The 144,179-nt window shown below is 46.0% G+C and overlaps 2 protein-coding genes across 2 annotated transcripts; one reads left to right on the forward strand and one right to left on the reverse strand.

Moving 5' to 3' along the window:
• The first annotated feature begins 1,443 nt into the window (after positions 1-1,443).
• On the forward strand, positions 1,444-94,524 carry LOC132835154 (very long-chain specific acyl-CoA dehydrogenase, mitochondrial-like). Its single transcript, XM_060854488.1, has 20 exons — positions 1,444-1,519; positions 15,402-15,471; positions 25,673-25,744; positions 26,503-26,575; positions 27,900-27,964; positions 30,515-30,649; positions 33,774-33,918; positions 34,820-34,949; positions 37,718-37,843; positions 40,380-40,578; positions 49,507-49,611; positions 54,262-54,348; positions 56,713-56,775; positions 58,663-58,764; positions 76,733-76,830; positions 78,362-78,434; positions 82,203-82,275; positions 82,647-82,719; positions 90,014-90,089; positions 91,009-94,524. Exons 1-20 carry the CDS (start codon positions 1,473-1,475, stop codon positions 91,144-91,146), a joined length of 1,950 nt encoding a protein of 649 aa, XP_060710471.1. The 5' UTR covers positions 1,444-1,472; the 3' UTR covers positions 91,147-94,524.
• A 37,735-nt stretch (positions 94,525-132,259) lies between these two features.
• zgc:194312 (uncharacterized protein LOC794943 homolog) lies at positions 132,260-134,833 on the reverse strand. The gene has a single exon (XM_060854822.1). The coding sequence runs from the start codon at positions 134,691-134,693 to the stop codon at positions 133,668-133,670; it is 1,026 nt and encodes a 341-aa protein (XP_060710805.1). The 5' UTR covers positions 134,694-134,833; the 3' UTR covers positions 132,260-133,667.
• Positions 134,834-144,179: the final 9,346 nt, after the last annotated feature.

Below are 144,179 nucleotides of genomic sequence, written 5' to 3' on the forward strand. Positions count from 1 at the left end.
GGGGAGATTGTGGGGGTGTGGGGGGAGTGAGGGAGATTGTGGGGGTGTGGGGGGAGGGGGAGATTGTGGGGGTGGGGGGAGTGAGGGAGATTGTGGGGGTGTGGGGGGGAGGGGGAGATTGTGGGGGTGTGGGGGGGAGTGAGGGAGATTGTGGGGGTGTGGGGGGGAGTGAGGGAGATTGTGGGGGTGTGGGGGGGAGTGAGGGAGATTGTGGGGGTGTGGGGGGAGATTGTGGGGGTGTGGGGGTTGAGGGGGAGATTGTGGGGGTGTGGGGGGGGAGGGGGAGATTGTGGGGGTGTGGGGGGGAGTGAGGGAGATTGTGGGGGTGTGGGGGGGAGTGAGGGAGGTTGTGGGGGTGTGGGGGGGAGTGAGGGAGATTGTGGGGGTGTGGGGGGGAGTGAGGGAGATTGTGGGGGTGTGGGGGGGGAGGGGGAGATTGTGGGGGTGTGGGGGGGGTGAGGGAGATTGTGGGGGTGTGTGGGGGGAGGGGGAGATTGTGGGGGTGTGGGGGGGAGGGGGAGATTGTGGGGGTGTGTGGGGGAGTGAGGGAGGTTGTGGGGGTGTGGGGGGGAGTGAGGGAGATTGTGGGGGTGTGGGGGGGGAGTGAGGGAGGTTGTGGGGGTGTGGGGGGGAGTGAGGGAGATTGTGGGGGTGTGGGGGGGAGTGAGGGAGATTGTGGGGGTGTGGGGGGGGAGGGGGAGATTGTGGGGGTGTGGGGGGAGTGAGGGAGATTGTGGGGGTGTGGGGGGAGTGAGGGAGATTGTGGGGGTGTGTGGGGGGAGGGGGAGATTGTGGGGGTGTGGGGGGGAGGGGGGAGATTGTGGGGGTGGGGGGAGTGAGGGAGATTGTGGGGGTGTGGGGGGGAGGGGGAGATTGTGGGGGTGTGGGGGGGAGTGAGGGAGATTGTGGGGGTGTGGGGGGGAGGGGGAGATTGTGGGGGTGTGGGGGGGAGTGAGGGAGATTGTGGGGGTGTGGGGGGAGGGGGAGATTGTGGGGGTGTGGGGGGGAGGGGGAGATTGTGGGGGTGGGGGGAGTGAGGGAGATTGTGGGGGTGTGGGGGGGAGTGAGGGAGATTGTGGGGGTGGGGGGAGTGAGGGAGATTGTGGGGGTGTGGGGGGGAGGGGGAGATTGTGGGGGTGTGGGGGGGAGGGGGAGATTGTGTGTGTGTGGGGGGTAGGGGGAGATTGTGTGTGTGTGGGGGGGAGTGAGGGAGATTGTGGGGGTGTGGGGGGGAGGGGGGAGATTGTGGGGGTGTGGGGGGGAGTGAGGGAGATTGTGGGGGGGGTGAGGGAGATTGTGTGGGGGGGTGGGGGAGATTGTGGGGGGGGTGAGGGAGATTGTGGGGGGATGGGGAGGAGTTGACTACAACTCCCATGATGCCCTAGCCTGTGCGTGGTGACGTAGTTACCGCGCGGTGATGTCATATCCGGCCCCGCCCCCTCCCTGTCAGTTCCCTGGAGCGGCCGGTTGTGATGGCGCTGAGGCTGTTGCTGCGGATCGGGAGGGGCCTCCCGCTGGGGTAAGGGGACAGAGACACACACCCACACACACCCCGGTCAGCACCGCCCCCTGGGTGGTGTCACTCACTGACACGTCGGAGCCGCAGCGGGGACCGAGCTACCGTTATACCGGGGGGTGAGGGGTCAGAGGTCACAGGGCACAGAGTGTGGGGGGAGGTCAGAGGGTGTGGGGTGAGGGGGGAGGTCAGAGGGCGAGGGGGGAGGTCAGAGGGTGTGGGGTGAGGGGGGAGGTCAGAGGGTGAGGGGGGTCAGAGGGTGTGGGGTGAGGGGGGAGGTCAGAGGGTGAGGGGGGTCAGAGGGTGTGGGGTGAGGGGGGAGGTCAGAGGGTGAGGGGGGAGGTCAGAGGGTGAGGGGGTCAGAGGGTGAGGGGGTCAGAGGGTGAGGGGGGTCAGAGGGTGTGGGGTGAGGGGGGGTCAGAGGGGGTGGGGTGAGGGGGGAGGTCAGAGGGTGTGGGGTGAGGGGGGAGGTCAGAGGGTGAGGGGGGTCAGAGGGTGAGGGGGGAGGTCAGAGGGGGGTCAGAGGGTGAGGGGGGAGGTCAGAGGGTGTGGGGTGAGGGGGGAGGTCAGAGGGTGTGGGGTGAGGGGGGAGGTCAGAGGGTGAGGGGGGTCAGAGGGTGAGGGGGGTCAGAGGGTGAGGGGGGTCAGAGGGTGAGGGGGGAGGTCAGAGGGTGTGGGGTGAGGGGGGAGGTCAGAGGGTGAGGGGGGAGGTCAGAGGGTGTGGGGTGAGGGGGGAGGTCAGAGGGTGAGGGGGGAGGTCAGAGGGTGTGGGGTGAGGGGGGAGGTCAGAGGGTGTGGGGTGAGGGGGGAGGTCAGAGAGTGTGGGGTGAGGGGGGAGGTCAGAGGGTGAGGGGGGAGGTCAGAGGGTGTGAGGTGAGGGGGGAGGTCAGAGGGTGAGGGGGGAGGTCAGAGGGTGAGGGGGGAGGTCAGAGGGTGAGGGGGGAGGTCAGAGGGTGTGGGGTGAGGGGGGAGGTCAGAGGGTGAGGGGGGAGGTCAGAGGGTGAGGGGGGTCAGAGGGTGAGGGGGGAGGTCAGAGGGTGTGGGGTGAGGGGGGAGGTCAGAGGGTGAGGGGGGTCAGAGGGTGAGGGGGGTCAGAGGGTGAGGGGGGAGGTCAGAGGGTGTGGGGTGAGGGGGGAGGTCAGAGGGTGTGGGGTGAGGGGGGAGGTCAGAGGGTGAGGGGGGAGGTCAGAGGGTGAGGGGGGAGGTCAGAGGGTGTGGGGTGAGGGGGGAGGTCAGAGGGTGTGGGGGGAGGTCAGAGGGTGAGGGGGGTCAGGGGGTGAGGGGGGAGGTCAGAGGGTGAGGGGGGTCAGAGGGTGAGGGGGGAGGTCAGAGGGTGTGGGGTGAGGGGGGAGGTCAGAGGGTGTGGGGTGAGGGGGGAGGTCAGAGGGTGTGGGGTGAGGGGGGAGGTCAGAGGGTGAGGGGGGAGGTCAGAGGGTGTGGGGTGAGGGGGGAGGTCAGAGGGTGAGGGGGGTCAGGGGGTGAGGGGGGAGGTCAGAGGGTGAGGGGGGTCAGAGGGTGAGGGGGGTCAGAGGGTGAGGGGGGAGGTCAGAGGGTGTGGGGTGAGGGGGGAGGTCAGAGGGTGAGGGGGGGTCAGAGGGTGTGGGGTGAGGGGGGAGGTCAGAGGGTGAGGGGGGTCAGAGGGTGTGGGGTGAGGGGGGAGGTCAGAGGGTGAGGGGGGTCAGGGGGTGAGGGGGGAGGTCAGAGGGTGAGGGGGGTCAGAGGGTGTGGGGTGAGGGGGGAGGTCAGAGGGTGAGGGGGGTCAGAGGGTGTGGGGTGAGGGGGGAGGTCAGAGGGTGTGGGGTGAGGGGGGAGGTCAGAGGGTGTGGGGTGAGGGGGGAGGTCAGAGGGTGAGGGGGGTCAGAAGGTGTGGGGTGAGGGGGGAGGTCAGAGGGTGTGGGGTGAGGGGGAGGTCAGAGGGTGAGGGGGAGGTCAGAGGGTGAGGGGGGAGGTCAGAGGGTGTGGGGTGAGGGGGGAGGTCAGAGGGTGAGGGGGGTCAGAGGGTGTGGGGTGAGGGGGGAGGTCAGAGGGTGAGGGGGGAGGTCAGAGGGCGAGGGGGGAGGTCAGAGGGTGTGGGGCGAGGGGGGAGGTCAGAGGGTGTGGGGCGAGGGGGGAGGTCAGAGGGTGAGGGGGGTCAGAAGGTGTGGGGTGAGGGGGGAGGTCAGAGGGTGAGGGGGAGGTCAGAGGGTGTGGGGTGTGGGGGGAGGTCAGAGGGTGTGGGGGGAGGTCAGAGGGTGTGGGGGGAGGTCAGAGGGTGAGGGGGGAGGTCAGAGGGTGTGGGGCGAGGGGGGAGGTCAGAGGGTGTGGGGCGAGGGGGGAGGTCAGAGGGTGTGGGGCGAGGGGGGAGGTCAGAGGGTGTGGGGCGAGGGGGGAGGTCAGAGGGTGTGGGGTGAGGGGGGAGGTCAGAGGGTGAGGGGGGAGGTCAGAGGGTGTGGGGCGAGGGGGGAGGTCAGAGGGTGTGGGGCGAGGGGGGAGGTCAGAGGGTGTGGGGCGAGGGGGGAGGTCAGAGGGTGTGGGGCGAGGGGGGAGGTCAGAGGGTGTGGGGCGAGGGGGGAGGTCAGAGGGTGAGGGGGGTCAGAAGGTGTGGGGTGAGGGGGGAGGTCAGAGGGTGAGGGGGAGGTCAGAGGGTGTGGGGTGAGGGGGAGGTCAGAGGGTGTGGGGTGAGGGGGGAGGTCAGAGGGTGTGGGGTGAGGGGGGAGGTCAGAGGGTGAGGGGGGAGGTCAGAGGGTGTGGGGCGAGGGGGGAGGTCAGAGGGTGTGGGGCGAGGGGGGAGGTCAGAGGGTGTGGGGCGAGGGGGGAGGTCAGAGGGTGTGGGGCGAGGGGGGAGGTCAGAGGGTGTGGGGCGAGGGGGGAGGTCAGAGGGTGTGGGGCGAGGGGGGAGGTCAGAGGGTGAGGGGGAGGTCAGAGGGTGAGGGGGAGGTCAGAGGGTGTGGGGTGAGGGGGGAGGTCAGAGGGTGAGGGGGAGGTCAGAGGGTGTGGGGCGAGGGGGGAGGTCAGAGGGTGTGGGGCGAGGGGTGGGTCAGAGGGTGTGGGGTGAGGGGGGAGGTCAGAGGGTGAGGGGGGAGGTCAGAGGGTGTGGGGCGAGGGGGGAGGTCAGAGGGTGTGGGGCGAGGGGGGAGGGGGAGGTCAGAGGGTGTGGGGGGAGGGGGAGGTCAGAGGGTGTGGGGCGAGGGGTGAGGGGGAGGTCAGAGGGTGTGGGGCGAGGTGGAGGTCAGAGGGTGTGGGGCGAGGGGTGAGGGGGAGGTCAGAGGGTGTGGGGCGAGGGGGGAGGTCAGAGGGTGTGGGGCGAGGGGGGAGGTCAGAGGGTGTGGGGCGAGGGGGGAGGTCAGAGGGTGTGGGGTGAGGGGGGAGGTCAGAGGGTGTGGGGCGAGGGGGGAGGTCAGAGGGTGTGGGGCGAGGGGGGAGGTCAGAGGGTGAGGGGGGTCAGAAGGTGTGGGGTGAGGGGGGAGGTCAGAGGGTGAGGGGGGTCAGAAGGTGTGGGGTGAGGGGGGAGGTCAGAGGGTGAGGGGGGTCAGAAGGTGTGGGGTGAGGGGGGAGGTCAGAGGGTGAGGGGGAGGTCAGAGGGTGTGGGGTGAGGGGGAGGTCAGAGGGTGTGGGGTGAGGGGGAGGTCAGAGGGTGTGGGGGGAGGTCAGAGGGTGAGGGGGGAGGTCAGAGGGTGTGGGGCGAGGTCAGAGGGTGTGGGGCGAGGGGGGAGGTCAGAGGGTGTGGGGCGAGGGGGGAGGTCAGAGGGTGTGGGGCGAGGGGGGAGGTCAGAGGGTGAGGGGGGTCAGAAGGTGTGGGGCGAGGGGGGAGGTCAGAGGGTGAGGGGGAGGTCAGAGGGTGTGGGGTGAGGGGGAGGTCAGAGGGTGTGGGGTGAGGGGGGAGGTCAGAGGGTGAGGGGGGAGGTCAGAGGGTGAGGGGGGAGGTCAGAGGGTGAGGGGGGAGGTCAGAGGGTGAGGGGGGAGGTCAGAGGGTGTGGGGCGAGGTCAGAGGGTGTGGGGCGAGGGGGGAGGTCAGAGGGTGTGGGGCGAGGGGGGAGGTCAGAGGGTGTGGGGTGAGGGGGGAGGTCAGAGGGTCAGGGGGGAGGTCAGAGGGTGAGGGGGGAGGTCAGAGGGTGTGGGGCGAGGGGGGAGGTCAGAGGGTGTGGGGCGAGGGGGGAGGTCAGAGGGTGTGGGGTGAGGGGGGAGGTCAGAGGGTGAGGGGGGTCAGAAGGTGTGGGGTGAGGGGGGAGGTCAGAGGGTGAGGGGGGTCAGAAGGTGTGGGGTGAGGGGGGAGGTCAGAGGGTGTGGGGGAGGTCAGAGGGTGTGGGGTGAGGGGGGAGGTCAGAGGGTGAGGGGGGAGGTCAGAGGGTGTGGGGCGAGGTCAGAGGGTGTGGGGCGAGGGGGGAGGTCAGAGGGTGTGGGGCGAGGGGGGAGGTCAGAGGGTGAGGGGGGAGGTCAGAGGGTGTGGGGCGAGGGGGGAGGTCAGAGGGTGTGGGGCGAGGGGGGAGGTCAGAGGGTGTGGGGCGAGGGGGGAGGTCAGAGGGTGTGGGGCGAGGGGGGAGGTCAGAGGGTGAGGGGGGTCAGAAGGTGTGGGGTGAGGGGGGAGGTCAGAGGGTGAGGGGGGTCAGAAGGTGTGGGGTGAGGGGGGAGGTCAGAGGGTGAGGGGGAGGTCAGAGGGTGTGGGGTGAGGGGGGAGGTCAGAGGGTGAGGGGGGAGGTCAGAGGGTGTGGGGTGAGGGGGGAGGTCAGAGGGTGAGGGGGGAGGTCAGAGGGTGAGGGGGGAGGTCAGAGGGTGTGGGGCGAGGTCAGAGGGTGTGGGGCGAGGGGGGAGGTCAGAGGGTGTGGGGCGAGGGGGGAGGTCAGAGGGTGTGGGGCGAGGGGGGAGGTCAGAGGGTGTGGGGCGAGGGGGGAGGTCAGAGGGTGTGGGGCGAGGGGGGAGGTCAGAGGGTGTGGGGGAGGTCAGAGGGTGAGGGGGAGGTCAGAGGGTGTGGGGCGAGGGGGAGGTCAGAGGGTGTGGGGCGAGGGGGGAGGTCAGAGGGTGTGGGGCGAGGGGGGAGGTCAGAGGGTGTGGGGCGAGGGGGGAGGTCAGAGGGTGTGGGGCGAGGGGTGGGTCAGAGGGTGTGGGGCGAGGGGTGGGTCAGAGGGTGTGGGGCGAGGTGGGAGGTCAGAGGGTGTGGGGCGAGGGGGGAGGTCAGAGGGTGTGGGGCGAGGGGGGAGGTCAGAGGGTGTGGGGCGAGGGGGGAGGGGGAGGTCAGAGGGTGTGGGGGGATGGGGAGGTCAGAGGGTGTGGGGCGAGGGGTGAGGGGGAGGTCAGAGGGTGTGGGGCGAGGTGGAGGTCAGAGGGTGTGGGGCGAGGGGTGAGGGGGAGGTCAGAGGGTGTGGGGCGAGGTGGAGGTCAGAGGGTGTGGGGCGAGGGGGGAGGTCAGAGGGTGTGGGGCGAGGGGGGAGGTCAGAGGGTGTGGGGCGAGGGGGGAGGTCAGAGGGTGTGGGGCGAGGGGGGAGGTCAGAGGGTGTGGGGCGAGGGGGGAGGTCAGAGGGTGTGGGGCGAGGGGGGAGGTCAGAGGGTGTGGGGCGAGGGGGGAGGTCAGAGGGTGTGGGGCGAGGGGTGGGTCAGAGGGTGTGGGGCGAGGGGTGGGTCAGAGGGTGTGGGGCGAGGGGGGAGGTCAGAGGGTGTGGGGCGAGGGGGGAGGTCAGAGGGTGTGGGGCGAGGGGGGAGGTCAGAGGGTGTGGGGCGAGGGGGGAGGGGGAGGTCAGAGGGTGTGGGGGGATGGGGAGGTCAGAGGGTGTGGGGCGAGGGGTGAGGGGGAGGTCAGAGGGTGTGGGGCGAGGTGGAGGTCAGAGGGTGTGGGGCGAGGGGTGAGGGGGAGGTCAGAGGGTGTGGGGCGAGGGGGGAGGTCAGAGGGTGTGGGGCGAGGGGGGAGGTCAGAGGGTGTGGGGCGAGGGGGGAGGTCAGAGGGTGTGGGGCGAGGGGGGAGGTCAGAGGGTGTGGGGCGAGGGGGTAAGGGGGAAGGGTCGGGAGTGGGGGACTAGTTGAGATCACGGTGTGTGTGTGTGTTCGGGGTATTTAAAGAAGGATAGATGAGAACTAACTTTTGGGTGTTGTTCCTTCTCCTTGGGGTAGGATTGTGGAATGAGGCCATTCAGTCAGTACAGTCAGGGGTGTGGTGCTGGAAAAGTGCAGCAGGTTAGGCAGCATCCAAGGAGCTGGGGGATTGATGTTTTGGGCAAAAGCCCTTCATCAGGAATGAGGCTCCACCAAGCTTCCAAAGAACACCCCACACAGAGGCACTCCCTACCCTATAATTCTGCATTTCCTGTGGCTAGCCCTTTTAACCTGCACATCCCTGGGCACTATGGGACAATTTCCCATGGCCAACCCACCCTAACCTGGACATCCCTGGGCACTATGGGACAATTTCCCATGGCCAATCCACCCTAACCTGCACATCCCTGGGCACTATGGGACAATTTCCCATGGCCAATCCACCCTGACCTGCACATCCCTGGGACACTATGGGACAATTTCCCATGGCCAATCCACCCTGACCTGCACATCCCTGGGCACTATGGGACAATTTCCCATGGCCAATCCACCCTGACCTGCACATCCCTGGGACACTATGGGACAATTTCCCATGGCCAACCCACCCTAACCTGCACGTCCCTGGGCACTATGGGACAATTTCCCATGGCCAACCCACCCTAACCTGTGTATGAGCTGCAGCGAGATTATGCTGCAGCTCTACACAGGTTAGGGTGGATTGAACCTGGCTAACCCCTGAGCCACTGTGAGACACACACACACACACACACACACACACACACACACACACACACACACACACACACACACAAATAGTGCACCTTGAAATCAAGCAGTGCTATTCATGCAGCCTTCACAGCAATTAAAGATTTTGAGAACATTTACCTCTCATTTAGACCCAGGTTGACACCAGGATTTTGTATTTAAACATTGCTTTTTCATTACAAATTATTAAATGATAGGTATATTGTTATGAACTGTTGGCAGTTATCTTTATTAATTAAACTTCTAATATCTTTAAATTTCCCCTTACACATGCATGCACATATGTATACAGAAAAAGATTTGGTGTGACGAATGAAGCAAAAGTCAGGAGAGCAATTTAGTGATCTTTGTTGACAGAATCCGCTGAGATTCTCCTTGTGATCAGAATGCTGTTTCATTCTCCCTTCTCCAGTTACGTACACTGGTTTGTGAGTGAGTGGTTCGTTTATTATAGTTTGCTGATGATATAAAGTTTGGTGGAGTTGTGGATAGTGTGGAGGGTGGTTGTGGGTTGCAGTGAGGCATTGACAGGATGCAGAAATTCCTGAAGAATGGCTTTTGCGCGAAACATCAGTTCTCCTGCTCCTTAGATGTTGCCTGACCGGCTGTGCTTTTCCAGCACCACACTATCACCTCTGATCTCCAGCATCTGCAGTGCTCACTCTCAGGATGCAGAACAAGGCTGTTAAGTGGCAGATGGAGTTCAATCTGGAAAAGTGTTAAGTCATTCACTTTGGAAGTTAGAATACAGGGTTAAAGGCAGAATTCTTGGCGGTGTTGAGGAACAGAGGGATCTTGAGTCCATGTCCATAGATCCCTCAAAGTTGCCACCCAAGTTGCTAGGGTTGTTAAGAAGGCATATGATGTGTTGGTTTTCACAGACAGAGGGATTGAGTTTAAGAGCTGCGAGATTATGCTGCAGCTCTCCAGAGCCTTGCTTAGACCACACGTGGAATACTGTGTTCACCTCTGGTTGTCTCTTTATAGGAAAGATGTAGATGCTTTAGAGAGGGTGCAGAGGAAGTTTACCAGGATACTGCCTGGTTTGGAGGGCTTGTTTTCTGAAGAGAGGTTGAGTGAGCTAGGGCTTTTCACACTGGTGAGAAGGAAGAGAGGTGACTCGATAGAGGTGTCCAAGGAGAAAGTGAGGTCTGCAGCTGCTGGAGGTCAGAGCTGAAAATGTGTTGCTGGAAAAGCGCAGCAGGTCAGGCAGCATCCAAGGAGCAGGAAATTTGAAATTTTGGGCATAAGCCCTTCTTCAGGAATGAGGAAGGTGTGTCCAGCAGGCTAAGATTAAAGGTAGGGAGGAGGGACTTGGGGGAGGGGCGATGGAGATGTGATAGGTGGAAGGTCAAGGTGAGGGTGATAGGCCGGAGTGGGGTGGGCGCAGAGAGGTCAGGAAGAAGATTGCAGGTTAGGAAGGCGGTGCTGAGTTCGAGGTATACAAGGTAATGAGAGGCATCGATAGAGTAGATAGCCAGAGACTTTTTCCCAGGGTGGAAATGGCTGTCACGAGGGGTCATAATTTTAAGGTGATTGGAGGAAGATATTGGGGAGATGTCAGGGGGAGGTTCTTTACACAGAGGGTGGTGGGTGTGTGGAATGCACTGCCCGCAACGATAGTAGAGTCCGATACATTAGGGACATTTAAGCAACTCTTGGATAGGCACATAGAAGTTAGAGCAATGAAGGGTACGTAGATTAGTCTGATCTTGGACTTGGATAGACATCGAGAGCCCGAAGGGCTTGTGCTGCGCTATGACGTTCTATGTTCTTTTATGAAAGGTCTTTGCTTATCAATTAAAAGTCACAGCTCACAGTAAATACTGGAGGGAAAATAAACTTGTTTTCTTCATGTTTAAAATAACTTTTACTGCAGCTAACAGGGAGCTCCTGAGCTTGAGGGGGTCTGAAGGAATCCCCCTATCCTCTCTTAATCAATAATTAGTTGCTAATCTACAGACCAATGAGCTTTGGCAACTAAATCTGCGTCTGCACACAACCCATACCACAACCCATGTCCGCAAACCATACTTCAGCTACTGTTGGAATCAGTATCTCTACAAACACTGTTCACAATGAGTTTGAACGATTACTTGCCTTTAAAACATGCAGCAATCTTCCCGGAGTAATTCTTGGTTTTAAAACAAATTTTTACTCGTTTCAGTCCTCAATTTAAAATACAGAAAAGTAAAAAGACAATGTTTACAATGTTTGTTCGTTGTTAGGGATTCGGAGGAAGCTTATTCGACTAATAGCTGGAATGAGTGGATTATCTATGAGAAAACGTTAGGCAGGCCGGGCTTCTATCCACTAGGGTTTAGAAGAATAAGAGACAACTTGATTGAAAAGTAAGATGCTGGACATCCTCTCCACAGACAATGTTTCCATTTGTGGGAGAATCTCGTACAAGGTCATACCTTAAAAATGAGGTGTGGCTCATTTTTGACAGAAGAGAGTTTGTTTTTCGAAAGGGAACCCTTTTCCTAAAAAGGTGGAGGAAATAGCATCCTTGAATATTTTTAAGGCAGACATAGATTCTTGATAAGCATAAGGGGTGAAAGATTATCAGGGGTAGGCAGGAATGTGGAGTAACAGATCAGACGTGATCTTACTGAACAGTGGAGCAGATTCACGGGCCGTTTCAGTTTGGAGATTTCTCTATTCTTCACATCTGTGTTAAAACTGCAATATCAATTGTCAGTCTTTTTACATTACACACATTGTTGAGTGTATGCCATCCCATTGCAGCTTATTGTTTATCTAAGACTCAATGGGGATTGATGATGGATCCCTTTTTACAATTGCTTCCAATATTGTCACCCAGAAAAAAGGACATCGAACCTACCTCCTCACCAAAAGTGAGGGTTTTTTTGCTGCTAAGATACTTCTTATTATTCTGATCTTTATAGCTCCCCTCCCTTTCCGACAAGAAAAAACTATAAACCTGCCTGCACTCGATAACCCATCACAGAGATTTACAAGCAATAAATGTCATGGTCCTGTTATTGTCCCAATGATGGAAATTTAAAAATGTTCTGTTTGAATCAGTCTTGTTTTGTGTTTTTTTTAAGAACTTAATGTAATGAATAGAGCAGCTTCCTAATTTATCGCATCAAACATTCTCATTCGGGAACAAAATTGTCAGGAAATATATCAACTCCCCGGTGAAAACGTTGCCAGTGATTCCCTCCCTGTTGATGGTGAAATAGGGCAGAATTATTTGCTGTTAATTTCTGTTACTATAATCTGCAGTTCCTACTGACCCACCCTGATCTAACATAAGTTATCTGACTCGCCCTTCAGTGTCACCAGTTACAATACTTTCCGAAGCTTCTTGGGGCTGGCGAGGGAGTCAGTTGTACTGAACTAATTTGACTTTTTTCAAATATTATAGAAGTTGGATATTTTAATCAGACACATCGTGTCTTTCTCAAGTCATACAGTCGAGTGTAAATATTAATTCTAAAGAGGGTGGTAGTGTGCTTCCTGACATCACCCCTGAGAGGTTAGGAACTCTGGAGCAAGTAACTCGCCTCCTGACTCCTCAAAATCCACCCACGATGTACAAGGCACCAGTCAGAAGTGTGATGGAATACACCACCGTTGTCTTTTTGAGCGCAGTTCCAACAACACCAGACATCAAGAAGCTCAGCACCATCCAGAATAAAGCAGTCTACTTGACTGGCACCACATCCTCTCCCCCCACCACCGACAGTCAGCAGCAGCAGTGTGTACCATCTACAACAGGCTCCTTCAACAGCACCTTCTAAACCCACAACTAAAGGACAAGGGCAGCAATTTCAAGGGAATACCACCACTTGGCAAGTTCCCCTCTGAGCTACGTATACATGTTCCTTCAGTGCCATACTGACATACAGCATTGAAACAGACCCTTTGGTCTAACTGGTCCATGCAGACCAGGTATCCTTCATTAATCCCATTTGCCAGCATTTGGCCCATATCCCTCTAAACCTCTCCTATTCATGTACCCATCCAAATACCTTTTAAGGTTATAATTGCACCCACCTCCACCATGGCACCTCATTCCATACACGCATTACCTTCAATATGAAGAAGTTATTCCTCGGGTCCCTTTTAAATCTTTCCCCTCTCACCTTGAACCTATGCCTTCTCATTTTGGACTCTCCCACACTGGTGAAAAGACCTTGTCTATTTATCCTATGCATGTCCCTCATGACTTTCTAAGCCTATATAAAGTCACCTTTCTAGCCTCTGCTCCAGGGAAAATAGCCCCAGCCTATTCACAGCCTCTCCCTATAGCTCAAATCCTCCAGTCCCAGCAACATTCCTGCAAATCGTTTCTGCACTTTCTCTAGTTTAACAGCATCCTTCCTATAGAAGGACAACCTGAAAATTAGTAGGACAAACCTGGTGAGAAAATTAGTAAAGCCAAAGTACAAAGGGATCTGGGAGTGCTAGTCGAGGATTCTCTAAAGGTAAACATGCAGGTTGAGTCCGTGATTAAGAAAGCGAATGCAATGTTGTCTCTTATCTCAAGAGGGTTGGAATATAAAAGCAGAGATGTGCTACTGAGACTTTATAAAGCTCTAGTTAGGCTCCATTTGGAGTACTGTGTCCAGTTTTGGTCCCCACACCTCAGGAAGGACATACTGGCGCTGGAACGTGTCCAGTGGAGATTCACACGGATGATCCCTGGAATGGTTGGTCTAACATATGAGGAACGGCTGAGGATCCTGGGATTGTATTCGTTGGAGTTTAGAAGATTGAGGGGAGACTTAATAGAGACGTACAAGATAATACATGGCTTGGAAAGGGTGGACGCTAGGAAATTGTTTCCGTTAGGCGAGGAGACTAGGACCCGTGGACACAGCCTTAGAATTAGAGGGGGTCAATTCAGAACAGAAATGCGGAGACATTTCTTCAGCCAGAGGGTGGTGGGCCTGTGGAATTCATTGCCGCAGAGTGCAGTGGAGGCCAGGACGCTAAATGTCTTCAAGGCCGAGATTGATAGATTCTTGTTGTCTCGAGGAATTAAGGGCTACGGGGAGAATGCTGGTAAGTGGAGTTGAAATGCCCATCAGCCATGATTGAATGGCGGAGCGGACTCGATGGGCCGAGTGGCCTTACTTCCACTCCTATGTCTTATGGTCTTATGAATTGTATGGAATATTCCAAAAGAGGCCTCACCAATGTCCTGGAACCTCCCGCCCAGCAGCAGCAGCACACCACCACTTTCTCAAGGGCATTTAAATACTGGCTTAGCTGGTGTAATCCAGACCCTATTGTCACGACACAGGGTAACATTGCCCCCCCCCACCACATACACACACACGCACACAAAATTTTAAATCAGCAGCACAGAAAAACAGTTATCCCATGAGAGGCCAAGACCTATCCCAAAGGTAAACATTTAACAACTTTATTTCTTAAAGTATAATATAGAATAATTAACTAACAGCTATTTGCAACTCCTTCCTCTAAACTATCTTTTACTTTACCTTCTATAATACTAGTCCAATAAAACCCTCAACTAAGATTTAATAAAAAAAATTCAAATTTCAAAACCAGCCAGCGGTCATATCTTCCACTTTAGGTTTGCTCTCAGGTCAGTGTTGATGTTTTTCTCTGTGCAGACTCCTTCACCAGGCAGGTACCTCAGAGTTCTTACCAGCAGCTTACATAGAGTCATAGAGATGGGTAGCACGGAAACAGACCCTTCGGTCCAACCCATCCATGCCGACCAGATATCCCAACCCAATCTAGTCCCACCTGCCAGCACCCAGCCCATATCCCTCCAAACCCTTCCTGTTCATATACCCATCCAAATGCCTCCTAAATGTTGTAATTGTACCAGCCTCCACCACTTCCTCTGGCAGCTCATTCCATACACGTACCACCCTCTGCGTGAAAAAGTTGCCCCTTTTATATCTTTCCCCTCTCACCCTAAACCTATGCCCTCTTGTTCTGGACTCCCCGACCTCAGAGAAAAGACTTTGTCTATTTATCCTATCCATGCCCCTCATAATTTTGTAAACCTCTATAAGATCACCTCTCAGTCTCCGATACTCCAGGGAAAACAGCCCCAGCCTGTTCAGCCTCTCCCTGGAGCTCAAATCCTCCAACCCTGACAACATCCTTGTAAATCTTTTCTGAACCCTTTCAACTTTTACAACATCTTTCTGATAGGAAGGAGACCAGAATTGCACGCAATATTCCAACAGTGGCCTTACCAATGTCCTGTACAGCCACAACATGACCTCCCAACTCCTGTACTCAATACTCTGACCGATAAAGGAGAGCATACAAAACGCTGCCTTCACTATCCTATCTACCTGTGACTCCACTTTCAAGGAGTTCTGATCCTGCACTCCAAGGTCTCTTTGTTCAAGATTAGTTGTGAAATTCACTGTTTGTTTGTTAATTTTCCCAGACGCACTCCAATGTCCAGCGATACATGAATCTGTTGGTCTTTTGGCAGTTCTCTTCCAACTGTAAAACTTTTCCTGATTTTTCTACCCTCAGAACATCGGGTTGTGTCATTGGCTTTTGATATCGCGAATGTACTAAATTCAAACTTGATTGGAGTTTGTTTTTTGGGGTATAATTTAAACTGGTCTAACTCAAATTTGTTTCTGTCTCGCAGCAACCAGCCACACTAGCTGCTGGACCACATATTACACCGTATCTTATTCAGAGCACTTGGTGATGTCAGGTGGTTCTGCTAGCTTCTAACTCTCTTAAAGATATAGTACACCCACATCTTCAAAGCACTGGAAAAAAAAATTAAGATTATGTCTTTTTATTTTAGATTTTTCTACTTCGGGAAACAGACTTTCTGTCATCATCGTGACTGATACTGGGTTCACTGGTTTTTTGTTTGTGAGTACATTAGAGGTATCATTCAGTTAATTAAAATGGTTAAAACCCAGTGAACAGGGGAGTATCACACTCCCGTTTCAAGCATTTACCTGGTAATATTCCTAACACTGGAACTGTGCAGTTGTCTGTTCAGTAAAGTACAGGGCCAGCCTTTTGACCTATATTCAGACACCAGTGGTGTGATGATACATTTATTGAGTAGTATTGGGGTCTCCAGATGGCATAACTTGACCTGTTCTGTTTGTTCATGTTTCAGAAACTGGCATTCTGCAGCTTGCTCTCTTGTACTGCGCGATGTACGTCCATACGCAACTGAGGCCACACAGGTAAGGGGCTTCCTGTCCATCTTTTAAAATAGAGACATCTTTTTAGTCCCACTGAAGGTAGAGAAGGCTTGTGGGTGCTTTAGATACAAGAACGCCAATCTGAGGCATTTTAAAAATCCGTGTTTCTGTACTGATATTTTTAAAAGTAAACTTTGGTGTAATCACACACCAAGGAAAGGATGGGGAGAGATTGTCAGGCAACAACACATGCATTTATATGTCTCCTTTAACACTGTGAAATGTCCCCAGGTGCTTCAGAGGAGTGTACCAGACCTTTGACAGTGAGCTCATTAGGAGATATTAGGGACAGACGACCAAAAAGCTCAATCAAAGAGGTTGGTGACTTGACGTGCAGCTATCACAGTGTGACACTTACTGTTGTTACAGGAGCTAATGTATGACACGTGGATCACATCATATAGGAGGACTCAATTAACTTTATTATAGCTTTTTGTAATTACATATGTACATTTCAGTCATAGGCATTTGTGTGTCTGGGCTCGGGCCAGGCAGTTCAGGTATACTTTAGCACACTACCTTGTTGCAAGGGGACAGAGCTCAGTAAGGTGGAGGCTGAGAGCTTAATACCATTATACAGTGATAACATCATGAGCATGTCCCTTTTAAAGTGTTTTGTATATCTGATGTGAAACACAATACAACCAGTTTCAGGCAGCACCTTTTATAGGAGGAGAAAACGCAGTAGAGTTGAGAGAGGGAGTTCTCCACCTGAGGGCTCAGGGAGCTGAACGGTCAGCAATCGGTGCTGGGGCAATTAAAACGAGGGAATATACAAAGGACCACAGATGGAGGGATGCAACTAATCTCGTGATGTTGTAGGGAAGGAGAGATGGGGAATGGGAGAAAGGAATGCAGCAAAGCTGCTGCATTTTCCTGGAAGCAGGAAAGATCTTGGAGTGTTGCGGTAACAGAGTCATAGCAATTCATCTCGATAATATCTTAAGCCAATTTTGCTGGGGAATTTTACTTTGTTAAAGGTACTACGTAATGTATGCTTCTATTATCTCCGTAGGCCTTTGGTCTTTGAAAATGGTCACTTTAAATACACGCTAAGATTCTGAGTGCTCCTACAAATGCTGTTTGTTTTCTCTGGCTGTGTATCTTGTTTCAGTTCCAGTTCATTAAGGTTTTTGGGTGAGAGGTCATTATCGTTCCCTTTTGGCATGACACGGCACAGCATCATGCCGTTGGAATTCAGGGGAAAGGTTACAACAAGTGCAATCTCAGGGAAGCAGGGAGGAACTGCACAGAGGGAGAGGGGGAGGGAATGAATGGGAGAGGAGAAAGAGAAAGGAGAGATGGGAGCAGGAAAGAAAGAGGGAAGGATGTAACAAAGGTGCTGTGTTTTCTTGGAAGCAAGAGAGAAAAAGGCTGCAGGATGAGTTGGGTGTATTGTCCACCTAAACACACAGATTTGAAGCAACTGACAGGTTACAGTGTGAGGGCAGGTTCTGAAATAAGCATTATTGCCACCTCCACTTAAAATGATCCCACGTTCTACTGTCATTCATGCAGATGTTGTTTAAATCATGCCAGTTTCCTCCTCCACTACCTGACCCTGCAAATCATTGTAAATGTTCCTCAGTCCCTGTATGAAGCAGAGTAACTTACACCTGAATTTGCTGATTGATGGCTCCAGCCAGCGAGCCCTTGCTGTGGATGTGCTATTTCTGTACCTGATGTTAGCTGGGGATCAGCTGAGTCAAGAGGACCCTGCATCCCACATCGGAGGCTTGAGCCCTGTATGCAAAAAGCATTTGCATCTCACCCCTGGGGTTTCAATGAGTGTCCAAACCTAAACTACCACAGCTACCCTGTTGGGTGGACACAAACCATCCTATAGCCACTTCATTGAAAAGAGCAGAGATACTTCTCTCAACAGGTGGAGGGGCGTAGATGTTCTATCTGAGTTTTGAGAAGATATGTAGCTCATGTTGAGGTTTGTTCGCTGAGCTGGAAGATTCATTTTCAGATGTTTTGTCACCATACTATCAGTGAGCAATGCCACCATGGCTCGCTCGCCCTCTATTTGTGTTTAGGTTTCCTTGGGATGGTGACATCATTTCCAGCGGTGATGTCATTTCCTGTTCTTTTTCTCAGGTGTTTGTAGATCGAGTTCCAGTTAGAATCCTGTGCTTCTGCGAATTCTTGTGTGTCTGTTTTATACAACATCCAAAACGGATAAACATTTCGTTGCTGTTTGTGGCATCTTGCTATGCACAAATCGGGTCATGTGTTTCCAGCAGCACAGCAGAAACTGTGCTACAAAAACACCTTGATTGTTTGGAAAGCGAATTGCAATATCCTATTGTGTGAAAGACACTACAGAAGTGAAAATCATTTCAAATCTTCCTTTTGTTAACTTTCCTTAGTACCTTATGATTTTAACTTGGTGTCTTTTTGGCAAAGTTTGGATGACATACTTTATGAAAAGTGTTTGCACGTCTACCCATCACATTACAAGTTCTTGAAAGACCCGATACGGACAACAAGCGAAAGTAATGTAATTCACAAAATACCTTGCAAGAACTACCAGGATACATGAATACCAACCAGCCACAAAAAGGCATGACTCACTCTCACTAGTATCCTCACATACAGATGAGGAAGGACACCACTTCGACTGGGACAACACATCCATCCCAGGACAAGTTAAACAGACACATGCACGAGAATTCCTAAAAGCGTGGCATTCCAACTGGAAGTCTATGAACAAACACATTGACTTGGATCCCATTTACCACCCGATGAGAAAAAGAACAGGAAATGATGCCACCACTGGAAATGACATCACCAACTCAAGGAAACCCAAATGCACAAATAGAAAGTGGACCATACCACCAGTACTTCATCTGGAGGCTCATTGATGATGTTACCTAGTATGGTGATGAAACATCTGAAAATGAACCTTCTGGCTCAGCGAGCAGAACTTCAACCTGACCTATAAATCTTCTCAAAATTCGCTAAACATAAACTGAGTTAATGGATGGAAGGCTGGTTTGCGTGATGGACAGGGATGTGTTCACAACACGGTTTAGTTTCTTGTGATCTTGGGCAGAACAGTTGCCGTACCACACTGTGACACATCCAGATAGAATACTTTCTGTGGTGCATCCATGAAAATTGATGAGAGTTCTTGTGGAGATACTAAATTTCCGTAGGCTCCTGTGGAAGTAGAGATGTATCAACCTGTATGGACCAGGACAGATTGTTGTTGATCGTCACTCCTAGGAACTTGATGCTCTGGACCATCTTCACCTCCGCAGCATTGACGTAGACAGGAGTGTACCCTCCATTTTTTGCTTCCTGAAGACCATTACCAATTTGTACATTTTGCTGATGTTGAGGGAGAGATTGCTGCTTTTACACCATGCCACTAAGAACTCGGTCTCCTTCCTGTACTTTATCTTGTCGTTGTTTGAGATCCAGCCCTGTTGACAGATTTCCTGTATAGGCCAAGGTTGTCCTGACTTGAACGCCTCAGACTTGGACTTCAGTTGGAGAACGTTCTGAACAACTACTTTGGTACGAACTCCAGAACGCACACAACTGGTCATGCTTGATAAACGTCTGTCAATGGCAAAACTGTCCTGAATGCATACCAATACAGTGGATGTGCCTAACATTCTTCCCCTACGACTTGAAGAAGCCAACACTATAGATACATCTCACAATAAGTTCCTGTACCTTGTTTTTAAAACCTGCAATGTCATCTTCCACAGTACCTTGGGTTAAAGCACTGTCCTTTCCCAGTAGTTAGTTCACAGTCCAAAAAAAGGGGTCTTTGCAGTACCATTCGGGCACCTTTAGCTGTGCGCTCAATAACCTCCTTGCTTAATTAGTATTTAATGTTTTTTAAAAAAAAAGCTATTTGAACATTAATAAGTCAGGGGTCTCCTTCAGGGCTGAAAACCGAGGTAGAGGTTCTTTTTGACTTGTACTGTTAACTGTTTTCCTCTACTTGTTAGACTCATCAGGTCTCTGCATCATCCTCTGCCTGAACCCACTCCTGCTGTGTTTCTGTGCGTGGCCTTAGCAAGATCTCACAGCTGTAATTAGTGATGTCAGTACAAAGCCACTGAAGTGGAATTGTAGGCGTGTGAGCGTCTCTCACTGTGGCCACTTCAGCTGGGCTGCCTTTAACAGAAACCGATCTACGGACCAGCGGTACAATTAAAGATGTTCTCTTCCCATATTTGGGTTGTAACTGTTTCTGTCCCAGTGCAGTGCTGGTCACCCACTCATATATTGCTCCCCGCAAACTTCAGCTCATCCGAAAGTGTAACTGTCAATATTTTAACCTGCTTCAAGTTCCATTTGCCAACCGCACTATGAGAACACTTTTAATTTTTAGGTTTCCATCCTTGTGTTAAATTATTCTTAACTTCACCTTTCCTTATCTGTAACCTCCTCCAGCCCTTACACCCCTCCCTATCCCGGTAACCATACCACCCCCTACACCCCCTCCCTATCTCTGTAACCCCCTCCAGCCCCTACACCCTTCCCTATCTCTGTAACCCCCTCCAATTCCTACATCCCTCCCTATCCCTGTAACCATACCACCCCCTACAGCCCTCCCTATCTCTTGTCACCTCCTCTGGTCCCTACACTCCTCCCTATCTCTGTAACCTCCTCCAGCCCTTACACCCCCTCGCTATTTCTGTAACCCCCTCCCTATCTCTGCAACCATTCCAACCCCTACACCCCTCCCTATCACTGGCACCTACACCCCTCGTTATCTCTGTCACCTCCTCCAGTCCCTACACTCCCTCCCTATTCCTGTAACCTCCTCCCCTCCCGACACCCCCTCCCTCTCTGTCACTTCCTGCAGCCCCTATCTCTGTAAACTCCTCCACCCCTACATCCCCCCCCCCCCAATCTGTCACATCCTCTAGCTGCTATGCCCTCCCTATCTCTGTAACCACCCCAACCCCTGCACCCCTCCCTACCTCTGTAACCCCCTACACCCCCTCCCTATTTCTCTAACCTACTCCGGTCCCTGTGCCCCTCCCTATCTCTGTAACCCCTTCCAGCCCCTACACCCCCTCCCTATCTCTGTAACTAATGTCTGTCTCTAAAGGTCCATCTTCCTCTGTTCCCTTATCCCAGTTACATACACACTTTTCCATCAATATGTGGCTGTCTTCTATATGCTGCCAACATGTTCTCCAGGAGCCTGACTCTTATCTAGATTGAGGTTCATATTCCAATAACGTATCTGTTTGCAAGCTCCAGAGTCCACTGTTTTTTGTTATCTCAATATTTACCATTGAAGCTGCTGATGTAAACTGCCAGCGTGGATGCCCTGCCTGTAACTGAGTACCTGGACTGTTGTGATCACCTCTGTACCAGTTCCAGTAAATGAAAAGTTTGTATTCCTCAAGTGATCTATGAATAATTTATAGAATCACAGAATCATAGGATCCCTACAGTGTGGAAATGGGCCATTCGACACATCAAATCCACACCCAACCTCCAAAGAGCATTACGCCCAGACCCACCCCCTAGCCTATCCCCAGAATCCTGCATTTCCCATGGCTAACCCACCCAGGCCACACACTATGGGCAATATAACATGACCAGTCTACCTAACCTGCACATCTTTGGACGGTGGGAGGAAACGCATGCAGACACGGGGACATCTAAAATGCAAACTGTCCACTTCCCAGAATGTGACTGGTCATTTGTAAAGGTTGATAGAGCATGTGTTGATGGTTTAATACCAACACAGAAACACCCCAACTGCTCCACTCAGGTATTGCCACTCCATATGCGCCTCCACCCTTTTCATCTTACCCTTCAGCCTCACGGCTATCCAGCTTTTCCTATTCAGTATACACGACTACTCATCTGGACCCCTGCTAGTGGCAGTGAGGTCGACATTCTCCCCACTTTGAGGAAAGCAGTCACCCAGACCAGCACCATGTGATCATTAAAGCTGCTGTGAACCAATGAACAATTGCTCTTCAAAAGCTGAAAAGGTCTGAGCATGTAAAATGATGATTCATTTATGACAATGTATTGTTGACAGCTCCCAGTCAATACCAAGCACAGCTTCTTCTGTGACTGTCATGTTAATTTTGACTGTGAACATGCAAAGCTTAATCTGTATGTGAAGCCAATGTTGCAAGGTTCCGATATGATGTTCAAGGTAACTTGGACATGCTTGTTTGAGGCATGCAGAAATTTCATGTAGGAATGCAGCAAGCAGGTAACTGTGAAAATAGCACGTAGGCCTTTATTGCAGGAGTGAAGAGATCTTGCTGTAGTCGTATGAGGTTTAGTAATGATCACATCAGGAGTACTCTCTAAACTTTCTCTCCTGTTCAAGAAACAGTATGCTTGCGTTGGTGACAGCACACAAAGGTGCAATTAAATTCATAAAATAAAACCAAGAACTCTGGGTGCTCGAAATGTGAAACCCAAACAGCCATTGCTGGAGAAACTCATCTGGTCTGGCAGCGTCAGTGCCGAATAAACAGAGTTAACATTTCAAGTCCAGTGACCCTTCTTCAGGACTGAGGATGCTGCCAGACTTGGCGAGTTTCTTCAGCAATGTCTGTATGCGTTTCACTAAACTGGTCCCTGGAATGTGGTGGAGAAAGTGAGGTCTGCAGACGCTGGAGATCAGAGCTGAAAATGTGTTGCTGGAAAAGCGCAGCAGGTCAGGCAGCATCCAAGGAGCAGGAGATTCGACGTTTCGGGAAGGGCTTATGCCTGAAACGTCGAATTTCCTGTTCCTTGAATGCTGTCTGACCTGCTGCACTTTTCCAGCAACACATTTTCAGCCCTGGAATGTGGTGGGAAAGGGAGGGTAGACCTGTACTGAGAGGCTGTCATTTTGAGGTTAAGAGTGATAGGAACAGGGCAGCTCAGTGGCTCATTAGTTAGCATTGCTGCCTCACAGTGCCAGGGAACTGGGTTTGATTCCCACCTCCGTTCCCATCTGTGTGGAGTTTGCTCATTCTCCCCGTGTCTGCGTGGATTTCCTCTGGGTGCTCCAGTTCCCTCCCATAATCCAAAAGATGTGCAGGTCAGGTGAATAATAAATTGCCCATAGTATTAGGTGCAGGGGTAAATATAGGGTGGGGAATAGGTCTGGGTAGATCGCTCTTCAGAGGGTGGGTGTGGACAGGTTGGGCCAAATGGCCTGTTTCCATACTGTAGGGAATCTAATCTTTTGTTAAAGTGTACAAGATAATGCAGGAATTTGTCAACACTGAGATGGATTCTCTGCTGGGCTCAGGTAGGGCACAGTCTGAGGTTAGGGATCATTTCGGACTGAGACAAAGACGTGTTTCTTCAGAGTGGTGAACCTTCAGAGGTCTGTCCCACAGACGGCTGTTAATGCTGTAGCATTGAATATTTATAGTTCTAGGATCAACTAATGTTTGATCTCTCAGGGAATCAGAAGATATGGGAGTGGGAGGGAAAGTGATGTCGAATCCCAGCATCAGCTGTAATGATATTGAATAGCAGAGCAGGCTCGAGGGGCTGAATGGCCTACTCTGGCCCCTGTATCTTGTTCTGAATGGACTTTGGACTATTGAAGGATTGGAAGGGGAAAGAAGTAAGATCAGTTAGACCACCGGGTGGCACGGTGGCACAGTGGTTAGCACTGCTGCCTCACAGCGCCAGGGACCTGGGTTCAATTCCTGCCTCAGGCGACTGACTGTGTGGAGTTTGCACGTTCTCCCCGTGTCTGCGTGGGTTTCCTCCGGGTGCTCCGGTTTCCTCCCACAGTCCAAAGATGTGCGGGTCAGGTGAATTGGCCATGCTAAATTGCCCGTAGTGTTAGGTAAGGGGTATATGTAGGGGTATGGGTGGGTTGCACTTCGGCGGGTCGGTGTGGACTTGTTGGGCCGAAGGGCCTGTTTCCACACTGGAAGTAATCTAAAAAATAAAAATTTCCCAGAGAAACTCGGCATGTCTAGGAGCATCGTGGAGACAGAAATAAAATTAACATTTTGAGTCGAGTACAACGCAGTTGTAGGAACTGGGAGAGTTGACAGAGAAAGGAAGGGGTGTAGGGGCTGAGGGAGGGGACAGGGAGGGAGGAGTGTAGGGGCTGGGGGAGGGGACAGAGAAAGGAAGGGGTGTAGGGGCTGAGGGAGGGGACAGGGAGGGAGGAGTGTAGGGGCTGGGGGAGGGGACAGAGAAAGGAAGGGGTGTAGGGGCTGAGGGAGGGGACAGAGAAAGGAAGGGGTGTAGGGGCTGAGGGAGGGGACAGGGAGGGAGGGGTGTAGGGGCTGGGGGAGGGGACAGAGAAAGGAAGGGGTGTAGGGGCTGAGGGAGGGGACAGGGAGGGAGGGGTGTAGGGGCTGGGGGAGGGGACAGAGAAAGGGAGGGGTGTAGGGGCTGAGGGAGCGGAGTTGGGGCTGGGGGAGGGGACAGGGAGGGCGGGAGGGGAGTCGGTGCTGGGGGAGGGGTGGGGTGGGCTATCGGGGACTGGGGGGTGATGGTGATGGGTGGGGCGGGCTATGGAGGGCGTCAGGCCATGAAGAGATTTGAAAACAAGGACCAGAACTTTCAACTTGAGGCATTGTCCAATCATGAGCCAGCACCGAGCGGTGTATGGCATTTGGTATCGATTAGAACAGGTTTGTGGACTGTTTTGGATAGTCCTGGTGCAATGTTAGATGAAGATCCCCTTTTGCCAGAGAGTGCGAGAAATCCAGCCCCACGTTGAACAGTTCAGCACGAATATATAAAAGACCAATTTAATTACTAGGATGATTCATGTCTGACTCTGAAATAGAAGCCTAAAAAATAGGAGGCGGTTTGCCCCTTTGAGTCAGTTCTGCCATTGTTGATGATCACGGCTGATCTCCCAACTCCGTCCCCAGCTCCCGTCCTCTCCCAACTCCGTCCCCCCAGTTCCCATTCTCTCCCAACTCCCATTCTCTCCCAACTCCCATTCTCTCCCAACTCCCATTCTCTCCCAACTCCCATTCTCTCCCAACTCCCGTCCTCTCCCAACTCCCATTCTCTCCCAACTCCCGTCCTCTCCCAACTCCCATTCTCTCCCAACTCCCATTCTCTCCCAACTCCCGTCCTCTCCCAACTCCCGTCCTCTCCCAACTCCCGTCCTCTCCCAACTCCGTCCCAGGTTCCCGTCCTCTCCCCGGTCCCCTTTGACCTCTTTCGCCAAGAGCCCAAATCTAACTCCTTGAAAACTGACACTAAAAGATGAAACAAACTCTCATCAGTTTCCATCCATAAACAAAAACCCATTTATTAGAACAAACATCTCTAACGTGGTACCACACAGATTAGTTGTCACTAATATGCAGACTTGAGACTGTACTCCCTTTGAATGAATAGAATGGACATAGTACATGGGACACGCTACATAGAATGGAGACTTTTGGAGTATCGTGGGTTTAAAATATAGACATAAAAGGCAGAATGTCTGTGCATCAAAGGCCAAGTAGAAAGGCGTAGAATGACATGACCTCCGTTTTTGACAATGGTATCTCCTGGTGGTCAAGTGCAGCCATTCTAAGTTTATAGGCAGTCCATTGGACCTGGGTTTTGGTTGAAATTAAAAGGTTTTTTTTCTGAGGTCTTTGGATATTATTTCATTTTCCATTAAAAAGAGATAGAAAGATATAGCTCACTTCTACATTTTTAGGAGGTTTGTGTCCAGTCTGATTGATCTCCTTTTAGTTTTGTGATAAACCTAAACCCTGTTGCTGGCTGTGATTTTCTTTCGAAGACACTTGGTGCCAATGTGTCCCAAAGTTATCAATCCCAGTTCCAGCTAAATTTACACTACACAATCCCACTTTCCTTCGATTTTATTAAAGAAAAGTTGATAATTCAGGCTTCCACTTTCAAGTTTACCTTTCCAAAGGAAGTACTTAGACCTGTTTGCAGTGCAGCGAGTGAAATCTGCGGAGAAAACAGAAGGGACCAATAGCTCGCAGGGAGCAGCTTTAATGGACTGTCTGGGTAAGAGCATCCAGCAGCACCATCCAGATATGATTGGACATCATGTGGAACAAGGTGCATCCTGAGCTGGGAGGACAACAGATGTTTCAGGGCAAGGAAGTGAACTGGCCTTGGCTTCCAGCAGCTCCGAAACCTCCTTGGGTAATGTGACTGGGCCGTGTGCCCTCTTTAGCTGATCATGTTTAACTCTCCCTTATTCTCCCACTGTATCTTCTTGTTGCTTTAGGCCGTGCTGGAGAAAACAGGCAGGGAGGCCCCAGTCGTCACAACCGTAAAGGGGAAGAAGTTAGCTGCAACGGTACCTTTTACAGATTTCTTCACCTATCTGAACATCATGTACAAAATTGGAGCAGGAGGTGACCATTCAGCCCATCGAGCCTGCTCCACCGTTCTATAACATAATGGCTGATCTGATTGTGGCATTAAGACATTAAACGCACATCTATTCTGGATTGCTGTGTAGATGAAATCCCAGTGTGCTACTTCAGGAGGCCTCCTCCTGGTCTCCAAGGCCAATATTTATTCTTTAATTGACATTGCCTTTAAAAACAAAATCCAAAAGATCTAAGCATTACCCTTTTGCTGTTTGTGGGATCCTGCTATCCACAGCTTGAGTGCTGTGTTTCCTGTTTTCCAACAATGGCTGTGCTTCTGTGTAAGTGTTTTCACAGACTGTGAGGCTCCCCCTGAGAAATCCTGAGGTGACGAAAGGCACTGCAGGAATTTTGTTACGTTGTGGGAGTGCCATGATGTCTCAGGCCATGGTCACTGTCCACTCAGCAGCTGCTGGAGGGGGAGGATGAAGGCATTTGGCGAAGGCAAGGGCAGCTGTGGCTTTCAGTTTGTGACTGAAGACATGGCGGCACTTGCACACGCAATTCAACTGATTGATCAAGGAACCTGAGGGTTTGGTTGTCCCCCTCTGAAACCAAATGGGATTGGATGGGGAGTGGAAATCAGTCTGTGGCAAGGCGATGGGGTCTGGGGAGGGGATGCACAGTGATCGTCCCTCTGGAGACCATTACACGATGCTTTTTTTTTCTCTTTCCATTGCAGGAATCAAAGTCGTTTGCTGTGAACATGTTTCGGGGTCAGGTCCAAACAGAGCAGGTGTTCCCCTTCCCCTCTGGTATGACTGAGGAACATGCTTTGGGACAAAGATGTAAAAAATTGACCTTCCAACCACTGGTTCCGTTCTGGGCACCACACTTGAGGCAGGGTATCTTTTCCTTGGAGGGATGCAGATGAGCTTCACCAGAATTACACCAAAGTTAAATTACAATGATCGGTTATGTAGGCCAGACTTATATTCCTCTGACTCCAGGAGATTAAGGAGCAATCTCATCAAGGAGTTTGATGATGATCAAATATTTCAAAACTAAGTTCTGTTACAGTCAAGGGCTGAACTGAGGCAACTTTAAAAAATCCATATGATGTAAAATACCAAATAAAATGATAGAGTTATCTAAAATAACATACTGATGATCAGGTTAGTGTCTTCATGTTATGCAAATTCAAAGCCATTAAAGTTTGTTATTTTGAACTATTCGTAAATCTTCATAGGAACTAATAGGGTCAATGGAGAGAACTATTAGCTCTGGTGAGGGGAGAGTCCGGAACAGGGAACAGAATCTTAAAATCTGTCGATGGTGTTGTTAGGACATATGCACTCATACAGAGGGGGAGTGTTAATGTCGGACTGCTTCTCTCCTCTCTCCAACCTGCTCGGCCAAACAAAAAAGATCTTGAGATTTGGTCGGGGTATAAATTGGAAATTTTGGAAATACTATTAGTAGTTTATTTGTGATTAAGGTTGGAAGGGATCCATAACTAAGTAGTTAGGTCATGGTTGATGTGTCTTCTAGTTTATTTTGTCCTTTGTTAGGATGTGGACATTGTTAGCAAGTTGGAGGCCAGCATTTATTGTCCATCCCTAATTGCCCTTGAACTGAGCAGTTAGGGGTCAACCACCATTCTGGAATTAAGGGCATGCCAGACTGCATAAGGACATACAGTTGAAGATTGTTTGAAGATCACCATGTCCAATGACTAGCTTTTAATTCCAGATATTGTAACTGATTTTCAAATTCCCCCAGCTGTTGTGTTGGTATGTGAACCTGTGTCCTCAGCATTTACCATGACACTACCATCACCCCACGACCCGGGTGGTAGAACAGGCTGGGCAAGTGATGGCCCTGTGTCAGGATTGGGATAGGTTGTAACAACGTCTGACACTCATTGTGTTCCACTCCACCTGATGATAGGCAATGAATGAGGGGCGGGGCGGGGTCACTGAGCATACATTGGAGTCTTCAGGTGAAGAGATTTGAGATGGGGGGGGTGGGGGGGAACAGAAAGAGAGGAAAATTTTTTTTCTCTAAATAAAAGCAAAGAGTTTTTCTCCGTGGCTGGCAGAGTAAACTAACGCTGCCCCTGACTCTCTGTTTGTACAGTTCTGAATGATGAGCAGGAGCAGTTTCTCCGGGAATTAGTGGGACCTGTCAGCAAGTTTTTCCAGGTAAATTATTTCAGCTAGACCAGACTTTCACATTTCTTCTGTTACCACGACCATTAATATCAATCTCTCTCTCACTCTCCATCTCAGGCCCAGTTTGCCCATTCTCTCCCCAGAGGGCAGTCCACACCATCCCAAGTCCAATGAACCTTCATTGCACTCACTCAATGGCAGTAATAGCCTTTGGACCAGGAGCTGTTGTAGGTCATTAAGTCTCTCTGCCATTCAGTAAGATCTTGGCTGATTGGATTGTGGTCTCTCCTGCTCATTCCTGTCCATCTCTTCACGACCTCAACCCTCTTGTCAATGAAAGCCTTCATTATGTTCTCTGAGCCAGCCGCTTCTGTTGACTAAATTAGATTAGATTCCTTACAGTGTGGAAACAGGCCCTTCGGCCCAACAAGTCCACCCCGACCCTCCGAAGAGCAATACACCCGGACCCATTTCCCTACATTTACCCCTGCACCTAACACTACTGGCAATTTAGCATGGCCAATTCACCTAACCTGCACATTTTTGGACTGTGGGAGGAAACCAGAGTACCCGGATGAAACCCACGCAGACACGGGGAGAATGTGCAAACTCCACACAGACAGTCGCCTGAGGCGGGAATTGAACTCTGGTCTCTGGCGCTGTGAGGTAGCAGTGCCAACCACTGTGTCACCGTTCTCTGGGGAAGAGAATTCCCCCAGGCTTCCCACCCTTTGAGAGGAGAAATTCCTCCACATCCCCTTATTGATCCCTCATTCTAAATTTCCCTCAGGAAGAGCAACATCCTCTCAGCAATTATCCTGTTATGTCCCTGAGAATATACTCTGCTTCAACGAGGTCAGCTCTTGCCCTCAGCTCCAATGAGTCCAGACGCACCAAGCTGAACATTACCCCTTCATCCCAGGAATCAGCAGAGTGAGCATTCTCTCATCTGCTTCCTATGCAAGTAATATCCCTCCTCGGATCTGAATTGCACATAGTACTCCAGATGTTGTAGGTCTCAATACTGTGTACAGTCTTAATGAAGTTTCCTTAGTGTTAGCTCCACATCATCCACTTTGCAATAAAGGCCAGCATTATTTTCTCAATCACTTGCTGTATCCTCTATGCTGACATTTTATGATTGATGTACACTGAAATGCAAGTTGCTCAGGACCACAGCATTCTGCAGTCTCTTGTCACAAATGTAGTCTTTGCCTGACACTGCAGATCTCGAGTATCCCAGCAGAGGGCATACAACCTCCTGTCTTTGTGTGTGTCTGTGTGTGTGTGTGTGTGTGTGTGTGTGTGTGACAGAGACAGCGAGAGAGAGAGGCAGACTTAAGTATTTGAATACCAACCATTTGAAATTATTTAAATATGCAGCAGTCCATCTGCAATTTGTGAACTTCCTAAAAACTCGCCAGGGTAGGTTGCAAGAGGGATGTTGAGAATTATCTGGAGGAGACAATCTCTGGAATTCAGTACAGTCTTAGAATAAGGGACACACCATTTGGGCTACATCCCTCCCTGTGGATATAATTTCCATCAACCCCTCCATTGCTCCCCATCTGTCACCTCCTCCAGACCCTACACCCCTCCCTATCTCTGTCACGTTCGACCCCTATATCCCCTCCCTATCGCTGTCTCCTCCTACAACCCCAAACATCCCTCCCTACCTCTGTCACCTCCTCTCGACTCTACAACCCTTCCAATCTCTGTCATCTCCTCCAACCCCTACACCCCTCCCTATCTCTGTAACCTCCTACACCACCTTGCTATCTCTGTCAGCTCCAGCCCCTGCACCTCTCCCTTTCACCTCCTTCAGCAACTGCATCCCTCCCTATCTCTGTCACCTCCTGCAGCCTACACCACCTTCCTATCTCAGTAACCTCCTCTAGTTCCTTTGAATCTCCAGGATCTCTCTACTCTCAGTTCTGGCTTCTTACATATCCGTGACAACTTCTGCTCTGTTATCTCTGTATGTCTAACCTTCAGCTGTCTGGCCCTTGAACCTTTGTAAGTGTTTCCTTCACCTCTCCCCTCTTCTCTCCTCCTTTAAAACCCCCCTCTCTCTCTCTCTTGTACAGCTCAACACTTTGACAGAAAAGTAGAAATCCTCACATTGAGGCACTTTTACCCAAATCATTCTCATTCTGCTGTAATGTTGATGCCATGAAATTCATTGCTTAGTGGAACGTTGCTCGCTCACTCTCTTTTCTCCAAACACTCTGCCTTCTACACGTTTCATGCTCATTGAGACCAGCCCTGTCCAATTCTGTTCCTTAGGAATTCAAAATTGTACCATTCTTCACATGTCTTAAATCTCTTAGAAGCTACAGATTTTTAAATCACTCTGTAGCTCCCCTCACTCCTTGTGCCACCTGCCTGCATTATCCTCTGCTCACCCTCGGCCTCTCTGACTGTGGTCTGAGAGTCACTCGGTCAGTCCTGCTCTGGCGCATTGAGGTGGAATTCCCCTATGTAGCGTTTGTTGTCTCCTAAGACCAGTTAATACTTGGGAGAGATCAGGGAGGATACAACCAATCACTCCAGTGTTGATCTTGACTCTTTGCCCTGTAGGAGGTCAATGACCCAGCTGCCAATGACACACTGGAGAAAGTGGAGGACAGCACAATGGAAGGCCTGAAAGAGATGGGGGCGTTCGGCCTACAAGTGCCTTCTGAGCTTGGGGGACTGGGGCTCACTAACACTCAGGTAATTCAGGGGCAGCCAGGGTGCAACTTTCTTCATAATTGGGGCAGGGACGGGGTGTGGAATGCAGAACACTTCCTGCTCCCTAACCGTTTTCAGATTATCGGCCAAATGGAAATGTCCAAACCTGAACTGAGTGTGGGTGTTCAGGGAGGAGGGCATCAGGACAGGTTAGATGGAATCATTTGACTCTACGCAAAACATGCTAGTAAGACCAGTTGGCCACTGCCTTCCTGATTTGCTGAGACACAATGCTGGGTAATGTCATAAATATATTCTATCACTCGGGGCATTAAGCTGAGATCAATTCTGGTTCCACGTAATAGCCAGCACCCCCGCCCACTTTCCCCCTGGGGTGAGGTGGGTGATGGTCACCAGACAGCAATCAGTTCACTGGATCTTTTTAGTTTTCACTTTGCCCACACACTTCTGAAACACCTTTGGAATGAATGAGCTTCATTATCTCACTGCTTTGACAGAGTACAGACAGTGACCCACCGGGCACGCTGTTCTGTCCCACACCTACTGAGTCACGTTGGCAGCTCTCTCGACTAGCTGTGCTACACGAGGAGGTGACATACTCTCCATTAGAGGGCTTGGCTTGTTTGAACAATTCATTTTTTTTTCTCTGCAGGTTAAATATTTTAACAGGAAATGCAGTTATGAATCTTCAGAGATATAGACAATGTGTGCTCACCTCCCCCAGTACATGGGAGGATTGAGATTTGTAGTTCCTTTGACACTTTGCACCCCCATGTCTGAGTGGAGGATTTATTTTCACAAAGTTCCTTTTCCTTCCTTCCTTCCTGACGTTCAGATTAACTGCTGAAGAAGCAGTGTACAATTGACTTCTAATCTCTTTGTTGCCTCTCTGATCCTTTGCTCCCTGTCCTTTAGTTATCTCACCGGCACCAGCTACTCCTTGAACATCTTGGAAAGATTAGATTAGATTACTTACAGTGTGGAAACAGGCCCTTCGGCCCAACAAGTCCACACCGACCCGCCGAAGCACAACCCACCCAGACCCATTCCCTTACATTTACCCCTTCACCTAACACTACAGGCAATTTAGCATGGCCCATTCCCCTAACCTGCACATGTTTGGACTGTGGGAGGAAACCCACGCAGACACGGGGAGAGAACGATTGCGTGGGTTGTTCAAGTGTGAGCACATGGGCAAAGATGAGATTGACTGGAATTGTGACGGGATTGAAGGATCTCAAGGGTATAAGTGAAACTGGGAGAGCTCACGGAAGTGTACAGAATCTTTCGTTGTTACAACTAGAGGCACAGTTTATAAAAACCAGACTGTGATACCAAACCATTTTAAAATGCAACAAGCTTCAACTGGGCTATTAAGTATAATTCTGGCATCAAATTTTAAGAGATATATCATATCTTCGAGAGGATGTGGTGGAGATTTATTAAAATAATGCCAGAAATAAAGGAAGAGATTTTCACCTTGAACACATCAGGAATGTGAAATTTCAAAGGAAGCAGCCGGTTAGACTGCAGTTGGCCAACTTTGACCCAGCATGGAACCTGGCGTAATAGACGAGATACATTCAATTATTGTAGTTGGTCACTGTGCTGGTAACTCACTGGGATACATTCACTAAATGTTCTGGAGTAAAAGAAGAGTAGTATATTACACAACAAAGAAAACAAACAAACATATATGTTAGAAAGATCTTAACACACAGCAAACATGGTTTCTCCCTGTTTTCTAACAGATACTCAGTCCTAAAGAAACATTACTCCTGATTCAACTCTGTGATTCCTTAGACCACTGAGGCGGTTTACGAATCCTTTCCAAAACTACTGGCGTGAATCTTTTACATATCTAATTGGCTGTCCCTCTCTTGTTGAAATTCTAACAGCTTGAAGGCTTTTGTACAAACTCTCTCACCTTGGCAGTCCCACAAACTGAAACGACTCATGCTAGGGTGACTGGTTCCGTTAAACTTACCATTTGATTGTACTGCTAGGGGAAAGCTGTTCTCCGTTCTGAACTGAGCTCTTGATTCCTCTGAACTGAAGTCAAACCTAACATAATGGCTTTCGATCGGTGATGAGCTCAGCAGTATACACATTCCATCCATGAATACTGGAGAATGGCCGTGCACCGAAGCGAAATAATGTAGTTGGGCTACTGTTCCAAATCTACTTTCTGATCTTCTCAGTATTGCCTTCACAGAACCGGCCAAAATCCATCTGCCTCTATTCTAAAATCCAAATTCCAAATGGTAATATATATTGGATGTTTTTCCTAACAAAAGGGTGCTGATTCGTTGACAAACTGTCGGATTGATTGAGGAATTGTCATGGGGATTGAACCAGAGAACTATTTTTCACACTTTCCAAATTGTTGCTCTTTTTATAAATTGTCGCTCTCTTTACAAATTGTCACTCTCTATAACTTGATATTCTCATGTCTGGCGTGCTGAATGAAACATGTAAAGCTTGGATAGTATGTCACTTCTTTCAGTGAGATTCAAGTTCTGTGTGACCATGTAACAATTAGGAATGGGCGACTTCATTTAAATGGACAAGTGGGAGAGGTTGTGTTGCTCTCTTTGGGATAGAGAAGCTTTGAGGAGGATATTAGTTTATTAGTGAATAAACTATTCCTTCTGGGAGTAGGATGAGCAAATTGAAGGTAATTGATGGGGAAAAAAAAGCCCAGAGGGGGAGATGAGATTTTTTATTTAAAACAATGAGTTATGATCCTGAATGTTGTCTGAAAAGGTGGAATTTTGAAACAAGTGGGTTGGATCAACACCCGAAAAGCAAACACAGGGTGGTGGGGGGGAAGATGGACTTTCAAAGGGGCTACTGCAGACATGACAAGACTGACTGGCCGCTTCCTGTGCTGTACAATTCTGCAGGATAGTGGAAGATACTGTTTTTCCCCTCTGGGTGCCTCAGTTTCCCTCGTCAGTTTCCAAATGACTTTCTGAAATTGCTGAGCAGGAGCAAGAGCCTAAGCCTGAGTGGGGACAGGAGAAATGAGTCACCAGCATAACAGGAAACCAGGAAAATTCGCAGGACCTTTGTGAGGAGGACAGGAATTAGGATAGGGGTCACCTGGCATGTAAAGCATCTGAAAGTTGTTTTTGTTTGATAGTATGCCCGACTGGTCGAAATTGTTGGCATGCATGACCTGGGTGTAGGCATCACTCTGGGTGCACACCAGTCCATTGGATTCAAAGGGATTCTCCTGTTTGGGAATGATGCCCAGAAGAAGAAATACCTTCCGAAGCTGGCTACAGGTATGCAGCACAGAGGGACGGGACAGGGGGGCAGACACTAAGGAGAGATTCTGGTCTGTCACTCCTTGTGTACTGGGTTCAAATCCAGTCCACTGTGGCATCTCCTCTCACTGTCTATAACAGTCTCTTGTGAAACCTGAGTTTGATGGAGACAGTATTGAGGGGGTTTTATGCTGTATCTAACCCCGTGCTGTCCCTGTCCCTGGGAGTGTTTGATGGAGGAACAGCTTGGAGAGCGCTTTACTCTGTATCTAACCCAGTAGTGTTTGATGGGGACAGTGTAGGAAATGTCAGTGTTAGTCACAGCTGCCTGAGCTGCACTGAAACAGTATGCCATGAGTTCAGGCACTAGTCAAGAGATCTAAGCCTGTAATCCAGGCCCATGTGCTGCAGTGTTGGAGAGGCTATCTTTTGAGTTGGTCATCTTAAGTGAGACCTCAGCTGAAAATGTGTTGCTGGGAAAGCGCAGCAGGTCAGGCAGCATCCAAAGAGCAGGAGAATCGACGTTTCGGGCATAAGCCTTTCTTCAGGAATCCTGAAACGTCGAGTTTCCTGCTCCTTGGATGCTGCCTGACCTGCTGCGCTTTTCCAGCAACACGTTTTCAGCTCTGATCTCCAGCATCTGCAGTCCTCACTTTCTCCTTAAGTGAGACCTTGTCTACCCTCCCAAATGAATGTCAAATTCCGTGGCTGCCGTTACCAAATTAGGCAGTTTGCTCCCGTATCCTGAAAACGATATTTATCCCTTAATCAGCATCACTAAATCGGACTATCTGGTCATTCTTTGTGGGAGTTTACTGAATTTCCCTAATGAGAGCAGCAGTGAGTTTGTTGGCTGTGAAACGCTGTAGACAATGCTGTGACACTGTTTGTTGTATCATTGTGACCTTGTTGTGACTAGGAGAAACAATCGCTGCCTTCTGTCTGACTGAACCTGCCAGTGGCTCTGATGCTGCATCAATCAAAACCACAGCCAAAAGGAGCGACTGCGGAAAGTACTACATCCTTAATGGGGGCAAGATCTGGATCAGGTATGGGCTTACTTGGCAGAGAGGCAGTGAAGTCCAAATGGCTGCCTTTTCACAAGAGAGGGATAGAATTGTGGGAGCCTCTCTTACAGAACGCAATGGATGTCAGCCCAATTCATTTCACATCTGAAACTAGTAGATCTTCATGATCAGAGAGCCATGATGTGTGAACAGAGTTAGGATGCATTTCATTGAATGATCATGCAGGGTTGAGGGGCCAAATGGCTTCAATAGACAATAGGTGCAGGAGTAGGCCATTCTGCCCTTCGAGCCTGCACCGCCATTCAATATGATCAAGGCTGATCATCCTTAATCAGTATCCTGTTCCTGCCTTATCTCCATAACCCTTGATCCCACTATCCTTGAGAGCTATATCCAACTCTTTCTTAAATGAATCCAGAGACTAGGCCTCCACTGCCCTCTGGGGCAGAGCATTCCACACAGCCACCACTCTCTGGGTGAAGAAGTTTCTCCCCATCTCTGTCCTAAATGGTCTACCCTGTATTTTTAAGCTGTGTCCTCTGGTTCGGCGCTCACCCATCAGCGGAAACATGTTTCCTACTGCCAGAGTGTCCAATCCTTTCATAATCTTATATGTCTCAATCAGATCCCCTCTCAGTCTTCTAAACTCAAGGGTATACGAGCCCAGTCGCTTCAGTCTGTTCCTGTGGAAATGAATACAGAGAGTACACATGGGAAGTTAAATTTTAAAACCTGTTACCTGCTGATTAGTGATAAGAGAGAATGTCAAACAAATAGGAACCTGATCTTATTGAGTGATAAAAGATCCTAAGGGGATCTGACAGGTTGGGATACTGAGACGATGTTTCAGAGGGGACACAGTTTTTTTTAAATAAAGAAAGGGATTCCTATTTAAACCTGAAATGAGTATTTTCTTCTCTGAAAGGGTCGAATGTGTAGTTCTGTCTTCCTCCGAGAATGGTGGGGACTGGGGCTTTGACTATTTTTACAGCAGAGGTGCAGAGCTTCCTGACTGACCAGGCAGTCAGAGGTTATCGGGGGTGGGAGGAGCCGTTTCTCTGGTTTGTGTTATATAGGCAGGAATGTGACATGGAGGCCACAATCAAATTTAGCCAAAAGCTATGACACCTCTTCTACCCCCACTCCCCCCCCACCCCCCCACCCTGGTTCTGGACTCCCTGGTCACCAGAAATATCCTTTCTGCATTTATCCTGTCTAGTCCTGTTAGGATTTTGAGTTTGAGATTCCCTCTCCCCTTCTAAAGTCCATGAATATAATCCTAACTGATCCAGCCTCAATTCATGCATCTGTCCGACCAGTCCCTGAATCAGCCTGGTAAACCTCTGCTATACTCCTTCTCTAGCCAGAACATCCTTCCTGAGGAAGTGGGAGAACAATATTCCAGAGGTCGGCTCATCAAGACCCCTGTCCAATTGCAGCAAGACATCCTGTACTCAAATTCTTTCACTTCAAAGGCCAACACACTATTTGCCTCCTTCACCACCTGCTGCGATTGGTGTACAAGGACATCCAGGTCTCGTTGCACTTTCCCTTTGCTATCTTTCACTAATTAGATAATAATCTGCCTGCTTTTATTACCAAAGTAGGTAACCCCACATTTCTCCACATTATGGCATCTGCCATGCATTTGTCCAATCACTCGGCTTATCCAAATCACATTGAAACATCTCTGCATCCTCCTCACAGCTTGTCCTTCCTTCCAGCTTTGTGCCATCTGTACACATGGACATATTATAAGAATTAAGAGCAGGTTATGTAACTTGCTCCCTCAAGGCTGCTCTGCTGTTCAGTAAGATCATGGCTAAATATGATTGTGGCCTCAACTCCACATTCCAGCAACATTGACCAGGCAGAGATTACCGGGGGACAATCAGGAAGCTCGCCATCTCTGGTGTTTTTTTAAAAAAAAGCTGATGGAATTTGCTGCTGCAGAAAGCACTTGAGGCCTAAACATTGAGTGTTTTCAAGAAAGGGATCAGGTGTAGTTCATAGGGTCAACTGGTATGGAGGGAAAGTGGGAACAGGGCACCTTGTCCTTCAGGAAAGGACAGGACCAACAGGCCATCCCTTTAACCAATGATATTAAGGATTGAAAGATATCATTGAAGGCTGGACAAGATGCACTGCAGTAACTACCCGGAAGAACACTGAGAATACCATCCTTTGCAAGGCACACACCATGTTGACTTGGAAATATATTGCCATTCTTTCAGTGTTGCTGGGTCAAAATTCTGGTATTCCCTCTCTAATGGGATTGTGGCTCTACCTACACCATAAGGACTGCAGGATTTCAATAAGGTGGGTCACCACCACCACTTACAGGGCAATTCAATACTGGTCCAGCCATGAAGCTCAAAACTCACTGAGAAGGACAGGTTTCAACTCTGGGCTCAATGTAATTGACAATCAACACACTAAGCCCAGTAACTTCACAAAAGTTAAGGAGGTGTTAAGGGTAAATGGTACAAAATTTACAGTGAATTCTGACCATTTGTAAATCATAGTGTATCTTCCCTTCAACTTCCTGGCTAACATGCTTGTGAAGAATGGGGTGTCATGGCTGATTGTTTTGCTAGTGAGATTTGCACCGTTATATCTCATTTTCATAAGTACTGTCATCGAGTTTCATCCCGGTGTCCTCAAAACTTAAAGCCATTGGCTCATTTTGTGCGTGAACCATCATCTGAAGCAGTTTGTTTAAAGAGTCTTGTTGCTTCCCTGGTACGCGTGATGGTAAAGCCTGTACTCATGTCTGTGTGTTTTGGCAGTAATGGTGGTCTGGCAGATATCTTCACTGTCTTCGCTAAAATGTCAGTGAAAGATGAAACAACCGGTGAAGTGAAGGACAAAATCACCGCGTTCATTGTGGAGCGGGGATTCGGAGGAGTGACCAGGTAGGTTGTGTCTAACCTGTGGGGGGATGTAAGATGTTCTGACGGTGCACACACCCATTCTAAACTCCTACACCAACATTTATTGTCCAAATATCTTCGATAAATACAATGCAGAAGGAAATTGTTGCAGTTGCTAGAATCTGTACTGGAAACAACAAATTAGATTAGATTACTTAGTGTGGAAACGCACTTCGGCCCAACAAGTCCACACCGACCCACAACCCACCCATACCCCTACATTTACCCCTTACCTAACACTATGGGCAATTTAGCATGGCCAATTCACCTGACCCGCACGTCTTTGGACTGTGGGAGGAAACCGGAGCAAACCCACGCAGACACGGGGAGTACGTGCAAACTCCACACAGTCAGTCGCCTGAGTTGGGAATTGAACCCGGGCGCTGTGAGGCAGCAGTGCTAGCCACTGTGCCGCCCACAAATGCTGGAAATCACAGCGGGTCAGGCAGCACCCATGAACAGAAAGCAAGCTAACGTTTCGAATACAGTGGGATTGCCTGTTCTTTCCTGTTTGACAGTTAGACCATTGTTCTGCAATTTAGACATTCCAATGACTTGATCTGAATTATCAATGCCCTTTTCTATCCCCAGCTATCCAACCCCCCCCCCCCCAAACAAATCCCAACTATTGTGTAAACGCTGCACCCTTCACACTTCCCATCAGCACTGAAGAGTCATCGGGACTCAAAGCGTTAGCTTGCTCTATCCCCATGAATGCTGCCTGACTCACTGTGATTTCCAGCACTTTTATAATTGCACCTTCCCTCCAGAGAATTACTTTGAAGCACCCCACGGCTGCCACTCAATGGTAGGAAGATGCTATTACAGCATACAAGTTTAACAAAAGGTTGAGGTGGAACTAAAAACAGAAATTGATTGAAGGAGTCTGTACATCCCGTTCTAAACATCCCTGCCCCTCGATCATTCTTACCCCAAACGTCACACTTGCCACTGTGCATTGCTTAATCAGGCCCATGGGACCAAGCTAGCAATATTTTTGGCCGTAAGGCAAAGATCTGGCATTTTAGACTTGCCTTTCACAACCTCAAGATATCCCAAAACAGTGACAGCCGATGAAGTGCTTTGTTGAAGCCTCCTCACCGCCGTAATGTCAGAGAGATGTGGATGTTGAGAAAATGTTTCCACTAGTGGGGGAGTCGCGAATTCGGGGGACGTAGTTTCAGAATTGAGGGGCACTCATTTAAAACTGAGATGTGAAGAAATTTCTTCTGAGGTTTGAGTGAGCCTGGTGAAGTTTTCTAATGCCAGGGATTGCGGAGGCTAGATGACTGAAAGTGTTTGAAGAGGAGGTAGGTATATTTTTGAATTGTAGGTGGGTTGAAGGGCTGAGAAGGTGGCACAAAAGAGGAGTTGTAACCTGGGGCTAATTGTTTGAGATTCCATTGAATTGTGGAACAGGCTACAGCGATTGAATGGCCTGCGCCCACACTTATGTTCCACACAGACAAGCTTTCCAACAGTGCTCCTCAAATGACAGCATCTCAGCAAATCTGAGGGTTGTGACCAGTTTATCTCACTTCCTCCTGCCCCTTCCCTAGGAGCACACAGTCAAATATAAACCACATGGGGCAGCTATGAGAGGGAATGTATTCTTCACAAAATCTATTTGAGGAAAGTTGGGTGACTATAGTTCTGGGAGAGAATGAAATCACATTGGTTGAAGGTCCAGATGGGATGAGGAAGACCCAGTGAACTGTCTCTACCACTATCTTTTCTGGCACGGAAATACAGAGGAGGCCATTTGGCCCATTTGTGTTGTTCCAATTCTTTGAAAGTGCTATCCCATTAGTCCTTTTGACCCAACCACTCTTCCTTCATAGTCTTAAAAGTTTTATTTTTCAGATAATAATCTAAAACCCTTGGTTTCCACTGCCCTTTCAGGCAACATCACAACAACTTGCTGTGAAAAAATTCTGTTCATAGAATCATAGACTCTCTACAGTGTGGATGCAGGCCCAGATCCCATATCCTTTCCCCGTCAGCATTTCCCATGGCCAATCCACTAAGTCTGCACATCCCTAGACATTATGGGACAATATTCCATGGCCAGTCTACCTAACCTGCACATCTTTGGACTGAGGGGGGGAGCCAGAACAGTCAGAGGATCTCTCCTTTGGATTCTTTTGCCAATTATCTTGAATCCATCTCCCTCTGGTATTTCTGCTACTGGAAACTGTTCCTCCTTGTTTACTCAGTCAAATCCCTTATGAATCTGAGCATCTCTATTAACTCTCCATTTAACTTATCTCAGCTCGAAGAACAATCCCAGTGCCTCTCCATCCCTGGCAGTACTCTTGCAAATCTCCTCTGCAAGGCCACAACATTTCTCCTAAAGGATGGTGCTGAGTAGGGAACTGACCTCACAACACCACTTACTGCTTCACCAAAGATCTGTACAGGTTTAACACACCACCTCGTGTTTTTACTTCCTAACTTTGTCAATAGGCAGCTCTAACCTTTGCCAGGTGATCCTTATCTCTGTCCTCTTGTGTTTCAGTGGGCCACCAGAGAAGAAGATGGGCATTAAAGCATCAAATACAGCGGATGTGCACTTTGAGGATGTGAAGGTGCCGGTGGAGAACGTGCTGGGAGAGATTGGTGGAGGCTTCAAGGTGGCCATGAATATTTTGAACAATGGACGCTTTGGTATGGCAGCAGCTCTCTCTGGAACCATGAAGGGAATCATTGCCAGGGCAGTAAGTGTCTGTGAAACCATTTCTACATCAGAAGCTGGCCTACGTCAATGGCTGGCCCATATCCCACAATGGCTCACGCTCTTCGTTATGCTTGTCCATTTTCAGCTTGGACCTAGTTACAAAGTGAAAAAGACTCTCACTTTTATAACCTCAGGATGTCCCCAAATTCTGTACTGTCAACAAAGTGGGAAGCTTGACTCTGAAATGTAATGTAGAAAATGTGGCGCTTAATTTATACACAGCAAGCGCCCACAAACAGCAATGCAAAAATTACTAGATAGTGGAGACAAGACAAGAGAGGAAAGTAGTAATAACGGAAATGGGGTCAGAGAAAGACAGGTAAAGAAAGAGACAAGTTTTAGGAATGCCTCAATAATCCCGACTGTATTTTACAAAGGTAGCATAGACAAAGCTAATGATTCTGTATCTGAGTGCACGAAACATTCATAGCAAAGTGAGCAATTTGTTAGTGCACATTCAGCTGCTGTTCCTGACACGGGGTTCAGGGTGATCATGATTGGATCCTGAGTATTGAATGGTATATGACAGTCCACAAAATTAGGTAAAGTTTAGAGGGCTAGCACTGTTAGTTAAAGATGGCAGTTGTACAGTAGTTAGAGATGACCTTGGTTCAGGAGATCAGGGGAAAACTTAGGAGTGGGATCTTCTGAAACTGTAAATGTTGGGATTGACATCAGCACATTGGTGGGTGTGCGTCACCCCTCAGAGTGGCTGTGTAGCTGAGTGACCCCTAACAGTAACCACAAAATGGGGCAAAATATGTTGTGATTGGAAGCAGGTGGATCTTATTGACTATGAGATCTATGATTGGCCCAGGTTAAGAATCCCAGTTGGGGAGCCCTGGCTGACCAATATAACCAGGGGATTCAGAACCTCCTCACTTCGAGGACTGACTCAAGCTAGCTGGCCATAGTGTACTGTGCACATGTCAATAAAAGGTGACTCGGTAATGGGATACTGGCCTTTGTGCAATAATTTCAGTAAATAAGAAGACTTGTTTTTTGTGATGTGAGTTCAGTCATAATAATGGATGCTTTTAATCCACCCACCAACTGAACAGATCAGGTCGGCAATAATAGCCTGGATAAGGAGTTAATAGAATGCTTTTAAGAGAGTTTCTTAGAACTGCACATTCTGGCACTGATTGGTATTATGTAATGTGATGTTTGGTTCTCGTGCCTTCATTGGTCAATGCGTTGAGTATAGAAGTTGGGAGGTCAGATTGCAGTTGCACAGGACTTTAATTAGGCCAATTTTGGAATACTGTCTGCAATTCTGGTCTCCTTACTGCAGGAAGGATGTTGTGAAACTTGAAAGGGTTCAGAAAAGATTGATAAGGATGTTGCCAGGGTTAGAGGGTCTGAGCTACAGGGAGAGGCTGAACAGGCTGGGGCTGTTTTCCCTGGAGTGTCAAGAGACTGATGGGCAACCTTACAAAAGTATATAAAATCATGAGGGACATGGATATAGTGAACAGCCAAGGTCTTTTCCCCACGGTAAGGGAGTCTAAAACTAAAGGGCAGAGGTTTAAGGTGAGGGGGAAAGAATCGAAAATGGACCTAAGGAACAATTTTTGATGCAGAGGATGGTGCATGTATGAGCTGCCAGGGAAAGTGTGGAGGCTGGCACCATTGCAACATTTAAAACCTATCTGAATGGGTACATGAATAGGAAGGGTTTAGAGGGATATGGGTCAGGTGCTGGAAAATGGGACTTGATTAATTTAGGATATCTGGTCACCATGGATAAGTTGGACACAAAGGGTCTGTTTTCATGCTGTCCATCTCTCTGACTCTAGTTAAGGCACCTCCAGGGAGCAGCGACTGATTGAATTTAACATACAGTTTGGAAGGGAGGAGAATAAGTCAAGGTAAAATTCAAAGTAATCAAGAAGAATCATCATAGTTTTGTCAAAGGGAAATTGTATTTAACCAATTTATTGGAGCTCTTTGAAAGAGTAACGTGCTGTGGACAAAGGGCAGCTTGTAGATGTACTTTGTGGATTTCCAGAAGGCATGTGATGAGGTGCCACACTGAAGGTTATTAATAAAAGCTTATGGTGTAGGGGCTATAATATATTAACAAGGATGGAGGATTGGCTGGCAGAAAAAAATCTGTACAATTGGGTCTTCATCTGATTGGGAGAAACTGAGGACTGCAGCTGCTGGAGAGCCAGAGTGGGAAAGTGTCGCGCTGGAAAAACACAGCAGGTCAGGTAGCAGCCAGGCAGCAGGAGAGTTGATATTTCGGGTATAAGATCTTCATCAGGAATGTTGGGGGTGGGGGCGGGGTTAGGCAGCTGCGCTCGGAAGGGGTTAGAGATATAGATGGGAGGTTGGGAGTGGGGCTAGCGAGGAAGGTAGCTGGGAAGGTATTTGTGATAGGCTGGTGGGGAGGGTGGAGCATATAGGTGGGAGCGAAAACGGACAAGTAGGACAGGTCAAGAGGGCAGTGCTGAGTTGAAGGGTTGTATCTGGGCCAAGGTGGGGAAGGGGAGGTTTGGAAACTAGTGAAGTTGATATTGATGTTCCTTGTTTGGATGTTTGTAGATCATCTGTGTTTTGGTGATACTGATTGAGAGAGAAATATTTGTCAGGACACCGAGGAAGATTCCACTGCCTGTCCACAGAATAGTGCCTTTTACAACCCCCCAGTGGTGCCTCAGCTTAACTTGGAAGGGAGACAGTGCTGAGAGTGTGGTGCTGTGTTAGTCATTCTGGATTCGGGCTTCAGACTCTGGAGTGGGATTTGGAGGCGGTAATGTTACCAACAGAAGCAACCGGCATCTTGGATAAAGGCAGTGTGCCGGTGATTCTTCTTCCCACCCTCACGATGCCAAGTCTGTGATTAAACCTGTCCACATCCAGAATTGTCCACATCCCAAGAGAAGTCCTCAGACAAGAATCATAAGCAGCAAACGTGAGTTTATGGGATGTTAAGCTTTGTGGCACTGCTGCTAACAGCCCAACATAGAGCAGAGATCAATGTGGGCCCAATCCAGGGATCTCTGCCCCAAGCTCCCTAAGCACTGATGTGGTGATAAGTCCTCATCCCTGCAACTAGATACTTTGCTGCCACTTGCTGAAGGAAATGGGAGATTCTTTTGCATTAATTCTCAGGATGTGGCCGCTCCTGGGTAGACTAGCAGTTATTAAACTCCTGAAGCAGGAATGGTGGTGAGCTGCCACCTTGAACTGCTACAGTTGATGTGGGGTATGTCGACCCACCGTGCTGCTCGGGAGGCAGTTTCAGGATTTTGACCCAGTGACTTTGAAGGAACGGCGGTATATTTCTGAGTCAGAAGGGTGTGAGACTTGCAGTGGGTGGTGTTCTCATGTATCTGCTGCCCTTTCCCATCACGGTGGTGGTAGTCGTGGGTTTGTAAAGTACTCTCGCAGGAACTTTTGTGACTTACTTCAGTGCATCTTGTAGCGGAGCATGCTGCTCCTATTGAGCGTCAGTGGTTGGGGGGGAGTGAATGTTGGAGATAGTTGAACGTCCTGGGTGATTATCCCTCTGGTCTGAGTCAGCACATTGAGAAGAGAATGTCAGTGTGGTGGAGATTGGGGGTGGAGAACCTGATATCTTGTTTTTCTCACAGGGCCGCTTGTATGCAGGGAGTTTCCCAATCAAGTGAGGAAGAGGTGGTGAGGACTCTTTCTCTTGTTTTGTTAAATCTGCTGTATTGAGCATTGTGGTTGTGGCAGTTGTGGTGAAGAGCTGGGTCAGGTGACAGGATAAGCAGGTGGGGGGAGCTGCCGTTATTTTTGGAAACTGCTTGTCTGTGTTTTTTCTGCTTCAAACAGTTCTATCTGACTTGCGGGCCACTTACCACACGTGCTACTCACATCTTGCATAACATTTCTACCTGACCTACTTTCTGTTTCTGAATTCCGATTCAAATATGAAAGATTTGTCCATTTTAATACAAATTTATTCATCTATATTGTACATATTTTACCTTTGCAAAGCCTTCCTTTCTTGCTCTATTCCCTGCTACCTCTCCTGTTGCATTTCTGTAGCAACTCCCACAACCTGAGGATTTCCCAAAGCAGTTTGCAGTCAGTGGAGTTCTGTTGTTGCATCAGAGTTGCTGATACAAGGAATGAAAAGCAGAGATAAGTTGATGATCATAGACTAAGCACAAACTCCCAGTGGCTACTGAGAGAGCAACACGCTGTCGGAGGGTCAACGTTAAGGAACGCTGCACTGTCAGAGGGTTACTGCTGAGGGAGTGCAGCACTCTTGGAGAGTCAATACTGAGGGAGCACCACACTGCTGGAGGGTGTTGAGGGTGTCCTGCCCTGTCAGAGGGTCATTGTTGAGCGAGCCTTGCACTTTCGCGCATCTATTTTTATCACAATCCCCCTATCCTTTGTCATTATAGAAATCGAGGGTCGTGAGCACTCTGACTTATTAAACTCCTGCTTTCTTTCATTTTGATTCAGTGTGCAAATGTTCTAGTTGCAATCTTACTACCAAGAGAGATTGGAGACCTGCCATCTGTGCTGTGTCCCATATCCTTTGTACACTAGGAAAATTCCCCCACCGTACATCTGTACTTGCTAGACAGCTATCGGAATTAAATCTAGCATTTGTGCAATTGACAAATCATTGAGTTGTGGTAAAGGTTGAAATGTAACTCCTCATCTAGGCTCTCGTATTGGACTAGGTTTGATTTATCCTCTTTAGTGCAATGGATTTTAATGGGAAAACGATTTTTTTAGAATTCATGTTTAGCTTATGAATTAGGGTTGCTGTCACGAGTGAGTATGGGTCTAGAGATTTTTTGTTTTAAAGTGAACCTCATGTGAAGGTCACTAGGAAGGCCAGTATTCATTTTGCATGCCTAACTGCCAAGTGTACGACTGTGTGGCTTGAGGGGATAGTTATGAGTTATCTACCCTGGTTTGGGACAGGAGTTACAAACAGGCCCAGACTGGTTAAGAACGCAGTTTTCCTTCACTGAAGAGATATGGACATGCCAGTTGGATTTTTACTAACAGTCCAACATAAGGACAACATCAACTTTATTTAAGAAGCATTTTACTGTCTTCATCTTGGCATTCAGTCATGTGAGAGAGAACCACCATGTGGCGTTGCATCATGTATGCCATCTCATTAGCATTTCACAGGTGTCATCTCTTTGAATCTAGTCAGTATATGACCGACACTGACTTATATTTCCAGGTTAGGAATGTGCAACTTAAAGGCTATGTAGATCAGGCTCATTTGAGATTCCCCAAAGGAGATTAGACTATTTGAAAAGGTTAGAGAGAGATGATAGAATGGTTCTTGGTGGGATACATTTGTAGAGTCAACATGGAACACAGTGGGTCAAATGTAACAATTCTGTGATATTTGTGATATAATTCAACTAACTTGGGCTTTGAGCTTGAGTTTTCTACATTGTTAGTCCAATCCCTGCTTTAGCCCTCCAGTTAACACCGTTACTATACTACCACTGCCTTTTGTCCTTTCTGAATGCACACATTAATTCATTCATCCCCAGCTGAATGGTGAATTGATCAGGAGTCTGGGTGAATGAACCTTTACCCATGGATAGTGAGTTTGTGGGTCCTTATTTTCGTTTAGGAATAAACCCTCCAGTCACTGACACTTCCAGTCACATTCTACAACTGGGCTTCATAAGACATTGATTCAAGACAGTTCTCATAAGGAGTCATGTTGAAGAGATGGGGAAATCACTTCTCACACGGCGAATCGGCCTGTAACCCATCATTTGCAGAAGTGATGGAAACAGATTCAGTCATAAATCTCCAATGGAGAATAGGGCAAACAGTTAAAACATAAAAATACACCGGTCATTTATATAAATGATTTGGATGCGAGCATAAGAGGTACAGTTAGTAAGTTTGCAGATGAGACCAAAATTGGAGGTGTAGTGGACAGCAGAGGGTTTCCTCAGATTACAACAGGATCTGGACCAGATGGGCCAATGGGCTGAGAAGTGGAGTTTAATTCAGATAAATGCGAGGTGCTGCATTTTGGGAAAGCAAATCTTAGCAGGACTTATACACTTAATGGTAAGGTCTTAGGGAGTGTTGCTGAACAAAGTGACCTTGGACTGCAGGTTCATAGCTCCTTGAAAGTGGAGTCGCAGGTAGATAGGATAGTGAAGGCAGCGTTTGGTATGCTTTCCTTTATTGGTCAGAGTATTGAGTACAGGAGTGGGAGGTCATGTTGGGGCTGTACAGGACATTGGTTAGGCCACTGTTGGAATATTGTTTGCAATTCTGGTCTCCTTCCTATCGGAAAGATGTGAAACTTTAAAAGATTTACAAGGATGTTGCCAGGGTTGGAGGATTTGAGCTACAGGGAGAGGCTGAACAGGCTGGGGCTGTTTTCCCTGGAGCGTTGGAGGCTGAGGGGTGACCTTATAGAGGTTTACAAAATTATGAGGGGCATGGATAGGGTAAATAGACAAGGTGGTGCTGAGTTCGAAGGTTGGGACTGAGACAAGGTGGGGGAGTCCAGAACTAGAGGGTATAGGTTTAGGGTGAGAGGGGAAAGATATAAAAGGGGCCTAAGGGGCAATGTTTTCACGCAGAGGGTGGTACGTGTATGGAATGAGCTGCCAGAGAATGTGGTGGAGGCTGGTACAATTGCAACATTTTAAGAGGCATCTGGATGGGTATATGAATAGGAAGGGTTTGGAGGGATATGGGCCAGGTGCTGGCAGGTGGGACTAGATTGGGTTGGGATATCTGGTCGGCATGGACGGGTTGGACCGAAGGGTGTGTTTCCATGCAGTACATCTCTATGACTCTGATTATGAAGCGAGAGCAGAGACAGCAGCACGTACTGGTTTGCCCTTTCAAACAGTTGGCATATGAGCTCAGTGGCACCTCAATTTATGATTCTAGTTATTGTATTGCTGGGACTGAAAGGGAGGAACATACTGATGGTCAAGCCAAAATGCTCCATAAGTTGCACCATTAATTGAATTCAAAAATTTATATCACCAGAATTGTTTCGTTTAGGTACTTAAAATCTGATTGAAGATTTGTAGCTCAGGTATCCGTTGTTGTGGTACTTTAGGTACTGCCTTCCAGAATAAAAAGACTTTCACCATCAATCAACAAAATAATCCCTTTATCCTTACGCAAAGTTTATTTTAAAGCAATTGGCAAAACTGGTTATTAGAGCTGAAAATGTGTTGCTAGAAAAGCGCAGCAGGTCAGGCAGCATCCAAGGAGCAGGAGAATCGACGTTTCGGGTATGAGCCCTTCTTCAGGAATGAGGAGAGTGTGTCTAGCAGGCTAAGATAAAAGGTAGGGAGGAGGGACTTGGGGGAGGGGTGATGGAGATGCAATAGGTGGGAGGAGGTTAAGGTGAGGGTGATAGGCCGGAGTGGGGTGGGGACGGAGAGGTCAGGAAGAAGATTGCAGATTAGGAAGGTGATGCTGAGTTCGAGGGTTGGGACTGAGACAAGGTGGGGGGGAGGGGAAATGAGGAAACTGGAGAAATCTGAGTTCATCCCTTGTGGTTGGAGGGTTCCTGGGCGGAAGATGAGGTGCCCTTCCTACAGCCGTCGTGTTGTTATGGTCTGGATGTCCTTGGTGGAGTGGGAGGGGAAGTTGAAGTGTTGAGCCACGAGGTGGTTGGGTTGGTTGGTCCGGGTGTCCCAGAGGTGGTTATTATCCATGTTATACTTCACGATTAGAAGGTGTCTCCTTTTACTCCCAGACAGTTTACACACACATGGAGAACAACTCTGCAGAGATATCATTTAAAAAGTAATTGGAGAAAATATCCTCATTGACCAATGGTCTACAAAATCGAGAATCAAGGTTGATGAATTCTCCCAGTCCACTGACCATCGTGTTGACACAATCGAATTGCTGACACCGCTGTGCTGATAGAAGCTTCAGTTCGAATTGGGAATCAAGTCTTTAGACAGTGTGCTCCTTGTTGCTGAGTTTCCTTTTATTTTCTTCCCACCTACTGAGGAGTTTTTTAGATTTTTCGATTCGATTCCCTACAGTGTGGAAACAGGCTCTTCAGCCCAACAGGTCCACACCGACCCTCCAAAGAGTAACCCACCCAGACCCATTTCCCTCTGAGTAATGCACCTAACACCACGGGCAATTTAGCATGACCAATTCACTTACCTGCACATCTTTGGACTGTGGGAGGAAACCGGAGCACCCAGAAGAAACCCACGCAGACACTTGGAGAATGTGCAAACTCCACACAGACCGTTGCCCGAGGCCGGAATCGAACCTGGCTCCCTGGTGCTGTGAGGCAGCAGTGCTAACCACTGAGCCTCCGTGTCAAATCCAGCCAGGATTGTGAGAGAGCCATCTTCGGAGAGTCCCTATAGTATCTTCCAAAGGCAGGTTTTCCAACAATGAAGGGCAATAAGCTCTCTTCTGGAAGGTGTCCAAACAGTTCAGCATCTTTGCGTTTTCCCCATGTAGTTTATATTTTCATATTCCCAAAAGTATAGAACAGGCTGTTTGGCCCATCTGTTTGTTACAGGGTATTAGTGTTTTTGCTGCACAGAAGCCTCTTTCAAGCCCTCTTCATCTCACCTGACTAGCATATCCTTTGGTTTCTTTCTCCCTTGTGTGGTTTTCCAGGCTGCTCTGTAAATGTACCCACACTATTTATCTCGACCACTCCTGTGGGAGGGTGTTCCATATTCTGTCCACTCCCTTGGGTCGATATTTCTCCTGAATTTCCCATTGATGTTTAGTGACTGACCAACATAATGGCCCCTGATGCTTGTCTCATCCACGAACGGAGGCATCTTCTGAACGTCCATCCCATTAAATCTGTTCACAAATTTCAGCAACGTTTACTTGCTCAAAAATAGAGTAAATCCGAGCCCTTCCTGTCTGGTTTTGTTCTAACACTGTGTGTTTTATTTCCCAATGTTAGGTTGACCATGCTGCAAATCGGATCCAGTTTGGGAACAAGATTCACACCTTTGGTACCATTCAGGAGAAGATTGCTCGTATGGCAATGCTGCAGTATGTGTCCGAGGTAAGCAGAGGTGGTGGGCTGTACTTCACACACAACTGGCTTGATAGTGGGAGACAGAGGATGGTGGTACAGGGTTATTGTCAGACTGCAGGCCTGTGACCTTTAAAGATGTTAAACAACAGAAACAGCCTGAATAGGTGGAGTCCAGCTCTCACAGAACCAAGATTTTTAATTTTAGCTTTCCAGAGTAACTGGGGTCTTCAAATTGGATGTGGAAGTTCTCATTCTACTCTCTGCTACAGCTAAAAGCTGAGGTTCTCTTCCTGCTGCTGAACTTGCACGTGAGACGATCTATTTTACTGAATTTGGAGATATTAACATCAGCTGGAAGTTACAGTCGACAAAATGTGAAGCTGGAAAGGCACAGCATGTCAGGCAGCGTCGGAGAAGCCAGGAGGCTGAAGCTTTGAGTGGGGTTCCTTTAGTAGGACTCCTGATGAAGGGTCCTGACCCTAAACGTTGATTTTCCTGCTCCTCCAATGCTGCTGGATCTATTCTACTGAACTTGCCTTTGCCAAGTGTGTGTTTATAGGATTTTACTGTATTGGAACAGTTAATTAGTAGTAGTTAATATACCTATTATTTTGTTAAGCATTTCAACAGAGATACAGTGAAGCCAATTCTGTTGTTTTTATTCTGTCTGTTTTTAACTGTAGTGTAGAAAGTGTGTTTTACATTGAGTAGTTTAACCAATCAAATTGCATCTGAAAAGCAACACCTTACACTTACCTTTAAAAGAGGAAATATTAAGAGTCTAGGCTACCTTAATATATTTTAGGGGGTTTGGTCTGGATTCAAGATTATTCAACTCAAAGACAGTGAGTGGAGAGTGTTGGTGTTTTTTATTTTGGGTATTGCATTTGGTCAGTTTAAAGAGGGTGTGCTTTGTGTAATAATGGTTCTTTCAGTTACTAAGAGTTTCCTGGAGGTGAAAGAAGTAATTTGAGGAGTTTGACAGAAAGCGAGCAAAGCAAAGCAAAGCAAACAAGTTGAAGCCTGTATCTGTGAGGAAAGGGGAAGTAATTGTAGCATTAGCTGTCCATCTTTCATTGCCAGAAATTCAATCAGAATCATTGGAGATTGCTAAAACTCAATTGCAAATGAAACAGCTTAAATAGGAACAATGGCAAAGGAAATGAAAAAGAATAGCCCTGGCAGAACAAAAAAAAAGGAAATGAAGCAGTTTGAATTACAATCAAAAGCAGGGGAAAAGTAAAGGAAAGGATGGCTGCAGCAGAAGAAAAGGGAGAAAATCTTTGAAATTCAGAGATTGGAACTAAAACTCACAGTCGACTTAAATGGCGGAAGTAGAGGTGAAAGGTAGTAGTGATGAGGACAGTGATGGAGAGTAAAACATGAGGTCTGCAGATGCTGGAGATCACAGCTGCAAATGTGTTGCTGGTCAAAGCACAGCAGGCCAGGCAGCATCTCAGGAATAGAGAATTCGACGTTTCGAGCATAAGCCCTTCATCAGGAATGAGAGAGAGTAGCCAAGCAGGCTAAGATAAAAGGTAGGGAGGAGGGACTTGAGGGAGGGGCGATGGAGGTGGGATAGGTGGAAGGAGGTCAAGGTGAGGGTGATAGGCCGGAGTGGGGTGGGGATGGAGAGGTCAGGAAGAAGATTGCAGGTTAGGAGGGCGGTGCTGAGTTGAGGGAACCGACTGGGACAAGGTGGGGGGGGGGGGGGGGGGAGGGGGAATGAGGAAACTGGAGAAATCTGAATTCATCCCTTGTGGTTGGAGGGTTCCCAGGCGGAAGATGAGGCACTCCTCCTCCAGCCGTCGTGTTGTTATGTTCTGCCGGTGGAGGAGTCCAAGGACCTGCATGTCCTCGGTGGAGTGGGAGGGAGAGTTAAAGTGTTGAGCCACGGGGTGGTTGGGTTGGTTGGTCCGGGCGTCCCTGAGGTGTTCTCTGAAGCGTTCCGCAAGTAAGCGGCCTGTCTCCCCAATGTAGAGGAGGCCACATCGGGTGCAGCGGATGCAATAGATGATGTGTGTGGAGGTACAGGTGATGGAGAACAATCCCATTGTAGCCAAAGGTCTGGTGGGGATCTGTTTAAATATGTCCAAGCTTACCTAAGTTCAATGAGAGGGACGTAGAAGCCTTTTTCATTTCATTTGAGAAAGTGGCTAAGCAAATGAAATAGCCGGTGACCATGCGGCCTTTGACCCAAGTAAGTTGGTGTTTTGAGCTAATGAGGTATTTGCATCACTATCAAAGGAAGGATCTGGGGAGTATAATGGTGAAAAAAATCATCTTAAGTTCATGTGAGCTAGTGCCAGGAGCCTACAACATTTTGGGAATCTAAGGAGGGGACCTGGTCATACATATATTGAGTTTTAAAGTATCAAACTAAGTAATTTTGAGAGGTGGATAAGGGTATTGGAAATTGATCAAACATATGATACTATTAAAGAAATGATTATTTTGGAGGAATTCAAAAATTCACTTCCTGAGGGAGTGAGAACTCCTGTGGAGGAGCAGTGTGTTAAGGCTACAAGATTAGCAGGGGAAATGGCAGATGATTGAGTTGATTCATAAATCAAAGTTTGGCTTCCAACATCAATTTCAATCTGTGACAGATAAAAATTAGGGAAAAGAGAGAGCCTCAGGTGGTAAGGGAAAAGGAGGTATAATTGAAGGGGGTAAAGATAACTTACCACAGGGTAAAAAGGAAACCCAAAAGGGGGAAAGAGAAGTAAAACCACTCGAGTGGTAACACTGTAGTAAAGTAAGCCACATGAAGTTAGTGTTAGTGGTTTAGAAAGGTATTGGGAAGATGGATGTGGGAAAACAGGATACACCAGTGAATTTTTACTGAAGTGGTACAGGGAAGCACAGGGGAAGCTGAAAAGCTGAAAAAGAACGTGCAACCTGGTCAGGGGTTGGTTGAGAAGAAAGTGTCAGATCTCCTTAAAGAATTTACTTGCATGGGTAAGGTTTACGCATCTATGCCAGGAGGAGTAGGTAAATAAATTAAGATTTTAAGAGATACAGAAGCAAGTCAATCTTTGGTAAAAGATGAGATGTGTAATTCAAAAGGAGTATTGTCAGAGAGGGTGATAAAATGTGGAATTTATAGTGAGAAGAGCGGTGTTATATAACATGAGGTTGGAGAGTTTGGTGGGAAATGGTGAAATAGTGGTAGGAGTAATCGAGAGATTCTTAGTTCCAGAAATATAGTTAATCCTTGGTAATGATATAGCTGAAACATAGGTGGGAGTGATGGTTACTGTTGTTGAAAAGCCAGTGAACAATCAGGCAACTGAGGTGTTACAGGAAATATATCCTGGGATTTTCCCTAAGTGTGGTAACAAGGTTACAAAGCCACAGGTTGAAGCAGGAGGAGAAATCGAGGAATAAAGATAAGAAAGTGAAATTATCAGAAACTGTGCTCTCAAATGGACAAAATAATGTTACAATGGGATCGTGATCCAACTGGGCCTGTGAGCCAAGGAATGGCAGATGGAGTTGAATTCAGATAAATGTGAGGTGTTGCATTTTGGTAAGACAGCCCAGGGCAGGACTTACACAGTTGACGGTAATGCCCTGGGGGTGTTGTCAGACAGACACCTACGGGTGGAGGTACATAGTTCCTTGAAAGTAGCATCACGTGTATACAGGATGGTGTAGGCGGCTTCTGGCATGCTTATGTTCATCAGTGACTGTATCAAGCACAGTAGTTGGGACAACATGTTACAGCTGTTCAAGACATTGGTAAAGCTACATTTGGAGTACTGTCTACAATTCTGGTGGCTCTGTTATAGGGAGCATGTTACTAAACTGGACAGGATGCCGAAAAAAAAACACTTAGAGGGATTTTACTGTGTCTGGAATGTTTGAGTTATAAGGAGAGGCTGGTCAGGCTGGGACTTTTTTCCCTGGAGTGCAAGAAGCCGAAGAGTGATCTTATAACAGTTTATAAAATCATCAGGGGCCATGGATAAGGTGAATAGCCAGGGTGTTTTTTCTCCAAGGGAGGGGAGTCCAAACCGAGAGGACATAGGCTTCAGGTGAGAGGAGAAAGATTGAAAAGGGACCTGAGAGGCAACTTTTTCAGACAGGTCGGTGCAGGTATGGAATGAGCTGCCAGAGGAAGTGGTAGAGGCAGATACAATTGCTAAATTAGATAGGCATCTGGATGGATACATTCATAGAAAAGGTTTAGAGGGATATGGACCAAGTGCAGGCAAATGGGGTTCATTCATTGTAGGAAACCTGGATGGCATGACCAAGGACCTGGGGCGAAGGACCTGTTTCCATACTGCATGACTCTAGGATCTACTTCAGAGGGCAGATGTTGCCTTAGTCTAATGCTTCATTTGAAATGCAGCACTTCTAATGGCACAAAACCGCATGGATACTGACCTTCCAGCTATACAGCACGCACTCAGGACTGAACCCAAGATAGTGAGGCCTGCTTCCTCAGTGCTGACCCTCTGACAGCGCAGCATTCCCTCAGCACTGTACTGGGTGTGATAGCCTTATGTTTGTGCTCAAGCCTCCTGGGTTGAACGTGTCATTGTGGAGAGTGCTGAGCCACCTGATAAAAGCTGATTAATGTAGAGTGGAAAGTGCAGTTGAAACAGCAGCAGTAATTGTCATCCCTGTGGATGGTAACAGTGATTCTTTCTCTTCCCTCCTCTCCAGTCGATGGCATACATGATCAGTGCAAACATGGACTCAGGAGCAACCGAATTCCAGATAGAAGCTGCCATCAGCAAGATCTTTGCATCTGTGAGTGTTACTGCTCATCTGCTTAGTGCACGTTAAATCTGTTTGTCATCTAGTTTAAACAGCGTTGGTAATCCTGTTTCTTCTGCAGTTAAAAAAAAAATGCTTCATAATTGGTCAAAGTATATTGTCTTGACTTCTGCCATTCACTGCCCAAGGAATCACTGTCGCTTTTTATTTAAGATGCAATGGACATGTGGTTAGCTGCTGAGCACAGCAAATGGTCCTGTTTTGGTCTCAGGACTGACCTTTATTTATGGTGGGGAAGAATTCTCGTTCTTCCCCGATACAGCAGCTCAGACTGAGGTTTTCAGATCTGTCGTTCAACAGCAAGTGGCTTAGCCACTCGTCAAACCTGTGTCTTAATCTGACTCACACTTGAAACAGAAAGATTGCATTTCCAAAGCACCTTTCCAACTCTCGAAACATTACAATACACTTCTGCCAATACAGCATTTTCCAAGTGGAGTCACGTTTGTAAATGCCATTTAGTTCACAGGGAGCTCCCACAGACCCATCAAATTCAGGACCAAATAATGTTTTTTAGTGATATAGAACATAGAAAAATACAGCGCAGTACAGGCCCTTCGGCCCTCGATGTTGCGCCGATCCAAGCCCACCTAACCTACACTAGCCCACTATCCTCCATATGCCTATCCAATGCCCATTTAAATGACCATAAAGAGGGAGAGTCCACCACTGCTACTGGCAGGGCATTCCATGAACTCACGACTCGCTGAGTAAAGAATCTACCCCTAACATCAGTCCTATACCTACCACCCCTTAATTTAAAGCTGAGTCCCCTAGTAACAGCTGACTCCATACGCGGAAAAAGGTTCTCATTGTCAACCCTATCTAAACCCCTAATCATCTTGTACACCTCTATCAAGTCACCCCTCAACCTTCTTTTCTCCAATGAAAACAGCCCCAAGTGCCTCAGCCTTTCCTCATACGATCTTCCTACCATACCAGGCAACATCCTGGTAAACCACCTCTGCACCCGTTCCAGTGCCTCCACATCCTTCCTATAGTATGGCGACCAAAACTGCACACAATACTCCAGATGAGGCCGCACCAGAGTCTTCTACAACTGCAACATGACCTCAGGACTCCGGAACTCAATTCCTCTACCAATAAAAGCCAGTACGCCATATGCCGCCTTCACAGCACTATTTACCTGGGTGGCAACTTTCAGAGATCTGTGTACATGGACGCCAAGATCCCTCTGCTCATCCACACTACCAAGTAGCCTACCATTAGCCCAGTAATCCATCTTCTTGTTACTCTTACCAAAGTGAATCACTTCACACTTAGCTACATTGAACTCCATTTGCTACCTTTCTGCCCAGCTCTGCAACTTATCTATATCCCGCTGTAACCTGCCACATCCTTCCTCACTGTCAACAACTCCACCGACTTTCGTATCATCCGCAAACTTGCTCACCCAGCCTTCAAGCCCCTCCTCCAGGTCATTTATAAAAATGACAAACAGCAATGGTCCCAAAACAGATCCTTGTGGAACACTGCTAGTAACTGCAAATATAGTAAATTGAGGGCTAAATGTTGCACCAGGCCCTCAAATGAGGGATATGGACCAAACGCAGACAAATGTTACTACTTTGGTTTGGGAAACTCATTTGAAAGGTCTGTTTCCATGCTGGATGACTCTATTATTTGATACAAGAACAAACATGGTGTCATGTTTAACAGTCACCTGAAAAAAGGAGCCTCTAACAATGCTGCAATCCCACAGCACTGACCCTCCAATAATGCAGCACCCCCTCAGTAATAAGCCTCCAATAGTGCAACACTCCCTCAGCTCAGCTCTGACCCTCCAACAGTGCAGCATTCCTCAGTACTGATCCTCAAAGTGTAGCACTCCCTTACTACTGGCCCTGAGTATAACAGCCTGGATTCTGTTTTCAAGTTGTTGAGTTGGGACCTGACCCCACAAGCTCCTGAATCAGTGGTAAGAGTGTTGCCCACTCAGTCATGTGGTGTCTCCATGTATCTGCTGCCCTTGTCCTTCTAGATGGAAGTGGGCATGAGTTTGAAGGTGTTGTCTAAGGAACCTTGGTGAGTTTCTCATCATGTGGTGATCAGAGTTTTGCCCAAGTGTCCTGCAGTAAGGCTCCTGTTTGAGGAATGCAGAGAAGGAAAATTTTACCCCTGCATTTCAGCTAAGGTATGTTGGTTTTATGGTTAATGTGTTGGTACATGTTTGCAGACTGTTTCCTCTGGTAGTTGGGCGACTTTTACCTAATGATTGGGAGCAAGAGGAGAAGGTAATGGAGGATGGAGTCTCAATCCTAAGAAATGAATTATTTAATTCAAATTACACTGACCCTGCTCATAATCTCTCTGCAGGAGGCTGCCTGGACTGTCACTGACGAATGTATTCAACTCATGGGTGGAATGGGCTTCATGAAGGTTAGTGCTGGGTCTGAATATTGTTATACCTGACCATCATGACCAGAGAAAAGTTCAAATAGGAAATAAGAAATAGCACAAATGGGCCATTACCTTCCCTCCCCCTAAGTAAGATTTTAGCTGACTTGAACCTTAATGCCACTTTGCTGGGCTATCTCCATATCGCTTAATACCTTTAGTCTAGAAAAAGCTATCGATGTCGATCTGAACGCACACAGTAACTGAGCATCCACAGCTCTCAAGGAGAGAGAATTCCAAAGACATTATCTTTGAGAATAGACATCTCAGTCCAAAGGACTGGCTGACCCTTAATCCTGAGACCGTGTCCCTGTCGTTCGAGACTGAGAACTAATTGTTATGTTCTGAATCAGTTTTAAAGACGGGGGAATCTAGACCTGAAATGTTGACTCTGCTTTCTGTCCACAGATGATGCCAGACCATTTGAGTTTCCATCAATTTGTTTTTGATTAACTTCAGTGCGTGAGGGCACCAGGGTCTCATTGCACATTCCCTTTCCTCAAGTTATATCCATTCAGATAACAATCTGCCTTCCTGTTTTTGCAAGCAAAATGGATAATCATATTTATTCACATTGTACTTCGTCTGCCATGCATTTGCCCACTCACTCAGCTTGTCCAAATTACACTGAAATATCTCTGCATCCTCCTCCCAGCTCACCCTCCTCCCCGGCATTGTGTCATCTGCAAATGTGGAGCTATGGTATTTACTTCCCACATCCTAATCATGAATGTACATTGTGAATAGTTAGGTCCTAGGACTGATCTCTGCACTACTCCACTAGTCACTGCCTGCCACTGGGGAAAAGACCTGTTTATTCCTATCATCTCACCCAGCCCCTCTTGGTGATGGTGACTGCCTGTCACAGAGTCTTCTCCTCACCCACATCGGGCATCCAAATGTCACCCCCTGTAATTTCAACAGCATTACCATCTCTGAATCCCCTACTCTGACTATCATGTGGTTACTACCTGAAGCACAAATGGTCTAGCTATATTAATATAGTGGCTACAAGAGCAGGTTACAGTCTAGGAATCCTCAAACAAATACCTTGACTCTGACTCCCGAAAGCAGTCCACCATCCACAAAGCACAAGACCAAAGTGTGATGGATTATGGTAACTTTCCTGGATGAGTGCGGCCCCACCAGATTCTAAGCAAGTCAGAGCAGCCAGCTTGATTGGCACCACATTCACAAACATCCATTCCCTTCACCAGAGGTGCTCAGTAGCAACAGTGTGTACTATCTGCAAGATGCACTGCAGAAACTCACCAAGGTTCCTGAGACAATACCTTCAAACTCATGTCCACTTCCATCTAGAAGGACAAAGACAGCAGATACATGGGAATATCACTCCCTGCAAGTTCCCCTCCAAGCCACTCCTCATGGTGACATGAAGATATATGTCTGTTCCTTCAGTGTCACTGGGTAAAAATCCCTCCAGTCCCTCCCTAATGGCATTGAGTCTAACGTGCCTCAGGGACCACAGAGCTCCTACAAGGCAGATCACCTCCAGCTTCTCAAGGCTAACTATGGATGACTACCAAATGCTGCACCAGCCTGTGTTGCTCATATCCTTTGAATGAAGTTTTAAAAATTGAATTTAGAAAATAACCAGAAAGCACAACCAGGATCTATAAATCTAGAAGATGGCCGTTCAGCCCATTGTTCCAATGCTGGCACTTTAGGCTAGGCTATCCAATTGATCTAGAAATCTTGAGGGGATGATGTTGTGGAGCTCGAGATAGGCTGCAGAAGTGAGGTGTTGAAATGACATAAGACTTTTAAGGGATTTAAGCATAAAAGTGAGACATTTAAAATGTATATTCTGATTAATGCTGAGACTCGACCCATTCTATCTATTGTTAGGATGCTGGTGTTGAGCGGGTGATGAGGGACCTTCGGATCTTCCGCATTTTTGAGGGAACAAATGATATTCTTCGGCTTTTTGTTGCACTCAATGGTATTCAGGTGTGTATTTGAGCTTCTTGTTTCTGACTGTCCCAAAGTCTCTGGATGAAGGCTTCATAAGCTTTACTCCTCCACCACTACCCAGTCTGTTTTAGCTTAAATGTGGCATGGTGTTTTTCACTTGTTATTAGGGGAGCATTGCAAGAAAGCCCAATCTCATCCCCACTCAATTTTCTGGTGTAGGATCATAACATAAATGCAAACATGTAAATTAGGAGCAGAATGAGGCCATTCAGTCTCTCAGACCTGCTCTGTCATTCAATAAAATCATCGCTGATCTGGTTGTGTTTTGAATTCTACATTCCTATCTATCCAGGTGTGGAATCCAGTTGGTTGTGGCAGTGGGTTGCTTGAGGTGGAGGTTCATTCCTGTATCTGTACCCAGTGATGCCTGTCATTCAGCTGTATCTCTCCCTATCCCTCTGTCTCTATTTTCAGTTTGGGGTTCATGTATTGGACTTGCTATTTGGAGTGAGAGTTATGAAGGTGATATAAAATGGACCAAATAGTCTCCTTTCAACCCATAACCGTTCTATGATTTTATGATCTGTCTATATTTTTTAAAAAACTGCCTTGTCTTCACGTGCACGCGTCGGCGGAAGGACACATGAAGAAAAACAGGCAGGACCTAGGCTTCATTAGAAGATGCAGACTGTACAAAAGAAAGGAAATTATATCGAGTCATTATAAATCACTTGTTCAACCCAACTGGAGTACTGTATTCCGTTCTAAACACCATACTTTAGAAATCATGTTTAGGTTTTGCAAAGGGTGATAAGGGTATTCAGTAGAACGTTTCCAGGAAGAATGGATTTCAAGGATTCTGGGTAATCCAAGATGGAGGAGAGGAAAATGTTCTGGATGTAAGAGCTGCTCCTTTCTTTGAGGTATATCAGGTGCTGGAGGTGATTTCCTCGAATTCCAGGAGCAGCAAATACTGTTTTTTATGCTGTTGCATTGTTTTGGGACTCTGGAGGAAAAAAAAAGTCAAAACAACAGCAGTTTTAAGAGGGAGAAGAGCAGACAAAAGAAGCACGTGGTGAGGTCAGTTCAGGAGAGAGAGAGAGAGAGACACAGAGAGGAGAACCCACACTGCTAACTGGCAGAGTTAGCAGTTAGTGCCTTAGCTGTTGAATTCATGTATCGCTGGACATTGGAGCGCGTCTGGGAAAATTAAAAAACAGTGAAATTCAGTGATCTTGGAGGAACCTGTTTGGGAAAGGTCACAGCACAGAAGCAGATAAGTGAATTTTAAGCGCAGCCTTAAAATAAATCTGTAGTATAGAGTCATAGAGAGAGAGTAGTGTGGGTTCTTTCTTGATTATATGTTTTATTGAGCTTTGTCTCTTGATTAAATTAATACTTATGGCTTATATTTTATCTGGAGCAATGTTTTGTAGAGGAATAAGCCAGTGCTACTTTTTGGGTCTGTAGATTGAAAGAACCAAAAATGGCCCTTAGTAGAGTGATATGCTCTTGTTGGATGTGGAAGTTTAGGGAGAGTTTACGGGTTACTGAGGATTATACCTGCAATAAATGCTGTTGGTTGCAAATCCTATCAGATCGAATGGATCGGTTGGAGAGGCAGGTAGAAGCAATGACAAATTTACAAGAGCAAGGGGATGTGATGGATGGCAATTATAGGAAGTGGGGGGGGGGGGGAAGGCTCAGATACAGTCACATAGATGGGTTAACTCCAGTAAAGGTAAGAGGGCAGCTAGTGCAGGAGTCTTATGTGGCTATCTTCGAGGAGAAAATGAGGACTGCAGATGCTGGAGATCAGAGCCGAAAATGTATTGCTGGAAAAGCGCAGCAGGTCAGGCAGCATCCAAGGAACAGGAGAGTCGACGTTTCAGGCATAAGCTCTTCTTCAGGAATGAGGAAAGTGTGTCCAGCAAGTTAAAAGGTAGGGAGGAGGGACTTTGGAGATGCGATAGATGGAAGGAGGTCAAGGTGAGGGTGATAGGCCGGAGTGGGGTGGGGCGGAGAGGTCAGGAAGAAGATTGCAGGTTAGGAAGGTGGTGCTGAGTTTGAGGGATTTGACTGAGACAAGGTGGGGGAAGGGGAAGTCCTTACCTACACCCCACTAACCTCCGTATACAGCGTATCATCCTCCGCCATTTCCGCCACCTCCAAACGGACCCCACCACCAGGGATATATTTCCCTTCCCTCCCCTATCAGCGTTCCGAAAAGACCACTCCCTCCGTGACTCCCTCGTCAGGTCCACACCCCCCACCAAACCAACCTCCACTCCCGGCACCTTCCCCTGCAACCGCAAGAAATGCAAAACTTGCGCCCACACCTCCCCCCTTACTTCTCTCCAAGGCCCCAAGGGATCCATCCATATCCGCCACAAATTCACCTGTAACTCCACACACATCATCTATTGCATCCGCTGCACCCGATGTGGCCTCCTCTATATTGGGGAGACGGGCCGCCTACTTGCGGAACGCTTCAGGGAACACCTCAGGGACACCCGGACCAACCAACCCAACCACCCCGTGGCTCAATATTTCAACTCCCCCTCCCAATCCACCAAGGACATGCAGGTCCTTGGACTCCTCCATCGCCAGACTATAGCAACACGACGGCTGGAGGAAGAGCGCCTCATCATCAGCCTAGGAACCCTCCAACCACAAGGGATGAACTCAGATTTCCCTCCCCCTACCTTGTCTCAGTCAAATCCCTCGAACTCAGCACCGCCCTCCTAACCTGCAATCTTCTTCCTGACCTCTCCGCCCCCACCCCACTCCGGCCTATCACCCTCACCTTGACCTCCTTCCACCTATCGCATCTCCAATGCCCCTCCCCCAAGTCCCTCCTCCCTACCTTTTATCTTAGCCCGCTGGACACACTTTCCTCATTCCTGAAGAAGAGCTTATGCCCGAAACGTCGATTCTCCTGCTCCTTGGATGCTGCCTGACCTGCTGCGCTTTTCCAGCAACACATTGTCAGCTCTTATGTGGCTATCCCCATTTCAAACAAGTAAGCTATTTTGGAAAATGTAGGGGGTGATGGACCCTCAGGGAGACATAACACAAACAGCCAAGTTTCTGGTATTGATGCTGGCTCTAATGTAAAGAGAAGTATGTCGAGTTTCAAGTAATCGATTGCATTAGGGGACTCTCCTGTCCGAGGTACAGACAGACGTTTCTGTGGCCAGCAGCGAAAAATCAGAATGGTGTGTTGTTTCCCTGGTGCCAGGATCAAGGGTGTCTCAGAGAGGGTGCAGAATGTTCTCACGGGGGAGAGGGGCCAGCAGGAGGTCATTGTCCACATTGGAACCAACGACATTGGAAGGGAAAAGGTTGAAATTCTGAAGAGAGATTACAGAGAGTTAGGCTGGAATTTAAAAAGGCGGTCCTCGAGAGTAGTAATATCTGGATTACTCCCGGTGCTACGAGCGAATGAGGGCAGGAATAGGAGGATAGAGCAGATGAATGCATGGCTGATGAGCTGGTGTATGGGAGAAGGATTCACATTTTTGGATCATTGGAATCTCTTTTGGGGTAGAAGTGACCTGTACAAGAAGGATGGAGAGCACCTAAATTGGAAGGGGACTAATATACTGGCAGGGAGATTTGCTAGAGCTGCTTGGAAGAATTTAAACTAGTTGGGGGTGGGTGGTGGGGGGAGGTGGTGGGGGCGGTGGGACCCATGGAGAGAGTGAAGAAACATTTCCATCTGAGACGGGTACAGTTGAGGACAAAGGCGAGTCAAACAGTCAGGGTCAGGCAGGGACAAAGCAGAGAACAAGGTGGGACTGATCAATTAAACTGCATTTAATTCAATGCAAGAGGCCTAACAGGGAAGGCAGATGAACTCAGGACATGGTTAGGAACATGGGACTGGGATAGCATACCAGTTACAGAAATGGTTCAGGAATGGATAGGCCTGGCAACTTAATGTTCCAGGATACAAATACTACAGGTAGGCAAGAGAGGAGGGGGAATGGCCTTAGGGAGGATATTCCCAGAAAAACATCCAGGGAAGTTATTTGGGTAGAACAAAGAAATAAGAAATGGATGATCATCTTATTGGGATTGTATTATAGACCCCTTAATAGTCAGAGGGAAATTGAGAAACAAATTTGTAAGGAGACCTCAGTTATCCGTAATAAGAATAGGGTAGTTATGGGAGGGGATTTAACTTTCCAAACATAGACTGGGACTGCCTTAGTGTTAAAGGTTTAAATGGAGAGGAATTTGTGTGTCCGGGAAAACTTTCTGATTCAGTATGTGGATGTACCTACTAGAGAAGGTGCAAAACGTGACCTCCTCTTGGGGAACTAAGGCAGGGCAGGTGATGGAGGTGTCAGTGGGGGAGCACTTTGGGGCCAGCGACCATAATTCTATCAGTTTTAAAATAGTGATGGAAAAGGATAGACCAGACCTAAAAGTTGAAGTACTAAGTTGGAGGAAGGCCAATTTTGACGGTATTCAGCAAGAACTTTCGAAAGCTGATTGGAGGCAGATGTTCGCAGGTAAAGGGACGGCTGGAAAATGGGAAGCCTTCAGAAATGAGGTAACAAGAATCCAGAGAAAGTATATTCCTGTCAGGGTGAAAGGGAAGGCTGGTAGGTATAGGGAATGCTGGATGACTAAAGAAATTGAGGGTTTGGTTAAGAAAAAGAAGGAAGCAAATGTCAGGTATAGACAGGATAGATCGAGTGAATCCTTAGAGTATAAAGGCAGTAGGCATATAATTGAGAGAGAAATCAGGAGGCCATAAAGGGGACATGTGATAACTTTGGCAAATAGAATTAAGGAGAATCCAAAGGGTTTTTACAAATACATTAAGGACAAAAGGGTAACTAGGGAGAGAATAGGGCCTCTCAAAGATCAGCAAGGCGGCCTTTGTGTGGAGCCACAGAAAATGGGGGAGATACTAAATGAATATTTTGCATCAGTATTTACTGTGGAAAAGGACATGGAAGATATAGACTGTAGGGAAATAGATGGTGACATCTTGCAAAATGTCCAGATTACAGAGGAGGAAGTGCTGGATGTCTTGAAATGCATAAAGGGGGATAAATCCCCAGGACCTGATCAGGTGTACCTGTGAACTCTGCGGGAAGCTATGGAAGTGATTGCTGGGCCTCTTATTGAGATATTTGTAGTCATAGGTGAGGTGCCGGAAGACTGGAGGTTGGCTAACATGGTGCCACTGTTTAAGAAAGGTGGTAAGGACAAGCCAGGGAATTATAGACCAGTGAGCCTGACGTCAGTGATGGGCAGGATGTTGGAGGGAAGCTGGAGGGACAGGATGTACATGTATTTGGAAAGACAAGGACTGATTAGGAATAGTTAACATGGCTTTATGCGTGGGAAATCATGTCTCACAAACTTGATTGAGTTTTTTGAAGAAGTAACAAAGAAGATTGATGAGGGCAGAGCAGTAGATGTGATCTATATGGACTTCAGTAAGGTGTTCGACAAGGTTCCCCATGGGAGACTGATTAGCAAGGTTCGATCTCACGGAATACAGGGAGAGCTAGCCATTTGGATACAGAACTGGCTCAAAGGTAGAAGACAGAGGGTGGTGGTGGAGGGTTGTTTTTCAGACTGGAGGCCTGTGACCAGTGGAGTGCCACAAGGATCGGTGCTGGGCCCTCTACTCTTTGTCATTTACATAAACGATTTGGATGCGAGCATAAGAGGTACAGTTAGTAAGTTTGCAGATGACACCAAAATTGGAGGTGTAGTGGACAGCGAAGAGGGTTCCCTCAGATTACAACAGGATCTGGACCAGATGGGCCAATGGGCTGAGAAGTGGCAGATGGAGTTTAATTCAGATAAATGCAAGGTGCTGCATTTTGGAAAAGCAAATCTTAGCAGGACTTATACCCTTAATGGTAAGGTCCTAGGGAGTGTTGCTGAACAAAGAGACCTTGGAGTGCAGGTTCATAGCTCCTTGAAAGTGGAGTCGCAGGTAGATAGGATAGTGAAGAAGACATTTGGCATGCTTGCTTTTATTGGTCAGAGTATTGAGTACAGGAGTTGGAAGGTCATGTTGCAGTTGTGCGGGAATTTGGTTCGGCCACGGTTGGAATATCGCTTGCCATTCTGGTCTCCTTCCTAACGGAAAGATGTTGTGAAACTTGAAAGGGTTCAGAAAAGATTCACAAGTATGTTGCCAGGGTTGGAGGATTTGAATTACAGGGAGAGGCTGAACAGGCTGGGGCTGTTTTCCCTGGAGCGTCGGAGGCTGAGGGGTGACCTGATAGAGGTTTATAAAATCATGGATAAATAGACAAAGTCTTTTCCCTGGGGTGGAGGAATCCAGAACTAGAGGGGCATAGGTTTAGGGTGAGAGGGGAAGATATCAAAGAAACCTAAGAGGCAACTTTTCCACGCAGAGGGTGGTACGTGTATGGAATGAGCTGCCAAGGAAGTGGTGGAGGCTGGTACAATTGCAACATTTAAAAGGCATCTGGATGGGTATATGAATAGGAAGGGTTTAGAGGGATATGGGCCGGGTGCTGGCAGGTGGGACTAGATTGGGTTGGGATATCTGGTCGGCATGGACGGGTTGGACCAAAGGGTGTGTTTCCGTGCAGTACATCTTATGACTCTAATTACCTGGAGAGACCGGAGAAGCTGGGATTGCTCTCCTTAGTGCAAACGAGGGAGACATTTAAGTGAGGCTACTCAAAATAACGAGGGGTTTTAATTGAGTAAAAAAGGAAAAACAGTTACCAGCACAGGAATGTCAGTAACGAGAGGGGCTAGGGTTGAAGAGAGATGGTAAAAAGAGTTTCAGAGAGATGAGAAGAAGGTTTTTTGATGCAGCGAGATGTGATCTGCAATGACAGCGAAGTGGAAACAGATTCAGGCAAAGGCATAAACACTTGAAGGGGATAGATTGCACAGCTAATGGCAGTGTGGGTTGGGGTGGTGTTGGGAGCCAGTGAGGAAGTGGGACAAGTTACACTGACCTATCATAGAGCCAGTCACCTGAGCCTTTTTCAGTGGGAGGGAATGGTGGTGGAATGAGAAGAGAGTGTTCCTGAAGGCAGTATCTTTACATTGGATGCAGCTGCATGGTCGGTGAAAATTCACCCAAAGTCTCACGCCCACTGAGTGAAACAAACTAATTTGCTGAGAGTACAACCAGTGACAAACAACACCCACAAAAAAAAACTCCACTAATGATTGAGTCACCTCAGCCTGAATATATCCTGCTTCCTCACAATTATACTTCCCGGATATTCCCCAGACTCCTCCTAGAGGGACTGAATACAACATAGAACAATACAGCACAGAACAGATGTTGTGCAGAACATTTGTCCTAGCTTAAGCACCTATCCAATTGCTGCTTAAAGGTCACCAATGATTCTGACTCTGCCACTCCCACAGGCAGCGCATTCCATGCCCGCACCATTCTCTGGATAAAAACCTACTCCTGACATCTCCCCCCCCCCCCCCCCCCAACCTCCATACCTTCCACCCTTCACCTTAAATTTATGTCCCCTTGTAACACTCTGTTGTACCCGGGGAAAAAGTCTCTGACTGTCTACTCTATCTATTCCCTTGATCATCTTATAAACCTCTATCAAGTCACCCCTCATCCTTCGCCGTTCCAATGAGAAAAGGCCTAGCACTCTCAACCTAGCCTCGTAAGACCTATTTTCCATTCCAGGCAACATCCTGGTAAATCTCCTCTGCATCCTGTCGAAAGCGTCCACATCTTTCCTAAAGTGAGGCGACCAGAACTGCACACAGTACTCCAAATGTGGCCTTACCAAAGTCCTGTACAGCTGCAACATCACTTCACGACTCTTGAATTCAATCCCTCTGCTAATGAACGCTAATACACTATAGGCCTTCTTACAAGCTCTATCCACCTGAGTGGCAACTTTCAAAGATCTATGTACATAGACCCCAAGATCCCTCTGTTCCTCCACCTGACTAAGAACCCTACCGTTAACCCTGTATTCCGCATTCTTATTTGTCCTTCCAAAATGGACAACCTCACACTTGGCAGGGTTGACTCCATCTGCCGCCACTCAGCCCAGCTCTGCATCATATCTAAGTCCCTTTGCAGCCGACAACAGCCCTCCTCACTATCCACAACTCCACCAATCTTCATATCGTCTGCAAATTTACTGACCCACCCTTCGACTCCCTCTTCCAAGTCATTAATAAAAATTACAAACAGCAGAGGACCCAGAACTGATCCCTGTGGAACTCCACTTGTAACTGGGCTCCAGGCTGAATATTTACCATCTACCACCACTCTCTGACTTCAACCGGTTAGCCAGTTCTCTATCTAACTGGCCAAATTTCCCACTATCCCTTACCTCCTGACTTTCCCCATAAGCCTATCATGGGGAACCTTATCAAATGCCTTACTAAAATCCATGTACACCACATCCACTGCTCTGCCCTCATCCACATGCTTGGTCACCTCCTCAAAGAATTTAATAAGACTTGTAAGGCAAGACCTACCCCTCGCAAATCCGTGCTGGCTGTCCCTAATCAAGCAGTGTCTTTCCAGATACTCATAAATCCTATCCCTCAGTACCCTTTCCATTACTTTGTCTACCACTGAAGTAAGACTAAGTGGCCTGTAATTCCCGGGATTATCCCTATTCCCTTTTTTGAACAGGGGCACAACATTCGCCACTCTCCAGTCCCCTGGCACCACCCCCATTGACAGTGAAGACGAAAAGATCATTGCCAACGGCTGTGCAATTTCCTCTCTTGCTTCCCACATAACCCTAGGATATATCCCGTCAGGCCTGAGGGACTTGTCTATCCTCAAGTTTTTCAAAATGCCCAACACATCTTCCTTCCTAACAAGTATCTCTTCTAGCTTACCAGTCCGTTTCATACTCTCCTCTTCAACAATACGGTCCCTCTCATTTGTAAATACTGAAGAAAAGTACTCATTCAAGACCTCTCCTATCTCTTCCGACTCAATACACAGTCTCCCACTACTGTCCTTGATCGGACCTACCCTCGTTCTCGTCATTCTCATGTTTCTCACATATGCATAAAAGGCCTTGGGGTTATCCTTGATCCTACCCGCCAAAGATTTTTCATGCCCTCTCTTAGCTCTCCTAATCCCTTTCTTCAGCTCCCTCCTGGCTATCCTGTATCCCTCCAACGCCCTGTCTGAACCTTGTTTCCTCAACCTTATGTAAGCCGCCTCCTTCCTCTTTACTAGACATTCAACCTCCCTCGTCAACCAAGGTTCCCTCACATGACCATCTCTTTCCTGCCTGACAGGTACATACATATCAAGGACACGTCGTATCTGTTCCTTGAAAAAGTTCCACATTTCAACGACATCCTTCCACGACAGCCTATGTTCCCAACTTATGCTCCTCAGATCCTGTCTTGCAGCATTGTATTTACCCTTCCCCCAATTGTAAAATCTACCCTGTTGTGCGCACCTATCTCTCTCCATAACCTAGGTGAAAGTCACAGAATTGTGGTCACCATCACCAAAATGCTCACCCACTAACAAGCCCATCACTTGTCCCGGTTCGTTACCAAGTACCAAATCCAATATGGCCTCCCCTCTGGTCGGACAATCTACATACTGAGTTAGAAAACACTGCACAAACACCGCCCCGTCCAATCTACTTGATCTAAAGAGCTTCCAATCAATATTTGGGAAGTTGAAGTCGCCCATGACTACTACCCTGTGGCTTCTGCACCTTTCCAAAATCTGTTTCCCAATCTGTTTCTCCACATCTCTGCTGCTATTGGGGGGCCTATAGTAAACACCCAACAAGGTGACTGTACCTTTCCTATTTCTGACTTCAGCCCATACTACCTCCAAAGGCAGATCCCCCTCGAACTGCCTTTCTGCAGCCGTTATACCATTTCTAATTAGCAACACCACCCTCCCTCCTTTTTTTACCACCCTCCCTAATCTGTAACCAGGAACCTCCAACAACCATTCCTGTCCCTCTTCTCTCCATGTTTCCGTGATGGCCACAACATCGTCGTCCCAAGTACCGATCCACGCCTTAAGTTCACCCACCTTATTTCTGATACTTCTTGCGTTGAAGTATACACACTTGAGCCCATCTCTGTGTCCGCAAGTATTCCCTGTCAGTGCTATCTTCTCCACAGCCTCCCTACTTTCTTGGACATCCTGAAAAACAGCTAACCTACTTGGTAGGTTACAAGTCCGGATTCCATTCTCCTGCCAAATTAGTTTAAACCCCCCCCCCCCCCCCCCCCCCCCCCCCCCCCCCCCCCCCCCGAGGAGTGCTAGCAAACCTACCCCCCAGGATATTGGTGCCCTTCTGGTTCAGGTGCAACCTGTCCTGTTTGTACAGGTCCCACCTTCCCCAGAATGCAGTCTAACTGTTCAAATACCTCAAGCCCTCCCTCCTACACCATCCTGCAGCCACGTGTTCAACTGCACTCTCTCCCTATTCCTTGCCTCACTGTCACGTGGCACCGGCAACAACCCAGAGATGACGACTCTGTCCGTCCTAGCTTTTAGCTTCCAGCCTAACTCCCTGAGCTCCTGAATGACCTCCCCACCCCTCTTCCTACCTATGTCGTTGGTGCCAATGTGCACCACGGCTTCTGGCTGCACACCCTCCCCCTTAAGGATTCTGAAGATACGGTCCGAGACGTCTCGGACCCTGGCACCCGGGAGGCAACAAACCATCCGAGAGTCTCACCCATGTCCACAGAACCGCCTGTCTGTCCCTCTAACTATAGACTCTCCTATAACTAGCGCTCTCCTCCTCTCCCCCTTTCCCTTCTGAGCCTCAGAGTCCGACCTCGTGCCAGAGACCCGGTCACTGCAGCTTACCCTGCTAGGCCGTCCCCTTCAACAGTATCCAAAGCGGTATACTTATTGTTGAGGGGAACGACCACAGGGGGTCCCTGCACTGCCTGCTTCCTCCCCTTCCCACCTCTAACTGTTACCCAGCTACCTCTGTTCTCGGGCGTAACTATGACCCTGTAGCTTCTATCTATCACCCTCTCAGCCTCTCGAATAATTCTCAGTTCATCCAACTCCAGCTCCAGTTCCCTAACGCGGTCTGTGAGGAGCTGGAGCTGGCTGCACTTCCTGCAGGTGAAGTCGGCAGGACCATCGGTGGTCACCCCTACCTCAAACATCCTACAGGAGGAACGTTCCACTGCCTGCGCTGCCATAACTCTACACTTAGTCTTCGAAACAAGTACACTAAGTAGCTTACCTGTTCAGCCGACTGAGTCCGTTTTTTTTAGGTTAGAGGAGGAGGGAGGGTGGGAGACACTACAATGTTGGTGTCGAGGTAAGTTCTTAAATAGCAATCACTTACCTTCCCGACCAGCTCTGCGCTCCGACTTCACTTCCACCCAGCTCCCGCCACGCTCTGCTGCAAAGATGGACACATTCAGACTAACAACCTCTTCCTTGAAGCTTGCCGGAAAAATCGACGTCGTACCAAAGTTTGTCATCCTGCACTCATCAGGATAAATTGTTATGGACTAGGCCAGACCACTCAAAACATTGTTAAGCAGGCAGCCCAGACCATAAATTTGCAATTTGTTTTGGTACGTTTACAGTGAAAATTACCCAGAGTAAGCTAGCGAGGTTGACTACTAGGTTTTAAAACAGACAAAAATTTATTCACAACGTTACACAATGAAACGCGTAGTACAGAATAAAGAACCCCTACAGAATCAGTCTATCCAAACTAAACTGAATTATGCTGTTCCGAATAGACACAACAGTCCCACTAAGCAAACCCTCTGAAAACACAATTTAAGAAAAAAGGAACAGGTGTTTACAGGTTGAAGTTAGAAGGGCAGAAAGAGAGAGAGTCTGTTCACACAGCCCACTGCTGAACTCCCAACCAGTTCTGGGCTGAACTGCTCAGTTAGAGCTGACCACTCCCCTTTCATTATACAGGTCACTTCGAAAACATGACCACTTTGGCCTGAAGTCTCATCTGTTTACATATAAACAAAAGGCCTTTCAAAATGCTTTTCATCTCTGTACTAAATTAGTCTTATTGGAGCTGGACCATTTACAACCCCTCTGCAAAAAAACCAAGGACACTGTGTCCTTGATAAAGGGACCAGCTTTGTGACATCTCCTTCCTTTGAAAAAAAAACCGTCAACATTGAAAGATGGCTTCATTTTTAAAACCCTTCAAACCCAGTGAGTCAGTGAGTACTCTAAAGACACACATATAACCTACTAACTGTACACATACAAACATACACAACCACATAACGAATTCAGGCCGTGGCACACCTGCCACCGAGCACCTCTGTATCTCATTCATGCCTCGATAACACAGCGGCAATCATATTTTCGCGACCTGCCACATCCACAATTGTCAAAGTGAAAGGCTCAACCTAAACAGACTGGCAATTTTTGTCCTGAAATTTTTCCACAAATGTCAATGGGTTATGATCAGTGTATACGATTGTCTCTGATGCATTGCTGGAAATATAAACACTGTAATGTTGTAATGCCAATACCAAGCTTAAAGTCTCTTTCCCCACTGTTAAATATTTCTGTTGAAGAACATTCAACTTTCTGGGAAAATGCACAGTGAGTCTTTCTATTCCCTCGTCATCCTCCTGCAGGATTACCGCACCGACACCCACACCGCTGGCCTCGATAGCCCCCTTGAAAGGCTTTGTATAATCCGGGGTGGCTAATACTGGGGCAGTGGTTAACAGTTTTTAGGCTGTCAAATGCATTTTGACTGTGCACTGAACCTTCTTGTCTTTTTTTAACAACTCGGTGAGTGGAGCAGCCACTGCTAAAGTTCAGCACAAACCTTCAGTAAAATCCATTCACTCCCAGGAACCGTGGGACGGCTTTTCTTGTTGACGGTGTGGGAAGTTCCCCAATTACTTTAGTTTCTGCATTCTGTCGGGCCATTTGTCCATGTCCAATACCATGGCCCAGGAAGGTGACTTGGGCTTTGGCAAATTCACCTTTAGCCAGGTTTCCCACCAAGCCTGGCTTCCGAAGTCAATCAAACAAGTCCGATAATTGCTGTAAATGTTCCTTCCACAAGTGACTACAAATCACCAGGTCATCAATATACACCACACAGTTGGGTAATCCGGCAATGATCTTATTAGTCAGTCTCTGAAATGTGCCTGGAGCGTTTTTCTTACCAAATGGCATGACTTTAAACTGATATAGTCCCAATTTGGCATTATGGAAGCTGAAACTGCCTTTGCTCCCTCTGACAGAGGGACTTGTCAGTGGCTTCTGAGCAAGTCCAACTTAACAATGTAAGATACATGACCCACTTTTTCAACACAGTCCTCCTAACGTGGAATTGGATATGCATCAGTCTTTGTAACGGTGTTGACTTTGCGACAGTCCACACATAACCGTTGGGTACCATCTGGCTTTGGCACCGTGACTGTGGGTGAGCTCCAGTCACTGTAACTCACTTCGATTATGCCGTCACGGAGCATGCGCTCTGTCTCCTTCTGAACCTGTGCCAACTTTAGAGGGTTATGACTATAAGGATGTTGCTTAATTGGAACAGCATCTCCTATCTCTACATCATGCACAATTAGGTTATTACTTCCCAGTATATTTCAGCATATCTCCCCATGTGATAGCAATAACTCTTTCGGGTCATTTTGATTTCCTTGTGGAAGGTAACTCAATAATTTATCCCAATTTTTGACAACTTTCTCATTGTCCAATTTGATTTGAGGAATGTCCAATTCAGAATCCTCTGAACTTGGTTCCTCCTGTGCTGTAATCATTACCACCTTCCCCTCTTGAGCATATTCACCATGACACTGTCTGAGAGATTCCTTCCCGTCTGCAGTCCTTATCAAGTAGCTCACCTCACTCCATTTCCTCTCGATTTGATAAGGTCCACTCAACCTTGTTTTTCAGGCTCACCTGTTACTGGAAGTAATCCCAACACCTTCTCCCCAATTGCAAAATTGTGAATTTGTGATTTCTTATCCACTTCCTGTTTCTTGTACGCTGTGATACTTTTAAATGCTGTCTAGCTAAATCTCCAGGTCTACTTAATCATTCTCTAAAATTTGATAATATGCCAAATGGTGGTCTCTGAATTCTGACTTATTAATTTCTCCTTAATCAATTTTAATGGCCCTCTTACATCATGCCCAAAAATTAATTCAAATGGACTGAATTTGGTCGATTCATTTGGTGTGTCTCTGATCGCAAAAAGTACAAATGGAACTCCCTTATCCCAATCATCTGGATAATCCTGACCATAAACCCTCAACATGCTCTTTCATGTTTGATGCCATCTCTGTAGTGCTCCCTGCGTTTCAGGATAGTATGAAGTAAACTTGAATTGCTTTATTCCCAGGTTATCCATAATCACCTCAAATAGTTTGGATGTGAAGTTTGATCGTTGATTTGACTGGAACTCTCTTGGTAGTCCGTATCTAGTCAAAACTTTAGGTGATTCTTCTACAGCCCTTATAGTGTGATGTTGCGTTAACGGGATTGCCTCTGGAAATCTAGTCGGCACATCCATTATTGTTAATAAATACTTATTCCCACTTCTTGTTTGAGGTAGGGGACCTACGCAGTCAATCAAGACTCTTGTGAAAAGTTCCTCAAATGCTGGAATAGGTATTAAAGGTGCAGGTTTTATTACTGCCTGGGGTTTTCCCATTAGCTGACATGTATGACACGTCTGACAAAATTCACCAACATCCTTGTGTAGTCCAGGCCAGTAAAAATGTTTTTGTATCTTAGCCTGTGTTTTCCTCACCCCTAAATGACCTCCACGTGAAAATTCATGTGCGGCTCGCAGCACATCCTTTCTGTACCTGACTGGCAAAACAATTTGATGATTCTGTCCATTTCTCGTCTGCTTGAATGTGTGATGGTCTCCATTTTCTCATTAAGGCATCAATTGTTAAGTAATAACACACAGGGATGCATTCACTATCCTCTGTAAATGCCTTTTGATACAACTGTTTTAAGGTCTTATCTTTCTGGTGTAACTCAATCAGCTTAGCAGGGTGAAAGATACTTGCCTGTTTATCTACTTGCTCCTGCCCTGCCCCACTTAATCTGATCAAAAAACTCTCAGATAAAGCTATGCCAGCTTCCTTATCTGTGCCGTTTGATCCCTCCTGCTTCAGCCTGTGCCTCTGTGATCACACAATCTGGGAAAGTTCCTGAATAGGCACCTTCATTTCTTCAGTTGTCTGCGTCTCCACTGGCTTTTCAACTAGAGTAGGCAGCACACCTACCGGTGAACCAGCTACATCATTTGTGAGGACAAATTGTATTCCTGCAGCTGAGAGTGTGTCCAGTGCTCCTACCACAAATTCTCCACTCTCCTCCGGACTCTCTAACCTCACTTTACATAATTGAGCGTTCTTTTCCCAAAATGAATTCCTGTTCCCAGGACCTTTTCTGGAAATAGTCCCTCAGGAGTACACATCTCATCATCCTTCAGCATCACAGACTGAGAGGATCCTGTGTCCTTACATATTGTAACCTGTTTACCTGCTACTCCTGGCCTATGTGAATAAACTTTACCCTTGCATGTATAGTTTGTATGCAGATCTGGCACTTCCTCCTTAACCAACCTCTGATCATCTTGTACACTCTGAGGCAGTTGTCTAACTTCCCTGGTGCTTTTTGTTACTAATCCAACAAAACTCCCAGACTTGTCCAGTTTTCCTACGTCTGGCTTTCTCCTAGCCCACCAACGCTGTGATTCTGTGTGGCCCACTTTATTACAACGAAAACACTAGAGCTTTTAACTTCTTTGACCCCCTCAAGGGTTTCTATTTTACCCTGTGGTAAGTTCTCCTTATGACCTTCACTGAGATTCACCTTTCCCTTTCCATGTGAGGGTTTCTCTTTGCCCCATTTCTATCCCTCAGGGACTGAAATTGATGCTGGAAGCCAAACCGTGTTTTATGGACCAGCTCCTAACCATCAGCCCCTTCAGCTGCTAGCCTGGCTGTTTTAACTCTCTGCTCTTCCACACGAGTTTGAACTATTTCTCGCTCAGATTACCTTCAGCCTTTATCTCCAGCCTTTTAAGCTGACTTTAGAACATAGAACATAGAACAATACAGCACAGAACAGGCCCTTCGGCCCACGATGTTGTGCCGAACATCTATCCTAGATTAAGCACCCATCCATGTACCTATCCAATTGCTGCTTAAAGGTCGCCAATGAGTCTGACTTTGCTTTTTAAGTGTCAGTTTCTGAAGTTCAAATACTCTCTCTTTCTCTATTCTGCTCCCCTCTCCTTTTCCCTCTCTTCTGCTTTTAATAATAAGTCGGACTGTTTCATTCCTGCTGCCCTTTCCTTATCTCTCGCCTCTAACTCCAGCTGCTTCATTTACAATTGAAGTTTTGCCATCTCTGTAGATTCTGATGGTTCTCCAGCAAGTTTAAATGCTGAGCTACTGCTGTAAGGATCTCTCCTTTCCTCACAGAAGCAGGCAGGTCCAATCCCAGGTTGTCTGCTAATTCCTGCAGCTAGGTCTTAATCACCTTTTGCAAAACTTCCAAAGTCACCGCATCCACTTCCAGAAAACTTTTGGCGACTGAAAGAGCCGTTACTATTCCAACCAAACCAACACCCGAAATAAAGACACTAGCACCTACCACTTGCTGTTTAAAATCCTGCAAAGAGTCCCCAATCTGTTCTGGACTATGCCTGACCACTCAAAATATTCTTAGCAGGCAGCCCAGACCATAACTTTGCAATGTGTTTCAATAGGTGTACTGTGAAAATTACCCAGAGTAAGTTAGCGAGGTTGACTACCAGGTTTTAAAGCAGACAAAAATTTATTCACAAAATTGCACAATAAAACATGAACATATTAAAGAACCCCTACAGACCTCAGTCTACCCAAACTAGACAGAATTATGCTGTTTTGAATACACACAACAGTCCCACTAAGCAAACCCCCTTAAAACACAGTTTAAAAAAAAGGAACAGGTGTTTACAGGTTGAAGTTAGAAGGGCAGAAAGAGAGAGAGTCTGTTCACACAGTCCACTGCTGAACTCCCAACCAGTCCTGCGCTGAACTGCTCAGTTAGAGCTGACCACTCCCCTTTCATTATACAGGTCACTTCTAAAACATGACCCCTTTGGCCTGAAGTCTCATCTGTTTACATATAAACAGAAGGCCTCTCAAAATCCTTTTCAGCTCTGTACCAAACCAGTGTAATCAGAGCCTGACCTGTTTACAACCCCTCTGGAAAAAATCAAGGACACATTATCCTAGAGAAAAGGATCAGCTTTTAGAATAAAGGGATCAGCTTTGTGACAAAATGCACAAATGTGGAATTTTAATCAGCCGTAAAAATTTAGACTGCCACAATTCTGTTGGCTCAAAATTTAACATCCATGCATTTGTCTTAAAGAGGGCAACATGACCAACTGAGGCAAGGTGTGTCTGTCTTCTCAGCAGCAATTATCCAGAGTATCTGTGATTATAGATTAGAGTGGTGCTGGAAAAGCACAGCAGGTCAGGCAGCAACTTTTCCAGCACCCCTCTAATCTAGATTCTGATCTCCAGTGTCTGCAGTCCTCACTTTTGCCTGTCTGTGATTGTAGATGCAGGGTTTTGTTTCCAGAGTAGAGGAAAAGGAGAACTGGGTGGATAGGAGTGTGCAGAGGTTTGCAATGCTGGGGACCAGAAATCTAAATCAGTGGAGAGATTTCTGAAAGTATAGAAAAGCAGTGAGGTTTTACATACTCCAAGGTTGCCTTGTTCTGTTGTCCATGTACTATCCACGTGTAATCAAATCAGTACTGACCTCCCTTGGTAACCTAATTGTCATCTTGGTCACTAATACCACCTCTATCCTCATCCCAAGCATTGGAACTTCTCAAATTCCTACCTGTTAGATCTATTTCAGTAATGACCTGACATACTTTCAAGCATTTAGTCAAAGTCTATTTCATTTTCTGCCTGTTGAAGCATTTTAACATGTTTTTAATATAAAAGCAGTGACTCAGACTGATTGGTATCCTTGCTTTTTATTATGCAGACCACTGGGAATCGCCTAAAAGGACTGCAGACAGCCCTGAAGAATCCCATCGAAAATGCCAGTCTGTTAATGAGTGAAATCAGCAAGCGGGCACGAAGGTTACTGACTCCACACTGCTTCCAGTGACCAGTTCAAGCTCATCAAAGACAAACCGTTTCTTTAATTTTCCCATACCTTATCCTCTCCTATGAGCACGTTCTGAAGCAGTGACCCTCCATACCCTCAGTATGGATCCTCTGACAATGCAAAACTTCCTCAGTACAGACCCTCTGAGAATACAGCTCTCCTTCAGTCCTGACCCTCCGAGAATACTGACCCTCTGAGAATCTGGCACTAACCCTGCAACAGTGCAGCACTCGATATGTATGCTGACTCTCCAATAGTACAACAGTATCTGAGTACTGATCCTTAGACAGTGCATCCTACCTTAATGCTGACCCTCCGACAGTGCAACACTCCCTCAGCACTGACCCTCCAACTTAGCGCTCCGTCAGCACTGACCCCCCTAATGGTGCAGGGCTCCCTCAGCACTGACCCTCTGACAGTGCCCACTCCCTCAGCACTGACCCTCTGACAGTGCGGCACTCCCTCAGCACTGACCCTCTGACAGTGCGGCACTCCCTCAGCACTGACCCTCTGACATTGCACCTTTCATTCAGGATTGCACTGGGAGTATCTGTCTGTATATGTGTTCATGTCCTGTAGTGCTGCCTGAAGTCTCAACTTTCTGACAGGAAAGGAAGTGTTTGCCATTGTGGCATAGCTTGATCTTCTAAAGATTGCATTCACTGATAAATGTAATAATTCGGGTTCTAATTAAACTCAGTGATGGGTCCAATGTCATCTTTTTCTGAAGCAAAGTGCTTAGGTCAGAATGAGATTCTCTGATAGCTGGATTGTAACTGTCCTCATCTCGTAGCTGGGAGTCACGGAGGGATCTATATGTTGGGCCCCTAGAGCCTTGAAAGAGTCTGTTCAAACTCCATTCTGTGGTAGGTTTGCTGATCGTAGCTCGTTAGTGATCGGGAACTGCACAACACACTGTTGAGGAGAAAGTGAGGTCTGCAGATGCTGGAGATCAGAGCTGAAAATGTGTTGCTGGAAAAGTGCACAAGGGCACTGTTGAATCAAGAGCATACGTTATATCTCTGCACTTGGGAACCTGCAGAAGTCCCTAGTTTCTTCTCCATGATAGTATAAATTGTTCCCTTTGAAATCTGGCATTCTGTCTGTGTCCTGATGACTATAAGGTGCATGCGTGGACAATATGTCTCTCTTTGCACTGGACCCAAAAGCCCCATAAAAACAAGTGATAAACTCTGAGGATTAAGGAACAAAATCAAAATCAGTCAAGATACCCATTTGGGATTGCTATCCAGTGCTCCTATCGACCTCCTTTCGCTTTAATACCCTGTCATGATTAAAGAGCTGATAATATAATTTGCAGATCTGATGTACGGTGTGGTGGTTGAATGGTCTCTGACATGGATAAGTGCTCCTGTAAAGGGAAGCAAGTAAATTAATCTGCACTGCCTGTCCAGTACTCGGGCGTTAGGACTGTGGGGTGAAGTGTGAGCATGAGGCTCTTTCCCTCCTGATTGTGTCTCTTTGTTTCCCTCCTTGTTGCAGGAAGGTTGGGCTTAGTACAGGCATGAGCCTGAGTAACAGTGTACATCCAGAACTGAAGCAAAGCGGAGAACTGGTGAGTACACTACTCTCAGTAGCACTATTTATACACATACTGCCTGAAAGCAGTTCATTTGACACACAGGAACAGCAGAAGGCTATTGAATCTGTTGCGCCTACTCTACCGCTCATAGTACAGGAAAGTGGTATTGAGATACTACCTTCACATCTGTTGGTGTTATTATTCTTAAGAAGCATATCAATTTCTGCATTGAACATGCTCAATGCTCGAGTTTACATAGCTTCTGGAGTAGAGAATTACAAAAATTCACCCTTCTCTAAGTGAAGAAATTTCCCCTAACCCGTATCCTGAATGGCCTGCCCTTAGTTTGAGACCATGGCTCCTGGGTCGAGACTCACCTGCCATAGGCTTCATCCAACCAACTCCCACCCGCTAAGAATTTTGTAGGTTTCAACTAAACTCTACAGAAAAACAGGCCCAGTTCTGTTAATTTCCTTTCATAAAATCTTGCAAGGAGTTCATCCAGTGAACCTCCATTACACGTTCCTCATTCCTGAAGAAGGGCTTATGCCCGAAACGTCGAATCTCCTGTTCCTTGGATGCTGCCTGACCTGTGCTTTTCCAGCAACACACTTTCAGCTCTGATACTCCAGCATCTGCAGTCCTCACTTTCTCCTCGAAGATTTTAACCTACTGCGAATCCTCTTGCAAGGATGCCTTCCTTGAAGAAGCTCTCTTCCTCCCTCTACAAGGATTTCAGTGAGTCCCTCTCTCACTGCACAACCCAGGTCATCTCCTCTGCACAGAAGCTCTTCAGACACGTTCTCAAACAGACTCGTTACCACAGCCACATCTCCTTCCTCAGCACCACTTTCCTCATTCCTGAAGAAGGGCTCATGCCCGAAACGTTGACTCTCCTGTTCCTTGGATGCTGCCTGACCTGCTGCGCTTTTCCAGCAACACATTTTTAAGCTCTAATCTCCAGCATCTGCAGTCCTCACTTTCTCCTTTAACCTCCATTACACCCCCTTTAAGGCAGCTATATCCTTCCTTACATAAGGAGACTGAAACTGAGTAACTCCGTTATTCACTGGATAAATCTACAGGTTTCTGGTCTCAGGGATTGAACCATGTGTGAGAGAGAACCAGAACAGACCATTATCAGGAATGGAAGAAAGAATAGCACCGTTCACACCTCACCTGGCCCAAGAATGACTCCCAGCCATTATAGTTGTTTTGCAAGGGTTGTCGTTCCTATAACATAGGAAACATGCCCCCCTCAGCAATGTGAGAAGCATCAGATCATCTGTTTTTAGTGATCAGATACAGATTGGTCCCAGGACATCAGGGAGGATTCCATTATTCATTAAGGTAGTGGTCATTAACATTAATCCAAGAGGAACGGTGCAGCCTCAGTTTAATGTCCTATCCAATTCCTGGTACCCCTGTCAGTGTAGCACTCCCTCAGTGCTCTGCTCGGACATCAGTCTAGATTTTTGGCTCAAGTCACAAAATGGGATTTCAGGCCACAAGATAATGACTACAGAGAAGAGCTTTCCTCCTCTAATGTACAGCGATTTTAAATTCCGAATTACACTTGCTTATGAACTGATGGTTCTTTAAAACTTAAAAATGTGATTTTTCTTTTTGTAGTGGAGAGTTAGTTTGCATTCTGAAATAGCAGAATGAGTAGCAGGTTCTTATTTTAAAAAGTCATAGTCTCCTCTGTTGAAACAAACTTGTCAGTAAACCAAATCAGTTTCCGGATGAAAACTTTGCTGAACTTCCCCTTCGCTTACCAAACACCCCCTCCCCCCTATGTTGATGGTAATATAGGGTAGAATGTATTGCTCTTAATTTCTGTTACTATATAATATTCAGTTTCTTCTAACCCACCTTATACTAATTCACTTTTTGTGAGTCACCTTCAGTGTACGTTCAGTGTCACCAGTTAAAATATTTAATGTGGTTACTAGGGTTGGGGAAGGGGCAGTCCTATTCAATCCCCTTCACTCATTTGACTTTTCAAATATTATAAAAGCTGGGTATTTTAATCTGACTCAAACCACATCATCTTCAAGTCAGATTGGTAGCAAGCTTCCTCATAGCACTCTCAAACAGTGAGGTTTGAATATTAAGATTATACAGGATTATTAAGGGGTGGCACAGTGGTTCAGTGGTTAGCACTGCTGCCTCACAGCTCCAGGGACCGACTCCCACCTCAGGTGACTGTCTGTGTGGAGTCTGCACATTCTCCCCGTGTCTGCGTGGGTTTCCTCCCACAGCCCAAAGATGTGCGGGTCAGGTGAATTGGCCATGCTAAATTGCCCATAGTGTTAGGTGCATTAGTCAGGAGTAAATATAGGGTAAGGGAATGGGTCTGGGAGGGTTACTCTCCAGAGGGTCAGTCTGGACTTGTAGGGCCGAAGGGCCTGTTTCCATACTGTAAGGAATCTAACCTAATCTCATCTTGAATCTTCCCTCCCCAGTTCTCCAATCCACTCCTACAGTATAGAACACAAAACAGTCCAGCACAGGAAGAGGCCTTTCAGCCCATCATGTCAGTGCAGACCACATACCGTTCTAAACTGATTCCCTCTATTCTCTGCCTCTTCATGTGTTTGACTAAATGCCCCTTAAACATTGCTCTTGTATCTGCTGTTACCACCTCCCCTGGCAGCATATTCCAGGCACCTACTGCCCTCCGTTTTTAACAAAAAACCTTGCCTAGCACATCTCGTTTAAACTTTCCCCTCTCACTTTAAATCCATGCTCCCTGGTACTTGACATTTTCACCCTGGGAAAAAGAGTGACTAATCCACCCTATCCATGCCTCCCATTATTTCATATACACCTATCGGGTTGCCTGGCAGCCTCCAACACTCTAGCGAAAACAATCCCAGTTTGTCCAACTTCTGCTTGTAGCCAATACACTCTGATCGAGGCAGCATCCAGTAAGTCTCATTTGCACTTTCTTCCAAAGTCTCCACATCCTTTCTATAGTGTGGTGACCAGATGCACAGAGCTGCAAGCACTGGTGAGAAAGTAGTTTTGTTCCAACTTCAAATTGGTCCCCCTTAATCTTCCACCTTCCAAGGGAATACAAGCCTACTCTGCAATTTAGTGTCATTATTTAATCCTTTCAGTACTGGATCATTCTGGTTAATTTGCTCTGCTCCCTCTACAATGACCTTATCACCTTCCTGACGATGCAGGGCCCAGCATTTGAACCCAACAGGGTCTCTGCAGAGCTCCATATCAATAGGAATATCACTGTTTGTAGTCAGCCCCCTTGTGATAAAAGACCAATAGGTCAAAACGATACTTTTTGATCAAAATTACAGTGTGCCAGAGTCCTGCTATCTGAGGAGGAATTATTTCAAAAGTGGGCTTCTATACTCCCAGAAAGATAGAAGACCACGGAATGATTTGATTAAGGATTTTGTAAGGAACTGATAGGGTCAAGAAACATTTCCCATTGGCTGGAGTTAAGGAAATGGGACAAAACCTTAAAGTCAGGGGTCAGTTTAAAAATATTTAGCCCTGTAATAGTTAGCAAGTCTGTGGACCTCCACCCCACAAAGAAAGCTCAATTAATAACTTTAAATTGGAGATGGATAGATTATTGCTAGACAAAGGAGTTGAAGAATATAGAATTAATACGTGTGGATGGAGTTGGTATAGATTTTGGCAAAGGTCTCATTAAATAAGTAGTATCATCTTGAGTTGAGTGGCCCCCTCCACTTCCTGTGTGGTGTTCATTTACTGGCCTAATATTACAAAGTGTGCCTTCTGAATGACCATGGTTTTGTTTGTTAACAGGCAGTGAAAGCTATTGAAAAATTTGGTGGCGGTACAGAAGATCTGCTGTTGAAATATGGCAAGAGAGTTGTAGGTGAGAACAGTTGTTAAACGTGAGGTTTGAAGTTGCATGGATATTGTGATTAAAAAGAGAGGCTGATATTGTATTCTTCCATAAGATTTCCATTTTATCTTCGCTGATGGCTAGCACTCATCAGTACTGACCTTCCAACAATGCCGCCACTCCCTCTGCACTGATCCTCCAACAGTCTGCTGATCCTTTGTGCTACCCTGGTACTGTCAGCTTGGATTATCTGCTAATGTCTTTAATGAGGCTTGAACACCAACCTCAGACTCAACAGGAAGAATGCCAGTGATTAAGCTAGGTTGACACAGCCTCTCTGCAGAGCGTTATTGGTGTACCTTGAGCAGTTTCTAACACTGTTGTTTTGTGTGATTTTACAGATGAACAGTTCCTGCTGAACAGGGTTGCAGATAGTGCCATTGACTTGTATGCCATGGTAGTGGTTCTCTCCCGGTAAGTACTTTGCAGTGAAGATGCAGTTGATTCACATGTTCATGCTTTCCTTTCTGCAAGCGCTGTGCATGACATGAAATACAGTCACCGTTTGCAACTATTGCTGAGTTCTGGGATGGTGAGAAGTAAATTCGGTGTGAATCCTATTTTTGAAATTTGCTTCAAAAAGCCTCATGATGAGTATCTCTTCATTCAGACAGGCTTCTAAGGCAATGTGGGCTTTCAAATTCATCTCCATAATTTGAGTAGGTTACAGTAATGTTACATTTTTAATGTATTAAATGATCCAAGGCACCTCAAAAGTGTATTATGAAATAGAACAAGTCATCGTGAGGATATTGGATCAACTGACATAAAATTTGATCAGAGTTGGGTTTTAAGGAGCACCTCAAAAGGTTGACAGTGAGGTGCAGAGGCAGAAAGGTGTAAGGAGCTGCTAGAAATTTCAGAGCTTGGAGGCAATTGCAGTATAGCACCCAGTGGTGGAGCAATGAAGGCAGCCAGGAAAGATCTAAAGAGCGAGCTGAAAAGAGGAAGGAGGGGACGTGAGAAGTTGCTGCCGGACAGGGTCAGAGAAAGCCCTGGAGCTTTCTACAGCTGTATAAGGGATAAAAGAATGACTAGAGTAAGATTAGGGCCAATCAAGGACAGGAGTCGGAAGTTGTGTGTGGAGTCAGAGGAGATGGGGAAGTGCTAAGTGAATATTTTTTGTTAGTATTCACACTGGAAAGAGAAATGTTGTTGAGGAGAATATTGAGAAACCGGCTACGAGACAACATGGGATTGAGGGTCACAAGGAGGAGGTGTTAGAAATTCTGGGAAGTGTGTGAAAATAGATAAATCCCCTGGGCTGGATGGGATTTATTCTAGGATTCTCTGGGAAGCCAGAGAGGAGATTACCGAGCCTTTGGCTTTGATCCTTATGTCATCATTGTCTACAGGAATAGTCCCAGAAGACTGGAGGATAGCAAATGTGGTTCCCTTGTTCAAGAAAGGCAGCAGATACAACTCTGGTAATTATAGAACAGTGAGCCTTACTTTGGTTGTGGGTAAAGTGTTGGAAAAGGTTATAAGAGAGAGGATTTACAATCCTCTTGAAAGGAATAAGTTGATTAGGGATAGTCAGCATGGTTTTGTGAAGGGCCTCACAAACTTTTATTGAGTTCTTTGAGAAGGTGACCAAACAGGTAGATGAGGGTATGTCAGTTGATGTGGTGTATATGGATTTAGTAAGGTGTTTGATAAGGTTCCCCATGGTAGCTGTTCTACAAAATACAAAGACATGGGGTTGATTTAGCAGTTCAGATCAGATATTGGCCAGCTGAAACAAGACAGAGGGTGGTGGTTGATGAGAAATATTCATCCTACAGTTCAGATACTAGTGGTGTACCGCAAGGATCTGTTTTGAGTCCACTGCTGTTCATCATTTTTATAAATGACCCGGATGAGGGTGTAGAAGGGGGGGTTAGTAAATTTGCGGATGACACTAAGGTCGGTACAGTTGTGGATTGTCCCGAAGGATGTTGTAGGCTACAGAGGGACATAGGTACGCTGCAGAGCTGGGCTGAGAGATGGCAAATGGAGATTAATGCAGAAAAGTGTGAGATAATTCACTTTGGAAGGAGTAACAGGAATGCAGAGTATTGGGCGAATGGTAAGATTCTTGGTAGTGTGGATGAGCAGAGAAATCTTGGTGTCCATGTACATAGATCCCTCAAAGTTGCTATCCAGGTTGATGGGGTTGTTAAAAGCTAACACACAGCGTATGCTTCTTATTAGTAGAGGGATTGAGTTTTGGAAGCATAAGGTCATGCTGCAGCTGTACAAAATTCTGATGCAGCCGCACTTGGAGTATTGCGTACAGTTCTGGTCACCACATTATTGGAAGGATGTGGAAGCTTTGGAAAGGGTTCAGAGGAGACTTACTAGCATGTTGCCTGGTATGGAGGGGAAGTCTTACAACAAAAAGTTGAGGGACTTGAGGCTGTTTTTGTTAGAGAGAAGGGTAAGAGGTGACTTAATTGAGACATATAAGATAATCAGAGGGTTAGATTGGGCGGACAGTGAGAGACTTTTTCCTCAGATAATATGGCTAGGACAAAGGGACATAGCTTCAAATGGAGGGGTGGTAGATATAAGACAGATGTCAGAGAGAGTTTCTTTACCCTGTGAGTAGTAGGGGCATGGAACACGCTGCCTGCAACAGTAGTAGACTAACCAACTTTACGGCATTTAAATGCTCATTGGATAGGCATATGGACGAGAATGGAATAGTGCAGGATAGATGGACTTCGGATCGGTTTCACAGGATGGTACAACGTCGAGGACTGAAGGGCCTGTACTGCGCTGTGACGTTCTATGTCTAATTAAGATCAGGAAGCTCGAGACCAGTGAGATAAGCACACAGGATCCCAGAGAATTATTAGTCTGGAGAAGGGAACAGAGAACAGGTCAAGCAAAGCCATGGAGGATTTTGGAAACAATGTTAAGAGTGGCGAAGAAGCAGCACAGTAGAACAGGACTTGGTGCGAGTCATGACATGGGCAGCTAACATTTGGATGATGTAAGTGTACAGAGAGTCAACCATAAGACATAGGAGCAGAACACCTTTCAGCCCATTGAGTTTGCTCTGACATTCAATGAGATCGTGGTTGATCTGATAACTCTCATCTCCGCTTTCCTGCTTTTTTATCCCATCACCCTCAATCTCCTTTCTGAGCAGAAATCTAAAGACTCAGCGACGGAGATCCATCTCTTTCACATTTTGTCGCATCCCTTTTTGGAAATGTTGGACATGTCTTCAGTGTACTTAATGACTCACCCTCAACATCCCTCTGTGACAAAGAATTCCATTGATTCACTATGCTCTGATAAAGAAATTCCACCTCATCTCTGTTTTGCATGTGTGACTCCTTAATCCAAGATTATATATCTTGGGGTGTAGGTTTGCTCGCTGAGCTGTAGGTTTGATATCCGGACGTTCCACTACCTGGCTAGGTAACATCAGTGGCTGCCTCCTGCTTTCTATTTATATCTTTCTCCTGGATGGGGTTCCTGGGGTTTGTGGTGATGTCATTTCCTGTTTGTTCTGAGGGGTTGATAGATAGTATCTAGATCTGTGTGTGTGTTTATGGCATTGTGGTTGGAGTGCCAGGCCTCTAGGAATTCTCTGGCATGTCTTTGCTTAGCCTGTCCCAGTCGAAATGGTGGTTTTTTTTCAACGAGCCACCACACACTGCAGCATAGGCGGACTTCGGAAAACAGAGGAGAACCACCTGTACAACGTATTCAAGAAGAACGGATACCCAAAAAATACAGTGCGCAGATTCCTCAAGAACAAACCACGACAAGCAGACCTAACACAGCCAGAAACCCTAACCACCTTACCATATATCAAAGAAAGTTTCAGAAATGACAGCCAGACTACTGAGACCCCTCGGAATCCTAGTAGCACCCAAACCCACCAACACACTCAAACAAAAACTAACAAACTTAAAAGACCCAGTACAACCCATCGACAAAACCAACATCATCTACAAAATTCCATGCAAGGACTGCCACAAACACTACGTAGGACAAACAGGAAGAAAGTTAGCCACCAGGATACACGAACACCAGCTAGCCACAAAAAGACACGACTCTCTCTCCCTCGTAGCTCGACACAAGGATGAAAAAAAACCCACCATTTCGACTGGGACAACTATCCTGGGACAGGCTAAGCAAAGACATGCCAGAGAATTCCTAGAGGCCTGGCACTCCAACCACAACGCCATAAACACACACACACAGATCTAGATACTATCTAGCAACCCCTCAGAACAAACAGGAAATGACATCACCACAAACCCCAGGAACTCCATCCAGGAGAAAGATATAAATAGAAAGCAGGAGAGAACAGCTTCGCTTCACTTGGAGGTCACCACTGATGATGTTACCTAGCCAGGTAATGAAACGTCTGGATATCAAACCTACAGCTCAGCGAGCAAACCTACACCCTAAACCTCAACCTGAGCTACAAACCTTCACAATCCTTGCATTATATATTTTGGTCCTAGACTCTTCCACAACAGGAAATAACCTCTCCACATCTACACTGTTAAGTACTTTAAAAATCTTGTATGTTTCAATAAGGTCACCTCTCATTTTTCTAAACTCTGAGTATAGGCCAAACCTACTCAACCTCGCCTCAAAATATTCCCTCCATACGCAGAATCAGCCTAACGAGCCTTCTCTGGATACGTCCGTACAGTTATGTAATTCCTTAGATAAGGGAATTAAACTGGTTTCAGTTGAGGTTTGACTCATGCCTTGTATAGTTATAGGGAGACCTCCCTTATTTTTATATTCAATTCCTTTTAAACTAAAGGCTAGTGTTCCATTTGGCGTCCCTACTATTTTCTGAACTTGGATATTATATTTTTTTTTAATGTCCATGGGCTCCCAAATCCCTCTATGCTGTAGATTTCTGCAGTCTTTCTCCATTTCTATAATATTGAGCTCCTGAATTCTTCCTGCCAAAGTGCATAATTTCGCATTTTCCCATATTACATGCCCTGTGCCAAGTTTTTGTCAACCACCTTAACCTGACTATATCCCTCTGCAGACACTTGGTGTCATTCTCATCACTTGCTTCCTACCTATTTTTGTGACTTTTGCAAACTTGTCGACAGTTCATTAATATTCCTCCTCCAGGTAATTAATATAAATCATACATAATAGAATATGAAAGAGCAAAAAAGGGTCTGTTGCAATAGGTTTTGCCTAGAGGTAATAAAGGCAAGAATATAGAGTGCAGATGACAGGAATTAAGACAACATGAATTGCTCAATGCTATTTGCTGTATCAGAGCAGGCCAGCAGTGAATAATTGTTCCAGGTGAAACAGTAAACCAAAGTCCTATTTCTTACCTCCTGTTGATGGAAAGGAATGGCAGGACAGCTCATCCCAGTGGCTTCTATCATTCCACCAATATTGTTTTACTTTTCGGAGACCTTGCTTTACACGTATGGACTGCCTTTGTTTTTATTCACTTGTGGGACGTGGGTGTGGTTAGTTGGGCCAACATTTCTTGCCCTTTCCTAGGTGTCTCTGAGAAGATGGTAGTGAGCAGCTGCCTTGAAACCCTGTGTAGTCCATGTGCTGTAGGTTTCCTGGTGTTACAATGGTTCCTGTATTGCAAAACTCTTTCATTGTTCAGAAAGTGCTTTGGGATGTTTTGAAGTGGTGAAAGGGGCTGTAGAAATGGAAGTCTTTCTGTCTTCAGCTTCTAAACTCACTGTCTTAGGTTCTGCGCCAGCTGTCAGATAAAACCTGATTGCCATGTGAAGACACCTCATTGGAAATGGACCCTTTTTATCTCCTATCCAAACACCATCTCTGAGCCAGACTGTCCGCAGCACTTCCTCCCACACTTAACCAGTTTACCCTGTGGTTGACAACTTGCTGAGTGGAAATTTATTTTTTTAAAAGATAATATAGCTTTGAGCTACTTTTAAAAAAAACATTCTTTTTATTTCAGTGCTTTTTCTGCTTGAACTTTCCGTCAGTGGAATCTGAGGATTTTGTTATATTTTATATAGTAACCTTCAACATGTGAACCCACAATAATGTCCAAGACTGAGGGAAAATGTGCAGAATGGTTCCAGGATGAAGAACTTTAGTTCATGTGGAGAGACTGAAAAGCTGGATTGTTCTCCTCCATAGAGCAGAGAAAGTCAATGAAAGGTTTAATTGAGTTATTTGGATTACTGAGAGATTTTGATAGCAGTAAGGGGAAGCTATTTCCACAGTCAATGAATGTTGAGTGGATTGGACTGAAAAGATCAAGTGAAGTAGGGGCAGAGCTACATACATCAGAAGAGTAGGGCAAAGATTAGCTTAATTAAGAGAATTGCCCACAGAACCTTCTGGTTAATGGGAAGGTTCAGTTAGGCAGGCTACCTGGTAAGTGGAGCTGTTAGTTACTACATTAGATAAACTGAGGTTCTACATTTGAACATACACATTGGGAGGAGGAGAGGGCCATTTGGCCCTTTGAGACTGCTCAATAAGATCAAGTATAATCTGGTTGTAGCCTCATCTCTTCATTCCTGTCTAACCCTGATAACCTTTAACTCTTTTGTTTAATCAAGAATCTATCTACCTTTTTCTTAACGATAACTAGAAAATAAAACAAATAGCTCTTCTATAAGTAAATTGTTAAAGTCCACGATGGGATTAAGAGCGCTTAGTCTGTGGAGAAAATGTGTTCATTCTTATTCCCAGTTCATATTCTAAAATTGTTATATTAATACTGAGCAGAAGCCTGATAAGTAGTGAGGTGAATGCTGTAGAACCATATCCTGTTTGTCACTCGTTAGAAAATGTTTTTGCTTTTTGTCAGTGTTCTGTTGCGAGAAACATTGTTTGTGAGAATAGAATGCGCGCAAGTCTCGATCCGTGTGCCTGGCTTGAGATTAGCATATATCTGGGATGTCCTCTGAAGCCCTAACTGGAAAACCCTGCTCACGGTGTGTAAGTAAGTTAGGGAGACCTTGTGTATGCAGATCTGATCAGTCACCCTCCCAAAATGGTGTCAGCGAGGGGTGAATATCTGGAAACAGATTAGTGACAACCTCTCTTCAGCACCCTGAGCCACCAGGATACTTATCACTAAACTAAGTTCACTTCTGACCTGGTCACTGGCCTGCAGGAAGGAGGTACTGGCTCCGGGATTGGTGCAACGCAGATTCACTAGAATGACGATGGGTTTCAATTAGGTGGGCAGGTTTATACAGACTTGTGTAGAAGATCAGGGAGTGATCTCATCAAGATGCTCAGGATTATTAAAGGGTTTCAAAGGTTCAATGGAGTATTCCTTCCAGCGAGAGTGGCTGGGTGTGCAAATGGTGAGAAGCTGGTACAAGGGGGCAAAACCTTCAAATTCAAACTAGGCCCATTCAGGGTTTATATCAAGAAACATTTCCTGTCACAAAGGTGAGTGGAAATCTAGACTTTTCTCCCCTTAAGAAAAACTGTTTAGACTGAGACAGAATTGAAAATGTCAAGGCTAAGATGGGTATATTTTTGTTGGATTAAGGGGTTAAAGGTTGCAGAACTGAGGCAGTTAGGTCAAGTTATTCCTCAGATCTAATTGTATAGTGTATCAGTTTGGAGGGGCTGAATGGCTTCCTTCTGTCTTTGTGAAAGGTCTCTCTGAAATGTTAACCCATCTATTGACTATTCAACCGTGTTTCTGTCTTGCTTGGTCGTGCAGCATCTTTGTCTAAACTATTGTCCATTTGGTCACTCACAGGGCTTCCCGTTCTCTGAGCCAAGGTCATGCGACTGCTCAACATGAGAAACTGCTCTGTGACACCTGGTGCATTGAGGTTGGTGCTATCATTTGTGTCCACCCAGAACTATCTTGTATAGACGAAACCATCATCTCTGCCTTTGTCCCCTTCAAACTCAATATTCTAGTGCTCCCTGGCCAGCCTTCCTTCATTCAGTCAGATCATAGCTGACGTTTATCTTAACATTTAAATTCAGCCAATAAACCTGGAATCGAAAGCTAGTCTTAGTGATGGTGACTAGAAAAGCTGTCATTGATTGTTCTAAAAACCCTTTGGTTCACTAATGTCAAGGCAGGAAATCTGCAGTCCAAATCTATTTTGGCTTACATGTGACTCCAGACCCAGAGCAATATGGTTGACTCTTAACGATCCTCTGAAATAAATCAGAAGTCAGATGATGAAGGGCCAACAGTCAGAGAGCTTGCAATTTCAAATAACACTGGTCTGTAACCCGGTATTGTGGGACCTCTGGCTTTGTCCACGCCAGTCCAACATGGTACTTACACATCATCCTCTGAAATGGCTGAGCAAGCCACTCCGTTCAAGGGCAGTTAGGAATGGGAAACAAATTCTGGTACAGCCAATGGCACACTCCTATCCTGAAAAAATAAAGTACCATCAAAAATCTACCAACCTCATTTTAAATTTTCCAGCTTTTTTTTTATTGGAGGTGGTTTCAGCTTTCTACTTCCCCTGTGATTAAGAAATGCTTCCTGACATCACACCTGCCTCCAAGTTTAAGGTTCTGCTCCCTTGTTCTGGACTCTCCAATACTGGAACTAATGGTTTCTTCAACCCGATCAAATCCGTTAATCATTTAGATATTACATTTAGATCATCCTTTAATCTTTTAACACCCAAGCAAGTACAGACCTAACTAAGTAAAGTTATCGTATTCAGTATGAAATGACTATGTACATATATTGCGTTAATAAACAAGGATTTGTACTTCTAGGCATACGCTCGCATTACAGACAATCTGAATGCCCTCACTTCCAGCTCTGCCAAGCGGGCCTTCAAGAACATGCGGGCTATTTCAGCAGCGGTGGTGAGCAATGGTGGCATCGTGAATCCTCATCCCTTGGGATTTTAAAAAGGGAAACCACTCTGCCTTGCCAGATCAGAATGTAAATCCACAGTCAGATCTACTCAGGATCTAACACCTCGGTCTTTAAAAATTGGAAAGTTTAATTACTGACACTGATCTTCGTTTCAGACTGGGAATGCCATGATTGGTGCTGTTGCAGTTTTGAGTCCTGGAAAAGTTTTAAGTAGTAATGCCCAAATGAATTACATTTATCCTTGCACTTGTTAACCACTAGCATTATCACTAGGGCTTCATTTAATAACAGTCCTGACAATGGCATAGTGGTAATGTAACTGGACTAGTAATCCAGAGGCCTAGACTAATGCCCTGGGGACTTGGGTTCACATTCTCCAAAATTAAATTCTCCAAAGCAGCTGGAGAATTTAAATTCAGTCAATGGTTCTGGAATTGAATGTCGATTACAGTCGTGGTGACCATGACAACTATCATCATTGGTTGTAAACTCCCATCTGTGTCATTTAGAGGATATCAGCTGATCTTACCCAGTCTGACCTACATGTGACGCCAGGCCCGGAGAAATATGGTTTGCTCTTAACCACCATAAGATCAGGGATATACAACTATTGTTTGAGTCAGCAACCTTAATAGCCCATTAAAAATTGAAGGAAAAAGTATAACTGGGTACATTCTGATAGAGGTCTGGTTACATTACCCTGCGATGTTTGAGGAGGGACAGTATAGAAGGAGCTTTACTCCATAGCTAACACCGTCCACAGGGAGTGTTTGATGGGAATGTTTTACAGTGCCTGACATTCATTCATGTTCTTTACAACTATTAGACAGAGAGGAGGTATAAGGTTCTGCCAGAAGCTGCAGCAGGTTCATCATCAGTATGTTGACATTGCTGCTATTATTTGAAACTTGCTCGATTCTGCAGAATATGTGGGCACTTTCTTTAAAAAATCATTCAGTCTGAGGAAGCAAGTCCATCCTCAGTTGCCATAGTTGGCAGACACATTTCAATGCAAAGTCCCGATAGTGTCTTGTATCTTTGCTGAAAATTTAGTGATTAGAGTCATTACATATTTCTCACATGAACGATGCAGGTTTAATATCTGCCAGTTTAAATCAGAAAAATAAAGACAATTGAATTGGAAGCTGAATTTGCAACAAATCAACAGCTTGAACTGCAGAAATCTCTTTTCTAAAATACTTCCTGTTCTGTGAGTGCGATTGGAGAGCAATAACTGGGGCCAGTGTGCAGCAAGGCCGCCCTGAAAGAGCCTAATTGTTGTATTTTTGTTGGTGTTTTAAATCGTTCTTTGCATTGCCCTGTGAACTGTAACTCACCAGCCAAAAGCAAAAAAATGGTGACTCCAGGCTTCATGGGCCCGAAGCAGCCTCACAACCCTCTGCCGCTGAGAGATGCTGGTCATGTTCCAGTAAGTAATGTTGTGTGTTTGCTGGAACTTGCTAACAGTATTCATTCAAAATCCCTGATTGAAAAGAGTTGGATCACCATTGCTGAAAGAAACTTAAATCGAGCACATGTAACTCTCGCAAAGATTAAAACCAAACCCACCCCCAGATTCCCGATTGCTGCATTAACTATAAGCCATACAGTTATAAACCAGGCAGAATGTGTTTATTATTATTAGGGTGCCTATGATTGTGATTTAGAGAGAGGAGTTTGGCCAGTATGTAAATTCATTTGAACCTTTGTACAGAGATGTTGACAGCAACGATTGCCCATCCTGTCCCCTGTTCATCAGAATAAGCTGCAGGCCATTGCCTGTTTGCCCAGGGAACCACTGGCCATATTTGTCCCAGAATTCAGATTTCCAACCATGTGCACATAAATGTAAAAGTCTTATCGTAAGATAATCAGGCAAAGAAACGCAGGACTAATCTGTCATTCTGGGAGCTGTTTGTAGTTTTAAAAGAGTCAACAATTTATTATCCTATGCATTTTTAAGTCCACTTTAACATGCTGTCAGTTCTATTGCCTCAATTTATCTTTTAATGGTTCTCTGATCAAAGAGGAAGTTGCTTTCAGATTAGGGTTAAGCCTCTCCAAACACCATTCTCCATAATACCTCCCTGTCTGTGACATATTGCAACCCCTCAACCTGGCACCTCAATGGTAGACTCCGCTCAGGTTGTGCACTGAAGACTGTGTCTATCACTGGGCCACTTCATAAGGACAAGGGGGAGACCATTTAGTCCATCAAGTTTGTTTTGTCATTCAATGAGATCATGGTTGATTTGTCTCCTAATCTGTCTCTCAAGTCTAGCAAAAATCAAAATCACACAACACCAGCTTTAAACTTTGTACACCCTAGTCCAACATCGGCATCTCCAAATCGTAGCAAAAATCAGTCCATCTCAAATTAAAATTATTAATTGAGCAAGCACCTACTGATTGAGGGAAATAGCTCTACCCCTCTACCAGCTCTACCCCTCTACCAGCTCTACCCCTCTACCAGCTCTACCCCTCTACCAGCTCTACCCCTCTACCAGCTCTACCCCTCTACCAGCTCTACCCCTCTACCAGCTCTACCCCTCTACCAGCTCTGCACTTGTACCAACTCTGCACTTGTACCAACTCTGCACTTGTACCAACTCTACCCTTGTACCAACTTTTGAACAAAGTTTCAACGTGTTTCCTAACATGTCTCCAGAATTGTCTCTCTGATTTTTAGATACTCCCACCTATCCCCTCTCACCAACAGAAACGATTCCCTCTTTCTAACCGGTCTTGAATTTTTCCAAGGTACTAAATTGCCTTGCAACCTTTTGCATTGCAGGGAATAAAAGAGTTTGTGTAATCTATCTTCATAATTTAATCTCTGGACAAAGGAGGGGATTTTCTTGTCTGAGAGGAAAGATTAAGGAGTTTTGAAAATTTAAAGAGCTAAAACAGGCATAGTGGGCCAAATGGCCTTCTGTATGCTGTGTGATTCTGTGTCACGGAATGATAGGTTGCGTTCATAGCAGAAACATAGAATTTGGATAGCAGTCACTGGCATCCAGCATCAAACTGGTGTTCGGAGTTCCCTGGTGGCAATGGGCCCCTCTCTGCCTTGCTGTATAGTCAGGCCATTTCCAAGTTTAGACTACATTTTCCCATCACTGTGAAATCATTTGTCCAACTTGCTGTCGTCACAATGTGGCCTCAGCACATTCAGTGAACAATAGAACTACACCAATGTTCATCGTACATAATATCGATTCAGTACTCTCTCTATAGTGTGCATGTGTAGGAAAGAGTGCAATGGGGCAAATTAAGAATTGCAGAAGCCTCATGACTGCACACTATCAGTGATAATGTACCTTCTATTTCTTTGTAATAAATATTATTCTGGATACTTTTGATTTTTATTTTAAAAAAGTAGCTTCCAAATAAAGTTGCTTTCTCTGCAAGTCATGTTCATTTGTGTCATGTTCAAAATGCATTCCACTCGGCAACACAACTTTTGTTTTAAAATTTAATTTCTCTAGCCCTGGCTGCTACACTGTTTGAATTCATGATGTGGCAAATAATCATGGCATAATTTCAATATGTGAGTTCATGGAATGCCCTGCCAGTAGCAGTGGTGAACTCTCCCTCTTTATGGTCATTTAAGCGGGCATTGGATAGGCGTATGGAGGTTATTGGGCTAGTGTAGGTTAGGTAGGCTTTGGTCGGTGCAACATCGAGGGCCGAAGGGCCTGTACTGCGCTGTATTTTTCTATGTTCTATTTTTCTATGTTCTAATATTCCTTTGATTTTTATTCTTTCTGACCATAGTCTGGTGCTGTTGTAAAATGGTATTCAGAATTTAATGTGCTTGGTTCATTTCATCATTTATACTTTTCAGAGACATTCCTTTCATGTTGTCAACTGGTACACTTCCCAATGATTTGCCTGCCAGCTTGTCTACTGTCACTTGTTGCAGAGACTGGGTGTTCTTTCTACATAGTGACACCAAGGAGAAGAATCCGGATCAGAAGAAGCAACTGTGGCTATCTGCACACTTACGGCAAAACTCAAAGCAGCAGATACCAAAACTTCACAGTTCTTTAATTGTTGAGACATATATCTTTGAGAAATTGAAAGACTCTATCCGCTAATATCCATAATTAGAGGAACACAGGTGTAAGAAGATTGGCAACAAATAGCCAGAGGTAATATGAGGAAAAGAAAATTAGGATTGTTATTTGGACTGTGTGCCCTGTTCTCTACACACTGCAGCTGTTTCAATTCAACAAGGGACAGACACTTGGTTCATTTTTCAGTGCAAAACACTAACCAATTGCAGTCAAACTTTCTGATTTAGAACTTTACAAAATCCTGGCGGTTAACTGTCAGTCATCATTAATTGGTGCATTGTCCATGACAACACATCTAACAACCACGTTTTCACTTTCCATCAAACCAGTGTACTCCCCTCATGTCGTATAAATGATTTTCCCCCTGGAAATGGTATTCTTGCAAATAGTCCTGATAGGTGAAAGAGCAAAAGCTTTGACAAAATATTTCTTGTTTTTTTTTCAACAATACTCGGTGGGGGGTCGGAAGGGGGAGGCGGGGTGGAATTAGGTGGCAAGCTTGGAACCAAAAACATTGAATCAATTTTGGGACTATGGGCAACCAATTACATGATTCAGTCAGGTCAGTTTTGTGTGTAAATACTGTAATAGTCCCACATCTTACTACATATGAGCAGCCCTTTTGTAACACGAGAAGCCAGATCCACCCATGGAATGGTGCTGACTATATTCTAAACAATGTCCACCAGCATTTATGTAGCAACTTCAGTATAACAGAATGTGACACAATGCTGTCGTAGGTGGAGACAGCTCTTTCAATTTGAGGGTGGTGTCTCCTCAGGTTCTGCTCTAGGTTGTATGAGTGAACACACCAATTGTCAACCCACAGATCTGTGAGCACGTGCAGAAGGACATTCAAACAGCATGATTCAGGATACATACAGATACATAGAGATGGGAAGGACACTGCTTTGACTGGGACAACACATCCATCCTAGGACAAGCCAAATAGAGACACACACATGAGAATTCCTAGAAGCATCACATTCCAACCGGAACTCTATCAACAAAGTCATTGATTTAGACCCTATTTACCACCCTCTGAGAAAAAGAACAAGAAATGACATCACCACAGGAAATGATGTCACCAACCAAAGGAAACCTAACCACACAAATAGAAAGGGTGTCACTAACACCAGCGCTTCACCAGAGTCTCACTGATGATGTTACCTAGTATGGTGATGTAACATTTGAAAACGAACATTTTACCTCGTGAAAAAACTTACATCCAGAACCTCAACCTGAGCTACAAATCTTCTCAAAACTCACTGTCTCCCAATTTCTCACCATCGAGACAACTCAGAGATTTGTCTCCACCTGTCTTCTCTACATGGGCTATGGGATACTTTTAGAATGATTCATGGAATAGTGCATCCCTGACCAAGCCAGCATTTATTGCCCAGAGGGCAGTTAAGAGTCAGCCACATTGCTGTGGGTCTGGAGCCACATGTAGGATAAATCAGGGAAGGATAGCATTTTCCTTCCCTAAAGGACATTAATGAACCAGATGTATTTTTCCTGTCAATTGAAAAGAGATTCATGGATGTCATAAGACTCTCTATTTCATACTTTTATTGAATTCAAATTCCACCATCTGGCAGGGCAGGATTCAAACCTGGGTTCCCAGAACATTACTTGGGTCTCTGGATTAACACCTCCCTCCAGAATCATAGAACATATTACAATACGGTGCACAAAAGGCCCTTCGACCCTCGATGTTGCACCGACCTGTGAACTATTCTCAGCTCATCCCCCTACACTGTCCCATCATCATCCATGAGCTTATCCAAGGATTGTTTAAATCTCCCTAATGGGGCTGAGTTAACTACATTGGCAGGTAGGGCATTCCACGCCCTTACCACTCTCTGAGTAAAGAACCTGTCTCTGACATCTGTCTTCAATCTATCACCCCGCAATTTGTAGTTATTCCCCCTCGTACACGCTGACGTCATCATCCTAGGAAAAAGACTTTCACAGTCTACTCTATCTAATCCTCTGATCATTTTGTATGTCTCTATCAAATGTCCTCTTAGATTTCTTTCCAGTGAGAACAGACCCAAGTCTCTCAGCCTTTCCTCAGAAGAGCTTCCCTCCAGACCAGGCAACATCCTGGGAAATCTCCTCTGCACCGTTTCCAATGTTTCCACATCCTTCCTGTAATGGGGCGACCAGAACTGGACACAATATTCCAAGTGAGGCCTCACCAGCATTTTGTATAGTTGCAGCATGACTTTGCGACTTTGGAACTCAATCCCTCTACCTATGATACCTAACACAACGTATGACTTCTTAACAATACTCATTCCGTTATCTTTCCCTTAGGCATCTGTTGATGAAATTGCGGGGGCATCCGTTTTTGGCAAATACATTGTATAGGTGTTCCTCTTTTTGCAGTTCTGGTGTACTAAAGACAACGGAATGAGAACATGCCACAACCCAAAGGACTAGCCACACTACCATACATCAAAAACATTTCTGAACTGACAGCCAGACTACTGCGACCACTTGGACTCATAACAGCACACAAACCAACAGCCACTCTCAGACAACAACTCACCAGAACGAAGGACCCGGTACCCAGCATGAGTAAAACCAACATAGTGTACAAAATCCCATGCAAGGCCTGCACAAAACACTACATAGGACAAACAGGAAGACAGCTAACGATCCGCATCCAAGAACACCAACTAGCCACGAAACGACACGACCAGCTATCCTTAGTAGCCATACACTCAGATGCCAAGTCACATGAGTTCGACTGGGACATCACTACTATTATAGGACAAGCCAACCAGAGAACAGCCAGGGAATTCCTAGAGGCATGGCACTCACCCACAGATTCAATCGATAAGCACATCGACCTGGACCCAATATACCGGCCACTGCAGCGGACAGCTGGAACTGACAACCGGAAGCAGGTACAAATCACTATAAATGCCGGAGGAAACATCACAGAAGTGCTTCACAGGAGGCTCCCAAGCACTGAGGATATTACCTAGACAGGGGACGAAACGTCTGCAACACAAGCTCCCAGCTCGGCGAACAGAACCACAACAACCATTCAGCCCATTGAGTCTGCTGTACTATTCAATGAGATCATGGCTGATCTGGTACTCTTCAACTCCACTTTCTTGGCTTTTCCCCCATAACCCCTGATTCCCTTACAGATTAAAACCCTATCTCAGTCCTGAATTTACTTAATGACTCAATTTCAACAGCCCTTTATGGGAAAGAATTTACAATCCTCCGACAGAAGAAATTCCTCCTCATCTCTGTCTTAATTGTGTGTCCCCTTTTTCTGAGACTATACCCTTTGGTCCTAGTCTCACCCACAAGATGAAACAACCCTTCTGTATTTATTGTGTCAAATGCCTTAAGAATCTTCCATGTTTCAATAAAGTCACCTCTCACTCTTCTAGTACAGGTCACACCTACTCAATTCTTCTCATGAGATAGTCTCTCCATACCTGGTAGCTGTCTGGGGAACCTTCGGTTGTCTGCTGCCAATGCCAGTATACCCTTCCAAGATAAAGGGCCAAAGAGTTTTTTTGAGTTTATTCATGTGATGTGATATCAATAGCTAGGCTAGTGTTTATTGTCTGTCCCTAGTTATCCAGAGGGTAATTAAGAGTCAACCACATTGCTGTGGGTCTGGAGTCACTTGTAGGCCAGACCAGATAAGATCCTTCCTTAAAGAAACGAGTAAATCCGATGGATTGTTACTGACAATTGTTTAATGGTTCTTATTAGCGTCTTAAATCAGTTTTTTAAAAATTGTAATCAAATTCAAATCTCAGCATAAACCATGGTGAGATTCAAACCCAGGTCCCCAAAGCATGACATGCGTCTCTTGATGAATAGTCTAGCAATAATACCACTAGGTTATCGCCTCCCCTGTTCAGTGTTCCACTTGTGGTCTAACTAGATACCTACTTTTATACTTCATTTCCTTTGAAATGAAGATCAATGTTCCTCAACCAAGTCACCCCTCAACTTACTCCATGCCATGAGTTTGTTGAATAGGTTTGAGGGGCCAAACTGCCTACTTTTGCTCCTATTTCTTACACTGTTAAAAGGTGGCCTTTCAACTCTGCAAAACGTCACTCAGCATTGCACAGGGAGTGTCAGCTCAGATTGTAGGGTTGGAATATCTGGAACCTTCCAACTCTGGCACGTAAATACAAATTGGTAGCCATTTTTACTAAATTGCAGCTGTGATCACATTGTGATTATTTGGCTACAAATTTCTTTGGGAAGTTGCTATTCAAATGAAAACTTTAACTATTTCAGAATCATTCTTTGTTTAGATAAGATAACAACACTGTGAATGGGAATGGGTTTTAGTTCTTGGGATGTGACAGACTGGGTACTCCAGAATTAGTCAGCACGTTTAGGGGTGGATAGCAGAGACTGCCTACAAACCCTTTAAAGTTACTTGTAAGCTGTTTTATCAAGTGTATGCTTGATAAAATGTGGAGCTGTACAAAGCACAACAGGCCAAGTAGCATCAGAGGAGCAGGAGAGTCAACATTTTGGGGTACCTTAAATAAAAAGAGGTTGTAATTGTAACTACCTCTGTTATTGGAAAGTGCGACTGCCCACTCTGATAAATTGTAAATCCAATGAGTACCAGAGTAAGATGCAAATGCTCACAGGCACTGTTTATTCCCAGGATCACTGATTGCCTGATTCAACCATGGGGTAAAAACAATGACTGCAGATGCTGGAAACCAGAGTCTAGATTAGAGTGGTGCTGGAAAAGCACAGCAGTTCAGGCAGCATCCAGGGAGCAGTAAAATCGACGTTTCGGGCAAAAGCCCTTCATCAGGAATACAGGCAGAGTGCCTGAAGCGTGGAGAGATAAATGAGAGGAGGGTGGGGGTGGGGAGAAAGTAGAATAGAGTACAATAGGTAAGTGGGGGAGAGGGTGAAGGTGATATGTCGGGGGGAGAGGGGGTGCAGTCATTGTTTTTACCTCGATTTTAACCCTACTGCAAATCCTCTTGCGAGGATGCCTGCCTTGAAGAAGTTTTCCTCCTCTCGCTGCAAGAATCTCAGGGAGTCCCTCTCCCACAGCAACTCCCAGGTCATTTACTCTGCCCTGAAACTCCTCAACCATGTCCTGAAACAAACTCGCATCTTCCACCTCGGAACACTTCAACCCCAGGGCCTCAATGTGGACTTCAACAGTTTCCTCATTTCCCCTTCCCCCCACCTCACCCCAGTTCCAAACTTCCAGCTCAGCACTGACCCCATGACCTGTCCTACCTGTCTATCTTCTTTTCCACCTATCCATTCCACCTCCCTCCCCCCTGACCTATCACCTTCACCCTCTCCCCCACTTACCTATTGTACTCTATGCTAATTTCTCCCCACCCCCACCCTCCTCTCATTTATCTCTCCACCCTTCAGGCACTCTGCCTGTATTCCTGATGAAGGCCTTTTGCCCGAAACGTCGATTTTCCTGCTCCTCGGATGCTGCCTGAACTGCTGTGCTTTTCCAGCACCACTCTAATCTAGACTCTGGTTTCCAGCATCTACAGTCACTGTTTTTACCTCATTGATTTTAACCCGACTGCGAATCCTCTGGCAAGGATGCCTGCCTTGAAGAAGTTTTCCTCCTCTCTCTACAAGAATCTCAGGGAGTCCCTCTCCCACTGCAACTCCCAGCTCACTTCCTCTGCCCTGAAGCTCCTCAACCATGTCCTGAAACAAACTCGCATCTTCCACCTCGGAACACTTCAACCCCAGGGCCTCAATGTGGACTTCAACAGTTTCCTCATTTCCCCTTCCCCCACCTCACCCCATGGACTGAACCATTTGACCAAACATCTATCTATGTATACCACCTTAATTTCTTCTTTTGCTTAACTTGCATCATGACTTTAAACGTTAATATGTAGATCAAAGAGATCATATCTAGAATGCAAATGAGGCACTGAAAGATATGGTATTGATTATCATCTGAGATTTTGAAACCACACTCGAATCTTGTTCTGGCTTTAGTTTATTTCAGATAGAGCTGACTCCTGATTATCTTGTATATGGTTGAAACTGTATAGTTCAGGGGAAGAGCTCAGGAAATAATCGGACTGGGGAACACATTATTGTTACATTTGCATTATGAGTTCCTATGTTAGCATGTATGATGGGATTTATCTACGTAAACATGTCATGTTGTAATTCCTGCCCTTGTCTACGGTAATGGCATAGCTTCCAAAATAAAAATGGTTCCATCTCTGTAACATCTCCTCTTTCCAATCATACCTCAACCGATGTGCTGCTAAAACTCTCCAGACTCGAACATTCTAATCTTCTCCTGATTAATTCCCGAATTCCATTGTCCAATAACTTACTCCCAAAACACTTTGACTCTGTATTCTACTTCTCACCATGTCTCAACTCTTGGTGCTGGTTAAACTACATTGACTCCTGTAGTGACAATGCCTCAATTTTTAAAATTCTTATCCTTGAGTTCAAATTCCTAAATGGCCCCATCCCTCCCTATCTTTGAACTCATGACCTGCCAACTCACAGCTGAGAATGCACTGTGGGCCATGTTCAACTGGGGTCCTGTTTGGATTATAGGAGGGATGTGATAGCACTGGAGAGGGTGCAGAGTAGATTTACCAGGATTTTGCCTGAGCTGGACAGGGGGAATAAACTTAAGGTAAGGGGCGGGGGTGTGCGCGAAGATTTAGAGGAGATGTGAAGGAAAACATTTTCACTGAGGGAATCTGAAACTCACTGCCTGTAAGGATGGTGGAGGCAGAAACCCTTATAACATTAAAGATGTATTTAGATGCCAGGGCAAACAACACTATGGGCCAAGTGCTGGAAAATGGGATTTGAATAGTTGTTTTTGACCAGTATAGACATGAAGGGCTGAAGGGCCTTTCTCTGTGCTGTGGGTCTGTATGCCTCCATAAATATCCCAAGGACAGTATTCAAAGAGCAGTGAGTTGTCTTACTGTGTTAACCAGTTATTTATCTCAATGTTGCTTTGGGCTTTTGAATGGTAGACCATTGTTTGTAGCAACAGTGAGTGAACTTCCAAACACATGAGAAGTGTTTTGGGCCATTTTCAAAAGGAGGATTGTTGGTCCTTACAAACCACAATGGGAGAGCAAAAGAGGAGGCCTGTGCACTTCATCTAACCAAATGTTAAGATTAGACTGCATCTACAAAGGAGTAAAAGGATTAATGAAAGTAAGAACAAAGTAATTACATTTTTGAGTGGCACACTTTGTGAATGCTGCCAATATATACTTGTTCTTGATAAAATATTGAACTTGATAAAAAAATATTGAACATAGTTTTTCTCACTATCTCTCACAATTGCAGTATAAGTTCCTACCTTAGCACCTATATTAGCTCGTCACTGTTTGACCACTGATCCTGGCTAGGGCTCTTTCACTTCTCACTTGTGTATTTTTTAGTCTCGTGTGGTTGGCCAGATGCGGAAGCAGCAGGAAAGAGCAAAATGATTCGATGGGCATTTGGTGTAAAGAGTTAATATCTCAACATGTAATATCTTACATTTTTAATCAAAAACAGAAATAACTGGAGAAAGTCAGCAGGTCTAGCAGCAAGTGTGAAGAGAAAACAGAGTTAACGTTTCAAGTCCAGTGACTCTTCTTCAGAACTGGACTTGAAACATTCATTCTACAGATGATGCCAGATCTGCTGAGTTTCTCCTGCAATCTCTGTTCTTTTTTAAAATTGTCAGCATCTGCAGTTCTTTGCTTTATCTCACATTTATAGTGGTGCCCTTTACCCAGTAAAATATCCCAGAATGCTTTCTGAAGGCAAGATCAAACAATAAAGAAACTGGTACCAAGCCATGAAGGAGTTATTAGAACAGGCTGGTCAAAGAGGAGGTTCTAGATGGAAAGGTTTGGGGACGGAATTGCAGAGCTTAAGACCCAGAGAATCGAAGGAATGTCTGCCGATGGTGGAACAATGAAAATGGACAATGACCAAGGAGTCAGACAGGATAGATTCAGATTTATTACAGAGTTGTAAGGACTGGAAGAGCCTACAGAGATAGCAACGGGCGAGGACACGGAGGGATTTGAAAATGAGAGTGTGAAATTTAAAATCGAGGCAATGAGTAGCTAATGTAGGTCAGTAAGAACAGGATATTGGATGGACGAGGTGAGAGGGAGTTGCCCTCAACCCAATGGGTATTTTTAATTGTAACAGGAACATCCGCTCCGACTGGAATCTGAACCTGTTTCTCATTTCCTCGAATTAGCCCTGCCTCTCTCTTTTGGCTTTTTAAACATGAGAAATTTTAAAAGTAAAGATTTCACTGATAAAACAGAAAAAGAAATGCATGTTCAGCACATCTTACATCCTGCTTGACAAATATTCAAAAACCTTTTTCAATCTTTGGTACTGCCAGTTTTGTTTTACACTTTTGGGTAGTAAGGAAAAACATCACTACCCAGGTCACTTCCTCCCAATTCAATAATTATTTTCCTGAATATTGTGACTCCTGATGTAGTATGGTCAGTCTCCCAACTTCCACCTTCTGTAAGCTTTAATAGATCCCATACCCTGTGGTCTGTATTCTAAGTAGCACAAAGCTCGGTTCATCCACCACAGCTGGTCATTTGCAGCCCTACCTTCAGTGCTCTTGTCCCATGGGATACCCTCAGCCCTGACACTCCAATAGTGCCCTCTCCCTCAGCACTGACTCTCCGACAGTGTAGTGCTCCCTCAGCACTGATCCTTCAACAGTGCGGTGTTCCCTCAGCGCTGACCTTCCAACACTGCAGCACTCCCTCAGCATTGGCCATCCGACAGTGCAGTGCTCCCTCAGCACTGATCCTCCGATAGTGTGGCATTCCTTCAGCACTGACACTCCAATAGTGCCCACTTCCGACAGTGAGGCACACCTTTAGCACTGACCCTCTGACAGCATGGCTGACCTTCAGTTCTGACTCTCTGATAGTACCTGCTTCCTCAGCACAGATCCTCTGACAGTGTGGCTCATCCTCAGCACTGATCATCCAGCGATGCAACACACCCTCAGCACTAATCCTCTGACAGTGGGGCACATACTCAGCACTGAGTCCGCTAGTGCAGCAGTCCTTCAATACCAACAGCAGCACAGTGCCTCAGTGGTTAGCACTGGTGCGTCATAGTGCCAGGAACCCGAGTTCAATTCCACCCTCGGGCAACTCTCTGTGTGGAGTTTGCACATTCTCCCCGTGTCTGCGTGGGTTTCCACCAGGTGCTCCGGTTTCCTCCCACAGTCCAAAAGATGTGCTAGTTAGGCAGATTGGCCATTAGTGAAAGGAACAGGGTGGTCATTATGGGGGACTATAACTTCCCCAACATTGACTGGAAATGCTATAACTCTAGTACGTTGGATGGATCAGTTTTTGTCTAATGTGCACAGGAGGGTTTCCTGACACAGTATGTCAAAGGGCCGACAAGAGGTTAAGGCCACACTGGATCTGGTACTTGGTAATGAACCAGGCCTGGTGTTTGATTTAGTTATAGGTGAGCACTTTGGAGAGAGTGACCATAATTCAGTTATGTTTAGTTTAGTGATGGAAAGGGATAGTACATGCCACAGGTCAAGAGTTATCGATGGGGGAGGGGCAATTATAATGTGATTAGGCAGGAATTAGGATGCACAGATGGGGTAGCAAAATGCAGGGGATGCAGACAATGGAAATGTGGTTTAAGGAACAGATATTGCGTGTCCTTGATAACTATGTCCCTGTCAGGCAGGGAGGAAGTGATAAGGTAAGGGAACCGTGGTTTACTACAGAAATTGTTAAGCAGAAGAAGGAGGCGTGTGTGTTGATAAGACAGCAAGTTTGAGAAGATTTGTAGCTTGATGTGACAAGATGGTTCAGATGAGGAGATGGAGAGTTACAGATCAGCTAGGAAGGATTTAAAGAGAGAGTTAAGAAGAGCAAAGAGAGCACATGAGCAGTTTTTAGCAAATAGAATAAAGGAGAACCCTAAAGCTTTCGATAGGTATGTGAGGAATAAAAGGATGACTCGGGTAGGAATAGGGCCAGTCAAAGACAGAAGTGGGAAGGTGAGTGTGGACTCTGTGGAGATCGGAGAGGTGCTAAACAAACATTTCTCATCGGTTTTCACTCAGGAAAAGGAGAATATTGTAGAGAAGAAGAATGAGATGCGAGATAGTAGACTAAAAAGAATTGAGGTTAGTTATGAAGAGGTGTTATCAATTCTAAGGAGTGAAAGTAGACAAATCCGTTGGGCCAGACGGGATTTATCCGAGGATTCTCTGGGAAGCTAGGGAGGAGATAGCAGAGCCTTTGGCTTTGATATTTTGAGTCGTCATTGTCTACGGGTTTAGTACCAGAGGACTGGAGGATTGCAAATGTTGTGCCCTTGTTCAAGAAGGGCAGCAGAGATGACTCAGATAATTATAGACCAGTGAGCCTTACTTCTGTTGTAGGGAAGCTATTGAAAAGGATTATAAGAGATAGGATTTATAATCATCTAGCAAGCAACAATTTGATTTCAGATAGTCAACACGGTTTTGTCAAGGGCAGGTGATGTCTCACAAACCTCATTGAGGTTTTTGAGAAGGTGCCCAAATGTGTAGATGAGGGTAGGGCCGTTGATGTGGTATACATGGACTTCAGTAAAGCCTTTGATAAGGTTCCACATGGTAGGCTGTTGGAGAAAATGCAGAGGCATGGGATTGAGGGTGATTTAGCAGTTTGGATTAGAAACTGGCTTTCTGACAGAAGGCAGCAAGTGGTGGTTGATGGAAAATATTCAGCCTGGAGCCCGGTTACTAGTGGGTGTGCCACAAGGATCTGTTTTGGGACCACTGCTGTTTGTCATTTTTATAAATGACTTAAGACGCAGGCATAGGTGGATGGATTAGTAAATTTGCAGATGACACTAAATTACTGGAGTAGTGGACAGTGTGGAAGAATGTTACAGGTTGCAGGAGGACTTGGGTAAACTGCAGAATTGGGCTGAGAGGTGGCAAATGGAGTTCAATGCAGCTAAATGTGAGGTGATGCACTTTGGGAAGGATATCAGGAAGGCAGAGTACTGGGTCAATGGAAAGATTCTTGGTAGTGTGGATGTGCAGAGGGATCTTAGTGTCCATGTACATAGATCCCTGAAAGTTGCTGCCCAGGTGGATAGTGCTGTTAAGAAGGCACACGGTGTGTTAGGTTTCATAGGGAGAGGCTACAACTGTACAAAATGCTGGTGCGGCCACACTTGGAATATTGTGTACAGTTCTGGTCGCCCCATTACAGGAAGGATGCGGAAGCATTGGAAAAGGTGCAGAGGAGATTTCCCAGGATGTTGCCTGGTCTGGAGGGAAGCTCTTCCAAGGAAAGGCTCAGAGACTTGGGTCTGTTCTCATTGGAAAGAAGAAGTCTCAGATGAGATTTGATAGAGACATACAAGATGGTCAGAGGGTTAGATAGGGGAGACAGGGAGAGTCTTTTTCCTCGGATGATGACGTCAGCGTGTACGAGGGGGAATAACTACAAATTGAGGGGTGATAGATTTAAGACAGATGTCAGAGGCAGGTTCTTTACTCAGAGAGTGGTAAGGGCGTGGAATGCCCTACCTGCCAATGTAGTTAACTCAGCCACATTAGGGAGATTTAAACAATCCTTGGATAAACTCATGGATGATGATGGGACAGTGTAGGGGGATGAGCTGAGAATAGTTCACAGGTCGGTGCAACATCGAGGGCCGAAGGGCCTTTTCTGTGCTGTCTTGTTCTGTGTTCAATGTTCTAAATTGCCTATAGCGTTCAGACTTGTGCAGACCCAGTGGTTTAGCCATGGGAAATGCAAGGGTACAGGGATGGGGTATGGGTCTGGGTGAGATGCTGTTCAGTGTGAACCCATTGGGCCGAATGGCCTGTTTCCAAACTGTAGCAATTCTTTGATTCTACTGTCACTTCTGAGTATACAGTTCCATCCAAATACACACATTTCCTCCCACAATTCAAGTATTGCCCTGGGACTGACAGCCTGGATTGGCACAGGGGGAGGTGTAATGTCATGGTAATGTCACTGGACTGGACATTCAGTGACATCTAATCTAATCTTCTATTCCTCAGATTTCTAGGTAAAAAGGAAGTTAAGGGATATGGGAATAGCATGGGAAAATAGCCTTGAGGTAGATTAGCACCATGAATTAAAATGGTAGATCAGGCTTGAGGAGCTGAATGGCCAACTCCTGCTGCTATATTTAGTCTCTAGTTCTATGTGAAAGTTCCAGAAAAAAGACAACACAATCAAAGTTTAATGACTGGTAGAACGTAGTAAACATTTTCCCCACAGTCAGGTTCCCAGGCAACCCAGAGACCAAATTCCCAGGAAACAGACAGCGAATTTTTTTTAAAAATCATAAAATAGGAAAACCCACAATGTTAATGAGAGCTCAACCTCAGCTAACAATTAAAGGCCAGGAGTTTTCCCAGGGTAGGGTGATATGTGTGTCTCTCTCTGTCTCCCTGTCAGACTGTCCAAACAGTTGAGGTAATGGTAAAATTGCAGGTTTCGCTAACCAAGGCAGGTTCATGTGACTGCTAGAGATCAGCAATTCCCAGGCCTCAGACACCCTGGGAGATCTGGAATCAGCAGCTGTCTCCACCACAATTTTAAAAAATAGAAGAAGATCATACAGTTCGGCCCCTTACTCCCTTCAAGAGGTTTTCCCAGTACAATAGTGCTCATCATTTTGAACTGTAGCTTCTGTTGTGATGGCCTCTATATCACAAGCACTTAACAAGTCATGTTACTATTTATGGTTAATAAATAATTTACAGACGTGTCAAAGTCAGACTGTACTTTCCTTGCATGGTAATATGTTTCACTAAGTACCTTCACTGGGCTGTGAAATGTTCTGCAATGGCTTGAGGTGGTAAACACCATTGTTGAAATGCAAAAGGTTTAGATTACTTACAGTGAGGAAACAGGCCCTTCGGCCCAACAAGTCCACACCGACCCGCCGAAGCGCAACCCACCCATTCCCCTACATTTACCCCTTCCCTAAAACTACGGGCAATTTTAGCATGACCAATTCACCTGACCTGCACATCTTTGGACTGTGGGAGGAAACCCACACAGACACGGGGAGAACGTGCAAACTCCACACAGACAGTCGCCTGAGTCGGGAATTGAACCCGGGTCTCTGGCGCTGTGAGGCAGCAGTGCTAACCACTGTACCACCGTGCCACCTACCTCATTTGTCAGATTGCTTTAGGACAAGATGTCTTTGTATTTTCTTTCCATTTTTCTCTATTCATCTGCTGGGAGTGGAACCAAAGATTAACACAGCTAAAGAGGAAGTAATTCGGTCCATCATGGGTCTTTGAAAGAGCTGTCTGATTAGTTCCATTCCAATTTTCCCCCTGCCTTACCCTCTCCGACAGCCTAATAAAATTCTCCCTTTGAAGTATTTATCTAATCCTCTTTCAAAAGTTACCATTCAAGATTAGGCAGCAAATTTAATCAAATACCATGAAAGATTTTAATTGAGTAAATAAGGAGAAACTGTTCCAGTGACAGGACGGTCAAGAATCAGAGAGACACAAATTGAGGAGAATTGGCACAAAAACTCCTAAAAAAAAAGGCAGACATGAGCAGACAGCTTTGTTTCGAGCAGCAGGTTGTTGCAATCCGGAGTGCATGGCCTGGGAGAGTGACAGAAGCAAATTCACAGGAAAGTTAGAAAAAGTGATCATAAATGTAAATGATCCAAAGTGGACGAACAAAATAAACTTCATGCAAAGATGTGAAGCATTGCTTCATTGTAGTAGGGGTTCTACAAGCTAGCTTTTCAAAGAAGCTCAAAATAATACAATGGAAAATAAACCCACATTTGTTTAAATGTTTTATAAAGTGTAGGAAGTGCTTTGTCAGAATGAGAGTATGCGACTTAAGAACAGTTTGCAGTCTCTGTGATAAGCTATGAATGGTTCTGGCGTGTTTCCAGCAGGTATTCTCACCCTTCTGTGCACTTGGACTTTTGGAGACAAGTGCTGGGAGCACACAGTCAGAATGTTACCTATTTTGAGCACGAAACTGCACTGATGTACACCCTTCAACATCCTGATATTGCTGCACAAGCAATCAACTGCTGGGCCTGGTGGTGCGTGGGCGCTGCTATGGAACCAGTAACTGAGGGTGAAAGGTGATTGATCTAAATTATTAGCATTGTTTTTCTCTCCAATGACATTGCCTGACTGACTAAATATTTCCAGCATTTTCAGTTTTTAGTATTCACAGTACTCTGCTTTGTGCTAGTAATTAAAGGGCTAGTTGGACTGCTGATCCAGGAGAGAATGAGTTCAAATCTCACAATGCCATAACTTCAGGATTTAAATTCAGCTCACGAAATATCAGAAATGGCAAGTTGGTTATATTAACAGTGACCATGAAGCTGTATCTGAGATTGTTGTTAAAACATACTGCTTCACTAAGAATGCTGAGGGAGCAAAATCTGTATTTCCTATTCAATCAGAGATTATAGGTGACTCCAGTCCAATGTTATGAACTGACTTTTAACTCTGGGTGGCCTAGGAAGCCACTTAGTTCCATCATAATGATGGGTTCTGTAAGAAGCCACATACTTTTTTTTTCTGGTATTACATCTGAAATGGATGTTGGATGACTAAATAACTGAAATACCAAGAGAGTTTTGCAACTTGAAAATCAAGTGCTACGCATTTTTGAGTTGTGTTTTTAAATTTTTTAATTTAAAAATTTTTAAGTTTAATATTTACGCATTTTTAAATCAGCGATGAAGAAAATTTGAGACTGACTAGCAGAAGAGTCTTTTGAGTTAAGGAAATTCAGCTTGGAAACAGTTCTCTAACTGGCTGAGCTGGAGGATTAAAAGCTGTAAGGACCAGGGCAGTGAAAAAGAGAAACATGCAGACCTGAGAACTAAAACATCTATTGCTCCCTTTCTCTCCATTTCTCCTTGGGTGAAATAAACAGAGAACCAAGAAGTTTAAAAAAAGAATTCTAACAAGAAGTTCACTTCATTAACTAAGGAACGACCAAAGATGTGCATGTTAGGTGGATTGGTCATACTAAATTGCCCATCATGTTAAGGGATCCGTAAGTTAGGTATGTTAGCCTTGTTAGGGCGCATGGTATTGGGGGCAAAGTACTAGATTGGATTGAAAATTGGCTGGCTGATAGGAAACAAAGGGTAGTGATAAACGGCTCCATTTCGGAATGGCAGGCCGTGACCAGTGGGGTACCGCAGGGATCCGTGCTGGGACCACAGCTTTTTACAATATATGTTAATGATATCGAAGATGGTATCAGCAATAACATTAGCAAATTTGCTGATGATACAAAGCTGGGTGGCAGGGTGAAATGTGATGAGGATGTTAGGAGATTACAGGGTGACCTGGACAAGTTAGGTGAGTGGGCAGATGCATGGCAGATACAGTTTAATGTGGATAAACGTATGGTTATCCACTTTGGTGGCAAGAACAGGAAGGCAGATTACTACCTCAATGGAATCAATTTAGGTAAAGGGGCAGTACAGAGAGATCTGGGTGTTCTTGTACACCAGTCAATGAAGGCAAGCATGCAGGTACAGCAGGTAGTGAAGAAGGCTAATAGCATGCTGGCCTTCATAACAAGAGGGATTGAGTATAGAAGCAAAGAGGTGCTTCTGCAGCTGTACAGGGCCCTGGTGAGACCACACCTGGAGTACTGTGTGCAGTTCTGGTCTCCAAATTTGAGGAAAGACATTCTGGCTATTGAGGGAGTGCAGCGTAGGTTCACGAGGTCAATTCCTGGAATGGAGGGATTACCTTACACTGAAAGACTGAAGTGACTGGGCTTGTATACCCTCGAGTTTAGAAGACTGGGATGGGATCTGATTGAGACGTATAAGATTATGAAAGGATTGGACACTCTGGCAGCAGGAAACATATTTCCGTTGATGGGTGAGTGCCGAACCAGAGGACGCTGCTTAAAAATACGGGGCAGACCATTTAGGACAGAGATGAGGAGAAACTTCTTCACCCAGAGAGTGGTGGCTGTGTGGAATGCTCTGGCCCCAGAGGGCAGTGGAGGCCCAGTCTCTGGATTCATTTAAGAAAGAGTTGGATAGACCTCTCAAGGATAGTGGAATCAAGGGTTATGGAGATAAGGCAGGAAGAGGATACTAATTAGGAATGATCAGCCATGATCATATTGAATGGCGGTGCAGGCTCGATGGGCTGAATGGCCTACCCCTGCACCTATTGTCTATTGTCTATTCCCACCTCTTGAATGAGATACATGTGTGTTCAAGTCCCAACCCAAGGACTCAGGCGCAGATTTCAGGCTGGCACCCTCCACTACAGAGTGACTCAGGAATACCACTACTAACTAAGCTGTTCAGATCCTAAAAGGCATTGCTGCTAGACTGAATCTGCAGCAAATGGTGAGAACAACAAGAAAGAAAAACAAAGTTTTCTCATCATTTTACCTGCCACAGATGTACCTGTTCATCGTAAAGACAAAGTCCTGTCTTAATGTTGAGGATTCTTTCCATCATGTTGTGTGACATGACCACAGTGCTGGATGGGATAGATTTTGAACAACACGAGACCGGACAGGCATGAAACACTGCAGGCCAGCAGAAGCAGCAGTGGAATTGTACTCAACCACAATCTACAACCTCATGGTCCAGTATATCCCTCATTCTACTTTTATCATCAAGCCAGGGCATTAACCCTGGTTCAATACAGAGTGCATTCCAGGAGCATTACCAGGAATTCCTAAAATGAGGCTTTCAACCTAGGGAAGCTACAACAGAGGACTACCTATGTGGCAAACAACATAAGCAACTAGTGCTTGACAAAACTAAGCAATCATTTTGCTGATGGACCAGATCTAAGATGTGCAGGCCTGCCACATTCAACATGAATGACAGTGAACAATCAAAGAATCTAACCATTGTCCCTTGACACTCAATGATGTTATCATCACCGAATCCCTTACTATCAACATCCTGGATGTCACCATTGACCAGAAATTGAAAGGATCAGCCATATATATATTGTGGCTACAAGAGCAGGTCAGAAGCTAGGAATACTGCACTGAGTAACTCACTTCCTGACTCCCAAAAGACTCTCTACCATTTATAAGGCACATGTCAGGAGTGTGATAGATTGCTCCCCACTTGGATGCCTAGATTAAGAAGTTAAGAACTCAAGAAATCTGACACCATCCAGACGCTGCTGTCAGCCCCCTTGAAGGGCACCATATTCACAAACATTACCTCCATTCATACTACCGGACACTGGCAGCAGTATACACCATCTACAGGATGCACTGCAGAAATTAATAATACCTCCCGAGACAGCACCTGCAACAAGTCAAATGCAGCAGTTCAAAAAGGCAGCTCACCACCACTTTCTCAAGGGCAGTTAGGAATGGAGAATAAATGATGAGTGAGCCAGAAACACCCATATTCCCTGAGTGAATTGAATAAGAGGCACGAAGGGCTCTGATACATCCTGAGGTGGCACGAGAAAAACACAAGTCTTACCACAATTGTGAGATCTTTACCTTTGACACCAATTTGCTTGAAGACTGTCTGAACCAGAATTATGTTAATGTCTTTAAAGAGTGACTTTTTATGTACATTGACCTTTGTGAGCTTGGAACCATACCAGGCCTTGAAATACCACATTCCTCCTGCTCCATTTAATTGCATGTTTGAAGATTAAGAATACTTTACTGACAGATTAATCTGCTGCGCTTTCTTTGCATTCTACGATATGCAAATTATATTCTCACACACAACAACTTACGCTCAGATATTGTCCTTAATGTAGAAAACAACTCAAGGTGCTTCACAGAATCAGAAAAATTTTGCCACCAAACCACACTGAGATTTCAGAGATGTCAGACTTAAACAGCACATTAAAAGAAAGAGAGATGTAGACATTTAGGGTGGGAATTTACAAGCTTAGGGCCAAGGCAACTGAATGCACAGGTGCCAATGATGGAACGATTGGTATCAGAGGATGCTGAAGGGAGTGAATTGAATTGTACGAGTGCAAAGATCTCAGAGAGTTGTCTTGACTAGGGGAGAGCTTTTTAAAATTCATTGCTGGGATGAGGGTGTGACTGGCTTGGCCAGCCTTAATTACCTAGAGGGCAGTTACGGTTATAAAGCTAAGGTGCAGTTTAGGAGGTTGGGAGAAGTTTAGAGAGATAAGGTGGGTTGTAGGGACCAGAACAGGTTACAAAACTAATAATCCATTGGGATTCTCATAGCTTTCTTCGGAACCTAATAGCATTGTAGGTATACTGACACCACCTGGGGATGTTGTGCACTGAAATAATGTCTGTTAGGTTATCCCTAAATAAGTGAACTAGTTGGATTTTCGGACAATACAACAGCTTCATTGCGACTTCTACATGAGACAATTCTTTTTTATTGAAGGTTTGTTTTAAGTTTCACAAACTGTGCCATGATGGCATTTGAACTCAAGTTCTCTCGGTTTATTGGTCCAGCTTTTTTAAACAATAAAATGCATTTGAGTGCACTCTTACCAGTGGACAAACGTGCTCCCAAGGCAAATACTCGGGAGGATGTTCAGCTGCTTGGAGATTGCTTTTCCCCTGCCTCAGACACTTTGGACTGACAATTAGTGTAAAGAAAACGTCTTTTGTCAACCCTGGTTACATGCTTCGAGACTGTACGATTACAAACATCAGCACATCACTCTGCTCACTCCAGAGGGTTTGCTATATTGAGAGTATCTTCCCCAATAACGCTACTATGGGATGACAAAATTGATCATCACCTGGTACAAGCAAACTCAGTATTTTGACTGGTTCACTCACAGACTTTAGGCAGAACATGAGTTCTGTCAAGACAAAGATCAAAATCAGCTACACAGTATATCACTTCTCTATCGAAGTGAAATTTGGACAACTTACCAGCATCACATATAGAGCAACAAAAGTGTTCACTCTTTCTTTCCTGTGACCTATTTGCAACATCAGGTAACAAGATAAAATTCTTGAGTCTGAGATGGGTAGCTGTAGTTTTGTTTATTGGTCAGTTCCTGCCTGGCTACAACCAGAAAACAGCATAATACATCCACAATAAATACTTGCACCTTCCTCAAGTACTGTGCGCAGTCTTGGCTCCATATCTAAAGAAGGATATACTTGTGTTGGAGGCAGTCCAGCAAAGGTTCACAAAATTGGTATCTGAGATGAGAAGGTTGCTCTATAATGAGATGCTGAGTAAATTGATTCTACATTCTGGGAGTTTAGAAAACTAAGAGGTGATTTCATTGAAATATATAAGATTCCAAAGATGCTTGGCAAGATAAGCACTTAGTTGGGAAAACATAACACTGAAACACAGGCTCAGGTAGAAGAGGTCAAGCATTTAGGATGTTCCATCACTACATCTATTGAAGTCAGAGATTGAGAGATTATTGATTTGGCAAAGAGGGTTATAGAGAATCCAAAGGGATTTTGTGAATACTTTATAGACAAAAGTGTAATACAGAGAGAATAAGTCCCCTCAAAGATCAGCAAGGCAACCTATATGTGAAACCACAGAAGATGGGAGGGATACTAAATGAGTATTTTGCATCATTTTTTTCCTGCACTGAAGGAATGGAAGATACAAAGTGTGGGGAAATAGATAGTGACATCTTGAATAGATGGGGACAGGATTTACATGTACTGTATTTAGAAAACAATTAGGGATAGTCAACATTCCTTTGTGCATGGGAAATCATGTCTCATGAACTTGATTGAGTTTTTTGAAGTAATGAAGAGAACCAATGAGGACAGGACAGTGGACGTGATTTATATGGACTTCATTAAGATGTTCAACAAGGCTCCTCGTGGTAGACTGATTAGCAAGGTTAGATCACATGGAATACATGGAGAACTAGCCATTTGAATACAGAACTAGTTCAAAGGAAGAAGATAGAGGGTAGTGGTGGAAGGTTGCTTTTCAGACTAGAGGCCTGTGACCAGTAGTGTGCCACAAGGATCAGTGCTAGGTCCACTGCTTTCCATCATTTATATAAATGATTTGGATGTGAACATAGGAAGTATAGTTAATAAGCTTGCAGATGACACCAACATTAGAGGTGGAGTGGACAGTGAAGAAAGTTACCTCAGAGGTACAACAGGATCTTAATCAGACGGGCCAATGGAGTGTCAGATGGAGTTTAATTCAGATAAATGTGAGGTGCTGTACTTTGGAAAGGCAAATCAGGGCAGAACTTTTACACTTAATAGTAAAGTCCTGGGAAGTGTTACTGAACAAAGAGACCTTGGAGTGCAGATTCATAGTTCCTTGAATGTAGAGTCACACATAGATAGGATAGTGAAGAAGGTGTTTGGTATGCTTTCCTTTATCGGTCAGAGCATTGAGTATAGGAGTTAGGAGTTCATGTTGCAACTGTACAGGACATCAGTTGGGCCACTTTTGGAACGTTGTGTGCAACTGGTCTCTCCCCAATCGGAATGATGTTGTAAAACTTTAAAAGGTTCAGAAAAGATTTACAAAGATGTTGTTGGGATTGGAAGGTTTGAGCTACAAGTGACCTTATAGAGGTTTATCAAGTCATGAGGGGCAGGGACAGGGTAAATAGACAAGGTCTTTTCCCTGAGGTGGGTGAATCCAGAACAGGATGGCATACATTTAAGGTGAGAGATTTAAAAGGAACCGGAGGGGCAACGTTTTCACGCAGAGAGTGGAATGAGCTGCCAGAGAAAATGGTGGAGGCTGGTACAATGACAACATTTAAAAGGCATCTGGATGGGTATATGAATAGGAAAGGTTAGAGGGATATGGGCCTATTAACCAGTTATGTGAGGTCTGGGAGCAAGTGCTAGGAGTGGAGATCTCTTCTGAAACATGGGAGAACATATGGGAGAATACTCGAAAGATCTCAATCTGTAATAGGACATGCGCTACGCAGTTAAAAGTTCTGCACAGGGTTCATCAGACACCACACCATCTGGCCAAGTTTAAAAAAGGGGCACCTTCAGTGTGCCCCAAATGGAGTATACGTGTAGGTACTCTTACCCATTGCTCCTGGACAGGCCACAGGCTCCGTGTTTATTGGAGCGCTGTGGCGGAGAGATAGGGAGGGTATTGAGGACTGAAGTCAAAGTAGACCCGATATCTCTCCTCTTAGGTCTACTAAATTTACCATCTTTAGACAGGCATGGGAAGAAACAATTTAATATTCTTGCACACTGTGCACGGAAGAATATTCTGATGAATTGGGTGTCTGAGAACCCGCCAGGCTTACTGGGATGGCAGAAATTAATTATGGAGCACATTTCCTTGGACGTTTTTACAAACATGGTGCACCACACAACAGACCATTTTTATAAGACATGGCAGCCCTACGCGAGTCATTTCGATATAGATTTGTCAGTTATCCTAACTAGGGCTTTTGTCGAACCAGGCTGGTTAGATTTGTCAAGCCCTGGTCCCTGGAGGGAGTCCCCTGAGTTAATGCGGGTATATACACAATGTTCCTTTGTTTGGGAGCGTTGTACCAAGCATAGCTGTTCTGTATTTTGCGGTTTTTTATTTGGTTTTTTTTGCTTTTCTTTCTTTTTTTGGTATTGCTTTGCACAGTGTTCGGGTTTGTTTTGTATTATAGGGTAGGTTAGTAGTTGGTAGACAGTAGTTGCATTGTAATTTGTGTTTTTTTTGTTTTTATTCAACTGATATTTGTTATTGATTGTATTTTTCAATAATTTTATGTTTGTAAAGTTAAAAAAAATTTGCAAGTAAATATATTTACAAAAAAGAGGGATATGGGCCAAATGCTGGCAAATGGACTAGATTAATTTAGAATATCTGGTTATCATGGACAATTGGACAGAAGGGTCTGTTTCTGTGATGTACATCTCTATGACTATGACTATGACTCAATATAGGTAGTGAGCAGGAAAGTGGCGTTGAATTGCAAAGAAGACCTGAAAGCCAAACGATCTATTCCTGCTCCCATTTCTTATGCTATTCCGATAAACATTTTTCCTACCCTGTCTAAAGTTTAAAAATGTAGAAGATTAGAGAGTACAAAGGATCGATAATGGATGGAACTTAATGCTCATGGCAGGGGGCATGCTCACAGCAGGAAACCTTTACCAAAGCCGTTTTCAGGAGGCCCATTGAATTAAATTCCAAGTGGTTACATGTTCCCACCTTCAGACTTTCCAGTTCCTGCGGGAGATCGTTCCCCCAACATCCTATGCAGAGTGAATATCCCACTTCTTGGAATTGTCGGCCAACCAGGGACAGCAGGCAGCCGGCAGCGAGGGTGGGAGCAGGCAGACCAGGGCAGTGGCAGGGGCAAGGTTGAAGCTTTGTGAGGAGTGTGAGCACAGCATGGCTAGGCACTTACAGACTGTGGTGTTCAACTGTTAACTGTGTTGCTTTATTTTTCTATTTTTCAGTAAGAACTGCTGTAATGTTTAACCTTTTTAACTTTAAAGTTTGTGAGAAGATTTGTAGCTCGGGTGCTCGTTGTTGTGGTTCTGTTCGCCGAGCTGGGAGTTTTTGTTGCAAACGTTTCGTCCCCTGTCTAGGTGACATCTTCAGTGCTTGGGAGCCTCCTGTGAAGCACTTCTGTGCTGATTCCTCCGGCATTTATACTGGTTTGAATCTGCCGCTTCCGGTCGTCAGTGGCTGTCCGCTGCAGTGGTCGGTATATAGGGTCTAGGTCGATGTGTCTGTTGATAGAATTTGTGGATGAGTGCCATGCTTCTAGGAATTCCCTGGCTGTTCTCTGTTTGGCCTGCCCTATAATAGTGGTGTTGTCCCAATCGAATTCATGTTGTTTGTCATCCGAGTGTATGGCTACTAAGGATAGCTGGCCGTGTCGTTTCGTGATTAGTTGGTGTTCATGGATGTGGGTTGTTAGCTGTCTTCCTGTTTGTCCTATGTACTGTTTTGTGCAGTCCTTGCATGGGATTTTGTACACGACATTGGTTTTGCTCATGCTGGGTATCGGGTCCTTTGTCCTGGTGAGTTGTTGTCTGAGCGTGGCTGTTGGTTTGTGTGCTGTTATGAGTCCTAGTGGTCGCAGCAGTCTGGCTGTCAGTTCAGAAATGCTCCTGATGTATGGGAGTGTGGCTAGTCCTTTGGGTTGTGGCATGTCCTCATTTCGTTGTCTTTCTCTTAGGCATCTGTTGATGAAATTGCGGGGGTATCTGTTTTTGGTGAATACCTTGTATAGGTGTTCTTCTTCCTCTTTTTAACTTTGGTTTATTTTGCTGCTTTGCACCAAGATTCTGTACTTGGTTACTTTTGTCCCTAAGATGGCGCCATAAGTGACGACTTGTAAACTTTTCAATGTACTCATGTAATTACATGCAACAATAAACCAAATTCAATTCAACACAGCAGTGTGTGCAAAATGCTGCATATCTAGCATTGGCACTGAGTTCATTGGAGCTCAGCTTCATTGGGTCACTCAAATAGTTCATATGGGTCCCCAGGCACTAATGACAATGCTCTGTGACTAGTTGAGCAAGGAAATCCCACACTGTGGAGCATTCCAGATTTAGAAATCAAAAGAATCTGAAAGCCAACCTCAGAAATTACAAGCTGAACCCTAATGCATGGGAAAAAAATCCATCCTTGGACAGACCCCAAAGAGAAAGTCTCTGTCATTGAACGATTTTGACATTTTAACAGAGCCAAGTGCCTTCAGGTCAATCAGAGCAGACTGCAAATGTGCCAATGGCTCCATCCAACCAATTTTATACAATATTTGCAATTAGTTATGCAAATCAAGATTTTGGGGTTTTTTTGAATTCACTTGGAGGATGGGAGCACCACTGGCTTGTCCAGCATTTATTGCCCATCCCTAATGAGCTGCCTTCCTGAACTGCTAAAATCCACATGCTATAGGGATGACCACATGCAGTTCGGGAAGGAGTTCCAGGAGTTTGACCCAACAACAGTGAAGGATGGCGATATAGGTCCAAGGCAGATGGGTGAATGCCTCAGAAAGGAATTTGTAGGTAGTGGTGGTATAACATCTGAGGTGAGACACGCTGCTGTAGATTGTAAACCAGCCCATTTTTATTGATTAGATTAGATTTACAGTGTGGAAACAGGCCCTTCGGCCCAACAAGTCCACACCGACCCGCCGAAGCGAAACCCACCCATACCCCTACATTTACCCCTTACCTAACACTACGGGCAATTTAGCATGGCCAATTCACCTGACCCGCACATCTTTGTGACTGTGGGAGGAAACCGGAGCACCCGGAGGAAACCCACGCAGACACGGGGAGAACGTGCAAACTCCACACAGTCAGTCGCCTGAGTTGGGAATTGAACCCGGGTCTCAGGCGCTGTGAGGCAACAGTGCTAACCACTGTGCCACCGGGCCACCATTGTTGAGCATACTTCTGCCAAAGCAACAGGAGAGTCTATCCTCATAACCACTGTATCAGAGCAAGCTGGGAAAATCAAGGGATTATTCATTACATAAGAGTGCAGACGAATAACTAATTTTGGGGAAGTCCTCGAAGAATGACAAACATAGACCTGGCCGGTATTTATCCCTCAAATAAATCAGACATGGAAGATCTAGTCTTTATCACTTGGCTGTGCATAGGATTTTGCTATGCAGTTAGCTGTCAGGTTTCTTCCAAGAAAACAGTCAGTTCAGTTCAAAGGCAGCACTTCATTGTTATTGGGATGCCTTGCCCTCTCGCCTGAGGTTGTGACAGTTGCAGTGTAAACATCAGTTCTTTGCTGCTGTTGTCTTTTGTTGTGAACCAGTTATATAAGGGTTAATGGACTCTTACAATTGCAAAAGAATCTGTGAGTTTTCCAGCCGATGGCTGTCTGAGTTAAGCAGTCCAGAGGAAGTGTAAAAGTATATTTAGTGTGTGGTTAAAAATAGAAAGCTTTGCATCTGTTTTATATTTCCTTCATAACAGTTTGTGAGGCTTTAGAAATTACTGGCAGCTGCTTCCAACAGTTAGGTTAAAAACTGCATTTCTCAGATTTATGGAATCCAACAGCACAAGAAGAAGGCCCTTTGGTCCCTCTTTTCTGTGCTGACTTTCTAAAAGAGCTTGCTAATTAATTCCACTCTTCTCCAACACTCAACGCATTGCACATCTTTGGAATCAGGGGAGAAGGGGGCAGAAGTGGAATTGAGTAGAAAATCAACTATGATCTTGTTCACTGGCAGATCTTACTCAAGAGGGTTGAGTGTCCTACCCTGATTCCTATTTCTAACAGTCTTATCTTCTGCCTTTTCCACATAGCCACTTCACTATACAGTCAATTTGATTAATCATTGCATGATTCTGCTAAGGAAGCCTTTCAGCCCATTACGGCTTTGCTAGCTTTGTAAGAACTATCTGAATCATTCCAATGACTCCCTGGAAGCTTTACAATGGCTGTCCCCTTTTAGCTTAATATCCAGGGCAACATCTCTGTCTCAGATACGCTGCAGAGCTCCAGGTAAACATCTCTGTCTCAGGCAGAGACAGAGGGTTTTGGGTCTTTGTTCCTCTCTGTGGGTCTTTGTTCCTCTCTGTGAGATCAAGATTTGATAGGCTTCAGACTGTATAGTGAGTTGCTGATCTTAGACGATGAGAGGATTGGTTTAATAATTGCATTGCTAGGATATACCACTAAATCACTACCCAACATACACAGGGATTGGACATCAGCCTCTCCTTTAAATTTGACTTAGAAATATTACAGAAAGGGTAGTGGTAGAAGGCTATTTGAGTGACTAGAGGCTGTGTCCAGAGGTGTACCAAAGGACCAGTACTGGAACCTTTATTGTTTCTTATAAATGATAAAGATGAAAATGCGGGGGAATGTTAAGCAAATTTGCAGACGACCCCAAGATTGGTAGCAAGGTTAATAGCGAAGAAGATGGTTGTAGGTTACAGGAAGATATAGTGGGTTGGTCAGATGGGCAGAGCAGTGGCAGATTGTTGTTAACCCTGGTTAGTGTGAGCTGCTGCACTTTGGAAGAAGGAAAAAGATGGGGGAGTATTTAATGAATGCTAGGACATTGAGTGGCTTACAGGAACAGAGAGACCTCGGGGTAATTATTCATGGACCCCTAAGGTCGGCCGGATAGTTGGAAGATAAATGGGACACTTGCTTTCAACAGTCATAGCATACAATATAATAGCAAGGAGGCAATGTTGGAGTTCTACTGGGCATTGGTCAGGCCACAGCTGGAGTACTGTGTGCAGTTCTGGTCACCTCACTACAGGAAGGATGTGACAGCATAGAGGGGGTACAGGCATAGAGGGGGTACAGGTGACGTTCACCAGAATGTTGCTTGGGCTGGAGAAATTGAGCTATAAATAGAGACTAGATAGGCTTGGGATTTTTTTCTTCAGAGTATGGAAGATTGAGGGGGGAGCATGACTGACATGTATAAGATTATGAGGGATATGGACAAGGTGAATAGAGAGCAGCTGCTCTCCCTTGGTTGAGGGGTCAATCACAAGACAACATAATTTTCGGGTAAGGGGCAGGAGATTCAGATGGGATTTGAGAAAATAACTTTTTCGCTCAGTGAGGAATCTGGAATGCACTACTTGGGAAGATTATGGAGGCTGAAAACCTTACAACCTTTAAAAAATATCATAGCATTCAAGGAAAAATATCAAACGCAGGAAATTGGGATTAGCTCACCTTTAGCGGTAGACATGCTGATGTCGACTGAATGGGTCTAAGATCCTTTTCTGTACTATATGAATGTATGAATTATGTGGCAGCGTGAAACTTGAAAGGGTTTAGTAAAGATTTACAAGGATGTTGCCAGGGTTGGAGGATCTGAGCTACAGGGAGAGGCTGAACAGGCTGGGGCTGTTTTCCCTGGAGTGTCGGAGGCTGAGGGGTGACTTTATAGAGGTTTATAAAATCATGAGGGGCATGGATAGGATAAATAGACAAAGTCTTTTCCCTGGGGTCAGGGAGTCCAGAACTAGAGGTCATAGGTTTAGGGTGAGAGGGGAAAGATATAAAAGAGACCTAAGGGGCAACCTTTTCACACAGAGGGTGGTACGTGTATGGAATGAGCTGCCAGAGGAAGTGGTGGAGGCTGGTACAATTATAACATTTAAGAGGCATTTGGATGGGTATATGAATAGGAAGGGTTTGGAGGGATATGGGCCGGGTGCTGGCAGGTGGGACTAGATTGGGTTGGGATATCTGGTCGGCATGGACGGGTTGGACTGAAGGGTCTGTTTCTATGCTGTACATCTCTAATTAGAAGCACTCATATACCGAGCTGAGAGTATCTGAACCCCACATCAGCAGTTTGTCTACTGTATGTCAGATGCATTGATGCATTTTTGGAAATAATATAATCATAGAAATGTACAATATGGAAACAGACCCTTCGGTCCAATTCCGCCATGCTGACCAGATATCCTCACCTAATCTAGTCCCATTTGCCAACACTTGGCCCATATTCCTCTGGAACCCTTCATATACCCATCCAAATGCCTTTTAAGTGCTGATACTTTGATTAAAAGAAAACTTGAATTTCTATAGCAACTTTCACCATCTTAAGGCATTTGAAAGTACTCTACAGACAATTAAATATCCTTTAAGTGTTATTATGTTTTGTATTCATTCGTGGGATCTGGGCAGCGCTGGGCTGGGCACATATTTATTTTCCATCTAAACTCATCCTTAGGACAGTGATAGTGAGCTGCCTTCTTGTAACTGTTGAAGAGTAGGAAATGTGGCAAGTAAATTGCACACAGTGAGTTTCCAAAGAACAACAATGTGACAACAGTGCCATTACACCTTCATTCCCTATCTGAGACATCAAATGGGTTTAAAACCTAATGATAATGATATCAGCACAGACCCTCTGATAGTGCTGCAATCCCTCAGTACTGAACCTCTGACAGTGCAGCTCTCCCACAGCACTGACCCTCTAACAGCATGCACTCCCTCAGCACTGACCCTCTAACAGCGTCCACTCCCCCAGCACTGACCCTCTAACAGCGTCCACTCCCCCAGCACTGACCCTCTGACAGTATGGTGCTCCCTCTGTAATGACTCTCTGGCAGTGCAGTGCTCCCTCAGTACTGAACCTCTGACAGTGCAGCTCTCCCACAGCACTGACCCTCTAACAGCGTCCTCTCCCCCAGCACTGACCCTCTGACAGTATGGTGCTCCCTCTGTAATGACTCTCTGGCAGTGCGGCGCTCCCTCAGTACTGAACCTCTGACAGTGCAGCTCTCCCACAGCACTGACCCTCTAACAGCGTCCACTCCCTCAGCACTGACCCTCTAACAGCGTCCACTCCCCCAGCACTGACCCTCTGACAGTATGGTGCTCCCTCTGTAATGACTCTCTGGCAGTGTGGCGCTCCCTCAGTACTGAACCTCTGACAGTGCAGCTCTCCCTCAGCACTGACCCTCTAACAGTGTCCACTCCCTCAGCACTGGCCCTCTAACAGCGTCCACTCCCCCAGCACTGACCCTCTGACAGTATGGTGCTCCCTCTGTAATGACTCTCTGGCAGTGTGGCGCTCCCTCAGTACTGAACCTCTGACAGTGCAGCTCTCCCTCAGCACTGACCCTCTAACAGCGTCCACTCCCTCAGCACTGACCCTCTAACAGCGTCCACTCCCTCAGCAATGACCCTCTAACAGCGTCCACTCCCCCAGCACTGACCCTCTGACAGTATGGTGCTCCCTCTGTAATGACTCTCTGGCAGTGCGGCGCTCCCTCAGTACTGAATCTCTGACAGTGCAGTGCTCCATCAGTATCGATTATCCAACAAAGCAGCACTCCCTCGGTACTAATCCTTAAACTGTGTGCTGTCTCTCTCAGTTCTGGCCGTCTGATGGTGCTTGGGCTGGAGAGTTTCACTTACAAAGAGAGACTGGACAGACTGGGGTTGTTTTTCTGAGAGCAGAGTAGATTTAAAGTGGATATGATTGAGATGTATAAAATTGTAAGGACATAGATAGGGTAGACAGGAAGGAACCTTTCCTCTTGATGAAAAATTCAATAACCAGGGTCATAAATTGAACAGAAGGGCAGAAGGTTCAGAGAGACATGAGGAAAAACTTGTTCACCCATAAGGTAGTGGGAATCTGGACCCTATAGCCTGTAAAAGTCGTAGAGACAGAAATTCTCATAATATTTAAAGTGTTTAGATGTGCACTTGCAATGCCAAAGCATACGAGGTTATTGACCAAGTGCTGGAAAATGTGACAAGATCAGTAGGGTTGTTTTTGACCAGCACGGACGCAGTGGGTCCACGGGCCTTTCACTGTGCTGTAGAACTCTGACTCTATGAGTCTTTCAGTAATGGCCATCCGACAGTGCAGTACTCCCTCAAAACTGACCCTCCAACATTGTAACATTCCCTCAGGAAAAGACTCTCCGATAGTGCAGCTGTCCCTCAGTAGTGACCCTCCAACAGTGTAGTGCTTTCTCCATACTGACCCACAGCAGTTCAGCATTCCAACTGTGCTGGAGCTAGGATCATTGGCCCGGATTATGAATTAAATCTCGAGAACATCAAATTGAGATCTTTTCTTCTGGTTTTGTATCATTTACCAGTTTTATTATCCTGTTTAAAGGCCTTTAACTGAAGGGGAGGCAGCACTCCTGGTATTCCGGCCAACAATCCCGGACGAGCCCGAATTCTACTGGGCAGCACGGTGGCACAGTGGTTAGCACTGCTGCCTCACAGCGCCTGGAGACCCGGGTTCAATTCCCGACTCAGGTGACTGACTGTGTGGAGTTTGCACGTTCTCCCCGTGTCTGTGGAGATGCCGGTGTTGGACTGGGGTGTACAAAGTTAAAAATCACACAACACCAGGCTATAGTCCAACAGGTTTAATTGGAAGCACACTCGCTTTCGGAGCGACGCTCCTTCCTCAGGTGGTTGTGCAGGATAAGATTGTAAGACACAGAATTTAGAGCAAAAGTTTACAGTGTGATGTAACTGAAATTATATATTGAAAAAGACCTGGATTGTTTGTTAAGTCTCTCATCTGTTAGAATGACCACGTTGGACTTTAACAGGAGTTGGGAGGTCATGTTGCGGCTGTACAGGACATTGGTTGGGCCACTGTTGGAATATTGCGTGCAATTCTGGTCTCCTTCCTATCGGAAAGATGCCGTGAAACTTGAAAGGATTCAGAAAAGATTTACAAGGATGTTGCCAGGGTTGAGGATTTGAGCTATAGGGAGAGGCCGAACTGGCTGGGGCTGTTTTCCCTGGAGTGTCAGAGACTGAGGGGTGACCTTATAGAGGTTCACAAAAAGTCTTTCCCTTGGGGTCAGGGAGGCCAGAACTAGAGGGGCGTAGGTTTAGGGTGAAAGGGGAAAGATATAAAAGAGACCTCAAGGGTAACGTTTTCACGCAGAGGGTGGTACGTGTATGGAATGAGCTGCCAGAGGATGTGGTGGAGGCTGGTATAATTGCAATATTTAAAAGGCATTTGGATGGGTATATGAATAGGAAGAGTTTGGAGGGATATGGGCCGGGTGCTGGCAGGTGGGACTAGATTGGGTTGGAATATCTGGTTGGCCTGGACAAGTTGGACCGAAGGGTCTGTTTCCATGCTGTACATCTCTATGACTCTAATTGCTGTCATGTTGGCCCAGCTAATGTATTGAAGGTATGAGCCTCCCTGTGTGAGGCTGTCTGTGACCACAATGGTCAGACGGATTCTAATCTAAAAAATAGATTTACAGAAACTTACATGGATTCATGCAGTATTTGAACAATGTAAAATGTAATTCTGCAAGTACAGTCACCCCACAAACTTGTATATGTACTTGTGCATGCGTGTGTGTGTGTGTGTGGGGGGGGGGGGGGTTATGGGTGACTGTGAGAGAGTGTGTGCATGTGTGTGAGTGTGAGTGTAAAGGAGTATTGGTCTGTGAGAGGATGCGTGTGGGAGTGTACATGTGAGCATATGAGACAGGGTCTGCGTGAGTGTATGGTTCTGCAGGTAGGGGTGTGTGTGTGTGTGTGTGAGTGTGTGTGTGTGTGTGAGTGTGCGTGTGTGAGTGTGCGTGTGTGTGTGTGTGAGTGTGTGTGAGTGTGTGTGTGTGTGTGTGTGAGTGTGCGTGTGTGTGTGTGTGCGTGTGTGTGTGTGTGCGTGTGTGAGTGTGCATGTGTGTGTGTGTGCGTGTGCGTGTGTGCGTGTGTGAGTGTGTGTGTGTGTGAGTGTGTGTGAGTGTGTGTGTGTGTGTGTGAGTGGGTGTGTGTGTGTGAGTGTGCGTGTGTGAGTGTGCGTGTGTGTGTGTGTGAGTGTGCGTGTGTGTGTGCGTGTGTGTGTGAGAGTGTGTGTGTGTGTGAGTGTGTGTGAGTGTGTGTGTGAGTGTGTGTGTGTGTGAGTGTGTGTGAGTGTGTGTGTGTGTGTTTGTGTGTGTTTGTGTGTGTGTGCGAGTGTGTGTGTGTGTGCGAGTGTGTGTGTGTGTGTGAGTGTGTGTGAGTGTGTGTGTGTGAGTGTGTGTGCGTGTGTGTGTGTGAGTGTGCGTGTGTGAGTGTGCGTGTGTGTGTGTGTGTGCGTGTGAGTGTGTGTGTGTGAGTGTGTGTGTGTGTTTGTGTGTGTGTGTGAGTGTGTGTGTGTGTGTGCGTGTGTGTGTGTGCGTGTGTGTGCGTGTGTGTGTGAGTGTGAGTGTGTGCGTGTGTGTGCGTGTGTGTGTGTGTGTGTGTGCGTGCGTGCGTGTGCGTGTGTGTGTGTGCGTGTGTGTGTGTGTGCGTGTGTGTGTGTGCGTGTGTGTGTGAGTGTGTGTGAGTGTGTGTGTGTGTGTGTGTGAGTGTGTGTGTGTGTGTGTGTGTGTGTGTGTATACAGCAATGGGATCACCTGTAGTGTGACATGAACCCAAGGTGCTGGTGAGGCCATCTCCAATTGTTAAAGTTCACTTGGGAATGTAACTTTTAAAAAAGTTTTATGATTTACATATGAAAGAACTGAAACCAATATAGTCATTTTAACAGATGAGAGACCTAACAATCCAGGTCTTTTTCAATATATAATTTCAGTTACATCATACTGTAAACTTTTGCTATAAATTTTGTGTCTTACAAACTTATTCTTCTCAAACACCTGATGAAGAAGCAGCGCTCCGAAAGCTAGTGCTTCCAATTAAACCTGATGGATTAAAACCTGGTGTTGTGTGATTTTTTCCCAAATAGCAACATAGGAACAGGAAGATATTCAGCACCCTGAATCAATTAAATCATGGCTGACCTGGTTCCAACTAACGACTTAGTGCCATATCGCTTCATACCGATGGTTAACAAAATTCAATGAATCTCAGATTTAAAATGAATAATTGATGCAGTACAAGTTGCCATTTGCAGAAGAGAGTTCCAAAATTCAAACATCTTTTGCATGTAGAAGTTCCCAGTTTCACCCCTGAAAGGCTGTGTCTAGTTTTTACTCTGTGTCCTGTAGTCTTGAGCACCTAAACAAGTGGAAGCAATTTTTATTCTGTCGACTCCATTATTACAACATATTACCTTTGATTAAAATACAACTGTTGTCTGTGCAATTATTCTTCCGAAGTAATTAACTATTTGTGACTCCAGATTGCCATCTGAAATGCTAACAAAAGCCTTTTGGAATATCTCTGGAAAATGTAGGAGGATACACAATCAGTATGAAACTTCTCTCTGATTCCTATTCTGAGAATACTTGTAGGGAGATTGAAATGGGTTGGCATTAGGTTGTATTTTCCACTTTGGTATGACTTTATTAACACAATAGATGGAATGATGAGGTTATAGAGCTTACAGAATAATTATTATTAACAGAATAATTTTATTAACAGAGGCAATGAAATTAGTTTTGGTCGCCATACTATAGGAAGGATGTGGAGGCACTGGAACGGGTGCAGAGGAGGTTTACCAGGATGTTGCCTGGTATGGTAGGAAGATCGTATGAGGAAAGGCTGAGGCACTTGGGGCTGTTTTCATTGGAGAAAAGAAGGTTTAGGGGTGACTTGATAGAGGTGTACAAGATGATTAGGGGTTTAGATAGGGTTGACAATGAGAACCTTTTTCCATGTATGGAGTCAGCTATTACGAGGGGGCATAGCTTTAAATTAAGGGGTGGTAGGTATAGGATAGATGTTAGGGGTAGATTCTTTACTCAGCGAGTCGTGAGTTCATGGAATGCCCTGCCAGTAGCAGTGGTGGACTCTCCCTCTTTATGAGCATTTAAACGGGCATTGGATAGGCATATGGAGGATAGTGGGCTAGTGTAGGTTAGGTGGGCTTGGATCGGCGCAACATCGAGGGCCAAAGGGCCTGTACTGCGCTGGATTTTTCTATGTTCTATGAACATGAAGAGAAGAAAATTACATTAAAACTTCAACCAACATTAACTCAGTCCCAAGAACTTAAACATGGAAACATTGTTTGACTTTGAAGGAGGCATTTCAGCCCATCATGACCATGTCGGCAAAGCTGGAGCCTTGTATACAATGGTTGCACTGAAACTTTAGGAAGGATGCCAAGGGTAAGGAGAGGGTGCAGTGGAGATTTTACAGAACAGAAACAGGGAGGAAGGTCTTCATTTATGGCACATGGATAACAGAGAAAATGGCCTCTCTCTGTCTGTCTTTTTCTTTGCAGAGAGAGCGGAAGAGTTGTGATTGTTCTCTTTGCAACAAGAGACTAAGTATAACCTCTTTCAGAAAGCTGGCACAGTTTCGATTTGCTGAATGGCCTCCTCTGTGCTGTAAGATGCAATTGCTTTACTGCCCAGGCAAGCATGGAATCGGTTTTTTTAGTGGGCGGCACGGTGGCACAGTGGTTAGCACTGCTGCCTCACAGCGCCAGAGACCCGGGTTCAATTCCCACCTCAGGTGACTGTCTGTGTGGAGTTTGCACGTTCTCCCCGTGTCTGCGTGGGTTTCCTCCGGGTGCTCCGGTTTCCTCCCACAGTCCAAAGATGTGCGGGTCAGGTGAATTGGCCATGCTAAATTGCCCGTAGTGCTAGGTAAGGGGTAAATGTAGGGGTATGGGTGGGTTGCGCTTCGGCGGGTCGATGTGGACTTGTTGGGCCGAAGGGCCTGTTTCCACACTGTAAATAATCTAATCTAATCTTAAGCAGGTTTCAATGGAGTAACAATGGAGCTAATCAGTAGCGTGTGTTCGAAAATATGTGGGTACAGAGACTGGGCAGGTGAGGGAGGGGTGGAGAACAGACATACCTCATGTTCCCATGGCTTAATTAGGTCCCTCATGAAGTGAGATTGTTGAGAAGCTTTGGAAAAGAGATCATGGAGGAGCAGGAAAGCGTAAACAAGTTTTGGCATTACAGGTCAAAGCTCTAAGAGAGAGGGAACGTTTAGGGAAGTCAGGACTTGAGAGGGAGAAAACTGATTTTGATTTTAACAGAATGTGATGCCAGAGAGGAGGAAGAGTGTGTAAGAGTGCTGTTCGTGGTGTTGAGGGAAGTTGTTAGTGTTGAAGCTTGGGGTGGATGAGAGCGAGAAGTTTCAGAGGAACATTGACAGACATTTAGGCAAGATAATCAGGTTAGACAGCTCCCTGGCAATTGAGCAGTTTTAAAAACATCTACACAGCCCCAGAGAAATGCTGACAGCTCGGAGACTGTTTCTAAATATAGAAAAACAAGGTGTAAAAATAAGTCCAAAATTCTGTTTATGCCCCTGAAACTGTAAGACACCATGACTGATACTGAGTCTATTGTGAAGAGAATGCAATTCTGTATCATCTGCATCCACCCACGAGCCCCCCCAAAAAATAGATTTCCATTATTTAACATTGGCAGTTGCCTTGGCTTCAAGCTCTTATTTTCCATCTCCATCCAATTGTCTGTACTAGGACGTTCCTAAAAGATAACCCCTTTGATGAAGCTAATGATCAGTAGTGCTAATATTTCATTTGATCAATGGCAAATATTGTCTGATAATAGCTGCTGTTAAGCACCTTGGGACATTTCATTATGTGAAAGGCTCTTTATAAATCCATAATGGAAAATGAATACACAGACCTGCATTTCTCTAGCATCTTTCACAACCTCAGGATATCTAAAAGTGCTTTACAGTTTAGTCACTGCAGTAATGAAGGAAACACATTTGTCAGTTGGTCTCAGCAAGATCCCACAAACTGAACACTGAGAAAACCAAAGAACTGCCCTTCTGTTCTTCTAAACGGTGACTGAAGAATCTTTCATAACCACCTGAGAGGCCAGCCAGAGCATGATTTAACCAAAATATGTCACCAACATTAGAGTGGTACTCCCTCAGGATTGACTCTCTGAAAGTGCATCACTCCCTCAGCACCGACCCTCCGACAGTGCATCACTCCCTCAGCACCGACCCTCCGACAGTGCATCACTCCCTCAGCACTGACCCTCCGACAGTGCATCACTCCCTCAGCACTGACCCTCCGACAGTGTGGGACTCCCTCAGCACTGACCCTCCGACAGTGCCCACTCCCTCAGCACTGACCCTCCGACAGTGTGGGACTCCCTCAGCACTGACCCTCCGACAGTGCCCACTCCCTCAGCACTGACCCTCCGACAGTGTGGGACTCCCTCAGCACTGACCCTCCGACAGTGCCCACTCCTACAGCACTGACCCTCCAACAATGCAGCGCTCCCTCAGCACTGACCCTCCGACAGTGCGGCACTCCCTCAGCACTGACCGTCCGACAGTGCATCACTCCCTCAGCACTGACCCTCCGACAGTGCATCACTCCCTCAGCACTGACCCTCCGACAGTGCAGCGCTCCCTCAGCACTGACTTTCCAACTGTGCGGTGCTCCCTCAGCACTGGCCCTCGACAGTGCTGAGCTCCCTCAACCCTGAGCCTCCAACAGTACGGTGCTCCCTCAGCACTGACTGCCTGACAGTGCAGTGCTCCCTCAGCATTGACCTTCCAACTGTGCGGCGCTCCCTCAGCACTGACCCTCGACAGTGTTGAGTTCCCTCAACCCTGACCCTCCTACAGTGCTGTGCTCCCTTAACCCTGACCCTCCGACAGTGCATCACTCCCTCAACCCTGACCCTCCGACAATACAGTGCTCCCTCAGCACTGACTGTCTGACAGTGCAGTGCTCCCTCAGCACTGACGCTCTGAAGGTGCATCACTCCCTCAGTACTGACTCTCTGACAGTGCAGTGCTCCCTCAGTATTGACCTTCCAACTGCGTGGTGCTCTCTCAGCACTGACCTTCCGACAGTGCTGTGCTCCCTCAACTCTTACCCTCTGACAGTGCATCACTCCCTCAACACTGTCCTTCCAACTGTGCAGTGCTCCCTCAGCACTGTCCCTGCAAGTGCTGTGCTCCCTGAAAATAGATGCTCCAACAGAGTGGCACTCTCTCAGTGCTGACCCTCCAACAGTGCAGTGCTCCCACAGCACTAACCCTCTGACAGTGCGGCACCCCCTGAGCACTGATCCTCCAACAGTGCAGTACTCCCCCAGGACTGAACCTCTGATGATACCGTGCTTCCTCAGTACTGACCCTCCCACAGCGCAGCATTCCCTCAGTAATGACCCTCCCACAGTGTGGCACTCCTTCAGTACTAACCCTCTGACAATGAGGCATGCCCTGAGCTCTGACCATCTGATAGTGCAGCACTCCCCTAGGACTGAACCTCTGATGATGCAATGCTCCTTCAGTACTAACCCTCCAACAGTGCAGTATTCCCCAGTAATGACCCTCCCACATACCTAAATATGGGTACTCCTTTAGTAATCACTCTCTGACAATATGGCGTTCCCTCAATACTGACCCTACGATAATACAGCAATTTCTTAGCACTGCACTGAGTGTCAGCTGTGACTCTCGTGCTTGAGTCTCTGGAGTTGGCCATCAAAGCCGCAATCTTCTGACTCAGTGATGAGTTGGCTACCTACTGAGCCATGGCTCTTATGGAGGTAATTCCAAAATATGTAACTTAAAATCAAATGACACAACAATGCTCATGTGCAATTCCCTAAAGACAACAGTAACAGATTTTCAATCACCCATGCAGCATCGAACAGTTTCAATTCACAGATGACTTTAATCAGTCTCTTAAAAAAAACACAATCATACACAAACCTTATATTACAGGAAATCAAATCATAGCAGTATTGGGACTGGCAATTTTTTAAAAAAGACATATAGCTATTTCAATGTTAATTTAGTTGTAGGCCACATAGAAAAGCTTTCCTGTCACGTTTTGTTGCTTGATTTCCTATTTGGCAGTTTTAAGCCTAAAAATACAGAAAAGTATTTACAGTATTACTGCCTCCAAACAAAAAGGAACAGTAATATTCTCCTAATCTTTTGGCCATAGGATACAACCCAGGAAAACAGAAAATTCTGGCAGTGAGATAGTGCAGGGCAACAATATATTTTAACCTGAACCATTTACTCCTTTTCTCTCTTTCCATAGATGCTGCCAGTTCCGCGGCATTTTTTTGTTTTAATCAGCGTTTGGGTTGTCCTTTGCCAGCAGCCATTTCAATTGTCCCCAAATGTAGCCACAGTCCCATTCCCACTCTACTGTCTGTTCAGTGGACTGTACATTTGGACAACAGTTCCACCATTTCACCACAATCACCACCATCTGGGCTCCTTGAACTGTGATTAAGTGGCAGCACTTGAACTCAAGCTCACAATCAGAAAGTTGCTGAAAATTTCACTCTCCGGAGCTCAGTTTGAGCATAATCTCTGGTTCCTCATCAGCCATTCTGTACAGATAGCAGCTCCTTTTGTTCACTGCACAATTCACCTTTGGAATCCAGTATTCCCAAAAGCTCTTTAGTTTTCACATTTTGCACTGATGCTATTTGTATTTAGGCAGGGTGCAGCATACTGTTTATTTTGAGCTTTACGCCAAAAATAACCGAAGCATTAACATCATAACATGCATTAACTCGCCACATTCCTCTTCATAGCTGGGTACCAATTAACGGTCTTTCTTCATAGTTTTCTTTATAACTGCATGTAGTTTTTCTGATTTACTGCTGTCTCCCAATCCAAAGTCCTTTGTGTAAAAAAAAGTCAAGCTTTCTCTTCAGATTTTTAAATCCTTGTTTTAGTCCCTCCAGGTTTGTTTTTGGAAGAGTGCAGAAGGAGACCATTGGGTCCATCTTCCATGCCTGTGCCAGTTCTGTGAAAAAGTTTAGGTTGAAGTGTTTTGTTCCTAATCTCCCTCCTGAACTGGATTTCCAACTATTTTTTAAGTGTTTAAATTGAGAATCGAAGAAACAATGGGAGACTGAGGATGGGGGAGGGGGTATTTTACAGGAGACACAAAGAAAAACTATTAGTCATCAACACTCGGTCATCGTGTTTAGTCATAATGCACAAAAATATTCAACAATAAAAGTCAGAGAGATTTTAGTGCCCTTTTCCCAAAGACTGAGAAATCTGTTTGTTGACCACACACAAGATCGGTTAGGGATGGCAAAATCCCGTGAAAGCTCAAGAGATATCTAGAATTGGGTTTGGTAGCACTACTCGATGCATTTTCCTGTGGTCTCCTCACTCACCAGAGTCAGTACCTCAGGACAAGTCTGGACTGAAGCTGGAGAGCTCGATTTTGTGGGCAGGAGCAGAGTCGTCCGCACCAACTCCAGAGTCCCCTTGAAGTCCCAAAGGAAGCATGGGAACTTGTGCGAAGTGAGTTCCCACAACTCCTCTTTGCGCAGGCCGTAGATAACAGGGCTGATGCACTGTGCCAGGCTGAAGAAGGCAAAGTTCAGTACCTCAAAAAGAGTCTTGGTGCTCTCATCAAGCTTTCTGGCATGAGCCACTTGTTGCAAAATGAAGTTGATGAATGTTGGGATTATGTAGACCGCCAGCTGTACCCCATGCATTAAGATGGTGCTCCGTGCCCTCTTATTGCGCCGGTTCAGCACACCAATACGCTTACCTTCCATCAGAATTTTGTAATAGCTGAAGAGAATAAGGACTGTACAGATACAGATCAGCAGGATTTTAGAAGTGTGTTTCATGCTGTAGCTGGAACGAAAGTTGGAGATTGAGCAGCTCGTGAACATTTGGCTGGGTTCCTTCCTCATATTCTGGGAGACCAGGATGAGAGGGATGACAGCTGAGACCACCCAGGTCATGCTGCTAAGAATCCAGATTTTACACTGGGTGCAGAAGGAGCTGTACTTGAGCGGGTGACAGATGGCGAAGTATCGATCAACTGCCATCACGGTCAGGGTCAGGAGGATGGTGGAACCGCTCATCATCAGGAACATCAGGAGGATCAGGCAACACGAGGCTGACATGGCCACCTCCAGGTAAATGAGGAGATAGAAAGTGCTGCTCAGACCAAAGTAGATCAGACCGGATACCAAAAGATGGAACAGCAAAACAAATCTAGCTTGAGATCGCAGACGGTCCTCACTCAGAATGGTGTAATCAATTACGAGATTGAAGAAAGCCAGCAGAACAAAGGAGGTGACAGAAGCAAAGACCCTGATTTTGATCAGGTGCTCCTCGTTGATAGTGCTGTTCCCCGATTCATTCATTCTCAGACGCTTAAACACATTCGAGTGTCCGACATAGCAGTGTTGAGTCTCGGATCAGAGCTGTCTCGAAACTAAACAAGATTCTCCTTCCCCTGCTGGCTGCCTGGTACTCTTGCATTCTCTTACAGACACATAGATACACACACACATACAACGTTTCCGTTCTCTGCCTAACCACAATGGAACAACTTTAAGCCAGGAGTTAACTCTTTCAATGACTCATCAGCACTTTGTGTGGTTTCGTTGCCAATGCTACACCATTGGTTCCAGTAACAGCAAGAGAACTGGTGCAATAGTTTAGGCACAGGCCTTCCACCTCTGAGTTCTGGATTCAAATTTCGGCTATAGAAGTGGTTCTCAAAGTCCGTGAGGGTCCTCTGGATGGCTCATGTGGGATTGGTACAAAACGCATGTCACTAATACACAATGCAGTGCCATGAGGCTGTACAAGAAATCAGGCTGAAACCGTTGACCCCATTACTTGTTTGAGCTCTCAATGGCATGACACGTGGTCTCATAAACACCGGCAACATCAAGAGAATTTTGCAAGCAAGATTTACATTATTGTTACCACACTCAATTGTCAGTTTGAATTTTCAACACTTCTGAAGCTGAACTTGGAGCCCCAGATGAGGCTGAAGAATTCCAGCATTCTATTGGTGTATCTTCCAAAGCAGCAATATCCCTCCCACTAATTCTAATGGGTTGTTTTGCATTGAAAGCCAGCATTGTAGCAGGGAAGGTGCAGTGTAAGTAGTCTGTTGGGATTTTTGCCTCCTAAGCAGATATAAAAATGTGTCAAAACACTAGTCCATGGTTACAGAGGAAAGCTCCTGTCTTACTTATTACCTTAAAGACATACAAAATCTGACTGTCATCAGTTTGACAATACTTTCCGAGTTTACAGCACCATTCACATACTAAGACAATGCCCTCCAGTGAGGGCAACATCCTAGTAAATCTCCTCTGCACCCTCTCTACAGCTTCCACATCTTTCCTCTAATGAGGCAACTAGAACTGAACACAATATTCCAAGTGTGGTCTATCCAGGGCTCTGTAGTGCTGCAGCCTGACCCTGGGACTCTTAAACTCAATCCCCCGCTAATGAAAGCCTACACACCACACGCCTTCTTAAAACTCTATCAGCTTGGGACGGCAACTTTGAGGGATCTATGGACACGGACCCCAAGATCCCTCTCTTCCTCCACACAGCCAAGAATCTTGCCTTTAACCCTGTTTTCTGCAGTCAAATTCGATCTTCCAAATTAATCACTTCACACTTTTCCAGGTTGAACTCCATCTGCCACTTATCAGCCCAGCTCTGCATCCTGGCATATCCTGTTGCAATCTACACAGCCTTCCATACTATCCACCGCTCCACAAATCTTTGTGTCATTGGCAAACTTACTAACTCACCTTAAAGTCTGGTTGAAGATTTGTAGCTCGGGTGTCCGTTGTTGTGGTTCTGTTCGCCGAGCTGGAAGTTTTTGCTGCAAATGTTTCGTTCCCTGGCTAGGGAACATCATCAGTGCTATTGGAGCCTCCTGTGAAGCGCTGCTTTGATGTTTCTTCCGGTATTTATAGTGGTTATAGTAGCCATACACTCAGACAACCAGGAACATGAATTTGACTGGGAAAACACTACCATCATAGGACAAGCCAGACAGAGAACAGCCAGGGAATTCCTAGAGGCATGGCATTCATCCACAAACTCCATTAACAGACACATGGACCTAGACCCCATATACAAACCACTACAGCTGAAACTGACACCCGGAAGCGGCAAGAACATCCATCAACAGACACATCAACCTGGACCCCACATACAAACTACTACAGCTGAAACTGACACCCGGAAGCGGCAAGAACAAACCACTATAAATACCTGAAGAAACATCAAAGCAGCGCTTCACAGGAGGCTCCAATAGCACTGATGATGTTCCCTAGCCAGGGAACGAAACGTTTGCAGCAAAAACTTCCAGCTTACTAACTCACCCTTCCACTTCCTCAGCCAAGTCATTTACAAATATCACAAACAGCAGAGGTCCCAGAACCGATCCCTGCAGAACACCACTGGTCACCAAACTCCAAGCTTGAATACTTTCCATCTACAGAGGAACCTCAATCATGCAAAGGACATGGGCAGGGAGTATTTCATTCAGTTAATAGAATTCCGGATAATACAGTTTAGCGAACATCGGAACATTGCGATCTTGCCGGATAATCCAATATTCAGATAATCGAATGCCACATAATCGAGGTTCCTCAGTATTACCACCTATTGGTTTCTATGGGCCATCCATTTCTGTATCCAGTCAGCCAGATTTCCCTGTATCCCATGCTTCCTTACTTTCTGAACAAGCCTACCAGGTGAACCTTATCAAGCTCCCTGCTAAAATCCATGTACACCACAACCACTGCTCTACCTCCAACAATGTGTTTTGTCATGTCCTCAAGAATTCAATAAGATTTGTGAGGCATGACCTGCTCCTCACAAAGTCATGCTGACTATCTCCAATCATGATTTGGAGATGCCGGTGTTGGACTGGGGTGTACAAAGTTAAAAATCATACAACTAGTTGGTTAGTTGAATAAGATGATAGAGAAGTACTAACAATTGTTTAACTCAAAAAATGTGTATAAATTAATTAAATAAGTAGAGATGGCGAGAGATAGCTGAATTATGTGGGAGTTGGCTGATTCCATTGTGAACGGAAGTGACCACATCTGCAGCAAATGTTGGTTGAAGGAAGAACTCCAGATCAGAGTGGATGATCCGGAATCTGAGCTTCAAACACTGCAGCATATCTGGGAGGGGGAGAGTTACCTGGATGCTTTGTTTCAGGAGGCAGTCACACCCGGCAGATTAAGTAATTCAAATTCAGTCAATCACGAACAACAGGGTTTGACTGTAAGTGAGGCAGGTAGGGGGATTCTGAGGTCAGGAGTGGAGGAGCCTCAGCCCTGGACCTTGTCCAACAGGTATGAGATTCTTGCTCCATGTACGGATGAGGAAAAGGGCTGTGGACAGGATGAACTGAAAATGTGTTGCTGGAAAAGCACAGCAGGTCAGGCAGCATCCAAAGAGCAGGAGAATCGACGTTTCGGGCATGAGCCCTTCTTTGGATGCTGCCTGACCTGCTGCGCTTTTCCAGCAACACATTTTCAGCTCTGATCTCCAGCATCTGCAGTCCTCGCTTTCTCCTGTGGACAGGATGAGCCAGTTGACCACGGCACCAAGGTGCAGCAGACCATTCAAGAGGGGGGAGCAAAAAGACAAGTAGTTGTTATAGGGGATTCTATAATTAGGGGGACAGATAGTATCCTTTGTGAGCCAGATCGGGAGTCCTACATGGTGTGTTGCCTGCCTGCTGCCAGGGTGCAGGACATCTCTGAATGGCTTGAAAGGATATTGTAGCGGGAGGGGGAGGATCCAGTTGTTGTGGTCCACGTTGGCAAGGCTAGGGTGGAGGACCTGTTTGGGGATTATCAAGCACGAGGAAGAAAATCGAAGAACAGGTTCTCAAAGGTCATAATCTCTGGATTACTGCCCGAGCCACGTGCTAGTTGGCATAGGGATAAGAAAATTAGGGAAGTAAACATTTGGCTGAGAGATTGGGGTGGGAAAGGGGGCTTCCATTTCATGGGACATTGGCATCAGTTCTGGAACCAGGGTGATCTGTACTGATGGGATAGTCTCCGCCTGAACCGACCTGGATCCAGTGTTCTGGCGAAAAGGATAAATAGGGTGGTCACTAGGACTTTAAACTTGCGAGTTGGGGCAGGGGGAGGGAAAGGGAAAGCAACAGGGAGTATGGAGTCAAGTAGAAAGCTTCAATTCTGGCCAAACTTGAAAGGGTTCAGAAAAGATTTACAAGGATGTTGCCAGGGTTGGACAATTTGAGCAATGGGGAAAGGCTGAACCGGCTGGGGCTGTTTTCCCTGGAGTGTCGGAGCCTGAGGGGTGACCTTATTAAGGCTTACAAAATTATAAGGGGCATGGATAGGACAAACAGACAAGGTTTTTTACCCTGGGGTGGGGGAGAACTAGAGGGCATAGGTTTAGGGTGAGAGGGGAAAGATATAAAAGGGACCTAAGGGGCAACTTTTTCACACAGAGGGTGGTACGTGTATGGAATGAGCTGCCAGAGGATGTGGTGGAGGCTGGTACAATTACAACATTTAAAAGGCATTTTGGTATATGAATAGGAAGGGTTTGGAGGGATATGGGCCAGGTGCTGGCAGGTGGGACTAGATTGGGTTGGGATATCTAGTCGGCATGGACAGGTTGGACCGAAGGGTCTGTTTCCATGCTATACATCTCTATGACTCTATAAGCAAAAGGTTAGCATCTGTGCAGAGTTTAAGTTCAAGACAGATTAGGGAATGAAGCAAAAAGGAAGGATAACTTAGGTAGAGGTGACGGAAATCATGAGGGTAAGAAAACTAGAATTAAGGTGATTTACCTGAATGCTCGAAGCATTCAAAACAAAGTAGATGAATTAACAGCACAAATCATCGTAAATGATTATGATGAGGTAGGCATCACAGAGAAGTGCTTGTAGGGGGGTCAGGACTGGCACTTAAACATCCAACTGATTTACAAATGAATGAAAAGACAGGGAGATGGGCAGGGGGGATGAGGTTGCCCAGTTAGTTAGGAATGAAATTAAATCTATGGCATTAAATGATATAGGGTCAGACGATGTGGAGTCTGTTTGGCTGGAGTTGAGGAACCACAAAGGCAAAAAATGAGAGTTATGTACAGACCTCCCAGCAATGGTCAGGACCAGAGGCACAAGATGTACCAGGAAATAGATAGGGCATGTCAGAAAGGTAAGGTCACAATGATCATGGGAGACTTCAATATGCAAATAGACTGGGTGAATTATGTTGCCGGTGGATCCAAAGAAAGGGAATTCATGGAATGCTTACAGGATGCATTTTTGGAACAGCTTGTGATGGAGCCCACAAGGGAGCAGGCTATCCTGGACTTAGTACTTTATAAAAGACCTTAAATTCAGGGAACACTTAGGAGGCAGCGATTATGATATGTTGGAATTTACTCTGCAGTTCGAGAGGGAGAAGGCAAAATCAGATGTAATGGTGTTAGAGTTAATAAAGATAACTACAAGGGCTTGAAAGAGGAATTGACGAAAATTGAGTGGAAGCAGAGCCTAGTGGGGAAGACAGTAGAGCAAAAATGGCAGGAGTTTCTGGGTGTAATTGAGGACACAGTACAGAGCTACATCCCAAAGAAAAGAAAGATTATCTGGTGGGGGGATTAAACAACCATGGCTGACGAAGGAACTCACAAAATGTATCACAGAAAAAGAGAGAGCCTATAAAGTGGCCAAGAGCACTGGGAAATCAGAAGATTGGGAAGACTACAAAAACAAGCAAAGGATAACAAAGAGAGAAATAAGGAAGGAGAGGATCAAATATGAAGGTAAGCCAGCCAGTAACATTAGGAATGAAAGTAAAAGTTTATTTCAATACATAAGAAACAAACAAGAAGTAAAAGTGGAGATTGAGCCACTCCAATTTGATGCAGGAAGGCTAGTGATGGGAGATAAAGAAATAGCTAAAGAACTTAATAAATATTTTGTATGAGTCCTCACAGTGGAAGACGTGAGTAATATCCCAACAATTAAGGAGAATCAAGGGGCAGAGTCGAGTATGGTGGCCATTACAAAGGAAAAAGAACTTGATAAGTTAAAAGGTCCATGAACTGATAAATTTCCTGGCTTGGATGGGCTACATCCTAGAGTTCTGAGGGAAGTGGCTGAGGAAATAGAGGAGGCATTGGTTAAGACCATAAGACATAGGAGTGGAAGGAAGGCCATTCGGCCCATTGAGTCCGCTCCGCCATTCAATCATGGCTGATGGGCATTTCAACTCCACTTACTTTCTCCCTAGAGCCCTTAATTCCTGTGACATCAAGAATTTATCAATTTTTGCCTTGAAGACATTCAGCGTCCCGGCCTCCACTGCACTCTGCGGCAATGAATTCCACAGGCCCACCACCCTCTAGCTGAAGAAATGTCTCCGCATTTCTGTTCTGAATTGATCCCCTCTAATTCTAAGGCTGTGTCCACGGGTCCTAGTCTCCTCGCCTAACGGAAACAATTTCCTAGCATCCACCCTTTCCAAGCCATGTATTATCTTGTAAGTTTCTATTAGATCTCCCCTTAATCTTCTAAACTCCAATGAATACAATCCCAGGATCCTCAGCCGTTCCCCATATGTTAGACCAACCATTCCAGGGATCATCCGTGTGAATCTCCGCTGGACACGCTACAGGGACAGTATGTCCTTCCTGAGGTGTGGGGACCAAAACTGGACACAGTACTCCAAATGGGGTCCAAGCAGAGCTTTATAAAGTCTCAGTAGCACATCTCTGCTTTTATATTCCAACCCTCTTGAGATAAATGACAACATTGCATTCGCTTTCTTAATCACGGACTCAACCTGCATGTTTACCTTTAGAGAATCCTCGACTAGCGCTCCCAGATTCCTTTGTACTTTGGCTTTACGAATTTTCTCACCGTTTAGAAAGTAGTCCATGCTTGTATTCTTCTTTCCAAAGTGCAAGACCTCACATTTGCTCACATTGAATTCCATCAGCCATTTCCTGGACCACTCTCTCAAACTGTCTATATCCTGCGAGTAAAAAGTGAGGTCTGCAGATGCTGAAAATGTGTTGCTGGTTAAAGCGCAGCAGGTCAGGCAGCATCCAAGGAACAGGAAATTCGACGTTTCAGGCATAAGCCCGATGAAGTCCTGATGAAGGGCTTATGCCTGAAACGTCGAATTTCCTGTACCTTGGATGCTGCCTGACCTGTCTATATCCTTCTACAGCCTCCCCACATCCTCAGTACTACCTGCCTGTCCACCTAACTTTGTATCATTGGCAAACCTCACTAGAATGCCCCCAGTCCCTTCATCCAGATCATTGATATATAATTAGATTAAATTAGATTAGATTACTTCCAGTGTGGAAACAGGCCCTTCGGCCCAACAAGTCCACACCGACCTGCCAAAGCGTAACCCACCCATACCCCTACATTTACCCCCCACCTAACACTACGGGCAATTTAGCATGTCCAATTCACCTGACCTGCACATCTTTGGACTGTGGGAGGAAACCGGAGCACCTGCAGCCCCAACACTGAACCCTGCGGGACACCGCTTGTCACCGGCTGCCATTCCGAATAAGAACCTTTTGTCACAACTCTCTGCCTTCTGTCAGACAGCCAATCCTCAATCCATCCCAGTAGCTCACCTCGAACACCATGGGCCCTCACCTTACTTAGCAGCCTTCTGTGAGGCACCTTATCAAAGGCCTTTTGGAAGTCTAGGTAGATAACATCCACTGGGTTTCCCTGGTCTAACCTACTTGTTACCTCTTCAAAGAATTCCAACAGGTTTGTCAGGCACGACCTCCCCTTACTAAATCCATACTGACTTGTTTTAATTTGACCCTGCACTTTCAAGAATTTAGAAATCTCATTTTCGGAATGGCAGCTGGTGATAAGTGGTGTCCTGCAGGGTCAGTATTGGGGCCCCAGCTGTTCAATTTATATATAAATGATCTGGATGAAGAGACTGGGGGCATTCTGGCAAAGTTCGCCAATGATACGAGGTTAGGTGGACATGCAGGTGGATCTCAGGAGGCGAGGAGGCTGCAGAAAGATTTAGACAGTTCAGGAGAATGGTCCAAGAAATGGCTGATGAAATTCAATGTGAGCATTACAAGATCTTGCACTTTGGAAAAAAGAACTCAGGCAAGGACTATTTTATAAATGGTGAGAAAATTTATCAAGCCAAAGTACAAAGGGATAAGGGAATGCTTGTCCAGGATTCTTTAAAGGTTGACTTGCAGTCCGTGGTTAAGAAAGCAAAAGTAATGTTATCATTTATTTCAAGAGGGTTGGAATGTAAAAGCAGTAAGGTGCTACTAAAACTTTATAAAGCTCTGGTGCGGCCCTGTTTAGAATACTGTGGCCAGTTTTGGGACCCTATCACCTCAGGAAGGACATACTGGTACTGGAGCATGTCCAGCAGAGATTCACATGGGTGATCCCTGGAATGGTAGGCCTAACATACGATGAACGGCTGAGGATCCTGGGATTGTATTCATTGGAGTTCAGAAGGTTGAGGGGCGACCTAATAGAAACTTACAAGATAATGCATGGCTTAGAAAGGGTGGATGCTGGGAAATTGTTTCCGTCAGGTGGGGATACTAGGACTCGTGGGCACAGCCTTAGACTTAGAGGGGGTCAATTTAGAACAGAAATGAGGAGACATTTCTTCAGCCAGAGAGTGGTGGGCCTGTGAAATTCACTGCCACAGAGTGCAGTGGAGGCTAGGATGTTAAACGTCTTCAAGGCAGAGATTGAAAAATTCTTAATCTCGCAAGGAATTAAGGAATACAGGGAAAGTGTGAGTAAGTGGCATTGAAATGCCCATCAGCCCTGATTGAATGGTGGAATGGACTCGATGGGCGGAATGGCCTTACTTCCGCTCCTATTTCCTATGTTCTTATGTTTACACTCACACTCACACACATACACACACTCTCTCAGAGACACTCATAATACACACCCCCACTGCACACTCAGATGCGCGCGCACACATACACACACACACACACATACACACACACACACACACACACACACACACACATACACACACACATAAGTTTGTGGAGTGAATTTGTACTTGCAGACTTACATTTTACTTTGCTCAAAAACTGCATGAATCCATGTAAGACTCTGTAAATCCATTTTTAAAATCAGTCTGACCATTGTGGCACAGGCACCCTCAGGCAGGAAGCTCACACCTTCAATACATTATCTGGGCCGACATGACACCAAGTTTAAAGTTCACTTGAGAAGGTAACGTTTAAAAAAAGCTTTGTGATTTACATATGAAAGAACTGAAACCAACATGGTCATTCTAAAAGATGAGTGACTTAATGAACAATCCAAGTCTTTTTCAATATATAATTTCAGTTTGCTATAAATTCTGTGTCGTACAATCTTATTTTCCATAACCACCTGATGAAGGAACACTGCTCCAAAAGCTAGTGCTTCCAAATGAACCTGTTGGACTATAACCTGGTGTTGTGTGATCTTTAACTATCTCTAATCAAGCTGTGGTTTTCCAAGTAATCATAAATCCTGTTTCTCAAAATCCTCTCCAATAATCGGGTGTATAGGATGATGAAAGGCATAGATAGAGTGGATTAGCCAGAGACGTATTCCCAGAGTGGAAATAGCTATCACAAGGGTGCATGATCGTAAGGTGATTGAGGAAGGTTTAGGGGAGATGTCATCAGTAGGTTCTTTACACAGTGTGATGGGAGTGTACAGTTAGATACATTAGGAACTTTTAGACAACTCTTGGATAGGCACATGGAAGATAGTACAATGAAGGGTACATAGGTTAGTTTAATCTTAGAATAGGATAAAAGATTGG

The sequence above is a fragment of the Hemiscyllium ocellatum genome, chromosome 44, assembly GCF_020745735.1.
Source record: "Hemiscyllium ocellatum isolate sHemOce1 chromosome 44, sHemOce1.pat.X.cur, whole genome shotgun sequence".
In the NCBI taxonomy this organism is placed as follows: Eukaryota; Metazoa; Chordata; class Chondrichthyes; order Orectolobiformes; family Hemiscylliidae; genus Hemiscyllium; species Hemiscyllium ocellatum.

Excerpts from the sequence above, each read along its gene's own strand:
- LOC132835154 (XM_060854488.1), top strand. The coding sequence starts at position 1,473 with ATGGCGCTGAGGCTGTTGCTGCGGATCGGGAGGGGCCTCCCGCTGGG. Across the intron at positions 25,745-26,502 it reads GGAAGAAGTTAGCTGCAACG|GAATCAAAGTCGTTTGCTGT; the intron begins GTACCTTTTACA and ends TTTCCATTGCAG. Across the intron at positions 34,950-37,717 it reads GGGGGCAAGATCTGGATCAG|TAATGGTGGTCTGGCAGATA; the intron begins GTATGGGCTTAC and ends GTGTTTTGGCAG.
- zgc:194312 (XM_060854822.1), bottom strand. The coding sequence starts at position 134,693 with ATGAATGAATCGGGGAACAGCACTATCAACGAGGAGCACCTGATCAAA.